At 43.2% G+C, this 138,568-nt stretch overlaps 7 protein-coding genes and 1 non-coding gene across 8 annotated transcripts; 3 read left to right on the top strand and 5 right to left on the bottom strand.

The window, feature by feature from the left end:
• Positions 1–7,747: 7,747 nt before the first annotated feature.
• Positions 7,748–14,905, bottom strand: LOC119646565 (protein cornichon). The gene is made up of 4 exons (XM_038047044.1): positions 14,469–14,905; positions 14,294–14,406; positions 14,077–14,220; positions 7,748–8,049 (listed from the first exon to the last, which is right to left on the bottom strand). The coding sequence occupies exons 1-4, from the start codon at positions 14,616–14,618 to the stop codon at positions 8,022–8,024; spliced, it is 435 nt and encodes a 144-aa protein (XP_037902972.1). The 5' UTR covers positions 14,619–14,905; the 3' UTR covers positions 7,748–8,021.
• A 402-nt stretch (positions 14,906–15,307) lies between these two features.
• Trnar-acg lies at positions 15,308–15,380 on the top strand. Its single transcript has one exon. It is a non-coding gene; the product is annotated as a tRNA-Arg (tRNA).
• Positions 15,381–47,297: 31,917 nt separating this feature from the next.
• LOC119647296 (uncharacterized protein K02A2.6-like) lies at positions 47,298–48,812 on the top strand. The gene has a single exon (XM_038048203.1). It carries the CDS (start codon positions 47,298–47,300, stop codon positions 48,810–48,812), a length of 1,515 nt encoding a protein of 504 aa, XP_037904131.1.
• Positions 48,813–53,256: 4,444 nt separating this feature from the next.
• On the bottom strand, positions 53,257–87,657 carry LOC119654656 (ubiA prenyltransferase domain-containing protein 1 homolog). Its single transcript, XM_038060148.1, has 2 exons — positions 86,193–87,657; positions 53,257–54,212 (listed from the first exon to the last, which is right to left on the bottom strand). Exons 1-2 carry the CDS (start codon positions 86,589–86,591, stop codon positions 53,577–53,579), a joined length of 1,035 nt encoding a protein of 344 aa, XP_037916076.1. The 5' UTR covers positions 86,592–87,657; the 3' UTR covers positions 53,257–53,576.
• A 13,910-nt stretch (positions 87,658–101,567) lies between these two features.
• LOC119661303 (kelch domain-containing protein 3) lies at positions 101,568–118,239 on the top strand. The gene is made up of 5 exons (XM_038070592.1): positions 101,568–101,800; positions 116,258–116,757; positions 116,815–117,010; positions 117,078–117,230; positions 117,361–118,239. The coding sequence occupies exons 1-5, from the start codon at positions 101,568–101,570 to the stop codon at positions 117,422–117,424; spliced, it is 1,146 nt and encodes a 381-aa protein (XP_037926520.1). The 3' UTR covers positions 117,425–118,239.
• Positions 118,240–125,266: 7,027 nt separating this feature from the next.
• LOC119660511 (tubulin-specific chaperone C) lies at positions 125,267–126,579 on the bottom strand. The gene has a single exon (XM_038069122.1). It carries the CDS (start codon positions 126,543–126,545, stop codon positions 125,511–125,513), a length of 1,035 nt encoding a protein of 344 aa, XP_037925050.1. The 5' UTR covers positions 126,546–126,579; the 3' UTR covers positions 125,267–125,510.
• Positions 126,490–126,902, bottom strand: LOC119660523. The gene has a single exon (XM_038069149.1). The coding sequence runs from the start codon at positions 126,863–126,865 to the stop codon at positions 126,623–126,625; it is 243 nt and encodes an 80-aa protein (XP_037925077.1). The 5' UTR covers positions 126,866–126,902; the 3' UTR covers positions 126,490–126,622.
• Positions 126,857–137,604, bottom strand: LOC119660516 (protein CEBPZOS). Its single transcript, XM_038069136.1, has 2 exons — positions 137,361–137,604; positions 126,857–127,029 (listed from the first exon to the last, which is right to left on the bottom strand). The coding sequence occupies exons 1-2, from the start codon at positions 137,488–137,490 to the stop codon at positions 126,887–126,889; spliced, it is 273 nt and encodes a 90-aa protein (XP_037925064.1). The 5' UTR covers positions 137,491–137,604; the 3' UTR covers positions 126,857–126,886.
• Between the last annotated feature and the right edge of the window lie 964 nt (positions 137,605–138,568).

The following is a 138,568-nucleotide window of genomic DNA, read 5'->3' as shown; positions in this document are numbered from 1 at the left end:
TATTATTATTATTATCCTGTTAAGAGAAAGTCGCATCGCGTCCTTGAAGAACTATTGTGCCCCTTTTACTGGTTATAGTGTTCCTGTTGATCATAGTATCTCAAGCAGGCCGATAACCGTTAGGAACTTTAGTATGTTCCCTACTCCCAGATCTTTCAACTTTGCATCTGGTGTTAAGTGTTCTCCCAGATGCCTCGACCTACTTTGCACAAGTGCCGGACACTGTCCCAGGACGTGTATAGAGGTTTCGTCCTCCTCCTCCAAAACCTGCAAGCAGTGTCCGTAGATATCCCTAGCTTCCCTAGGTGATAGTTCAGCCGACAATGACCAGTGAGAATTCCCACTATGATTCGGAGGTTCTTTTTGGTGAGGCTTAAGCAATCCTTTGTGCGCATGGGTTCGTATACCCCAATAAGCACCCTGGACTGCTCCATCCCTGGTAGGCCCGCCCAGTATAGTTCCCCCAACCGTTCCTCTTCATTTCTTAGATTCATAGCCATGAAACCGTTCCCGATTCCAAAGAAGGGTTCTGGCCCGTGTAAAGGCGTCCCTGCTCCCTCCTTGGCTAGTCCGTCCGCTGCCTCGTTGCCTTCCAACCCAGTATGGCCTGGAACCCAAAGTATCCAGAGCCGAGTGTATTCAGTCTCTCAAGGCATTCCCATACCAGTTTAGAGTTCACCTGGTTGGACCTAAGTGCCTTAATCGCTGCTTGGCTATCGGTGAGAATAGCTATGTTCTGCCCCCTATAGTTCCTTTGCAGATTAAACGAGGCACATTTGTCTATGGCGTTATTTCCGCCTGGAATATGTTAGTGTACCTGCACATTGGCTCAAAGTATGTTTTCCTTGGACCAATGACACCGGTACCCGCTCCCTCTGCTGTGAGGGATCCGTCAGGGCACCAAGTAATCAGTTGCTAGTTTAAGCCGTATGTCGCAGGCACGCTCTCCCAGTTTGCCTTGTTACTCCAACTTGTTTCAAACTTCTTATCGAAGTGAAACCTCGTTGTCATGTTATCCCTTGGTATCAGTAATTCGGGATACCGCCTAGAAAGAATAACAATTTTCCTTCGATTTAGGCAGCTCCCCGCCTCACTCATACTACCGGCCATCCTGAATATTGCCCTCCTTGCCTGCATTTGTATGTGCAGATGGAGAGGGGTTAATCCCAGAAGGACCTTCAGGGATGCCGTTGGGCATGTCCTCATTATCCCACTGATGCACACGCAAGCCAGCCTTTGGAGCTTATGTAATTCCCTGGCTTGTGTGCTGAGTCCGGTTCTTTCTGCCCAGATTACCGATCCATAAGTAATCATTACTATTGCAGTATATATCCAAAGTAGTATCTTCGGGCTGCAACCCCATTTTTTCCTGCTATGGATCTGCAAGTCATTAGAGCCCTCGTGGCTGTCCGACATGTGTCTTCTAGAGTAATTTTTGGTCTAGTGTAATTCCCAAATATTTTACCTCTGTTCCTCGTTTTACCTCCATATCATGTAATGTTATGGCTCTCAGGTGATCAAGCTTACGCCTCCTAGTGAATGGTACTATGGTGGTTTTGGTTGGGTTGATCTGCAGTCCCACCCTCCTGCACCAGGCACTAGTAACCCTTAATCTAGTTTGGATTCTATCACAAAGGGTATCTTCATATTTGCCCCTACAGATTAAAACAATGTCGTCCGCGTAACCCTGAACTTGTATTCCAGTATTTGTTAACACGTCCAGAAGTTCATCCACTACCATACTCCACATCAGCGGCGATAGTACCCCACCCTGCGGGCAGCCTTGAGTGGTGTTGATGATAATAGAATTTGTACCTGTTTGTATCTCTATTTGTCTGCTTTCTAGCATTTTGCCCATCCAGAGTGCCAGGGTGTTTCCCACTCCTTTGCGGCTCAGGGCATCCTGTATCTCTCTGTGCGATGTGTTGTCGAATGCTCCTTCGATATCCAAAAACGCGCACAGTGCAATTTCTTAGTCCATCCTAGTCCATCTAGAAGCAGATGGACTGCGCGGCTCATCGGCAACTTAGGTGCGTGGCTCAATCGGAAGCATGGTGAGACTGACTATTTCCTTACCCAATTTTTAAGTGGGCATGCAAGTTTTCAGTCTTACCTGCATAAGATTGGAAAGGTGCGTTCTCCGGATTGTGTGTTTTGCAATGGAGTTGTGGACGATGCCCACCACACTTTTTTTTCTTGTGGAAGGTGGGATGGGGTTCGTCAGCAGCTCTATTTAAACACAGGGGATCTCTCTCCAGACAACATTGTGGAAGAGATGCTGAGGACTGCTGATAGGTGGAACCGTGTTGCCCATTACGTTCGGGCCCTTCTCGTTGCTAAGAAGATAGAACTCGACCGGTGGAGGAGCCGGATGGCAGGGGGCTCCTTGAACTGACCGTCTGCCACTCTCTATAGTTCTGAGTGTTGACCGACTATAAAGGACAATGAACAGCGTCTTGCGGTAATGGGGACGAAGATGTTGCATTGCACTGGTGCATGATACGTTTTGATCACGTCTGAAATGAGAATATCCGCGATCGATATGGGTTTGCACCGATCGTGGAAAAACTGCGAGAGAGGCATTTTCGATGGTGTGGTCACGTAATTCACGCTAACGAGAATTCACTTACCAATATTGGTCTGAACATCGAAGTCAATGTTAAGCAATCAAAAAGTCGGCCGAAACAACGGTGGCTGGATACGCTGGATGGGGATTTAAAGGCCTCACGATTCCATCCAGATCAGGCATTTGATAAAATAAAATGGCGAAACCGATCACGACGAGTCGACCCCTGTGAACGTGTCACAGTTAAAAATTCCATTGCCCTCTATTTTTTAGAAAGTGATTTAAATAAATCATTTGATGGAAACCCTTGTATTGATAATAGTCTACCTCATTCGCTTCACACTCTGAGTTTAATATTATTAGCAAATGCGAAGAATTCAACCTACATCAAATATAAAAAAAGGCTGGGGAGAATTAGATTCTTCTTGAATGGAATTTTAATATTTCACTCGAATTTCAATTATTCTCCTTAATTATGACGTCAGCATCTTATTTGTATGGCTTAGGATGCTGTTAATTAGCACGAAATTGATAAGTTTGAACTGCTATAACTTTCCCACTAATAGTTGGATTTTCATGAAACCTGGCATGTGTATGCACGAGGCTGTTCTCTATGTCGGTGCAAAATTTAGTACACTTAGGATGAACTTAAGGGGAGTTTTTTAGTCAATTTCTGAAAGTTGATAATATACTATTAGTAAATTTATTTGAGCAGATACCGGAATGGGACATCTCTCGAAGATTAGATTTCACATAAGTGTTTTACACAAAATCTTAAAAAGGGCGGCAGATAAATAGATTCTTCATAAATGCGACTTCAATATTCCACGCGAATGTCAATTATTCCGGGTATTATAACTTTGGCGTTAATTGCCTAATTTCCATGAAATTTAGCATATATATACGAAATATTGTCCCCTATACTGGTACAAAATTCCGAAGTCCTAGGATGAATCTAAGGGGGGTTTTTCAGTAAATTTCTAAAAAGTAGTAATTTACTATTAGTAAGTTTATTTGAGCAGATATCGGAATGGGACATATTTTGAGGCCTAGATTTCATCTAAGCGCACCACCCTGATTTTTTCGGATTTTTAGGTTGGGTAGTTTCCGAAAATGAGTCCTGTCTCACTTTAAGTGCGTACATTTTGACTCCTCACTCGCGGACTTTGCAATTCACGACTAAACTAATATCAGTTGCAGAAAGTACTTATCGAGACCTTTCATTTTATACCCTACATGACTATATCTGGTGAAAAAATTTTTGAATCCCCCCTGCGCATGTATGGGGAGCCTCCCTTTAGACTCCACCTAAATTTGAGCCCCTCGCTGTATGCGTGGGATTTCATAGTTCCCATTTGTCCACCAAATTCGTACGTATCGGTTCAGCCGTTTTGGAGAAAAGTGCGTGTGACAGACAGACAGACATTGAATCGATTTTAATAAGATTTTGTTTTACACCAAACCTTGAAAATGGCTGGGAAGAAGTAGATTCTTCATGAATGGAATTTCGAATATCAATTATTCTTGATAATTATGATGTCAGCGTCTTATTTGCATGACTTAGGATGCAGTAAATTCGCACGAAGTTTGAACTGCCATAACTTTGACACCAATAGCGGAATTTTCATGAAACTTAGCATGCGTACTTAAATCTGAAACCACCAGAAACGTCTTCCTGGCCAGGATAGGTGCCCCAACCACGGATCGCTGCGGCGCATGTTGTGAGGTTGAAACCAATGACAACATCAACGCATCGCTGGTTGACCTTTTTAATGGCATGTAACACAATATTATCATTTAACTACCAACTTTCTTTGAAGACCCAAACATTGATATCTAATACCACCCAACGTATATCAGTTCTTCAACCATAATCTGGAAACGGCATTTTGGACAGAAGCAAAAGCAAAACATCACCTTCCAGCTCCTCAGCTACCAAATTAATGCGGTACCACACTAAGCTGAAATGTAAACACATGCTCATAGTCGGATACGCACGCACAATTTAACAGCAGTTACATCAATCAAAAACCAATTTATCGACATCGTTGGCATTATAGGCACCGCCTGCCAACCGGCTTCGCGGGTGCGTTGTACACGATCGAAAAAATCACCTAGATACCCTTTATCCTTTAGGAATCTTTCCGCATTGAAGGACATTAAAACAATATATGCATCATTTCATGGAAGGGTGACACTTTTGTGGACGGAAGTGTAAATCACACTTAAACAGCTTTTTATGTGTATGGGTATTCTATTCAACGAGAATCCCTTTTCTCTTTCTAATAGTTCTTAAATCCAGAAGTTTGATTTCTCTACGGTCTTTCATCTTAAATTGCAACTTTGCATTTTATTTAAAACCTCCAGCACCGCCTCCTTTTCTTCTTTGCAGGCAACGCTAAAAACGTCATCCACATATCTTATTCAGAGTTCGCAAAGTACACCTTTTTATTGCAAACCACCCTCGATTTTATTCATAAACAAGTCGGAATACCGAAAGCTAGACGCTTCGTGTATAAAGGTTGTGTGTTTGGCTTGTGTGCGAAACTTCCTATGCAAGTGTTTTTCATTCGTACATAGCTGAAAATTCAAAGCATTCCTTGATATACTTCCAAAATCCAACTCCGAAATTTATATCATCATCATCATCAACGGCGCAACAACCGGTATCCGGTTTAGGCCTGCCTTAATAAGGAACTCCAGACATCCTGGTTTTGCGCCGAGGTCCACCAATTCGATATCCCTAAAAGCTGTCTGGCGTCCTGACCCACGCCATCGCTCCATCTTAGGCAGGGTCTGCCTCGTCTTCTTTTTCTACCATAGATATTGCCCTTATAGACTTTCCGGGCTGAATCATCCTCATCCATACGGATTAAGTGACCTGCCCACCGTAACCTATTGAGCCGGATTTTATCCACAACCGGACGATCATGGTATCGCTCATAGATTTCGTCATTGTGTAGGCTACGGAATCATCCATCCTCATGTAGGGGGCCAAAAATTCTTCGGAAGATTCTTCTCTCGAACGCGGCCAAGAGTTCGCAATTTTTCTTGCTAAGAACCCAAGTTTCCGAGGAATACATGAGGACTGGCAATATCATAGTCTTGTACAGTAAGAGTTTTGACCCTATGGTGAAACGTTTCGAGCGGAACAGTCTTTGTAAGCTGAAATAGGCTCTGTTGGCTGACAACAATCGTGCGCGGATTTCATCATCGTAGTTGTTATCGGTTGTGATTTTCGACCCTAGATAGGAGAAATTGTCAACGGTCTCAAAGTTGTATTCTCCTATCCTTATTCTTCTTAGTCTTTGTGTTTGACCAGTGCGGTTTGATGTTGTTGGTTGATTCGTCTTCGGTGCTGACGTTGCCACCATATATTTTGTCTTGCCTTCATTGATGTGCAGCCCAAGATCTCGCGCCGTCTGCTCGATCTGGATGAAGGCAGTTTGTACATCTCGGGTGGTTCTTCCCATGATGTCGATATCGTCAGCATAGGCCAGTAGTTGGGTGGACTTGAAGAGGATCGTACCTCTTGCATTTACCTCAGCATCGAAAGCGAGCGAAATTTATATGAGTTCACTTTATATATTGATGACGTCATACAAGTCTTAAAGTGCAGTGAATTCACGTGAAATATAACATTTTGATCTTCTCCAACTTTGTTGGATTGCCTTCAAATTTTCTAGTTTTATGTCTTATACTGACGCCATTTTATATTCCTAGGATGAACTTAAGTTTAAGTGTAAATTTCTGAACCATGTAAATATTATTAGCTTGATTTGAACAGATTTCGTATAGATGCACCATTGTGATTTTTTTCACATTTTTCGGTCGAATAGATTCTGAGAACGAGATCTGCTACACTTTTCGAGCGCCCACACTGCTTCATGTTTCACCCAGTATCAGAAATAAGATCAGTTTCGAGAAGTACCTTTTAATTTGATATTGCCACCATTGACCATATTTTCTGAAAAAAAAATGAACCCCCATTTAACATGTATGAAAAGCAGATGAACAGACAGACGTTGAGTCGATTCTAATAAGGTTTTGTTTCGTACAAAATCTTAGCCACGAAAGAACGGCGGCAGAGGGTTCCTCATTGCCACCTCTTTGACTTCTTTGTAGAATCTTCCTTTGAATATCAGGTAACTCTCTATCATACACATCCCTGCAAATTCCATGATCATACCGGTTTCCCGTTCCTACTCCAAGGATGCATGATTTTTCCTTATTAACCTTTCCTTAAGGTGCAGGAGTGCCTCTTTCCTTGATTGGAAGCAGGGCTTCACCGTCGAAAGACATTAATCGTTCATCCGGGTAGCTTTCACTCCACGTCCTTCAGCTTAATGATTTCTCCTCATTTCTAACGAGGGTCTTCAGCAAATCCTTTATTCTTGACAGTATGGAATTAGGCATTCTTCGTTTGGCTAGATTTCCTCCGTTGTAGCGGCATTGCCTCAAGACTATTAATTAAAACCGGCAAAGAATATTTAGTTGAAATAATTAGGCGTTTTTTTCTGCCTGGAGTTTTTCTAACATTGCTGTAATCCATTTTCTCCACCATAACTACTGCATCATTTTTTCGTTTATACAAAATTGATATTGATAATTATAGTTTCGCGATCGCTTAAGTGTTCCTTCCTTCCACGCCGCCCTCACCATGTAGTTTAGTTTAGTCCCTAAGGCTAATCTGTTCTATATCTTTTGGAATGGAAGACCTTTTGAATCTTGTCTATATATTATGATTTCCTTTCTTCATTCTTCCTTTTTGGTAAGTTTTGAATGATAATTAGATGAAGGAGGAGGAAACTAATTACTAATTTCTTAAAACCCGAAAAATAGCGAAAGTTTACTCAATCAAATAAGCCTTATTTCTGTTTAAGAGCAGTGTTCAATTTACCATCTATAACACAAAATCTGTGTGGCAGGCAGGACGTCGCTTAACAACGATCATATCTCTGTCCTCGCTTGCACCGCCATCCTTGCTTGTTAAAAACATTGCATAAGTAGGAACGTTATAAAATTTGGTAATCCTAAAAACTTTCGTTTATCCAAATACACTCCTTCAGGCAGGGAATTGTTATGATGGAATCTCATTCCCTCTTCAAAAGATGATCAATTGGTTTTTACATAAAATGGACAAATTCCATGCAAGGGTCATACATACAATGAAACATATTCTTAAAGTCAATCAAATATTTTGTTGTTTATTATCAGTTTATTTATAAATAAATTAGTTTTGATCGATTTTAAAATATTATCAGAGGTTGACCTTTGGGCCATTTTCCTAATATTTAACATAATTTCCTTTCGATTTACAATTAGGTTGTATTATAAAACGCCCTCGTTCAATGTGAATCAACACAAAATTAGACTGGACTGTCTCCATCGGATTAAGCCATCTGTTCCTTGACCATTGGAAGGAAACAGATTGGTGTCACCGATATGAAGGTATTTATGTTGAAATGAGCGAGTAAATCATACTGAAAGCAAATATTTAGCATTAATGAGAAATCATGCATGTGAAATACTTTTGGGATATATCGAATAATCAAAGAATTTTCAACTATCCATAATTGATTGACCGTTCGCGGAAAAATCGCAAAAGCAAAATAAACTAAAATGGATGGAGGTATCTAGAAAAGGAAGTCTAACTAGCAGAGCAAGAGCTTTGTGTTTTTCAGAGATAACGCGGAGAGACAGACAAAGGCTTACTAATAAATTGTCAACACAGAAAATTCGACACCACAATTTAACTTTCAATTCTAACGTTTTCGAAACCCTCAGACTATATACGCTTACTATATAATTTCTCAAAGTCGAAATAGTATGATGCCCTTTGATTTGATATTTAAGGATACACTCAAAATAGTACCTCCTTGTCGTGAAAGAGGACTAAAAGGGAAACAAATTTGTGGACTAGCAAAATGCTATTTTCGAAGGAAGATGTTACCGAATCGTTAACCATGCCTCGGATGGGGACTGACCTCACGGCTACGACCTTTGGTTATCGGTTGGTGATGATTCGTTCCTGTAATGTGTGCATGAACTTCGACAGCGACATTGAGGACCCTCAAAATGTTAGAAACTTTGGGTCAAACGAAGCGAGATGTTGGGAGTGTGAAGAGTACTCCTATTCCCTTTACGTGGTAGTATAGTTGAATCTGATGGTGGGACTGTTACTCTAAGGTGCGTTCTGTTGGCCCCGGACCCGGTTTCTGACAGGATCATGATTTGGATAATAATACTGTTCTGCAATTATACGCAGTTCAGAAGATGCTTCTTAAAGATGAAATTGTGATCGTTATGGATAATATCAATGCCGCAGTGGGCTTTGATAATGCCCTGCCCGGGCATATGATGAAAGGTTTGTAGACTTCTGTATCTTTCACCACCTCGTCATGTTGGAGTTCAGGGCCTACCACAGTTCAGTTGGGTTTTACCGGCTACGAACATCTAATCAGATCGACTATGTCGCAGTCAGCAAATTTAGGAGTTGCCTTCTGAAAGCTTAGCAAACTATCGACCTCGAAAGAGACCATCATTCGGTGTCGCTTACCTTGACTTGCGTATTGTTACTGTATCTGTTTCCAGGGGAACAGAGCGTCGACTTTTTAACTTCAATTTCACCCGTCACCACGGAGTTTTTGCCGTCCAGCAACGGAAAAACTTTTTTGTTGTACAAACGATACAAAATCTCAATAACCCGCCCGATGAAATGGCTGCCGATGAACTAAAAGGACCGTAAACACCTTACTGACTATGGAAATGTAAAGACGGATCAATGAACGTAAGCAGCTGAGAGGCTATTCACTGCGAGCAGGGGTGAACATGATCCACTGGGGCTTAGTTACTGAAAAAGTTGTACAAGAATACCAACGTAATATGCGCCCTGTTAAAAGCAGGAGGTAAGCATTCATCGTCGATGGACTCCGCCCAAATAGGGGTTTATGGAAACCATATATAGTTCTATGGTCAAGTTAGATATAATTTGCAAACACCGTCAAGAAAAACACAGGCAAGTTAGACGTGCTCTACAAACGCTATCAAGAAACATATACATATATAGTTCTTATTCATTCGTTGGTGGGGTACCGCTCGTCAACCACATCGTAATTAATGCGAGATTGCCATGGTCCGTCAGACTGAGTACCTTGGCTTCGTTCGTATCTCCACTCCCACTCTACTCGCCTCTCCTTTTCAATTCAAAGCCATTTGGGAGAGAGCAAATATATGTCATCAGCGCAGTCGAAGTGTTTAAGGAAAGATTTCATCGTCCATTCCATTCCATTCCACTTCTTCCGGACAGGGCACGGAGGAACGTTACCGATAACAAGATAACAACCCTGGCGGACTCCACTTTGAACTACCTGAGATTTTATCCCAATCCAACTCGTGACATCATATGTTGGCATATGTGATGGGTGATCTGAACGCCAAGGTGGGATCTGGCAACACCTTGCTCGGACATATGATGGAGAAACACGATGTTGGCGAATGTAACGTTAATGGTGGGTGATTAGTGGATTTCTGCAACTTCCACCGCCTCGTCATTGGTGGCAGAGTATTCGAGCACAGAGCCTGCCATAAGGTCAGTTGGGTTTCAACTGACCGACGCCGTAAGAACAATCAGATCGACCACTTCGCGATCAGAAGTAGATTTAGGAGTTGTCTTTTGGATGTGCATACCACGAGAAGCGCTGACGTCGACCTCGAAAGAGATCACCATCTGCTTGCGCATTGCGTACACCACTTCTCGTAGGTTTGGGGAGCTGCGACTCCCTTAGTTCAACGTCGATCGCTTGTATGATCCAACTGTCGTCCGACAGTGGGAGAGCTATCTTGCTGATCGAGCAGTAGATCTACTGAATAATGCTCCTGAGAATAACGATTATTTTTGGACAGCCATCTCGTTTTTTTCTCAGGTGCTGTACAGGTCTTCGGCCACGTCCCGAAGGGACGTCATAAGATCTGGCTAACTTCGGAGTCGTGGAAGCGGATTGAAGAACGGAAGAGGTTGAAGGCTGTACTGACCGCTGCGAGCGATGGCGGGCGTGATGCGCTCGAATTCCGATACCGAGCGAAATCCCGGGAAGTTCATCGTAGTGTACGCCGTGACAAGAAAGAATTTGCTATTGCGCTGAAGCGGAAGATGCCGCTGATCGCAATGATTTTAGAACTGTATACCGCATCACGAAAGAGCTTGCATGTGATCGTAAATCTTTCGATGGCCCTGTGAAGGACGTTAACAGTCGGCTTCTCATCTATGATGATGAACAACTGAAGAAGTGGAAAGAATCCTTCCTAGGGTCCTTAATTCCTCTTCCTTATTTCATCCGGTGAGGTTCCTACTCTTGTGGTTGAAATGACTCTTCACCGTAACATGCGGATACGGACTGTTCCTCCAAGCAGAAGAGAAATCATTTCGGCCATCAGTGCACTCAAACGGAGTAAAGCCGGTGGGCTTGACTGCCTCCCCACAGAGTTATATATCGCTGCACCTGTAGTTAATGCTTCCACTCGTACGGAAATCTTGGGAATCCGAGACCTTTCTTAGAGAGTGGAAGAAGGGGATGATCGTTAAGATCATCAGGATCGACTGGAGAAAGCTTGATCAAGTAATTAAGAACAAATTCTCCGGTGCGCGAATTGGTAAGATTGGCAGGACAAACGAACTGCAGTCAAAGGTCGGGTCTCTGGAAAAGGCACTCCATACTGTCATTAAAGTCTCGTGCCCTACTAAGTACAGCAAGAAGGCATTGCCACCGTGCTGGAATGAAGATGTCTCCAGTCTCAGGAAGCTGACCAGAGAAATCTTCAACATCTGCTACAGGCATAAATATTGGTAGCCATACAAGGACTGTCTGCAGAAGTACAAGCCATCAGGAACGCCAAGGGGCGGTCTTGGTTGGACTATTGTCAGAACATCGAAAGTACCAGTGAATCCGCGAGGTTCAATAAGATTCTGTCCAAGGTACATAAGAGCCCATCCTTTCTTAAAAAGTCTGAAGGCTCCTGGACGGAATCTTCCAGCGAAACCTTGGACTTGCTGATTGAAACGTATTTTCCCGCCAGCGAGGAGGACTGTAAGTCAGAACCTTGTTTGGAGGGTTTGCGGCCATCCCAGCTGTGCGAGACTATCAAATCGGTAATTAGCGAGGATAAGATCAGCTGGGCTATAAACAGCTTTTTCCACTTATAAATCTCCAGGTCCGAATGGCATAATGCCGGTCATGCTACAGAAGTAGTAGGAAAGGGTTGTGCCGTGGCTTGTTGAGATTTACCGGTGCTGCATCTCTTTAGGGTACGTACTACAGTCCTGGAGACGCGCACGAGTGGATTTCATACCGAAACCAGGCAGGCGCGAAGGAAGGAAGCCTTGACCAGTATTGGATTGGAGGGGTATCTTACGCATTGGATTATATCAATGCTAAGTACCAGGATAATCCAGTCGGATCTGGGAGATAACCACTTTACCAGAGGCACCCCCCAGGTTGGCGCCATCTTTCCGGTGCTCTGGTTAATAGTAATGGACTAAATTTTACGAACGTTGGATAGCAGCGGGGTGAAGGTGGTGGCGCATGCCGACGACTGATATTAGTGTCAAAGATGTTTCCGTCCATTATGAGCGACATCATGGAAGGAGGGTTGCGAAAGGTGTGCCTGTGGGCCGCAAGATGCGAGCTCGGCATAAACGCAACCAAAACGGATGTACACAGTTGTAGTGCGTCCGATCCTAACGTACGGTTCTATTTTATAGTGGAAGGCTTTGAGGAAAAAATACAATAGGATGAAGCTTAATGGAATTCAAAGAACCGCGTGTGCTACTGGGGCTCTGTAGTTCTGCTTGGCAGATGCTCTCAATGTACTCCTGCATCCCTTCCCCTAGGCTTCCACATTAAATACGTTGCAGTGTGCAGTGCCTCAGACTACGTGAGTCCGGAGGCTGGGCAACGAAGTCCTCCGACCAGAGCAACATCCTAGACGAAGTACATACTTCGGAAAATCTGGGCATCCCCCACGGACTATGTTACACGCAAGCTGAACTCAAGAGAAACTTTGCTGTGGATTTTCCAACCAGGGCAAAGTGGAAGACCGGCGGCGTGTTGCAAGATTATGACTCAGTATTCTTTACCAATGGATCAAAGATGGCCTGTGGAGTCGGCGCAGGGTTTTTCTCGAATACACACAGCGTATCCAAGTCGTATGGTCTCCCAGGTTTCGCCATTGCATTCCAAGCGGAAGTATTCGCGATATTGGAAGTCTGTCGATGGCTGGAGCGAGATTCGATCCCCAAGCGCAACATAGCGATTCTGACTGACAGCCAAGCGGCCATCAAGGCCTTGTACTCAGCGACAACATCTTTCAGGCTGGCGGGGCAATGCAGAGACGCGCTGAACTGTCTGTGCGGCACGCTCAAGATTACCCTCCTCTGGGTTCCCGGGCATAGGAACATAGAGGGGAATGAGCGTGCTGATGTGCCAGGCGAGGCTCTGCTCTTGGCAGCCCTTCGGTGAATACAGTCGGTGTTTCGCTGGCGGCTGTCAGGGGCGGATTCTACTTGCACTACCCAGCAGCCGCGGACCTTAAATGGGAAAGGTTTACGAGCTGTGCCAAGTCAAGGAGAATTTGGACCGCTTAAAACATAGCCCGATCACGAGAGCTCCTGTGCCAGGCGCGTGCAAATGCATTCAAGATTACGGCGGTCTGGACGGAGCACTGGCCCATAGGGGACCATGCCGCTAAGCTCGGCATACCCTACAATTCGCATTGCCGAAGCTGCGAAGAAGGAAGGGAAACCCTCACGCACTTTCTCTGAGATTGCCCAGCAGTCACGGTCTTAGGAGTTTTGGCATCAAAACAGCGCACCACAGCGCTAATCGGGCTCCCCGGAGCGGCCACTGATACCTATCTAACTACCATTCAGCGGTAGCGCTACTGAGGCTTTGGGAAGGAAATGTTAAGAGTGAAATAGGAAGAGTACGGTCAGTCGCCACAAGGTTAGTCAATGTGTTTGAGGAACGATAACATGGTTATTAACAAAAACGCTATATGATAAATAAAAATGAATTTCGAGTTAAAAATGTTAACTATTTACTCTGTGCCGCGAATCAAATTTATTTCCTCCATTCGGTCAAAGTTGGGTAGCGTAATCTAAGTTTATTTGTGTTGTATGTATTCGATATCAGCAAATAATTGGACTTATTTGGAAACCGGTTTTAGGTCATTAAGTTCGAAAATGCCGCATTTTAATAGTAAGATATGTGATCCAATTACTTAGCAACCTTGACGAAAGTACTGATAGAACTTTATGGAGGATTTTTGCGCAATATTCCATTTAGAAGTTTCCAGACCATAAATAAAAAGCTCATAGCATGAATGTAGTATGTACCACGTAAGCCTTATGCTTAAATGTTTTGTGCAATATAAAAGCGAACTTAAATACTCGCGCCTGCACTAAAATTGGTCATCTTTCGATATATCCTCGTACATTATTAGCTAATACTCACCCGTAAAGGTAATAGAAAAATGACAATAGATAAACGGCTAATTTAATCCACCCTTCGCGCATATTTTTCGACAGGTTGTCCGCATTCATGATATTAGTTGGATCATAGAGGCCCGGTCCGCTCATCACGGGTCGATTCTTGTATCTGTTTGGAGGAAACGCCCACAGCGGCGCCTGATGAATAATAACCTTTGGGCAATGATCAAAAAGCAACTTACCTCCAAATATGATATGCGATGAGCGGCAGATTGATGCATAATGAGAACCACTCGCCGCCGAATAAGAACAACAAATTAAACGAAATGTGCAAGAGATATTCCGGCAAAACGAGCTGAAATAGGACCAGAACCAAATTAAATCTATCCCTAATCAAGCCACCAATAATAGAATTACCGGGTTCAAGCTATTGCACTGGTCTATGGGATTTTTATAGTCTGTTTTGAGCTCATCAAATGCAATCACATGAAATATCGCGAAAAATATTAGAAAGGCGTCGGCAATTAACGCCACAATGTAGGAAAATGCACCAAAATTGAAAGCCATTCGAACTACAGTAAATACTTATCCTAAGTCTAGAAAACTATGACACGCGAAACACTAGAAATTACAAACGAAAAGTGAATTTACGATGCGAACAGAACCCTGCACGCAGAGCTACATGAGACGTCAAATATTCGAGCTCTTCTAGAATTGTCAAAGTCAAAAGATTTCCAATTGGCAACTAAGGCGCCGTCTAACGTGTAATCTTCAGATTAGATATTAATTATTTGCTTATTTATTTTGGAGAGTGTAAAGTCTTCTGTGGCGGCTTTTGTGTTCTCCAGATTGATTTGTAGAGAATCGCAAAATATTTAAAAAAAAAAACACTCAAAAATTGGTTGGAAACCGATCTCAAGCTGGAAGGTTGATGTTTGTCATCCAATATATTGCCATTTGTTGAATGAGAAAGAATCTTCCAGCGAATAATTGATCTTCAACTTTCGTTCAATAGTTGATTTGGACTGTTTTCAATAGATGGAGAGTTGAACGCTGCTACAGAGATAAAGCTTTCTATTTGAGGCACAACGGCGACTTCGCATGCTGGTAAAAAGAAATTACTATTGGAGCGAAAGAAAAATGCATTTTAATAATAATATTTAATTTGCTAATTAACATTTGTCGAAGAATAGATAAATATTAATTATTGCTCTGAGAAGTGATTCCTGTACATTCACTTGGAAGTGGTGTTTCACGGTCCTGTGGCGCAATGGATAACGCGTCTGACTACGGATCAGAAGATTCCAGGTTCGACTCCTGGCAGGATCGGTGGATTACTTTTTTGTTTGTAAAATTTTTTTTCTAAAGACACGTTGCCCTAATTTCCAAATCGGCTAAATCCACTTTTTAAAAAAATATATTTTTTAGATGATTATGATAGTAATTTCAAAGATGCATTGAACCAACCACAAATACTTGATAAATAACTGTCAAAATATCGTTCAACGGCCTTACAAAATTCAGCGCTAACTCCTATTGACACAATTATTCGTACGCAAAGGAGCTAACTCTCTAAAGCGATTTTTTTAGATTTTCATAGCATAGGGGGGGGGGGGGGGGGTAAGTGATGTTACCCGTCGCAACTGGAGAACATCGGCATTAAAGATCTGATGCCCGATGCGTTCATAGGCGGGGCATTCACATAGGAAATGCTCGGTGGATTCCGCTTCTTCATTACAGGAGGGATACGTATCATCTTGAATGTTTCCTATTCTGAACATATGTTTAACTAGTGAATTATGGCCTGTCAGAATGCCCACAATACACCTGCAAGTCCTCCTGCTTTTCGACAGGATAAACTTTGCCGTACACATATTCGGTTTCGGCAGGAAAAATTTGATGTGTCGAGTAGCATTTAGGCTTTGCCACCTGTCATTGTGGGAAGCTTGTTTCCAGTTTTTGAAAACAGACTTAGCCAATGCTACTGATACTCCTATTGCTGGTTCCTGTCCCGACATAGGGGAGATTGACCCCTCTTTTGCTAAATCATTCGAGACTTTTTTTCTCTCTAGCACCCAGAGTAGTTCCACCGTATTGAATCTAGAGACAGAATTCAAACGGTTTCTGCATTCCTGAACGATTTTCGAGGTGATCAAAGGACTACTCAACGCCCTCAATGCAGCCTGGCTATCACTGCAGATTCCGATGTGCCTGCTCTTCAACCGCTCGTCAATCACCCAGTTTGCCACCCTTAGGATCGCATAAACTTCGGCTTGAAAAACCGTTGCATATTGTCCCAAAGGAAAAGCCCACTTCTCGTTTTTATTCGAGAGGTAGACTCCGCCTGCATAACCCTGTTCTGTTTTTGAGCCATCGGTGTAGAAGACTTTCGTATATTCCGTCACGTATTCCTCTGGGACTTCCCAGTTCTCTCTACGTTGCAGGGTAACTTCATATCTTCTACCAAACAGATGTATTGGGACATGACAATCGGAAGGCATTGTAAGAACTGCATTTAGTACTCCCAATAACTCTTCCAATGCTCTGTGCCCCCCACATCCGTTGTTTCCCCATAGATCTAATCGAATTAGTCTATGAGCTGCTCTCATTGCAGTGCTTTGAATAAATATATCCAGGGGCTGCAAATTGAGTAGTGCATTCAGAGCTGGAATAACTATTTGCGCATTTTCACATGGAACGTGCACTCCCTGTACAGAGATGAAGCTGATGAGCAGCTAGCCGATACCCTGTCCCAATATAGGGCTGATGCAACAGCGTTGCAGAAGATACGTTGGACAGGGACCAGTTTCCTGGAGAAGAGTCGCTACACCATATATTATAGTGGCCATCCAGTAAACCATGTGCTCGGAGTAGGTTTTTTAGTCAGCCAAAAAATGAAACCTGCTGTTATCGGCTTTGAAAACATAAGCGAACGGCTATGCACTCTGCGCTTGCGAGGCAAGTTTAGAAATATAAACCTCATTAACGTTCACGCCCCTATAGAGGAGAAGGATACCTTCTACGAGGCAGTTGAGCAGACCCTCGAAACCTGTCCCAGATATGATATCAGAATTATACTTGGCGATTTCAACAGTCAAGTAGAGAAGGAGTCCATATTCAAGCGATACGTTGGCTCCCATAACTTACATCAAAATACAAATGATAAGAGACTGCGGATCATTCGATTAGCAATATAGGCTTAGATAACTATCTCGTTGGCATGGTGCTTCGAGCTCGAATAACAACACCACCAAGAATCCCCTCCCTGACAATCAGGTGAGAGTTAACACTGAAAATATCCACAACACAGCCCTCCGCAACACCAATAAGAAGGAAATGGATGCCGCAATAATCGCAGTCAACAGAGATTCTGGAGAGGAAGCATCAACAAATGATCTTCACACTCATTTGAAGAACGTTATCATAAATACGGCCACAAATATACTTGGCCCTAGCCGCAAAAAAAGTCGGAACGGCTGGTTTGACGATGAATGTAAGTTAGCAAACGAACGGAAGAATGCTGCATACTGAGTAATGTTGAATTCTCAAACGCGGGCACGCGCGAAGACTTATCACGAACTGCGGTGAGCGGAGACACGACTTCACAGATTGAAAAAGGAAGCCTAGGAGTGGTTCATCTACTTGTGCTCAAGGTGTGGGACAGCGAATCAATGCCTGACGACTGGCAACGAGGCATTATCTGTCCCGTACATGAATGAGGATGATTTCTGTGATTTCTATGATAGAAAAAGAAGTCGAGGCAGACCCTACCTGAGATAGAACGATGGCGTAGGCCAGGACGCTAGACAGCTTTCAAGGGTGTCGAATTGGTGGACCTCGGAGCAAAACCGGCAAAGGCAGGCCTAGACCGGATGTCGGTTGTTGCGCCGTTGATGATGATGATGAACTGAGTTAGAATTTTGTGTCACTATTATTCAAATTCAAATCAACTTACAAGAGAAGAGATACCACAGAATATTCAACCGGTCCAAGATTCGAATTTCGCTCACTGCAAACCCATTTTGTTTGTGGCCTGCGAATCTTGCAGAAAGGTACGTTTTATTGACACCAAGGTGAAGATGTTAGGAAAGTTTTTTATGCATCTGTATTCAGGCATTCTTTCCGCCAATGCGTATTAATCGCCCTCCCCTACTTCACTGTCTCTGACCCATGTAAATCAATTATGTAACAGGAGGAAGGAAGGAAGCTAACTCCGCCATGCTATTAACATAGTATGCTGGTCCCAAGCCCAGGTAAAGGAGGAGGGTTTGAGGCAACGTACTCTGTACTATCCTCAGTAAAACAAAAATAAAATGCTGAGATCAGGGAAAGAGATAAATAGAGTATAGTTGGAGTTATTCTACTATGGTAAATCCTACCTGATCTCTCTTGGTGACAGGCCCCGCGACAGGTCGACCAAGCAAATGCATAGAATGTCGTTATAAACATGATGATCGGATTGAGTCACAAGCCTCGGAGAAATGCTAGGGCGTCCACCTCAGTCGACGCGGCAGGACGGGCCCCGGTCCTGTCGAGAAATGGGCAAGGGTTCTTGACGCATGGACGGCGTCAGGACGTAAGCAAGCTAGTCCGCACACAACGAACAAAACAAATACGTGTCTGCACGCTAAATGTTGGTACCCTAACTGGAAAGACGGAGGAACTCGCAAGAGCCCTTCGGAAAAGGTGCATTGACATCTGCGCTCTGCAAGAAACCCGATGGTCTGGTTCCAAAAGCTGCGACATTGAACGCGAACGCGGTAAAAATGACTACAAACTTCTCTATTTTGGTAACCCACACACTCAATATGGTGTTGGCATTGCCATCTCAGAGGGTTTCCGTGATGCCATTAAAGAAGTCGAACGATTTGATGATCGGCTGATGAAGCTCACCATTATATCAGCTGATCGCACTATTCACTTCTTCACCGCGTATGCACCACAAACAGGTCGACCTGATGCCGAGAAAGATGCCTTCTGGTAACTTCTCGATGAAAATACTTGTCACGTGCCTGCCGACGATTACATAATCATTGCCGGCGACCTTAATGGTCATGTGGGTGAAAAGGCAGACGGTAACAGGTGCCATGGGGGAAAGGGGTTCGGAGCGCGCAATGAAGGTGGCGAGCGTATAATCGATTTTGCGGACACCCATGACTTTGTACTTATGAATACATGGTTCATCAAACGATTGTCTCACCTTCCCACATTTTATAGTGGGAACAATAAAACGCAAATCGACTATATTCTCATAAGACGCCAACATTTTACCACTGTCACTGATTGCAAAGTCGTTCCCTATGAGACCATCGCACCTCAACATCGGCCGTTGATTGCCGTCCTGCGAATTAAGCCACCGATAAAACAGCGTGAGGAACGCACTGGCCCGCCGCGCATTAAATGGTGGCGGTTTGGTGAGGAGAAAGAAGAAACGGTCTCACTCATACGATTGCCAACCATTACGAATGTAGAAGAATCATGGAACCAAATGAAAGACACGATCCACAAAGCGGCCTCTGCAACCCTCGGGGTCACCAAGCCCGGTAAGCGGTACATCAACCGAGATACTTGGCTTTGGAATGATGATGTTGAAATGAAGGTCCGTGAAAAGAAACGCTTCTACCACAAATTTCTCGACGATAAAACGCCTGCTAATTGGCAAATTTATAAGAATGCCAACTGGGAAGCAAAGAAAGCGGTCGCTGTCACCCGAGCGAACCATTTCAAAAATCTTTACGATAAACTGGACACTCGGGATGGCGAGAGAGATCTGTATCGACTTGCTAAAAGCCGTGATGAACGCACACAGGATATCGAACACTTCTGTTGTGTTAATGACAAGAACGGTACTTTGCTTACCAACCGTCGAGCCGCAACGGATAGATGGCGAGAATACTTCGAGCAGATTTCAACTGAAGAATTTGCTCATCCTCCACTTCCACAATCATTGCCGACATTTGGAGCAGTTCCACCAGTCAGCGCAACTGAAGTCGAGGAGGCAATAAAACAAATGAAATCGGGGAAAGCAACAGGACCTGAGGACATCCCATCTGAGCTCTGGAAAGCGAAGAGCTGGGACCCAACACTGTGGCTCAGTGGATTCTTTAACCGGGTTATTCAGGAAGGAAGAACACCATCTGACTGGCAAGAAAGTACCACTGTTCCAATATGGAAAAAGAAAGGTAGCCCAGCAGAATGTTCAAATTACCGTCCGATCCGGTTACTTTCCCATACCATGAAGATTTTTGAACGCATTCTTGACAACCGTATTCGCGAAATCGTTGAAATAACCGTGAATCAAGCCGGATTTGTCAAGAACTGCGGAACTACTGACGCAATACACGCTGCGCGGTTACTCATGGAGAAACACCGTGAGAAGCATCGCCCTCTTTACATTGCCTTTCTGGATCTAGAGAAAGCGTTTGACCGTGTACCACACGAACTCATCTGGTATGCTTTACGACAACACTTCGTGCCAGAAGAACTCGTGCGCTGGGTTCAATTGCTCTACCACGATCCGAAAAGTAAAGTTCGAAGTATGGCGGGTGTATCAAAACCGCTTCGTGTCTCTGTTGGAGTTCATCAAGGAAGTGCCCTCTCACCACTCCTCTTTGTCCTTGTTATGGACACCGTCACACGGGATATCCAAGGTCCAGCGCCCTACACACTGCTTTATGCAGATGATGTTTTTCTAGCATCTGATAGCAAAAATGATCTCGAGCAACTGAAATGAAATTATCGCCTCATGCAACACGGTCTCAGATTGAATTTAAACAAAACTGAATTTTTGACGACCGATCCCCATGAAACAGGCACAATCACTGTAGCAACAGTGATCTACCCAGAACTGAGCGATTTAAATACCTCGGGTCAACGCTATCAGCCAATGGAGAGCTGCGTTATGAAATTGCTTCACGCATTAACGCAACCTGGATGAAGTGGCGTTCCACAACTGGTGTCCTTTGTGATCGACGTATCAACGAACGTCTCAAATCTAAAATTTACCGCAATGTCGTCCGTCCAGTTGCTCTCTATGGTTCTGAGTGTTGGCCGACCATAAAAGACAATGAACGGCGTCTTGCGGTAATGGAGACGAAGATGCTACGTTGGACTAGTGGCGTCACGTTATGGGGTTGCACCGATCGTGGAAAGTTGCGAGAGAGGCGTCTTCGATGGTATGGTCACGCAATTCGTGCAAACGAGAATTCACTTGCAAAGATTGGTCTGAACATCGAAGTCGATGGTAAACGTCCAAAAGGCAGACCTAAGCAACGGTGGCTTGATACGCTGGATGGGGATTTGAAAGCCTCGAGATTGCACCCAGATCAGGCATTCGATAGAGCCAAATGGCGGAACCGATCACGACGAGCCGACCCCGCTTGTGAACGGGACAAAGACTGAAGAAAAAGAAGAAGAAATGATTGCACACCGTGTTGATTTTCCGAGATCGATGTTCTTCACCCTTGCGAGTAGATTCAGACAAAGTAGGAAACGAAGGTAAGCGACCATCAAGTGTTGATTTTGCTCGAGACCGATGTTATGCCTCTCATGTTTCGCACATCCGGAAAAAAGCAAGGTATCCGCAAAGTGCTATCAGAGCCTACCTGAGCATTTAGACTACCCATCATGATAATCATAATTTCATTTTTAAGAAGGATCTCCTGGAGTGCGTTCAGTCGTTCATAGAAAGGCATCTTTCTCCTCAGTCTCGGCCTCTGTAGATGCATAACACTACAATATTGAGATGCTTCTGATTCTGGTCCGGGATCTTGCAATTATTATTCTATCTGATGCTGGCTATCAGGACATGAGGGTGTGCCTAAGCGATGTGGCTTCAGGCAAGAATACTCCACAGCGCCCCACCATCTTACCTCGCTTAACCCAAAAATATCTAGTCAGTATCGATACAATTCTAGATACCATTGTCGAGGAGCGTCCGCGTATTCCAGAATTAAGATTGGAACCTTTGATGAAAGTAAAAGGTCGTAACCGAGTCCAAGGCATGGTAGTCGTTTCCATAACATAATAAGATTCCAGTTTTGTGCATTGCTAACCCAAAAATCTTTATTCTTCTTACGACAAACGGGGAATATTTCGAGCATATAAAATATTTCGGGGATTGAATGAAGCACTAGCATAAGTGGATTGCAATCGATTGGAATTACTTTGAATGGGTAATGGCGATTATTATTATTAATCTTGCATTTTAGATTTTTTTGAATAAATTCCGTATGCTTTTGATGAAGATAGATGTGAAGGAAAGGTGCAAACAGTTGTGGAATCTATCGGTAAGTCCACCTTCAATGGCTTTGAAAAAAAAAATAAAGATACGCAGATTTTAACGGCTTGCTAGAATTCATACCAAGAGAGCTGAAAAATTGAAAATTGAACAATAAGAAAACTCATTATAACTTAAAGACTTTATTTTATGAAATATTGACTAATATTGCGTTCTATTTATAGATTTTCGCTATATAAATATTTTAAAAAATTTCAGTTTTTATATTTGATTATTTATCATTTGTTTCTTTAATGATACAATGTTAAACTATTCATAGCAATACATCTTTAAATAAATGGAACGAAATGAATGTTTCGCTTACAGACAATGTTTAATACGCTAAATAAGGGATGCTTTTTTAAAGCAACGAAAACATAAAATATATTTGTTTACTGTCATAGATGTCCGAGTATCTTTGATATATAATTTTGTCCCTATTAAGTCAATAATTTTATTCGCCGTTTTATTAGTAAAACAAATTGATAGAGAAAAGTTTCTTCGCATCATCAGACAGTATTTCGCCTCTGCGTGAATAGTTTTCTTATAAAATTAGTTTTTCTATGTTTTGGACATAATTCCTTCTCGGTCGACTTTTTAATTTTCCTTTGGTTAATTGTGAAGTAATAAGCTTTCTCGAATTAATTCGATCTATTAATGAACGGAAACGAAGGGCCTTATTGCATAAACTAATGTGTGTTATTATTTTTGCTTCTTAACGGTTAAAATAGTTCAAAATGTTGATGCCGACAAAAGAAAACACTAGTTTACAAATTTTAACTTTTTTTGTAATATTTTTTACCTATCCACATTGTTTTTGTGAACTAAGGTGGTTTTATTTTCGATAAAATATTTAAAATGTGCCATAAAGTGCGTATTTGTCACAATCACAATTAACCTCTCATCGTGTGAAAGTTTGTGAAAGCTGTAGACCAACTCTTATACGCTGGGCTTAGGAAGAAAAATGTTATCTCCAACCTTGAGAGTGAGAGTTTTCAAATCACAAGTCGGAAATCGGGAGCTCGGCACTTCAGGTATGAAAGGTTTTGTTGATATTTTGTGTAAGAATATGTTGGTACACGATGGTTCCAATTATACGTAACTCGTAGTGTATGTACGTTGAATATACCCTATATTCAATTCGATGTGGTACTGACATTTTATCTCGTGAGGAATAGTAATTTGACGTGAAAGGGGAAGTTTAACTATAACCTTTTTAATAATAGTGGGATTTTCACCAAATTTCCTAGTATGGTGCTCCCCACCAAAGTTTATCTTATTACAATTTTGGGGGTCTAGGATGAACTTAAAGGAGGGAAGTTTACAGTAAAATTTCAAAATATAATAATAAAGTATTATTAACTTTATTTGAGCAGATATCGTAACGGATAGTATTTTGAGGCCTAGACACTAAATGCATGGACCACCATGATTTTTTTTCAGATTTTTTGGTTTGGTTGTTTCTGAAAATGGGTCTTTCAAGTAATTAACTCTTTCGGGCTCTCGCACTCTTCGCCTTTGCATCCAATGTTAAAACTAATATTTAATTTACTGATCGAGACTTTTCATTTGATGCCCCACATGGCCAAATTCGGCGGCCTCTTAAGTTAAACGCACAGCAATGTAATTCACATGTGTGGGGGTTTCTACCTTACAACCAAATTTCGTGTCAACCGTTGTTTCTGAGAAAAGTGCGTGTGACAGACAGACAGACAGAGAATTGATTTTAATAATAAAATTACTAAAATGTTTGTAGGATAAAAATTGTAGGTTTGTAAAATGCAATGCCCTGACATTCCATCAGTCACAAAACACTTCCATTTCTTAGGTTTGTCAAGCGTGAATTGCCAAGGTAGTAAATTTTTGTTTGTGAACGGTAAAGGTGGTGGTGAGCTCGTCATTAAAGATGATAGGACGCCATATTCGATCAACCAAAATGAATTAAACGACTTTGTGTGAGATTTTCAATTATCTATGTAGATCTAAATAATAAATGTTTGCTTGTTACCTTTAACATATTAAAATAAAATAATTTATTACCGAAAGGAGGTCGATTTTTGAAGTTATTTCACCAAAAAAGGGGGGGGGGGGATACATCAAAATTGTGATTCAAATAAATAAGCCTGTTCTAGTCAAAATGATGAAAATGTCTGTCTGTTCCGACTGGACCAATTGTCATGAAATTTGGTGAAATTATGTGTTTTGTGTGTCCATTCACCTGCAGCGAGTGGCGTCATTTTGTGTTGATTTTGAAGGGGCTCCCCATACATGCCAAAGGGGAGTATAACTTTTTTAACAGCATGTGGTCATGTGGAGTATTAAATGAAAAGGCTCGATTAGTACTTTTCGAAACTGATGGACTGATGAAAATTTAAATTTTTAAATAAAAGCTGTCCGTTTGGCTGGACTTATAATAAGTTGAGTGCAAGGTAGTCGTCATTGTGTTGTTAATCGAAATGACTTCCGAATGCTGGATCTGATAGATACAGAAAAAATGGTTTTTTTGTCGCCATGTTTATACTGAACATGTCAGTCCATCAGTCATTTCATCAGTCCATTTTTTATGTGTTGACATATGGCAGAACCAGGCAGACTGACGAAATACTGATCGTGTTAGGTCAATCATAGAGCTAATTTTGAATGCCGTTATATTTGTTAAACAAAAAAAATTGTTGTTATTTTTAAGATTTTTAACATGATTAATGGATAACTCTTATTATTGATTTCAATTATCAAATGTGCCAAGTATACTTCGATTAAGTTAATTAATTCTTTGAGGTTGTTACCCTACCATGGTACAGCATAACTTCCTTTTTTAAAATGCGCGCCACTCAGTTAGTTGATGTCATAGCGGAGCGCTAGTGGTCTCGTTCAAGAAGGGATACTGTAAAGTTTTGTCCCGACACGGTTCAGTCGCCATCATGCGTTGGAATAGTGAGGAGCGTGCCTTTGCCGTTGAGGTTTACTTTTCAAGCGGATGTTCGGTTATGCAACACAGCGTGCATTTCGGAATCGCTTTAATTTAGCCCCGTTGGCTCCCGTCCCAGACCGCAAATCAATTGTTACATGAGTCACTACATTCAGATAAACTGCAAGTGCGACAAAAGGAAGAACTGGAGTCCCTCGGCCCGTTAGATCACCTGAGAACATTGAAGCAGTGAGAGCGTCAATGTTGCGATCGCCACGGCGTTCTGCGCGCAAACACGCATCTGCCCTTGGACTATCCGATCGTTCTGTGAGAATAATTCTTCTTGATGATCTTCATTTTCATCAATATAAGATGGCGATAGTGCAGGAACTTTCAGAACGTGACTTCAATTCTCGGATGAATGCGTGTGAGCTTCTTCTTGATGTCGTTCCCGAGGGTGCTATTGTTTTTTTTAGCGATGAAGCCCATTTTCATTTGTGTGGGTCAGTTAACAAACAAAACATGGACCAACATCCAAGAAGAAATTGCCAACATAACACCTGCTATGCTAACAAGAGTCATTGACAAACGCCAGAAATCGGTTTACGCAATGTATGGAGAATGGGGGACGTCACCTAACAGATTTGATCTTCAAAACAATGTAAATAAAAACTTTAGACATGTACCTACATTATAAAAAATAAATAAATATTTTCCGATGCAGTTTTTATTGAGTTTTGAAAAAAGGAAGTTATACTGCCGCACCCTGTATATGGGGCTTTCCTCCCTTAAACTCAACGTGCAACAATGTAATTCACCACGTGTGGGGGTTCACAGTTCCTTCCAGCCCAATTTCGTGCTAATCGGTACAGTCGTTGCTGAGAAATGTGCATGTGACAGACAGACAGACAGTTCCACGATCTCCATAAGGATATCGAGTCATTACTGGGCAAAGTAGCGGAGATAAAGGTGAGCCAGGATTTAATGTTGATTGAGTGCAAGGACCTAGACGAAATCACCACTAAAACTGAGATCTACAAGGCATTAAAAATGCAACTTGGACTAGATTCGATTCTTGAGTGAAATGTGATACGGCTCCATAATGCACATGATGGTATTCAGACAGCCATGAGCCAATGAATTTAAACCATTGTAGCCCAAAATCTGCTGTTCCAAAGCGAATTTGAAAATAAAATTTTTATATCAGACAGAAGCGGCAAAGCAGGAATTCGTCCCTGCGGAAATCAAGCAATCGAAAACATGAGCAATAGCCCAGAAGCCAGATTCACATGAGCTAAGGTAGGCGGCATTCATATATCCAGTTACTACGATGCGCAAAGCCTCACGCCAGATGAATTCGTATTGATGGTGGGAAGATTAGCTTTCGAAGCAAGGCGCCACGACTCAATAATAATAGCTAGCTATTATAACCCTTGGGCCAAAGATTGGGGTAGTCGTTAAACAAACACAAAAAATGTTTTCACGTTTCAACGTGGATTTGGAAAATACAGGTGACGTCAATACTTTTGGGAGACGAGATATGGGGTCGGTGATAGACCTTACATTTGTTAGGTATACATTATCCAAGGATCTCCAATGGCGATGCGTATGGTGACGAAAATTGTGGAGGAACCAATGGAGGTCAATAAATTTTACGCGATGTGAAGAATGCCTTCAATACTGCAAGATGCAGCAAAATAATTGTGACTTTAGCCAAATTAGGCGCTCCCAAATACGTGGTGCGCATAGTGACAGAATTTCAGAGGCTGTTGTGCTATGATTCGACAGATGGACCTAAGATGTATAAAACACCCTGTGGGGTACCACAAGGGTCGGCCTTCGACCTTCTTCTGTGGTCAATAATGTATGACGGAATTTTGAAATTACAGCTGCCTAGATGGGTAACAGTCATTTGTTTCGCAGATGACATCGGAGTGACTATTGTGGCACAAGATATTGAGGAGATCGAGGTCCTCACAAAGGACGCTATTTTTGAAATAAGATATTGACTAGAATACGCTGGTCTGACGCTCGCAGAGCAAAAAAATTAAGGGTAGTTTTGATCACCTAACTAAGGAAGCAAACGTCGATAAAGATCAGAATTTGCGAAAACATCATACGCAACCAACGCTTAAATGCTTAGGATTCATGATTGATCAAAGGGTGAAATTCAAGTCGCATCTTGAGAATTTAGCAATAAAAGCTGGGGTTGGGCTCCGGGCTCCGGGGTTGCTACATTGTTGATAAAAATGCTGTCGAATATAGGTGGCCCAAAGCAAAGCCATCAGCTCCTTATCTCGAGAGTTCTCAGCTTCATCTTGCTTTATGCAGCTTCAGTCTGGGCATCGGTATTGAAGCTAGAAGCAAATAGGGGAAAAATTGCAGTCCTAGACCGATTGAGTGCATCGCGAACGTCGTGCGCTTAACGTACAACATCAGACAAAGCAGCATGTATGATAGCAGGCATGGTCGCCATCGATATATGGGCGAAGTAGGGCCGACGCCTCTATGCCTTATATGCAATCGGCGAGTCCTATACCTACCGTTGACAAGTGAAGTGAACCTACTTTGAAATGGCGAAAATATGAAATGATTCACCTAAAGGATGTTGGATTCATATAATTATTCCAGAGTCTCAAAATGGACCAAATGAAATCTATGACCTAACTATATTCCTAGGCGGGCACGGAGGATACCGTGCATACCCTTATCATGACGATTCCATATTGCTCGTCATACGAAATGATCTCGGAGGATGCGGAACATGTTATTTTCAACTGTCCAAGGTTCACCGCACACAGAACGCAGATGGAAATTAATGCCAGGGCTCGGTCGTCACCTAAGAATATTATCGATTACATGTTGGCCTCTGAAAAACTCGGAGGACGATGGAGAAAGTAGTGAAGACGACCTCCTCAACCTGTTGAGGAAGGAAGAGTTTCGGAGGAAAGTAGCAGCTAACGACACTTGATACGCAATTCGCAACTGATTGTACCTCGCGACGTAATACTGAAAGGGCAATCAAGCGGGGTAAACGAAGGTGGTTTTAATGAGTAAGAGTCTCACATAACCGTATGGTAGGAGCGAGCGATTCAATGACTGTCTGTCTGTCACACCCGATTTACTCAGAAACGATTGGACCAATTGTAATGAAATTTTTTGTTTAGTTATGTTAGTTAATGAAATTTGGTGAAAATATGTGTTTTGCGTCTCCCTATACATGCAGCGAGTAACGCCTTTTTGTGTTGATTTTGAAGGGGGCTCCCCATACATGCGAAAGGAGGGTCTAATTCTTTTCACAGAATATGGTCATGTTGGATACTAAATGAAAGGACTCGATTAGTACTTTTCGAAATTGATTTTGTTTCTGATATTGGGTGAAATATAAGGGAGATAATGCTCAAAATGTGTGCCCCAAAAAATGAAACAGGTTTCGTTCTCAGGACCTATCCAAATGAAATATCTGGAAAAATCACATTGATGCATCTATATGAAGTCTAGGTCATCAAAATACAAATAAATTAAATAATAATTAAAAGTTCCAATGCTAGACAAGTGTCTGGAAGTAATTTGCACCGCCAAACATTTTAAATTCGACGCAACAGATTTTTAAAAATATTTTTCCCGTACTCAGTGCACTGGAATCTATAAGAAGTAAGGCAGGTAAAAGGCCTAAACAATTTTAAATAACCAATAAACTGTTTGCTTATTGATTTATCGTTCTTTTTAGTGGCTACAACCACAATGCCTTCTAATTGAGCATTGTATGCTGAAGGTGACTTGGTTTGGGCTATACAAGCAGTACAGCGAGGTAATGAGATGCTACAAATGATCATATTTACACGTAAACGATTGGAACTTGGATTAAGTGCCAACTTGCCACCAGGATCATTGGTAAAGAAATCTACCAAAGGCTATATGACCAATTAACTGTTCAAAGAATTTTGGAAGGACCTGACCAGGTACAAAGGTGCGCATAAGTGTCTTTTAATATTCAATGGGGCTTATCACTTAGCCTTATCCAACGTTGAAGTTGCAGATTCACTGTATGTATGGTATTGATACAAAAAAATCAGAACCTCGTATCCGCACCAGACCAATGATCGCACAGCTTTCGACATGATCAACAAGAATTGAGCATCGTATGGAATTTCTAGCTCGGATAATGACGAAGATCGTGTTTCCCTCGATCGAATAAATAGAAGAGCATTTCATCAGCTTATGCCTACACCGGTTAAACTTGTTGAAAAAAACGATAATAGTAAGAAGAAGCAGGAACTCCAGTCAAGAAAGATTTGTTTGACAAGGTAGAAAAGAAAATAAAAAAAAACTCAACCCCCAAAGGTAGACGTGGCACCAAAGAGAACCAGAGGAGTTGGTACTATCACGGTTATGAGGAGGATAAGATAGGTGACATGAGGCAATGTTCTAAATGCGGCAATGCTATCATGAGGAATACGTCGGATTGACAGTGGATAATAGGCTGATCTTAGACAATCAGTATTTCATCAGTCTGGCGTCAGTCAGAATGACAAAATTATAGAAAACTGAGCGTCTAGGGTAGTTTTATGGCAATAACTGATGGACTGATGAACATTTCAATTTTTAAATAAAAGCTATCCGTCTCGTTGGACTGATAATAAGTTGAGTACAAGGTAATTGTTATTGTGTTGTTAATCGAAATGACTTCCGAATGGTTAGAACTTTAAATACATGCAGCAAAAATATTTTTTGTCGCCTTATTTATACTGAACACGTCAGTCCATCAGTCCATTTTTGATGGATTGACATATGGCAGACACACGAAATACTGAACATGTAAGGTCAGCCATAGAGGTTATTTTAAATGCCCTGATGGTTAAATAAAAAAAAATTGTTGTTATTTTTAAGACTTTAAACATGGTTAATGGATAACTCTTATTATTGATTTCAATTACCAAATGTGCCAAGTATACTTCGATTATTTAATTAAGCTAATTAACTCTTATATAGGGATATTACCCTACCATGGTATAATAAGGTCTTCTAACCAAGCTTTTGAAAATGATTAAATGATTGACTTTATTTAAGGTAGTTGCCATTTTTTGTAGTACTTGACGTTTAACTTTAATTAACCTTAAAATTTGTTGATTCCGAGAAATAGTTTTAATTTTCTTTCAAATCTCCCTTAGCTAGGCCTTATTATCCGCACCTACCATACACATTTTTGTGAAAGTATATAACCTAGGCAGGCGGGAAGATAGGAAAACGGGCTAGAGACGGTACCAGCGAGCCTCTTGGACCACAGCAAGCCCTGAAGAAGAAAAAAGCCTCTTCACCAAAGAAGGCGGAGCCGGCGAGAGTACCCGCGAAAGTCGGTAATCTCACGATTGCAGCCACAACACCTACAAAAGTGGAAGAAACCAACGCCCGGAGGCCCGAACAATGGACTAAGGTGAGCAACAAGAGGAAAAAGGACAAAAAGAAGCTCCGCCCGGAAATAATAATTATTTCCAAGAAGGGAAATATGTCCTATGCCGACATCCTCCGAAAGGTGAAGTCAGACCCGGAATTGAAGGATTTGGGGGATAGTGTGGGTGTATGCTATGTAGTGGGAAAGAGGGCGTGGACGACCGGTATGTTGCGGGAAGCAGGAGATGTCCGGTATATAGGAGGGAGCTGAACCGCACAGGCAAATGAGATTGATACAAATCAATCAATCAATCAATGGCTCTACGAAAAACGAACGGCAAATCCAACCGAGGTGAATGCGGATTTCCGAAAAGCCATCAGGAGAGAGTTGTGTGGCAAGTGGCAACAACGATGGGATAACTCCGACAAGGGCCGGTGGACCCATACATTGATCCCGTGTATCGAGAAATGGGTCAACCGAAAGCACGGAGAATTGAATTACCACCTGACACAGTTCCCTACGGGACACGGTGGCTATAGGAAGTACTTGCATCGCTTCGAGTTGGACGAGTCTCCCACCTGTCCTGAATGCGGTGCTACACTCGAGGACCCTTAGCACGTTATGTTCCATTGTCCTAGATTTCTGCAGCAGAAAAGGAGGTTGAACAGCATCTTAGGGGCGGACATCGAGCCCTCGAACCTGGTGGAAGAGATGCTGAAGAACAAAACTCCTGGAGTTGGATCGAGCTCGGAAGGCGGCGCGACGGAGACGTGACATGGACGAGCTGGTATAGCGAACCAGAGCCTCCCCCGCGAAGTAATACTTCACGGTGGTCCCGCGGGGAGGGGCGGAAGAGTGGGGGTGGTTTTAGTGGATGCGAATTCCACACACTGCTGCAACCTGGCGCAGCAGCGTCTTTCTAAGATTTCCACTTCCAACCATAAAAAAAAAATAGGGTCTGTCTGTCACACGCATTTCTCGGTTATAGTGATTGACACCAAATTTGGTGGAAAGATGGGAACTGTGAACGTTCACCCATACAGTGAGTTGTATAATTTTACGTCGAATTTAAGGGGGGAGGGGGGGTCCCCATGCATAAAAGGGGTGTACATTTTTTTCACCAAATATAGTCATGGGGGTATCAAATGAAAGGTCTCGGTTAGTACTTTTCGAAGCTGGTCTTAGCTTTGGCATTTACTGGAAAAGTGGGCACTGCAGGAGGTCAAAAGTGATCATTTCTTTCACGGATCTATCCTCAGAAACTACTCAACTGAAAAATCTTAGAAATATTCTCACATAATATATGCATATATTACGTACTAGGTACTAATGGGAAAAATATACACTCAAACGTTTCAAACCTTTCATATCTAAAGCGTTTATCTTCCGATTTCTCAACTTGTTATTTATACAAAAGGAAAATTTTAAATAAATTCGGGATTAATCTTTGGCGTCAACTTCTTTTAAGATAAATATGAGGCATTGTCTGATGAATTGAGTGGTTTTGTTTTAAATGAAACCGCTCGTTGTTGCTTTATTGTTCGAAGCGATTGTTTGATAGGCGATCTAAAGATGAATTTAAAATAAATAAACTGAATTTTTATAAATAATCTTTACACTGCATTCACACTTACTGAATAATATTTAAAAGTCTAGATAACAAAATATTAAATTCTGTTCTATTTAACATGATAACATATAAAAAAAATATATATATGTATATATATATATATATATTGATTACAGCAGCAGTTTGAATGTATTTTAAATTTATATTATATAAATCTTTGTGATTTCATTGTATTATTGTCTGTTTCCTAGTTTATATTAAGTACTTCCATTCAGTTCCTTATAGGTTACATGGTTAAACTCGGTCATAAGATTTCGTTTTTTTTTCGATAAAAACCTATTTTCATTTCATACTGAAGATAAACGAATTTGACGATACAAATAAAGAAAATTTGTGCTCTCCGCTGACCATAACGTGATTATTATTTTATTATTTTGGTCACTTCATCAGTTTCTGCATTCCCACTTAAATGCATACCACGACATTGTATTTCGAGGCAGATTATGTGAATTCTATAATATTTTTTTGAATTTTGTGAGTGGATATTTGCACTGGTTGATAGTCGGTTTCCTAATATACAACATCGATCGCAAAGCGGTGATATCTGGGAAAATACTAATCAAAGCCATTCAAAAGCCCGCAATGCTTTATTCAGAGTAGAAAACAAATATTTTTTTGGACCACGATATATTTCTTAAGGGGGCAGGCTCATGCTTGTACAAAAGAAATAGTTGAAATTAAGATACATATTTGTCCTCATTGTCTTGTTGAGTAAAATATTGAACATATTAATAAAATATGAATATCAACATAATTTTATTCGAACCATATTTGGTGATTTCTTTAGGTATTTATCTGCTGAGATGTTGGCATATATAATGTATGAATTAAATCATTAAATTTTTCACATAATGAATAATACATAGATTAAAATACAGTTTAACGTGACATCTTTTTAACCCTTTTTGATTCTTGATATGTCTTGGTATTCATGATGTTTAATTGAAACCAGATTTGAGGTCGTTTTATGAATGCATCAAATTTTTACATTGTTTTAATTGGATTGTATTTTGCATTTCAATTGATGAATAATTAATAAAATTTAACCACACGAGTCTATTGAATGTAGGGAAGCTGCTTTGCATACTTCAATTATAAATAAAAAGCTACCTCGAGTTGCGTGGTAAGTAGACTACGATTGCATTTTTGAAAAAAAAATTATAAAATTTTTATAAATGAGTTTAATAGTTGATCATTATGTTATTTAGCATATTTCCAAGTTGAAATTCTCATGAAGATCAAACATTTATATAAGCGCTCTACGGGGTTCTGGTCTTCTGCTGTGTCGGATAATGTGGTGGAATCCCTTGGTTGTGATATCTAATCAGACGGCTTTTGTGTTCAAAGATTTAAACAGAAATGTCCTAACATTGCGTCCAATAAATAACATAAGATTTTATTTAGGGACATTTTCGGGACCGTCAAAAAGCTAACAACATTGAGTTTACCAAATAGTAAATGTAGATGATGTCTACATCAGTTCATTTAGACGAAAGGTCCAAAACTGAACCTGAAATACAAAGTAGTTGCCAAAAGGCGCTAACACTATTAGTTCCTAATGTGAACCAGTTGCTGTTTGGCCTTACCGTGGGTCATAAGTTTTGACTTTGCACATATAGACAGCATCACCGTAGGCAACAGAACTTAACATCAAAGAACTTTAGGTTGAATATCGACCTAACATACTTAAGATACTACTGTGTCCAAAAATATTCGGGAAACAGTATTTACAGTCTGTTACATAAGAGCGTGGTCACTGTTACACATAGATAAAAAATCAGAGCGTCCTGTTTCTTTTTCTATGACATACACCATACACCTCAGTCCTTCATGTTCTAGCGACATGGTAATGACATGACGGCACCAACATGACAACGCCTTTCAACAGCTGATATGCTCAACAAAGTAACGTCACTATATGGATCGGCAAGGATATAAATTCGACGCCATCCGACTCTTTTAGACTCTCTTTCTCTCGACCTTCTCGGTGTTTGTAACTTAATTGTTTTTCTCGAATTTGAATAAATGGGTAGAACCTAAAAACGGACTTTTTTTTCATGTTTCTATATTGGTGACCCCGACGACTAGAGTTAAAATAAAAAGTGGAGTGATCTTAAATTTCCATACGTTTAATCGACACCAAGCGCGAGTTTCAAAATGGCCACTGAATCCAAATCGCCAGATACGCCGAAAACATCCCTTCAGAGTGATTTCCTGCCGCCGATAGCTAATCGACCAGCAGGCGTATTCGTGGATAGCACGCAATCCTCCGGCAACAAATAAGTACGAAGCCGTGAAGGAGAGGATATTGGCAGCATTTGCAGAGTCCGCCGAATCCAAGCTGCGACGACCTTTCCAAGGGAAGAATTTGGAAGGAAAGAGACCATCGCATTACCTGCAGGACTTGCGAAACACTGGCGGGGAGCAGGTAACTGACGCCATGCTAAGATCGTTGCTACTTGAGCAATTGCCCGAAAATATTCGAATGGTGTTAGCAATTTCTAACGAGGCAGACGTCGATAAATTGGCGAAAATGGCGGATTTAATGATGGAGATGCAACAACTGCCTTGCATTTCCACCGTTCAGAAGGCACCCACGGAAAATGATGTCTTGGAGCAAATATTGAGCCGAATTTACCGACTGGAAATCACGACACGCAACCGGTCCCGATCCAAACAACGGAGCACCAGAAGGCAAAGATCAGGTTCACGGAATCGAGGGTTTTGCTTCTTTCATCAACGGTTTGGGAAACAAGCGCGTAATTGCCGACCGCCATGTAAGTGGCAAAATAATTCCGCGACTTCGGAAAACTAAATTCGTCGTCCCGAATTTCGGCGGTCGAGGACGACCCCTCTCACAGTAAACCCAGCCGATTATTAGTACTCGATCGGAAAAGCTGCATGCATTTACTGGTGGATACCGGTGCTGATATTTCAGTTTTGCCTAAATACAAAAATCAGCACACGCCAATGCAATTTCAGCTTTATGCCGCCAACAATACGCCCATCAAAACATATGGACATCGCATCATAACGCTCGACCTCGGCTTACGACGACCGTTTACCTGGAGGTTCGTTTTAGCGGATGTTCGACAACCAATAATCGGTGTCAATTTGCTGCACCATTATGGCTTATTAGTGGACCTACGCAGGAGGAAGATAATCGACGAAAAGACCAACTTATCCTGCATCGCAAAGCTCAGCGGCACCATAACTTGTGGTATGACAACACTGAAGTCTAGCGAAAGTTATCATGACATTCTGAGAGATTTTGTCGACATCACAATTCCATCTGACGGAGCGAAAGTGATGGCTCATGATATCTACCACCATATCCTGACTAAAGGACCGCCTGTTTTTGACCGACCCAGACGATTAACGCCCGAAAAACTGCGCGAAGCAAAGGCCGAATTTGACTACATGCTACAACGGGGAGTTTGCCAACCATCGAGTAGCCCATGGGCGAGCCCGTTACACTTGGTACGGAAGAAAAACGGACAATGGAGACCATGTGGAGATTATCGGCGTTTGAACGTTATCACCGTCCCAGATAAGTACCCCATCGCTCACATTAGTGACTTTGCGCACAAACTGAGTGGATGCAAGGTATTTTCCACGATTGATCTGACAAGAGCATACCACCAGATTCCTGTAGCACCCGAGGACATTCCCAAAACAGCTGTCATTACTCCTTTTGGGCTTTTTGAGTTCCGAGTAATGACGTTCGGTCTACGTAATGCCGCACAAACTTTCCAGCGGTACATTGATCATGCACTCCGCGGATTGGACTTTTGCTATGCATACATCGATGACATTCTTATCGCTTCTAAATCGAACGAGGAGCATCGGAAGCACTTATTGACGATATTTAATCGACTCCGTGAATACGGATTATCCATCAATGTCGATAAATGCAGCTTCGGAACATCTTCTGCCGAATATTTAGGATATTTGGTGAGCGAAAATGGCATCAAGCCCCTTCCAGGTCGAGTGGAAACCATTTTGAATTTCGGAAAACCGTCAACAATTGCCGATTTGCGACGATTTCTAGGAGCTGTTAATTTCTATAGAAAATCGTTGCAAAATGCAGCCGAAATTCAAGCACCTCTCCACGAGTATCTCATTGGTGCAAGGAAACGGGGTAAACGCAAAATCGAATGGAATCCACGAGCAGATGCCTCATTTGAAAAGTGCAAACAGCAAATTGCCAACGCTGCATTACTACGACATCCTATTGAGAATGCACCATTGGCCATCAAATCAGACGCATCGGACACGGCTATGTGAGCAGTTCTCGAACAGTGGAACAACGATGTTTGGGAACCGCTCGGTTTCTTTTCGAAGAAGTTCTCCGATACACAACGTAGGTACAGCACTTACGATCGAGAACTCCAAGCAATCTACAGTGCAGTCAAGTTTTTTCGCTACATGGTCGAAGGTCGTCCGTTATTAATCAAAACCGATCATAAGCCGATAACGTTTGCCTTCCAACAGAAAGCCGATAAAGCTAGTCCACGGCAATTAAGGCAACCGGACTATATCGGCCAATTCTCGACCAATATCATATACGTCACTGGCGAGGAAAACGTTACAGCAGACGCCTTGTCCCGAATTAGTGCTGTTACATTGCCGATTGCCATAACGCCCGAAGAATTAGCTACAGCGCAACGAAACGATGAGGAACTCCAACATCTATCGACATTGTCGGACCGCTAACGCAATCACAAGGTCACTCGTATGTATTGACTATGATCGATAGATTTACGAGATGGCCTGAAGCGGTTCCGATACGATCAATTACGACAGATGTTATCGCAGACGCATTCTACACCAACTGGATTTCACGATTTGGAGCACCTACTATATTAACATCGGATCAAGGATCCCAGTTCGAATCCTTGATCTTCCAGTCGCTGACGCACTTAGTGGGTTGCAAAAAGATTCGAACCACTGCATACCATCCTGCTTCTAACGGATTGATTGAGTGATGACACCGATCGATGAAAGCAGCTATTATGTGCCACAACAACCGTGAATGGGTCGAAGTGTTGCCAACGGTTTTGCTCGGTCTTCGTACAAGCGTTAAGGAGGATATTGGCGCAACAGCTGCTGAGCTAGTCTATGGGACAACGATTCGCATTCCTGGAGAGTTCTTTCTTGACGAGGAAACGCCTCCCGATCCGAAATTTTTCGTTGCGAAATTTCGTGACCATATGACGCAAGTTCGTGCAACGCCAATCTCTCGACATGATAGAAGGAAGGTGTGCGTCCACAAGGATCTTTCTGATTGATCGAGTGAAGAAGCCGCTAGAGCATCCGTACGAAGGACCATATAAGGTGTTAGAAAGACTTTCCGACAACGTTTTTAAAATGGAAATTCAGGGCAAAGCAACAAATATCAGCGTCGAGCAACTAAAACCTGCCTATTTCGAAGTAACATCTGATCCAACGGAAGCAGCCCAACGACCGATAAGTTTGGCTCCCAAAATGTATGTAGGACCAAGAGCGAAACCAGCGAGTGAGAGGCGAGTAATATTCGATACGTAGTTTTCCAGCCGTTAACCGTCAAAACTACTCAGGAGGGAGCAGTGTAGCGACATGGTAATGACATGACAGCACCAACATGGCAACGCCTTTGATATGCTCAACAAAGTAACGTCACTATATGGATCGGCAAGGATATAAATTCGACGCCATCCGACTCTTTCAGACACTCTTTCTCTCGACCTTCTCGGTGTTTGTAACTTAATTGTTTTTCTCGAATTTGAATAAATGGGTAGAACCTAAAAACGTACTTTTTTTCATGTTTCTACAATGTTTTTTGTAAAAAGTCAGCTCTCTGTCAAATTTAGTGTTCAATTGAGTGGTTTTTCGAAATCAGTGCTGTTTACGCCTCTCGCTTTGAGGCAATTTTTCTATGTTTACATGAAAAAGGACCCAAATTAACGCAAACTGCTGCTGCGAAATATATGGGAAAGTCGTAGCAGTTCGCTAGCAAGTGGATAAATCGCTATAAAAAGGTAACGTTGATGATTTTCCTGATCGCGAAAGTGCAAGCAAAGTCTCAAAAAAAGACGAAAAAAAGATTCTCGCATTGTTCTCGAAAGATCCAACTTTGACTTTACGTAGAGCTGCTGTGAAATTGAAAGCAAAAGGTGTTGACATATCTTACGGAACGATTCGCAGGCACTTGCTTGCCAATAAACTAAAATATCGCAATACTTTGGAAAAACCAATGTTGAGTGAAAAACGAGTGGAATGGGGAAAACTTGGACCGCGATTGGAGCAACGTAATTTTTTCTGATGAATCCTCCTTCTGGGCATTTCCGAGCATCAAACACGCCTGGACAACCTCCACCACTAGGATGCTTCAACGGACTGTTAAACACCCCGTCAAGGTCCATGTTTGGCGGTGCTTCTCAAACAAAGGTTTCGGTACTTTGTTCTTATTTACCGAGAATTTAAATGCCGAAAAAATGAATAAAATATATCAAAAGGCTTTGTTACCATCTGCTAAGCAATGGTATATCAAGAAAAATGAAAGCTGGATCCTTCAAGACGACAACGATCCGAAACATCGGAGTCGAGCGTGTAGCGAGTGGAAGGCGCAAAACGGAGTTGTCACTTTAGATTGGCCATATCAGTCACCGGATGCAAATCCCATGGAAAATGTGTGGGCTCTGATGAAAATGCAGCTTCGCAGACGCAAGCCATGTAATTTAGATCAACTTTCTCGACAAATTCGGAAAATTTGGAGGTCTTTTCCGGTAGAATATGCAGAAAAACTAGTGGAAAGTATGCCCCGACGGTGCCAGGCCATAATTGACAATGCAGGAAATTGGACTTGCTACTGAGGTATTTGCATTGAGTATTGACGACCAAATTATCAATAAATTTGCGAATTTTCGAAAAATCAATTGTTGTAATTATTTAACAGTGACCACGCTCTTATGTAACAGACTGTATTTTCATGTTGGTATTAGTAATATTGGCGATTTTTACAAGTGAGGTTAAATTTGTTTCCTGTTCATTCTTTGGTGGAGTACAGTGGATCCAAACAGTCAGATTGTGTTTCAGTTTCACTATTATCACACTAAACGCTGTGCAAGTGATAAGCTCACAGCACCAAGGTAAACATAAGACGAACACAGATCCCATGACGACTGGGATTTGAACCATTGCGCCGTTGAATTTTTTTGCTTGTGGAATAAAAATTCAGCATCGAAAACATTCCGGTTGGTGAAGACGGTTCAACTTCTTCAAATTGGTCTCCTCCTGCATCGATATACCTGTAGAGACGCTGGAATGCTTCTCAGAAACTCTGTAACTTGAGCTTGAATGTCCTCCACCTGCTTTCCCTTCAGCGCTTTTTTCAATCGGCGGAGCAAAAAAAAGTCATATGGAGCCAAGTCAGGGCTGTAAGGAGGCTGGGGCAACATGGAAGTGTTGTTCTGAGTCAGGAAGTTGGTAACGACGAAGCCCGCATGACCTCGGGCATTGTCGTGGTGGTGCGTAAAACTTCCGCATTTGCAAATCCTCCGTCACTATCCCATGTACCGCGAATGTCGACAAGTCCAGGGTGTCAGCGATTCATCATCATCAACGGCGCAACAACCGGTATCCGGTCTAGGCCTGCCTTAATAAGGAACTCCAGACATCCCGGTTTTGCGCCCGGACCTACGCCATCGCTCCATCTTAGGCAGGGTCTGCCTCGTCTTCTTTTTCTACCATAGATATTGCTCTTATAGACTTTCCGGGTGGGATCATCTTCATCCATACGGATTAAGTGACCCGCCCACCGTAACCTATTGAGCCATAGATTTCGTCATTGTGTAGGCTACGGAATCGTCCATCCTCATGTAGGGGGCCAAAAATTCTTCGGAGGATTCTTCTCTCGAACGCGGCCAAGACTTCGCAATTTTTCTTGCTAAGAACCCAAGTTTCCGAGGAATACATGAGGACTGGCAAGATCATAGTCTTGTACAGTAAGAGCTTTGACCCTATGGTGAGACGTTTCGAGCGGAACAGTTTTTGTAAGCTGAAATAGGCTCTGTTGGCTGCCAACAACCGTGCGGATTTCATCGTCGTAGTTGTTATCGGTTGTAATTTTCGTCCCTAGATAGGAGACATTATCAACGGTCTCAAAGTTGTAGTCTTCTATCTTTATTCTTTTCGTTTGACTAGTGCGATTTAATGTTGTTGGTTGGTTGGTTTTTGATGTTGACGTTGCTACCATGTATTTTGTCTTGCCTTCATTGATGCAGATCTTGCGCCACCTGCTCCATCTGGATGAAGAGAGTTTATACGTCTCGGGTCGTTGTTCTAATGATGTCGATATCGTCAGCGTAGGTCAGTAATTGGGTGGACTCAAAGAGGATCGTATCACTCACATTTACCTCAGCATCACAGATCACTTTCTCCAGGGCCAGGTTAAAGAGGACGCATGATAGGGCATTCCCTTGTCGTAAAAATGATCCTGTTGCTTTTATCTGGCCTCGCACATTGTCAGCGATTACCTGGATACTTAGCCGACGGTTGAAACTCAAAACTTCGCATACATGCTGGACTTTTTAATCAGTTCGGGCTGTTGTTGGGCGTCCAGAATGATGCTCGTCAGTGACCTCCTCCCGGCCATCATTGAAGGTCTTGTGCTACCTCGCGCATTTGATAAGTTTTTGTTGCGTTCTTCTCAAGCCGCACACAAAACTTGATCGCGTACTGCTGTTCCAGTGAGCGCTTCATTACGCTAAGATACAATCGAAAAACAGACTTCGTGCAAAGGCACGTCCTAACACTCATACTGCTCAGAGCAAACTGAAACAAGGCGCATTTGAAAGAGCAGAACCCCCTCCAAAATCTTCGACTGGTTTGATCATGCTACGATGTATAGTTGCGTCATAATCAGATAATGCGCATTACTTTCATAATTTATGTATGTCTCAGAAAAATATTTTTAAAGCGGTATAAAAACTTCAAAGCTGGTTGGAGGTATATTGATGACTTGGAACGCCCCCCGATGACTACCAATGTCAACAGATGAGCCCCATCCCTAAAAATCCAAGTACCAAGGTTATCGTCAATTAACAATTAGACAATTAGTTCAGTTGAAACAATTTCGAACGATCGTTTGGACCTCAGAAGAGTAAAATCACGAGCACTGCGTTTTTTTCGAAAAAGAGCGCTTCACACAGCATTGATTATTCATGAATTTTTCGCCAAAAATACTACTCATGTCGTTCCGCAACCGCCATTTTTCTTAGCTTTGTGTGACGTCTGGCTATTTTCAAAACTGAAAAGATCGCTCCCTGACACCACTTGGAATCTACTAAAAAATGGAACGTGTGAATCGCTACGGGATACGGAGGCTATGCCTGAAATCAGCTTGCTGCCATCTTTTGAAGAACGAAAAAACGTTACGCCGCTGGAGGATTACTTCGAAGAGGATGGAATTGATTTGAATTAATAAGCGAAAACTTTCCATGGTATAGCAGAATTCACCTTATTTTTTGAATACAGTAATACAGTCTGTCAAATAAGAGCGTGGTCGACTTCGCCGACAGGTAATGGAAGATTTCGCTCTAATTCCTTCGCGAGCTGATAGAGGGAAGCTTTGTCCTTGATGCATTGTCAACAAAGATTCAGTTGTCGTTGATCTTTTGAAAGAGAATTACGTTAAACGCCATGAGTGCTAAGTACGCGTCGCGATACGAGGCTGTGTTCCTTTGCATTCACCCGAAAGGTCCCAAAATGTCGCAATCAGCGGCTGCTAAATATATGAGAAAGTCGAAGGCATTTGTACAGAAGTGGACACAGCGATATAAAGTGACTAAAAATGTCGATGATTTACCAGAACGTGGCTCGATAGGAAAAGTGAACAAAAAAGATGAAGAAAGAATAGTGAATCTGTTTTCGCGGAATCCTGCTTTAACACTGCGGCAAGGACAAGCAAAATTAATGGCAAAAGGTTTAGATATATCCTACGAAACTATCCGAACCCACCTTTTACTCATGATCTGAAATGGCGCAACACAATGACGAAGCCTCTGTTGACTGAAAAACATGTGACAAAGCGACTCGCTTGGGCGCATGAGAATATTGATAGAGATTTTGAAAATGTCATTTTTACTGATGAATGTTTTTTATGGGCACGTTCTGCCCTCACGCGAGCCTGGTCAACTTCCACCAATAGGCTTGTTCAGCGGACTGTAAAACATGGAATGAAGGTGCATCTTTGGGGCTGCTTCTCAAAGCAGGGATTCGGCACTTTGCACCTCTTTACTAGCAACCTAAATGCCGAGAAAATGATAAAAATCTACAAAAAGGCTTTACTGCCATCTGCCAAACGATGGTTCATCACAAGAAATGAAGATCGGATTCTGCAGGAGGACAACGATCCTAAACACCGCAGCAAGGTCTGTACTCAGTGGAAAACTCAATCTGACATCGTTACATTGGATTGGCCGTCGCAGTCGCCCGATGCAAACCCTATTGAAAATGTGTGGGCATATATTAAACGGAAGCTTCCTGGAAGACGCACATACACTTTCAAGCAGTTGTCTTACGAAATTCGTCGGATCCGCAGATGCTTGCCACTAGAATACGTCGTCAAATTAGTAGAAAGCATGCCTCGGAGCTGCCAGGCAATTATCGACGCCGGTGGTGAATGGACACATTATTGACCGAATTGCATCATTGTTTGTAATGCGTACAATGAATATATGAATATGAAAGTTTCATCAAATAAATTGTTTTATAAATTAACACGACCACGCTCTTACTTGACTTACTGTATTAGATTTATGAAATAAAATCTTATGTAGAATTACGTTTCACTGTAGGGACGATTCCCATAGATATCTTTGTGAGCGAATTATGCTGATTGTTTACTATGATCAATTTGAAATTCTACCATAATACCCAAAGAAAGGTAATCCTTGTTATGTTCACTGAAAGCCAGAAATGGCAGTGGATAGATCACCCATATTCCAATTATTCCAATGCGGCTGATCTCCGGGTCGCAGGACAATTATCGTAACCACAAGAGAGACAAAGATTCAATGTACTTAGGCCCGCGTATTCGTGATCATCTTGCCATGAAGTGACTGAATTCCTGAGGGCTGGGGTTAGATAAATACTGGGTTAGACAAATTTTGAATTGGCACAGCAATCCACTTGGATGTGGGTTTTGAAGCGTGCTGGAGCACTTTGTTGAAAACCGTAACGTTACACAAGACTACGGTACCTCCACGAGTGATTATTACCCTGATTTGACTCAGGTACTTTTTCACAGCTGAGTTGATTGGTATCCGAGGATACCAATAGATAGATAAATTAGGAATCGCAAAGAAAAAATCCATCGTACGCTAGTCCATTGCATTTGATGTTGAAGAAACGATCTGAAGGTTGGGGCGCATGCAGAGACTACAGAAAGTGAAATGTTGCTGCGGCTGATGATCCAAGGAGGCGCAATCTTTTCAACATTTGACAGATACGAGCATATCACCAAATACAAGGCGCAGAAGAGGATGTATGTCGAAATACCGGACTATCCAAACTTACGAGGCCTGAGAAATGTAACCAGACCTTTCCGTGTTGTATGAATTAGATTCGAGACTTAATTTCTCCCGAAGACATCATTATAAAAAGAGGGACGAAGACGGCTACAGTTTCGTACCAGGGCAGAGACAACTCATCAGACGCTGTTTCACCTGATGAGTTGCCTCTGCCTTACGAGTGGTACCACGACCGTCTGATTGTGGATAAAATCCGGCTCACCCGCCGGTGGGTCACTTAATCCCTATGGATGAGGATGATCCAGCGCGGAAAGTCGATAAGGACAATATCTGCGTTAGAAAAAGAGGGGGTAGCAGACCCTGCCTCAAATGGAGCGATGGCGTAAGTCAGGACGCCAGACAGGTTTTAGGGATATTGAATTGGTGAATCACGGCGCACGGTGTGACTTGATTTTTCGTTGACAAAGACCATGTAAGGTTTTTGACTTAAATGCTCAGGTGAGTTCTGGCATACTTTAATGGATTATGAAATTATCGGACACGATACGTCAGCCTGGATATGGTGAAACATCTTCCGAGTTGATTTTTGGGTATTCACCTAAAGAAGTTGATGAACACCGCACAATTCACTGATACGAATTAAGTTCTCGGAACGATTGCAACGAAATAAGGATGTGTAACAGTGTGAACTAACCATTAAATGTAATACATAGTGTGAATTAACAATTAAGTTTACTACAACTGTATTTAATATACATTCAACTGTCAAATAAACATGATTCCACAACATACTGGCGACGAGGACGGTCGTGTTTTTCGTTTTTCCGCGCGAGTTAAATATGGACGCCACACAGTTTGCCGAATTTTTACGTGTGCAGGCGGAGCAACAAACCGCCATCCTAAAAATTCTTGAAAATTTCGCTACCGTGACGGTTGGTAGAGAAAACATCTCTACAGAGGTAAAAAAACAAAACATCCTAAAAAACTTTAAATGTGAGAAATATGATGGCGTTACAACGGCTAGTGTTTTCGTAGATTATTTTGAAGCCCAGTGCCACATGTGGGGAATCGCGGATGATATAAGTTCGAAAAGAGAATTATTCGTATCATGTCTAAAGCCGGAAACCTATCGTGAACTAAAAATTGCATTTGCGGACGCAAAGAAAAAATTTGAAAACCTGACTTACACGGAAATCGCGGAAAAATTCGTGAAGCTTTTTGAACGAAAAACCACGCGCTTCAAAGTTCTAACGAACTTTTGGAATTGTGTGAGGAAAAAAGATGAGTCATTCGAATCTTACGCGAACAGGCTAAAAGACATAAGTCGCGATTGTGGCTACGACGGCGACATGCTAGAACGTCAATTACGTGATCGGTTTGCAACGGGTCTCAACCATCCCCGACTTGAAGTGGAATTGAAACAAAAGTGGCCAGAGCTAAAAACATTCGATGATATTGAAGGCATAGAAAACGAAGTGTCGTTCGCGGAAGTCTTCAAAATAGCGCTATCAAGAGAGTTGGCGGAAAAAGACATTGTAGAAAGTGAATGCGCGGAAGTGAAAAAGATAGTAAAACGTCGTGCGAAAATCGGTAAGCGGATCCGAATTTTGTCGGAAGAACAATGTTTAAGACGTGGTGCGCGTGAAAGACATTCAAAAGACAACTGCAAGGCGGCAAATCACAATTGTGAAGCGTGTGGCAAACGTGGACATTACGGGTCGTGCTGTATAAGAAAAGGCAGAGCTAAATTGATCGCGAGAGACAAAAAGAAACAACAGCATATTTACAACGTAAAAAATAGTGATACATCTATTTCGAGTTGTGAGCAAGTTTTTAAAGTAATGAGTGCCATTGCTAAGAAAAGAAACATTGACGTTAAGGTTTACGGTATCACGTGTACGATGGACTGGGATCCGGGCGCGTCAGTTTCCATTATATTATAAGTACAGATTTTTGGAAACAGATCGGATCACCAACGCTTAAAGGGAAGCCAAAACTACGGGCTTATGGCAATTTCGATTTACCTTGCCAAGGGGAAGCTACAGTGACAGTGACGCTGAACAAGCGAACGCGATCTTTGAAAGTAGTCGTGGTGGACAACGCGAATCCAATGTTATTTGGCTTAGAGTGGAATGAAGCCTTCAATTTGCCACTGCCCGAACCAGTGTACAACGTAGATCGTGTCAACAACCACGTGCAGCCGACAACGAAACCACTGCATCAGAAGTTAAATGACATATTGGAAGAGAACAAGCAGCTATTCGAAGAAGGACTGGGAAAAATAAATAACTACCAAGTAAAAATTCACGTAAAGGAAACAGCAACACCAATACATATTCCAGCCAGGCCAGTCCGATTCGGAATTCAAAAAAGCGTGGAATTCGAACTTGAAAGGTTACAGCAGCTTGGAATAATCTCACCTGTTGACCCCAACGAAATACCGATCAAATGGGCAACGCCCACTGTCAACGTGGTTAAACGAAACGGAAATATACGTATTTGTGGTGATTTTCGTGTTACACTGAATCCAGCACTAGTAACAGTACGACATCCAGTACCAACATTCGAAAACATCCGTCAGCAGCTTGCCAAGGGTGAGAAATACACGAAATTAGATCTACGCGATGCCTATCTACAATTCGAGATTAGTCCAGAGTCAAGAAAATACCTAAGCATATCCACACACAAACACATTTTCAGTATAACCGTATGACTTCTGGTATATCGAGTGCACCCGGAACATTTCAAAATTATATGGAAAATCTACTTGCTGGCATACCCAACGTTGCAATCTATTTCGACGACATAGGCATTACAGGGCCAGATGAAGATAGCCATCTAAGATCATTAAGAGAAGTTTTTAAACGTCTGCGTGAAGCTGGTTTTCGTATCGAAAAGAACAAATGTAGCTTTTTTCAAGACAGTATCGACTATTTGGGCCATCAATTCAACCGAAAAGGGATCTATCCAGTGGAAGACAAGCTGATAGCAATAAAAAATGCTGCAATACCCACTAACAAGAAGGAGTTACGATCCTTTCTGGGATTGGTCAATTTTTACGAGAAATTCATACCTAACTTACATGGAGCATGTTCCGAACTACACGCATTAACTGGTACAAAGTCGCAATGGCGATGGTCAATAAAGGAACAGAAACAATTTGATAATGTTAAACATATGATAGCTAGCGCCCGTCATCTAACTCCTTACGATCTCACAAAACCGCTTTATTTGGCAACAGACGCATCCGATGTAGGCCTTGGTGCTGTTTTATATCATCAGGACGAGGCTAACAACGAGTTACCTATCGCCTACGCGTCATGAAAATTGAACGAAGCAGAACAAAAATACGCTACCATTGACAAGGAGGCATTAGCAATATTTTTCGCCGTGAAGAAATTTGATCCATATTTACGTGGGACAAAGTTTACATTAATTACGGATCACAAGCCGCTTCAACACCTGTTGGGAGACAAACGAAATTTGCAAAAAATCGTAAACAACCGTCTGACGAGATGGGCACTAATGTTAGGTGCATACAATTACGATATACAGTATCGTCAAGGCAAATACAATATTCTAGCTGATTGCTTATCACGCTTACCAAACGCACATGAAGCAATTTCGGAGGAAGCGCAGAAGATTCATAAAATTTATGCGGTAATTCAAATATGGAAGCTTGATGATATTGTACTAACAGAACAGGAACTTAGGAAGCAGACGAAACATAACCTAATATTACGACGAGTAATTGAGTTAATTGAGCGTCACTGGCCAGACACGAAGTATATCAACAACGAGCTGAAACCATACTACGACAAACGGGAGGAACTATCATACGAAAACGGTATTTTGATGTGGCAAGGACGAATTATCGTGCCCGATAATCTTCAAGAAGTAACATTGAGGCATCTTCATAGAGGGCATCCAGGCATTGGCTCTATGCGTGCGTCAGCGAGGTACTATGTATGGTGGCCGAACATCGACAAGGACGTGGAACATACAGTGAAATCATGCATGGCATGTCAACGTCAACGCCCAAAACAATCTGAACTGCCAATCTACTTTTGGTCCCTGCCAGAGCATTGTTGGCAACGACTGCATGTGGACTTTGCAGGTCCCTTCGAAGGAAAAATGTGGATTGTGCTTGTTGATGCTTTATCAAAGTGGGTAGAAGCAGATGTACTTTATGCTGCCACCACAAGAACTTTGTGCGAATTCCTAGAGGAGAAGTTTATAACATTTGGTTATCCGGAAATTATCGTGTCGGATAATGGTAGTCAATTTACGTCAGAAGAGTTTCGAAATTATTGTCAAAGTCATGGAATAAAACATGTAACGTCTTCACCGTACCATCCGAAAACCAACGGACTAGCCGAACGATTCGTACGAACATTCAAGGAGCGCATGAAAGCCAGTGAATATGATGGTTTATCACAACGTCAGCGCTTGCGCACATTTCTATTTACATATCGAAACACACCACACTCCTTTACAGGGAAGGCACCATCTGAATTTTTGCTAGGTCGACGCCTGCGAACTTTATTTGACAATCTGAAGCCTAATGTACGGCGAGAGATGCATTTTAAACATGTAAAACAAAATCTTCAAGCAGAGCAGTCTAACAGAGAGTTCCAACCAGCACAACCAGTATTCGTAAAGACAGACATCGAGAAAATGTGGGAACCAGCCAACATAGTCGAAAGAACAAATCGATATTCCTACCGTGTTCGAACAAAGGACGGTGTAGAAAGAAGACGACATGCAGATCATATCCGAGAACGGAGGGTAATACCACCATCCATCGACTTCCGGGATGTCTCAGATTTTAGGCGAAACAGTTTCCATTACCAATCTGCAAGCCCGACAGCAAATGATGAACAGGAACATCAGCAGTCTATGCAGCCCGCTATACCGTCGCATGAAAACGGAAACATGAGTGAACAAGGACAACACACCGAAGCACAACAAATTGAACATCCAGTACGGCGAAGCCAACGGCTAAGAAATCGACCCAAGAGACTAGTCGAAGAGATGTAAAATTACTGAAGGAAGGAGAAATGTAACAGTGTGAACTAACCATTAAATGTAATACATAGTGTGAATTAACAATTAAGTTTACTACAACTGTATTTAATATACATTCAACTGTCAAATAAACATGATTCCACAACAGGATGTCTGCGGAAACCTAATTTAGTGACTGAGCATTTTGGGGGCATTCTGTTCTGACGCTCCTATACGTTTCCAAGATTTTTCTGATAGAATGGAGAGCTGTAATACACCTACTACCCTCAGTTTTCTTCGAATATTTTCACCTACTTGCTTGCAGCTAGGTGAATAATAATTAAATTAACAACGCATTGGGCCTCCTACAATCACAAAAAAAGTGGAAAGGCTCTATATAGCTAACACAATCAATTCACACTGAGCTGGCTGATTTTTCATCAACTCATGCTTGAAAGATATTTTCATGTAAATAAAAAGATTGTTTTTCCCCCAGATAGATTCCTCTCATTACCCAGCGATCATTTTCGCACTCAAAGATTTTCAGATCGAATATATCGAAGAATCAATTAATACCATCTGGTTGTGCTCACAAATTGAATTGGATACCATAGGCCTAATAACATGGACTACTCATTACCTATCCGAAGCAGATTTCATCTCTCAAGTATTTGAATTTCAATAGCCTTTTTTGTTTGCATTTTGACTTACATGGTCAGAAAGTTAATATTTGCTCAACTCATTCTAAAAATAGCTAACATTCAAGCATTACATTGAAAATCAGCGTTCGTTTTTTAACATTATATGAAAAGAAATATCCGTCGTGGACGTAAGAACAAGCACAATTGGCATTATTCGATTTTTCTTTCAAACAAAAGTGAGTGAAATCCTGGAATCAGGTCTATTTCTAGAAAAACCGCAAAATGTGAATTGATCATTGGAAAGTTTACATGATAAAATTTAGTTTACTTTAACAAATTATAGAGGTTGCCATAGGTGTTGAACTGTTGATGATAAAGTCTTTTGTGTTGCAGGCATACATGAAGTTTGAGATAGTTGCATAAGATAGCAACAAACTGCCTTGATCCCAAGTAAACTTAGCCAATTGTTTGATTATTATTGAACACAGCCACAAAATTTATCGTTTTATTTATGAGTCTTTAAATAATTTCTAGACGTATCAATAGTGTTATAGTTAAAACGAGATTGAGATTTCGTTGAGCTTCTTGTTTATCTCCCTCAAATCGTAAGTCATAGGTATCACACTATACATAGTATAGCCATAAGTTATGTCAGTCAAACAAATCTTTATTTCTCACGAAGTAATAAGCCAAATCAATCGAAAAGTGCACCATTAGAAAAGGGAAATAGATCTTTCAAACGAAAAAAAAATTATACAAAATGGCCGCCCCTAGCAGCTATACAGGCCCGAAGTCTGTAAGGCCATGCATCGATCGCTTTACGCACGGTGTGAAACAGTTTTTCTCGAGATGCACGCACAATACTGGCCTTCAAAATCTCGAAATTGGTATAAGTTCGATCGCAGGCAGTCTCCTCTAACTTAGCCCAAAGGCTGTAATCCAGAGGATTCAAATCTGGGCTGCCTGAAGCCCATTCATCCCTGGTTATGAAGTCAGGAACATGCGCCGCTAACCACTGCTGAATTATCTTGGCTTTGTGAGCGGTGGCCGAGTCTTGCTGGAAGCACCACGGCATCAGCGAATAGAGATTCACTCAATAGCTTGACTACATCCTCTAACATCTTTTCTTACACGCTCGCATTGGTTTTGACGCCGGCCTCGCAGAGACGAATATCAGTTACTCTGTGATATGAGACGCCCCACCATACCATGACAGAAGTCGGATGGTGACGACGTTGGGCTCGCGGAGCATTTTCTTTGGTTTCATAACAATTGTGAGCATATAATCGATCATTTTGTCGGTTGAATTTTTCCTCGATGGTAAACATTTTTTCATCAGAAAATTGAATTTTGCGATATTTTTTACCGGGAAATCGTCGTAGAAGAGCAGCACACCGAATTTGCTGTATTTCCTTTAGTTTTGGCGTTCACATATGGCTAACGCACCAGCGGTACTCACCGAGACCGAGATCTTCTCGTAAAATACGACTGGTACTTCGAGTTGAAATGCACATTTCCGCCGACATTCGCACAGTATGCACGACATTCGGGCGACCTGCGGAGCGCGGGTGCTCCTCCTCTGGCCTGTCAACCACATCATTGTTCGTTTAACGGCAGCTTTTTTAACAAACTATGAAGCTTTTTCGGTGTATTCCCACATTGGTGCAACGCAATAATCGTGATTCTTTTTTCGTAGTTACCGAAATTCATCGTATTGTCGTTCACGCGCTACTGACCTTCGAAACCTGAAAGTCTGACGGAAGTGGGGTATGGTTAGATACTCTTCGTGCGCAGTGTTACCAGTTTCAGCGGCCTAACATTTCTCGCTATATGCATCGACTGACAGAACTTATGGCTATACTATGTATATGAGACAATGATAACTTAACGAAACAACCTTCCCAAATGTTAAATGAAAACCTCCGACAATGTTCGTGTTACCGAGATTGTTACCAACCTGCCGCCGGAAAATGTTTGCACGAACAAACATAGCATATCAGCGCGATGGTCGAGTTGGTTGCATTCAGCCTCTCAATTCTGTTGCCCCGAATTCGGATCCTGGTTGGTCATGGATGTTTGTGTTCGTCTTTGTGATGCTTTACTGTTTATTTATTTAATTTAACGGACAACAAACAGAGTAAACTCCAATTACTTTTTGTCGTCAGGAGGAGGAGAAAGCAGAAATCTTATCCTACGTTTAAAACTACTTAAAGTAGAGAAGTTAAAAGGACCAAGCTGTTCTGCGTTGTAATTTCGGCAAAGCCTAGGAATCGGAGAATGAAAATAGATTTGGAGCTCTGCGAAGGGCACGTGGAAAATATCTGCGCTGCGTGTGTTATAACACGCAGGACAGCAGGTGATGTCGTCAGCGGCGCAGCGGGTCCATCATACCCGAGGAAAGTTTAAAAAAAGTGCGTAAATCCAGATAGGATCTGTTGTAGGAAGGGAAGGTTCAGAAAGCGAAGGCAGAAGGGGTAGTCCACACGATGCAAGCTTTTCTTTAAGAAGAGGGAACGAGTGAATTTACGTTGCACATTTTCAAAGGCAAGACAATCACAGTTACGGGAGAGTGACTAGATTTCGGTGCAGTACTCGAGGGTATTCCTCACGAGGGAATTGAAGAGAGCTAAGGCGGGTTGGATGGAGTCAAAATCAGAGGAGGAGCGAAGTATAAAACCTGACAATTTTGCTACTCGATTGATGAATTCGAAGCAGTGGGTGTCAAAGCGGAGCTTATTGTTGAAAGTGACTCCGAGGTCTTGAGTGGAATTTAAGCAGGATAAGGAATGTCCTTTAAGAGAGTAGGAGAAAGAGGTGGGCGAGGATTTTAGGAACTAGCAAATAGAGTGATACTTTCTGGCGTTTAGCGCTAAACCATTAGTCGAGCACCAACGAGCCAGAGTGTTCAGGTTAGATTGAAGGGAAACACAGTCCACAGGCGACGATATAGGGGAAAACAGCTTAAGGTCGTCTGCATAGAGCAAACAGGGACAAGAAAAGGGGGGGGGAGGAGCCGTTATTAAAAAATAAAAATAGCAAAGGACCCAGAATAGATTCCTGCGGGACGCAAGTGCAACCGTCAGAAGAGACACGGAACGATCGGTTGGAAAGGTAAAAGGAAAGCCATAAAACAAGTGGTATGGGAACGTTTAGAGATGAGAGTTTAGATAGAAGTATATTGTGATTTACAGTGTCGAAGGCTTTAGGCTTCTTGCCGTGAATTTAGACATTTGGCGACAAAGTTGGTAAAGTCAAGCAGGTTGGAGGCAGTGGACCTACGTTTAACGAAGTCGGGTTGCTCTTTCACTATGTGGTGGCCAAAGTGGGTGGACAACCAGTCGCTGACATATCTTTTCAGGATTTTGGAACAGAAGGAGAGGAAGGAAATGAGACTGTAATTCTCGGCAAGCGTACGATCACCTCTTTTGTGTATGGAGATGATGAGAGCCTCTTTCCACAAGCCGGGAAAATGATTCTCTTCGAGGCTTTTGTTGAAAATAAGAGATAGAGGAAGGGAGATGAACTTACCAGTTTTGAGCAAAAGAAGTTTGGAAGACCATCGTAGCCAGGTCCGATATTGGCATCAAGTTTCGACAAGGATAGGGGTAAAAAGTAGGCGATGCGGGGCAGGCTACATCCACTATCGAGAGGGATTCGGAGAAAGGAGGGGGAACACAGGCTGACGAAAAGAAGCGGCAGAGTAAATAACAAGATAATTGGGGGGAGTTAGTTAATTTAATTCCATTCGACGAAACACATCAAATCTGTTTCAAATAAACTGCACTTTTCGCGATATCCACTTTGCTGAGAAATCCTTTACAAATGAAACTCTGATGATCATTCTGAAAATTTACTTATTTATATTAGTACAATGTTGAACATTTTCTGGTTCATTATAAAATACATTTAATCAATTTAGAAACATTCAGTGTTCTCGCCTGACTAGCAGGGATCGACTTTTTTGATACGCTGTAACTTACAGCATGTTATGTTCATAACACATTTACATTCAATAGACTCATGTAGAAAAACTCTCTGCAAGTTCAGAATGTTTCTTTCACTCTAAACTAAATAAATAAAAACTACTTTTAAATAAGAGAAGTCACTAGAATAAAAAATTTTATATTTAAGCCAGACTTTTGTTTTCTTTTCAAAATTATTTTCGCAATGAAGTAACAGGCAATGTTCGAGCACAACACAATGCAACAACGTACAAAATACCGAAAAAGAAATTCAATCTGGCCGTTTGTCGTGGCACTCCTTGCATTGTTGTTTCATTACGAAATTGTTTTTCAATTTGAAAAGCTTGTGGCAGAGTGACGAGCGGTAGAAGGAACCAAACAGAATATTTCACAGCTAGAACTACAAAGACGCTGTATGGAGTAAATAGTAGGAGGGCATATAGTACATGTGATGCTGTACGACCGATCAATATAGCTACAGTAACAATTCCAGCCTTTTTATCGTTCTCTGCATCCCTCGTGTTGTTACTATGTAGTATAGCTTCTGTATTCATGGCCAAGGGTATAGCATAGTAAATTGTACTCCAGTCGACGTGACCCGTCTGGCCCATGAATGCGAATAGGACCGATAATGGACCGAAAATAATTAGAATTAAAACATCACCTAGTGCGATATATTTGAAGCCAATGCCCCCGGTGTATAAAAAGCTAGATGATAGTCCTCCGAAATACACTAGCGCTAAATGTTCCATTTTAGCTGGACTGAGTATGGCCAGGAACACAAATCCTACGCATCCGGCTAGGTAGAGTAGAGCACCAAGTGAGACAACCTGGAAAAAAAGAGAAGAGCGAAATTATAGTTAAAAATAAACATATTATTTATAAAATAATATCAAAATAAAAATTAAACTCTGGAAATTAAGTTCAAGACATTTCAGTGAAATGACTAACCGCTGAGGACTGTTGCGTACTTGATAACAGGAGACAGCGGTAAGATGGACATCGCTACCAAATTAAGATTCAGTTCTGTAGCCATTTCGAGACCCTCCCCCTCGGACACCACCTTGTCGTGGTGGGGGAGCCTGTAGTAGTTTACTACTACACTAAGGGTGTCCAAAAATATGAATATGGAAACGATGGATTTAAACTCTCCAAGTGGTAAGAAGTCACAGACTTCAAATCCACCCGCGACCATGAGCAATCATGTCGCGGCCGAGGCGCGGAATTTGGAGGCCTCACCACATTCATACTCGCCTACAGATCAATCTGTAGAAGGCATGCTTTCCGACTCAGTGGAAAGTTTGCACTTGGTGCCTACGGCGAAGTTAGCCAGAAAGGAAAGTACGGAAACTTTCAAATTGGGAGAAACTGGAAATCCGACTACGGCTGAACTCAGCCTGTCAGAACCTTCTTCTTCATCCTTACCAGGAAGAGCGGAAGAACGGGAAGCTGGTGACGTGGACGCTACTGGTTTAACGCCGGTGTGTGGAAATGGATCCAAGCGATCCGGACACCGTGAACCTGGAAAGGCCCGAAGCCGACGGCAGAAGAGAGCACTGCGAAGGAAGATGAAGCACCTTGGCAATGAGGACATGGACGTGGCTGTACCACTAGGCGTGGTAACGCCCAGAGAAATCGGACACAAGGTAGCGGAATCTCCGGCGGAAGGTGGGGATAAACTGGAAACCCCGTTAAGATCCACACTGGACGCACCAGACTCTTCTGTCAGCGACACTAGACTAAATTTATGTCGAAAAACATAAAGATTGGTCAAATCAACCTGCAGCATGCCAAAGCTCCCTCCTACCTGTTGGCAGCGAGAATGACAAAGTTGCAGGATTTCCCCTATATCAGTAAAGGGGGCTAGGATCTTCTACGACGAAAGATCCATAAGACCGAGAGCTTGCGTCCTAATGTCAAGACAGTTAGAGGCAACTATGCTGAGACAATATTGTTCCCAGGAAGTAGCTACGGTCATCATACAATACCAAATAAATGGCGAGAGGAAAAACATCATAGTTGCCTCCGCTTATTTACCCTATGATTCTTTGTATCCTCCACCGACGCAAGAACTTAGGGATCTGGTGGCGTATGCAGAATCAAGTGGTCTGGAACTCTTAATAGGTTGCGATGCGAATGCTCAACATATTTGTTGGGGCAGTAGCAAATGCAATCCAAGAGGAGAGAAGCTATTTGATTTCATCACTTCAGCTGGTCTTATGACTGCAACCGTAGGGTGCGCCCCTACGTTCGTGGGACCGAGAAAAAGCGAAGTAATTGACCTAACAATCTGTACCCCAAAATTGTTAGAGTTGATTACACACTGGTGAGTGCTAGACGAGGTCTCACTGTCAAATCACCGATATCTAGAATTCAATCTGACTATTGCGGGCAAACAGTCTGCAGTACAAAGACGGTACCCTAGGAAAACGGATTGGGTAAAGTTCAATAAACTTCTTGGCAATAAAGTACACTTCCCTAGGCGACTAAGGACTCCTTTGGTGCTGGAACATGAATTGAAAACTCTGAACGGCACACTTTTAGAGTGCTATGAAGAGGCTTGTCCTATTTCCCGAGGCCAAAGCGGTAAAACGGTTCCTTGGTGGAACCGAGAACTGCAAAAACTCAGGAAATCAACCAGGTGACTTCTAAATCGTGCTTGCAAAAGTAACAAGGACGAAGACTGGTTAAATTTCAGGAACTCACAACGTGAATATAAGAGGCTCGTGAGGTGCTCGAAACGAGACTCCTTTAGAGCGTACTGTGAGGAACTGGAAGGCGAAAGGGAGACTTCAAGGCTGTGCAGAGTCCTCAAAAGGGATGAGTCGACCAAGTTGGATTCTTTTAGAAAACCCGACGGTACTTTCACGTGCTCCAGACTGGACTCAGTACAGACCCTCCTGGAAGTGCACCACCCGGGAGAACGGGTGAGAGAAGTGCTAGGGGGAGAGTCGACGGTTCTTGCAACCCCTTCAACACGCAAGTGTTGCAAGGGGAACTGGAACACTGCGAAAGCGGTTGTTACCCATGAAAAGGTGAGAGCTGCCATACTGTCCTTTGAACATTTCAAAGCACCTGGCATGGATGGCATCTATCCGGCAATGCTAAAGGAGGGTATGGAGCATTTAGAGCGACCTCTAAGAAATATTTTTCGAGGAAGTCTTGCTCTGGGCTACGTGCCCTCTTCTTGGCAACAGGTTAAGGTAGTTTTCACACCGAAACCTGGGAAAGATGACTATTCTAATCCAAAGAACTTCAGACAGATCAGCTTGACTTCATTCTTGCTGAAAGGTTTGGAGAGACTGGTGGAGCGTCACATTCGTGGAAACGCACTTAGGTCACACCCACTTAGTGAAAACCAACATGTTTACCAACGTGGAAAGTCCTGTGAGTCTGCTCTTCATTCTTTGGTCACAAAGATAGAGGATGCAACTTTGAATGGTGAGTACGCGATGGGGGTGTTCGTGGACATTGAAGGGGCTTTTGACTGTGCGCCTTTTCAAAAACTTTGTGATGCCGCCAGAGCGCATGGTGTTGATGATGCTTTAATTAAGTGGATCCATGCTATGCTAACGCAAAGATTGTTGTGCGCTGAGGTAGGGGTCGATCGCTACCTGACTACGGAGGCAACGAAGGGCTGCCCCCAAGGAGGTGTGCTTTCGCCGCTTCTGTGGAGTATGCTGATCGACTCACTGCTATGCGAACTGCAAAATTTGCCAATACACGCTCAAGCTTATGCTGATGACGTGGCTGTACTTGCTGTTGATCGGGATCTTGGAACGGTGTGTAGGAATATACAGCGTGCCGTTGATTTGATAGACAGCTGGTGCCTTAGACATGGTTTGTCAGTTAATCCAAATAAAACCACAATGGTTTTATTCACAAAAAGGAGAAAACTGGATGGACTTTGCCTCCCTGAGATGAGGAGTACTACCCTTCAACTCTCCGAAGAAGTGAAATATCGGGGGGTCACTCTAGATAAAAAACTTCTTTGGAACAAACATGTAGAGGTAAAGATGAAACGTGGGGACTCAGGCCTCATGTGGTAATGTGGATATACGTTGCCATCATTAGGCCGATGTTCGTATATGCATCCGTAGTGTGGTGGGTTAAGGTGAGACAAAAAGGTTTTCACTGTAAACTAGCCGCACTGCAAAGAACTGTTTGTCTGGGTATCACTGGTGCCATGAGCACGACATCCGGCGCAGCTCTGAATGCACTATTCAATTTGCAGCCCCTGGATATATTTATTCAAAGCACTGCAATGAGAGCAGCCCATAGATGAATTCGATTAGATCTATGGGAAAACAACGGATGTGGGGGGCACAGAGCATTGGAAGAGTTACTGGAAGGACTGAATCCAGTTCTTACAATGCCTTCCGATTCTCGTGTCCCCATACATCTGTTTGGTAGAAGATATATAGTTACCCTGAAGCGTAGAGAGGACTGGGAAGACCCAGAGGAATGCGTGGCGGGATATACGGAAGTCTTCTACACCGATGGCTCAAAAACAGAAGATGGTTCTGGAGCCGGAGTCTACCTCTCGAATAAAAACGAGAAGTGGGCTTTTCCTTTGGGACAATATGCAACGGTTTTTCAAGCCGAAGTTTATGCGATCCTAAGGGTGGCAAACTGGGTGATTGACGAGCGGTTGAAGGGCAGGCGCATCGCAATCTGCAGTGACAGTCAAGCTGCACTGAGGGCATTGAGCAGTCCTTTGATCACCTCGAAAATCGTTCAGGAATGCAGAAACCGTTTGAACTCTATGTCTAGATTCAATACGGTGGAACTACTCTGGGTACCTGGTCACTGTGGCATAGAGGGAAATGAAATCTCGGACACTTTAGCGAAAGAGGGGTCAATCTCCCCTATGCCGGGACCGGAGCCAGCAATTGGGGTATCAGTAGCATTGGATAAATCTGTTTTCAAAAACTGGGAACAAGTTTCCCATAATGACAGGTGGCAGAGCTTAAATGCTGCTCGACACACCAAACTTTTCCTGCCAGAACCCAACATACGTACCGTAAAGTTTATCCTGTCGAAAAGCAGCAGGACTTGCAGGTGTACGGAGCATTTCCATGTGAATGCCCCGCCTATGGACGCATCAGGAATCAGATCTTTGGTGCCGATGTTCTCCAATTGTGACGGGTAGCATCACATCCACTAACGGAAATCCTGCGATACGTGAAAGAATCCGGAATATTCCGTTAGACGGGGGAGGCGAGTATAATGGGCCAACACGGCCTGACTGCTCAGCAGCTGTAGCTTCTCCCCCACCATACACACACACACACACACACACAACTAATGCATAAAAAGGAGAGCGAAAGTTACGGTGGTTGCTATTTGAGAATTGTGTTTTGAACTTTTTTGAACACCCATTGGCTCGCCAAATCTGGTCCTCAGCCCTTTCTCTTTCTGTTCATGCTTTAGGGTTTTTTAGGCGAAAGGCAATGTTCTTTTTTGAAATTATATTAGGGCTTTGGAAAAGAGATGGACCAAACACACCGAATCTTTGGAAAATTATAAAGAAACAAGTAATTTTTTTTTACTTTTTAGTTTTTGATAAATCTGCATAAGTCACGAGTGAGCAGAATTCAAATTCTACTAAAAATTGTTTTCTATTTTTTGCTGATATGCATATTTCGGTGACTGCTTATCGCCTTCCCTAGTGCTTGGATTCGAATTTTAGCCAAGTAGTCCCCAAAATATGCATATCTGAAAAAAATAAAAAATAAAAAAAATGCTAAAGCAAAACTGTATTCCAATTCTTTATTTCAACTATCATAGCTTCACTCAGATTTTGTTAATAAGTCATAATTGTGTTATTCTTATTACGTATGTAAATGTATGACCACAAATACATTTATTAGAGCTCATGAGGGCTTTCATGAGGATTATTTGTCGACGTACTCGTTATACTCCTGCTCAAACATCCGCCTTAATGAAAGAAATCAAAAGAGATAATTGCTATCCATAAAATCTCTCGCTCTTTCAGGTTTAACAATTATTTTTCATTGTCTATTATTTCAGGTCATCTTTTGATTGACTAGAAATAAAAAAAAATCAAACAACTTAAGGGGGTCATCCCAAGTGTCGGATCCTAGGAATTGCTTTTTTTTCAATCAATTGTATCTAGATAAAGTGATTTTTCGATATTCGGGGCTGTTCGGAAATTACAAAGTTAAACAGATAGACAGATAGGTAGATAGATAAATTACAAAGTTAAACAGAACAGTAGCATGACAGATTCATGCCGACCGCCTTAATGAAGTACGAAGTTGCTAGTACGTATTTGCATTTTTATCCAGTTCTTCACAAAAAAATTCCCAAAAAAGTGAAAAAAACGGCTTTCACACGGGATGACCCCCTTAAATTTTTCTTCGGAACTGAGATAATCAAGTTGTTACGCGTGTTAACCCTTTCGATAGCCGATCTATTATCACTGGGAACCACATAAATTACTTACTTGATCATTATTCTTAACATAAACATTGTAGTTAATGACTAGGAAAATGATTGCAAGGCCGGTTGTTGCACGAATAGGGTATGACACGCTAACCATTTACCTACTCGAGAATGCCCTTTGAAATTCAACACTTTAGTTCATCTGGGAGTGTACATACGCTTTTCCGCTTTTCCGTGCTTGCAAGCGACGAATTGTTATTACTTTCATTGGAGGAGGAGCATAAATTAAGTTTTGCTGAGTTATCAAAGAAGTGCAACGGGTAGCTTTCCACCACAGAAAAGATTTTGATCCTTGGGCTATGTTGTGAAATTTGATTTCTAGGTTCCTCACGAGCTATCTTTCAGGAACAAAGAAGATTGCCTGAACAATTACGTTTCACACTTGCATAAACACCAATCGGAAAGTTGCTTTTTTCTAATTGGCCACTGGGGGTGAGAAGTTACATTTACTTCATTACAGAAGCGTTTGCAAGGTTTTATTGCGTTTCCGATGGGATATTCGAGGAATTATTCATTGGAAATTGTTACCAGGCAACCGACAGTAGAAGTATATTCTGCCTAGTTAGAGCCTCTGAAAGCAGCAGCGTTGCAGAAGAGATGTCCATCTTGGTGAACAGAGGTGTCTTCATATTTCACCATAATAACGCTTGCTCATTGCTGCACTCAGTGAAACATTGCGAAATTAGGTTGGCATTAGTTGGTTCTACCCCCATAATCCCCAGTCCTTGCCCTTAAACATGCATGTTCTGCTCTTTGAAAGGATTTTTTTTAACGAAAACCCTCTAAAAACCGGACCTACTTACTAGGTCGCTAATAGTATGTAATAGACTATGTATTAGATAAAAGAGGGAAATATTTCGTCGTCTTTAAAAAAAACAAGTCGGAAACCAAAAGCTCGGTGCTTCAGCTATGAAGGGTTTTCTTTATCTTTCCTGTAATAATATTCGGGTAGACGATGATTTCATTTCATAGTTCGTTGTTATACGTTGAACGTATTCGATATTCAATACCAATTTGATGCAAAAGAAGCAATTTTGACCTACTGTAACTTTGTTAATAATAGTAGGATTTCCACCAAACTTTCCAGTAGGCTACTTCATATTAGAGCCCATATTAATGCATGGGCCTAAGATGGACTTAAAGGGGGAGGTGGGTCGCAGTAAATTTTAAAAATATATTAAGGGGGTCATCCCGTGTGTCGGATACGCGGAAGCGAATTTTTTTTTGCATTAATTGCAACTAGATATAGTGTAGAATATATGGACAAAGTGATTTTCTGATATTCGAAGTCGTTCGGAAATTATAGTGTTAAACACGTAATAAGTCACATGCCGTAACAAAGCTCGTATTTATCGGTCCGAATAACGTTCGAATGAAGCCGAGGCTGTACATGTGTTTCTTCAAGACACTTAAGGGGGTCATCCCGTGCGTCGGGTTGGAGAAATCGATTTTGCATAAATTGTATCTATATCTAGTGGAGAATATGTGGGCAAAGGGATTTTCCGATATTCCGAGTCCTTCAGAAATTGCAGGGTAAAACAGGTAAAGAGTTTGCAGCCGCGAGAAAGAGCATCGAATCTTTTTTTACCTGTTAATTTTTTACCTGAGCCTTATAAATTTGAACACAGGTATAAATATAAAAAGATGAAAAACCAATCAATTGTCTAAACTTATTTGCTGTTTGGAATAAAAAGGATAATCCAGTCTAGAGTGAGCACTGAAAGGCTTTCAAGCTATACTCAGTTATATTTTGTTGTAAGTATTGTGCTGCTTGTGTGTTCAGTGATTTTTTTAAATGAATCGTACGAAGGGAGGTCGCTTTAACGTTCAACGTCATGCTCGCACTAAAAAACGAGTATTTCATGGGAATCGATACTTATCAGAGAAGAAAAAGGACTTCGCATCAACATCAGCAAAGAAAATTTTAGCAAGCATGAACATGGATGTTCCAATTGCGATAAGTTTTGTATATTGTATATTGGATTTTGCTGAAGTTTTCTCCGGTATTTCTGCAAATTTCTGCAAATAATAAAATATACGTAGTAGTAAGAAAGGAATGCGTAGGACATGTCGAGAAAAGAATGGGAACGCGGCTTAGAAATGCAAAGATGAATCACAAAGGCATTGGTGGAAAAGGGGCTGGAAAACTTACTGACAAGGACCTCACTACAATTTCTGGGCTAGCGATAGAAGGAATGAAGCAAGAAATTTGGGCAACTTTCTTCCATAAATGTTCTACAGACGAAAATCCTCAGCATCAAAATTGTCCAGCAGGCGAGGACAGTTGGTGCAAATGGCGCAAAGCGGAAGCTAAAGGAGAACTGAATAGTTTTCACCACAAGAAGGCACCTTTGACTGAAGAAGTTCAAACAGTCATCAAACCAATCTACGAAAATTTGTCACGAGATGATCTCTTGAACAGATGTTTAGGAGCAGAGACCCAGAATAACAATGAGTCGTTAAATGCATTGATCTGGACTTTCGCTCCTAAACACCTTCATTCTGGGGCCAAGGTCGTAGAAATAGTCACTTTTCTGCCTGTAATAATTTTCAATGAAGTATTCAATGGCATTCTCAAAATCCTAGTGACAATGGGATGTCAAGTTGGTCACATATGTCAGGTTTATGCCGACCGCCGGAATGAAACGCGAATTTGGCGGTCCGAACGACGATCGACTGACCTCGTTAAAAGAGCCACAATTGACACCAGAGAGCAACAATCGGTCTTACAAGGCATTTTTGAAGAAAAGGAGGGTGCTCTCTATGGACCAGGTATAGCAGATTAATGGTGGGCTAAAATTTTACTATTGATAATCACATTTAAATTTTCAAATGCGTTTTTCTCGAAACTGCATCTTGAAAATCGGCTGCCACCATAGCTCAAAATCTATCCAACCAAATTCTTTGGAATTTTCACGGCTTCTTTAGTACATATTTCTACGGTCCGCAAACTAGGATAATTGGAATCGGACGGGTAGTTTTTTTTTATTCATAAAAAAAGCCGTAAAAAAACACCAAAATCCAAAAAATTAAGTTTAAAAGTCCACCAAAAATTTACCTTTTAATATTTTCTAATTATCCTAGTTTGCGGACCGTGGAATATTGTCCACTTTCAAATGCCGTTTAGTTTTTTCCCTCAGATGAACACAGCGCCCTCCAGCGTGGCAGCAGAAAAACACCTTTTTTTGGGGATGGGTGCATAAATTAACACCTATTCCGAAAATTAGCTACGAAATCAAGCTGAAAAATTTATCACATATACTAAAGATATCAATAAACATATGGTGAAAAAATCACGTTTCTATCTTTATCCAGTCCTTCAAAATAATTTTTCAAAAAAAGGCAAAAAAACGGCCTTCACACGGCATGACCCCCTTAAGGTTTATGGACTAGGTACAGCAGATTAATGGTCAATTAATTTTTTATGGCTAAAAAACGCATTCTATTTTTTAAATACGTTTTTCTCGAAACTGCATGTTGAAAATCGGCTGCCACCACAGCCCAAAATCTATCCAAGAAATTCTGTGAAATTTTCACGGCTTATTCAGAAGATATTTCTACGGTACTCAAACTAGGATAATTTTTTTTTATTCATTGAAGAAGCCGTGAAAAAACACCATAATTTACAAAAAAAAAGTTTAACACGATGAATCCTAGTTTGCGGACTGTAGTTTAGTCTGCACGTTAAAATGTCATTTACTTTTTTGCTTTAAGATGATCGCAGCGCCTTCTAGCGTAGCAGCCGAAAAACGCCTTTTTTGGATGGGCTATAAATTGCTCTGTATTTCAATAACGAACTATGCGATCGGGCTGAAAAAATTACTATGCACGCTCAAGATATTAATAAATGGTGAAAAAATCGTGTTTGTATCTTTATCCAGTTCTTCACGAAAAATTTCTGAAAAAGGCCAAACAGCAGGCCTTCACACGGGATGACTCCCTTAATATAATATTGTCAACTTTATTTTAGTAAATATCTGTATGCAGGGTATTTCGAAGCCTAGATCTCATATAGAGGCATCATCATGATTTTTTTTAGATTTTTCTGGTGGGTAGTTTCTGAGAATGGCCCCTTAATTTAAATGACCCTTCTGTGAACCGAACTTCAAAACTAAGACTTGATTTGGAAAGTACTAATTGAGACCATTCATTTGATACCCCACATGACTATATTCGGTGAAATCGAATTGTACACTCCTCTTTTGCGTATATTGGAACCCCCCTCCTTAAGTTCCAGAACGATGTTACTCACTGCATGCATGGGCATTCACAGTTCACATCTTCCCACCAAATTTGGTGTCAATCGATGCAACCATTTCTGAGAAAAGTGGGTGTGACAGACAGACCAAACCTTAAAAACGAAAAAACTTATGCACACACCCAATACAATATTGAAAATTAAAGGTTCTTTATCGGAACAAAATTATTATTATAAAGGTGTTAACAAATTCTTCTTGCTCCTTATGTTATTTTGATCTCGAAATGGCTGTGTGTGTGTGTGTGTATGGTGGGGGGAGAAGCTACAGCTTCTGAGCACTCAAGCCGTGTTGGCCCATTGTACTCGCCTCCCCCGTCTAACGGAATATTCCGGATTCGTTAACGTATCGCAGGATTTCCGTTAGTGGATGTGATGCTACCCGTCGCAATTGGAGGACATCGGCACCAAAGATCTGATGCCTGATGCGTCCATAGGCGGGGCATTCACATAGGAAATGCTCCGTGGATTCCGCTTCCTCATTACAGGAGGGACACGTATCATCTTCGGTAATTCCTATTCTGAACATATGCCCAGCTAGTGAATTATGGCCTGTCAGAATGCCCACAATACACCTGCAAGTCCTCCTGCTTTTCGACAGGATAAACTTTACGGTACGTATGTTGAGTTCTGGCAGGAAAAGTTTGGTGTGTCGAGCAGCATTTAAGCTCTGCCACCTGTCGTTATGGGAAACTTGTTCCCAGTTTTTGAAAACAGATTTAGCCAATGCTACTGATACCCCAATTGCTGGCTCCGGTCCCGGCATAGGGGAGATTGACCTCTCTTTCGCTAAAGCGTCCGAGATTTCATTTCCCTCTATGCCACAGTGACCAGGTACCCAGAGTAGTTCCACCGTATTGAATCTAGACATAGAGTTCAAACGGTTTCTGCATTCCTGAACGATTTTCGAGGTGATCAAAGGACTGCTCAATGCCTTCAGTGCAGCTTGACTGTCACTGCAGATTGCGATGCGCCTGCCCTTCAACCGCTCGTCAATCACCCAGTTTGCCACCCTTAGGATCGCATAAACTTCGGCTTGAAAAGCCGTTGCATATTGTCCCAAAGGAAAAGCCCACTTCTCGTTTTTATTCGAGAGGTAGACTCCGGCTCCAGAATCCTCTTCTGTTTTTGAGCCATCGGTGTAGAAGACTTCCGGATATCCCGCCACGCATTCCTCTGGGTCTTCCCAGTCCTCTCTAAGTTTCTGGGTAACTACATATCTTCTACCAAACAGATGTATGGGGACACGAGAATCGGAAGGTAGTGTAAGAACTGGATTTAGTCCACCCAATAACTCTTCCAAAGCTCTGTGCCCCCACATCCGTTGTTTTCCCATAGATCTAATCGAATTAGCCTATGAGCTGCTCTCATTGCAGTGCTTTGAATAAATATATCCAGGGGCTGCAAATTGAGTAGTGCATTCAGAGCTGCGCCGGATGTCGTGCTCATGGCACTAGTGATACCCAGACAAACAGTTCTTTGCAGTGCGTCTAGTTTACGGTGAAAACCTTTTTGTCTCACCTTAACCCACCACACTACGGATGCATATACGAACATCGGCCTAATGATGGCAACGTATATCCACATTACCACATGAGGCCTGAGTCCCCATGTCGAGGCAAAGGTCCGTCTGCACAGCCCATAAGCTGTGAGAGCTCGTTTCATCTTTACCTCTACATGTTTGTTCTGAAGAAGTTTTTTATCTAGAGTGACCCCCAGATATTTCACTTCTTCGGAGAGTTGAAGGGTAGTTCCCCCCATCTCAGGGAGACAAAGTCCATCCAGTTTTCTCCTTTTTGTGAATAAAGCCATTGTGGTTTTATTTGGATTAACTGACAAACCATGTCTAAGGCACCAGCTGTCTATCAAATCAACGGCACGCTGTATATTCCTACACACCGTTCCAAGATCCCGATCAACAGCAAGTACAGCCACGTCATCAGCATAAGCTTGAGCGTGTATTGGCAAATTTTGCAGTTCGCATAGCAGTGAGTCGATCAACATACTCCACAGAAGCGGCGAAAGCACACCTCCTTGGGGGCAGCCCTTCGTTGCTTCTGTAGTCAAGTAGCGATCGACCCCTACCTCAGCGCACAACAATCTTTGCGTTAGCATAGCATGGATCCACTTAATTAAAGCATCATCAACACCATCCGCTCTGGCGGCATCACAAAGTTTTTGAAAAGGCGCACAGTCAAAAGCCCCTTCAATGTCCACGAACACCCCCATCACGTACTCACCATTCAAAGTTGCATCCTCTATCTTTGTGACCAAAGAATGAAGAGCAGACTCACAGGACTTTCCACGTTGGCAAGCATGTTGGTTTTCACTAAGTGGGTGTGACCTAAGTGCGTTTCCACGAATGTGACGCTCCACCAGCCTCTCCAAACCTTTCAGCAAGAATGAAGTCAAGCTGATCTGTCTGAAGTTCTTTGGATTAGAATAGTCATCTTTCCCAGGTTTCGGTATGAAAACTACCTTAACCTGTTGCCAAGAAGAAGGCACGTAGCCCCGAGCAAGACATCCTCGAAAAATATTTCTTAGAGGTCGCTCTAAATGGTCCATACCTTCCTTTAGAATTGCCGGATAGATGCCATCCATGCCAGGTGCTTTGAAATGTTCAAAGGACAGTATGGCAGCTCTCACCTTTTCATGGGTAACAACCGCTTTCGCAGTGTTCCAGTTCCCCTTGCAACGCTTGCGTGTTGAAGGGGTTGCAAGAACCGTCAACTCTCCCCCTACCACTTCTCTCACCCGTTCTCCCGGGTGGTGTACTTCCAGGAGGGTCTGTACTGAGTCCAGTCTGGAGCACGTGAAAGTATCGTCGGGTTTTCTAAGAGAATCCAACTTGGCCGACTCATCCCTTTTGAGGACTCTGCACAGCCTTGACGTCTCCCTTTCGCCTTCCAGTTCCTCACAGTACGCTCTAAAGGAGTCTCGTTTCGAGCACCTCACGAGCCTCTTATATTCACGTTGTGAGTTCCTGAAATTTAACCAGTCTTCGTCCTTGTTACTTTCGCAAGCACGATTTAGAAGTCGCCTGGTTGATTTCCTGAGTTTTTGCAGTTCTCGGTTCCACCAAGGAACCGTTTTACCACTTTGGCCTCGGGAAATAGGTCAAGCCTCTTCATAGCACTCTAAAAGTGTGCAGTTCAGAGCTTTCAATTTATCTTCCAGCACTAAAGGAGTCCTTAGTCGCCTAGGGAACTGTACTTTATTGTCAAGAAGTTCATTGAACTTTGCCCAATCCGTTTTCCTAGGGTTCCGTCTTTGTACTGCAGACTGTTCGCCCGCAATAGTCAGATTGAATGCTAGATATCGGTGATCTGACAGTGAGACGTCTAGCACTCGCCAGTGTGTAATCAACTCTAACAATTTTGGGGTACAGATTGTTAGGTCAAAATTACTTCGCTTCTTCTCGGTCCCACGAACGTAGGGGCGCACCCCACGTTTGCAGTCATAAGACCAGCTGAAGTGATGAAATCAAATAGCTTCTCTCCTCTTGGATTGCATTTGCTACTGCCCCAACAAATATGTTGAGCATTCGTATCGCAACCTATTAAGAGTTCCAGACCACTTGATTCTGCATACGCCACCAGATCCCTAAGTTCTTGCGTCGGTGGAGGATACAAAGAATCATAGGGTAAATAAGCGGAGGCAACTATGATGTTTTTCCTCTCGTCATTTATTTGGTATGATGACCGTAGCTAAGTCCTGGGAACAATATTGTCTCAGCATAGTTGCCTCTAACTATCTTGACATCAGGACGCAAGCTGTCGGTCTTATGGATCTTTCGCCGTAGAAGATCCTAGCCCCCTTTACTGATCCAATGCCACAGATTCTGTTAAATCGAACCCATGGTTCTTGCACCAGAAAGATATTAGTTAATATTCTCGATACCGAAAGTGCAGAGAGAGAAAGTAGACTTTCTTGTCAATAGCAGAAGTTGAAGCTGCTAAACCGACTTCCGGTAAAAAAATTAGACGGAATAATAGCTATCGATCCACGGTCTTTTCCTCTGTTAAGAAGCATTAACTCGAACTCTTGTAAAAAGGCTACCTTTTCAACACCGGCGACTCCAAACTCCAAGAAGATGAGATAATAGAGAAGTTGATCACTCTATCCAATTGTAACAATGTTAGTAGTGAGTACTCCGATTTCTGCAGCTAGAATAATCAACCCCATGCGAAGAATCAAGCTCTATCAGAACAGTGCTGTCAATGAAATCTCTGGCCAGGAAGCCTCAACATAGATTATCTGATACCATGGGAACTGGAATAGCCCTCCGAGTTGATATATGTCAGGAAAATTCGTGGGGCATGTGCTCTTGGCGGTTGGCCCCTGTATGGGAATTTCATGGGAGTTGTGGTTATATCCACTTTGCGAACAATGCTCTTTGCGGGATCAAGCGTACCGCACCCTTTAGTTCGGTAGAGGCTTCAGGTAGGTCTTTCATAAACCAGTATGAATGCTGAGCCGCCACTCACTATAAACTGGTACCATTGTGCCAAAAGGTGGGCTGATGCCAAAAGCTGCGACTTTTAACGCGAACGTGATAAAAATAGCTCTAAACTTCTCTATCAATATGGTGTTGGCACTGCCAATTCAGAAGGTTTCCGTGGTGCCATTAAAGAAATCAAACGATCTGATGACGGGCTGATGAAGCTCACCATTATATCAACTGGTCAAACCATTCACTTCTTCACCGGGTACGCACAACAAACAGGTCGACCTGATGCCCAGAAAGATACCTTCTGGCAAATTCTTGATGAAAAGACCTTCAACGTGCCCGCTGGCGACTATATCATCATTGCCGGCGACCTTAATGGAGCGCGCAATGACACGCGGACACCTATAACTTTGTACTTATTAATACATGGTTCATCAAACAATTGTCTCATCTTCCTACATTTTATAGTGCGAATAGTAAAAGACAAATCGACTATATTCTCATAAGACGCTGACATATTTCCACCGTCACTGATTGCAAAGCCGTTCCCTATGAGACCACCATCACACCTTAACATCGGCCGTTGTTTGCGACAGATCTATATCGATTTGCCAAAAGCCAAAACGCATTAATGCAAGAACGGTACTTTCCTTACCGATCGTCGAGCCGTGACGGATAGATGGCGAGAATATTTCGAGCAGATTTCAACTGAAGAATTTGTTCATCCTCCACTCACGCAACCTGCATGAAGTGGCGTTTCACAACTGGTGGTCGATCGCACAGATCGACGTATCAACGAACATCTCAAATCTAAAATTTACCGCAATTTCATCCGTCCGTCTCTATGGTCCTGAGTGTTGGCCGACTATAAAAGGCAATGAACGGTGTTTTGCGGCATGACACGTTATGATTACATCCGAAATGAGGATATCCGCGATCGTTATGGGGTTGCATCGATCGTGGAAAACTTGCGAGAGAGGCGTCTTCGATGGTATGGTTATGTAATTCGTGCTAACAAGAATTCATTTGCCAAGATTGGTCTCAACTTCGAAGTCGATGGTAAACGACCAAAAGGCCGGCCGAAACAACGGTGACTTGATACGCTGGATGGGGATTTAAAAGCCTCAAGATTGTACCCAGATCAGGCATTCGATAGAGCTAAGTGGCGAAACCAATCACGACGGGCTGACCCCGCTTGTGAACGGGACAAAGGCCCATTCGTCGTCCCAGAATCCCTTGCCCTATCAAAAATATTTTGTCAAAGTTTAACATCAGATGTCGTTTTACCATTCTACTAACGCTTAAAGGGCAAGTAAATCCCCCGCAAAAATTAAATGTCCAAATTTTCCCTCTTGACAAAATCTACTTCCTCGTATGCATCAATCTCTAATCATACCAATCCAACAATAAACCAAAGTCAACCATATTTCAAAGAAAACACATAAAATTTTAATAATAGCGCTTCAGCTTCAAACAAGCGTCATTGAGAAGTCCAAGTTTCTAAGTGATTCAACATTTTAAAAAAAAGTTCTTTCTATAGTGTCCAAAAACAACAAAAAAATTAATTCTAGGAAGACACAAGAAAGTTTTCAAGATAAGAGTTCAGAGACACATAGATACAGAGTTAGACATGGTGTCGTACTCATGAAAATTTAAGCTAAATGCATTCAGAAGAGGATTATGAGTAATAATGCAGGTCATGAAGCCTTTACATCTGCGAGCTTTAATTTTATATGTCTAACTTTACCTATTTTAGTCAAAAATGGTCTGTCGGAAACTTATAAGAATTTCAAACACGCCTTTAATAATTTCAAGATCTATGAGGAGGAAAGAAAATTGGGGAAACTGGTCGGGATTGGGTCAGGGAGGGAAGGAATGAGAACAGAAAGTGCTGGGTAGTTAAAATTCAAAATGAGATAACCGAACTCAGTAACAGCAGTTTTGCCAACTCCGCCATGCTATTAACATAGTATGCTGGTCCCAAGCTCAGGTAAAGGAGGAGGGTTTGAGACAACGTACTCTGTACTATCCTCAGTAAAACGAAAATAAAATGCTGAGATCAGGGAAAGAGATAAATAGAGTATAGTTGGAGTTATTCTATTATACTGAATCCTACCTGATCTCTCTTGGTGACAGGCGCCGCGACAGGTCGACCAAGAAAATGCATAGAATGTCGTTACAAACATGATGATCGGATTGAGTCACAAGCCTCGGAGAAATGCTAGGGCGTCCACCTCAGTCGACGCGGCAGGACGGGCCCCGGTCCTGTCGAGAAATGGGCAAGGGTTCTTGACGCATGGACGGCGTCAGCACGTAAGCAAGTTAGTCCGCACACAACGAACAAAACAAATACGTGTCTGCACGCTAAATGTTGGTACCCTAACTGGAAAGACGGAGGAACTCGCAAGAGCCCTTCGGAAAAGGTGCATTGACATCTGCGCTCTGCAAGAAACCCGATGGTCTGGTGCCAAAAGCTGCGACATTGAACGCGAACGCGGTAAAAATGGCTACAAACTTCTCTATTTTGGTAACCCACACACTCAATATGGTGTTGGCATTGCCATCTCAGAGGGTTTCCGTGATGCCATTAAAGAAGTTGAACGATTTGATGATCGGCTGATGAAGCTCACCATTATATCAGCTGATCGCACTATTCACTTCTTCACCGCGTATGCACCACAGATAGGCCGACCTGATGCCGAGAAAGATGCCTTCTGGCAACTTCTCGATGAAAAGACTTGTCAAGTGCCTGCTGACGATTACATAATCATTGCCGGCGACTTTAATGGTCATGTGGGTGAAAAGGCAGACGGTAACAGATGCCATGGGGGAAAGGAGTTCGGAGCGATCGAATCGATTTTGCGGACACCCATGACCTTGTACTTATGAATACATGGTTCATTAAACTATTGTCTCATCTTCCCACATTTTATAGTGGGAACAATAAAACGCAAATCGACTATATTCTCATAAGACGCCAAGATTTTACCACTGTCACTGATTGCAAAGTTGTTCCCTATGAGACCATCGCACCTCAACATCGGCGGTTGATTGCCGTCCTGCGAATTAAGCCACCGATAAAACAGCGTGAGAAACGCACTGGCCCGCCGCGCATTAAATGGTGGCGATTTGGTGAGAAGAAAGAAGAAACGGTCTCATTCATACGATTGTCAACCATTACGAATGTGGAAGAATCATGGAACCAAATGAAAGACACGATCCACAAAGCGGCCTCTGCAACCCTCGGGGTCACCAAGCCGGGTAAGCGGTACATCAACCGAGATACTTGGCTTTGGAATGATGATGTTGAAATGAAGGTCCGTGAAAAGAAACGCCTCTACCACAAATTTCTCGACGATAAAACGCCTGCTAATTGGCAAATTTATAAGAATGCCAACCGGGAAGCAAAGAAAGCGGTCGCTGTCACCCGAGCGAACCATTTCAAAAATCTTTACGATAAACTGGACACTCGGGATGGCGAGAGAGATCTGTATCGACTTGCTAAAAGCCGTGATGAACGCACACAGGATATCGAACACTTCTGTTGTGTTAATGACAAGAACGGTACTTTGCTTACCAACCGTCGGGCCGCAACGGATAGATGGCGAGAATATTTCGAGTAGATTTCAACTGAAGAATTTGCTCATCCTCCACTTCCACAATCATTGCCGACATTTGGAGCAGTTCCACCAGTCAGCGCAACTGAAGTCGAGGAGGCAATAAAACAAATGAAATCGGGGAAAGCAACAGGACCTGAGGACATCCCATCTGAGCTCTGGAAAGCGAAGAGCTGCGACCCAACACTGTGGCTCAGTGAATTCTTTAACCGGGTTATTCAGGAAGGAAGAACACCATCTGACTGGCAAGAAAGTACCACTGTTCCAATATGGAAAAAGAAAGGTAGCCCAGCAGAATGTTCAAATTACCGTCCGATCCGGTTACTTTCCCATACCATGAAGATTTTTGAACGCATTCTTGACAACCGTATTCGCGAAATCGTTGAAATAACCGTGAATCAAGCCGGATTTGTCAAGAACTGCGAAACTACTGACGCGATACACGCTGCGCGGTTACTCATGGAGAAACACCGTGAGAAGCATCGCCCTCTTTACATTGCCTTTCTGGATCTAGAGAAAGCGTTTGACCGTGCACCACACGAACTCATCTGGTATGCTTTACGACAACACTTCGTGCCAGAAGAACTCGTGCGCTGGGTTCAATTGCTCTACCACGATCCGAAAAGTAAAGTTCGAAGTATGGCGGGTGTATCAAAACCGCTTCATGTCTCTGTTGGTGTTCATCAAGGAAGCGCCCTCTCACCACTCCTCTTTGTCCTTGTTATGGACACCGTCACACGGGATATCCAACGTCCAGCGCCCTACACACTGCTTTATGTAGATGATGTTTTCCTAGCATCTGATAGCAAAAATGATCTCGAGCAACTTGTTCAAAAATGGAATGATCGCCTCATGCAACACGGTCTCAGATTGAATTTAAACAAAACTGAATTTTTGACGACCGATCCCCATGAAACAGATACAACCACTGTCAGCGGCAGTGATCTGCCCAGAACTGAGCGATTTAAATACCTCGGGTCAACGCTATCAGCCAATGGAGAGCTGCGTTATGAAATTGCTTCACGCATTAACGCAACCTGGATGAAGTGGCGTTCCACAACTGGTGTCCTTTGTGATCGACGTATCAACGAACGTCTCAAATCTAAAATTTACCGCAATGTCGTCCGTCCAGTCGCTCTCTATGGTTCTGAGTGTTGGCCGACCATAAAAGACAATGAACAACGTCTTGCGGTAATGGAGACGAAGATGCTACGTTGGATTAGTGGCGTCACACGTTTAGATCACATCCGAAATGATATCCGCGATCGTTATGGGGTTGCACCGATCGTGGAAAAGTTGCGAGAGAGGCGTCTTCGATGGTATGGTCATGCAATTCGTGCAAACAAGAATTCACTTGCCAAGGTTGGTCTGAACATCGAAGTCGATGGTAAACGACCAAAAGGCAGACCTAAGCAACGGTGGCTTGATACGCTGGATGGGGATCTGAAAACCTCGAGATTGCACCCAGATCAGGCGTTCGATAGAGCCAAATGGCGAAGCCGATCACGACGAGCCGACCCCGCTTGTGAACGGGACAAAGGCTGAAGAAAAAGAAGAAGATGTCGTTCTAAAACGCCAGCACCAAAAAACAATCGACATTCTTAGCAAGGTTGCCATGAATTGTCATGAAGTCGGTACGGCCAATAAGTATCAGAAAAACGATAATGCCAACTAACACGATTATTACTGAATACATTTGTTATGCCTTATGAAGCAGCAAAAAAGACAATTCACTGTTACTAAACTTATGATCGCATGATCCATCAAGCCAGTTAGAGGAGTAAGATTCGAAAGGTTGTCGAAACCCGGAAAATAAGGCAGCAGTGGCTGTTCAAAATTGTAGGCCCGTCGAAGTGCTTCAGCGAGATGGCCACACTTCACTTACAGGTGCCGGTGGTGGATAGTAATTCCATTAGTGACAAACTGTCTGAAAGATCATTGAGAACATTCTTGTCTGAGTTCTCCTTTGATTTTGCTCATTTTATGTGATCGCGATACCAACCGTGGATGAAAATCAGTATATTCTCATTGTTCGTAGGAAACCGCCTAAGGCCAGCGTTATCAAGGACAAGATCTCAAATGTATGCGCCTCCACGACCCTCTGATAACAATAAACGCTAAGGTGCTATGTCAATGGAGATTACCTGGGTACACTGGAAAAAAAAGAGGGGGGGAGGGGGCTGGGATATCAAAAGATTAATCCTTCTGATCCTGACAGACAGTTCATGATTACTAGCGAAATGTTGCAGGAAATGAAAATTGGCATTCCAATGCGGAACGCGGAAGTGCGCTTCGGTTCTCAAGGAATAAGGCATGAAAGACGCATTAAGGCAAGAGTCCTAGTTTAGAGGAGATATAACTATATAAAGACTCTCTCTCTATGAGTGTTTTAGGGGTGAAGCAGTGCACTGCAGGATAGTTCGTTCGAATGCGAACTATGCCTAGGGAAGTGCAAGGCTGATCAACATTTAGAATAATTATTACCCCAAGGGCACAACGAATAAACTATGACGAGAGACATTATTTTCATAAATAACATATCACATACATTGACCTTAAACAATATAGAAAAGCGAGGATCATCAATATCACTGAAGCTCGATAGATAGGAATAAAATAAGAAGAATAGAGAATTCTTCCCTATTTTCATAACGTTTTCGCCTGTGTGGAAGTTATGAGAGATATTATCAACCAATTACTATGATTTTTTTTTATAAAACAACAATTTAGATTCCATATTGGCTTTATATTGCGGTAATAAGAACATTTTATTTATTTATTTAATTAACGGACAACAAACATAGAGAATTCCAATTAATTATTGTCCTCAGGAGGAGGAGGAGAAAGCAAAAAACTTATCCTACGTTTAAAACTACTTAAAGTAGGGAAGTTAAAAGGACCAAGCTGTTTTGCATTATAATTTCGGCAAAGCCTGGGAATTGGGGAATGAAAATAGACTTCGAGCTCCGCGAAGGGCACGTTGAAAATATCTGCGTTACGAGTGTTATAAGACGCAGGACAGCAGGTGATCTCGTCAGCGGCGGAGCAGTCCATCAGGCCCGAGGAAAGTTTAAAGAATGTGCATAGATCCAGATAGGATCTACGCTGTTGTAGGAAGGGAAGGTTTAGAAAGCGGAGGCGGGAGGGTTAATCCACACGAGGGAAGCTTTTCTTAAAGAAGAGAGAACGGGTGAATTTACGTTGCACATTTTCAAGGGCAAGACAATCACAGTTACGAGTGGGTGACCAGATCACGGATCATGGGTATTCCTCACAAGGGAATTGAAGAGAGCTAAGGAGGGTTGGATGGAGTCAAAATCAGAGGAGGAGCGAAGAATAAAGCCTGACAATTTTGCTGCTCGATTGATGACATCGAGGCAATGGGTGTCAAAGCGTCGAAAGTGGCTCCGAGGTCTTGAGTGGAATTTAAGCAGGATAAGGAATGTCCGTCAAGCGAGTAGGAGAAAGAAGTGGGTGAGAATTTTAGGGAGTACCACATAGAGTGATACTTTCTGGCGTTTAGCGCTAAACCATTAATCGAGCACCAACGAGCCAGAGTGTCCAGGTTATTCTGAAGGGAAACACAGTCCGTAGGCGACGATATAGCGGAAAACAGCTTAAGGTCGTCTGCATAGAGCAAACAGGGACAAGTAAGGAGGGGAGGAAGGTCGTTAATAAAAAATAAAAATAGCAAAGGACCCAGAATAGACCCCTGTGGGACGCCAGAAGAGGGGGAGAAGGAGCGGGAAGTACAGCCGTCAAAAGAGACGCGGTAGGATCGGTTGGAAAGGTATGAGGCAAGCCATAAAACAAGTGGTATGGGAACGTTTAGGGACGAGAGTTTGGATAGAAGTATCTTGTGATTAACAGTGTCGAAGGCTTTCGCGAAGTCAGTGTAAATGGTATGCACTTCTTGCCGTGAATTTAGACATTTGGCGACAAAGTTGGAGGCAGTGGACCTACTTATTTATTTATTTATTTAATGAGGACAATACACAGAAAGCAAATTTCTTATTACATATTGTCCTCAGAGGGAGGAGCAAGTAAATGGCATATTTTGCGCTTAAAGCTAGAGAGAGACATAGAGTCAAAGGAACCAAGCTGTAGGGCATTGTAGGACCGACAAAACCTCGGGATCGGAGAGTGAAAGTAAATCTCGAGCTCGGCGAAGGGTACATCGAAAATGTCCGCATTACGTGTGTCATGAGATGAGGCGATACGGAGAGTTATATCCGAGTTGGCGGAGCAGTCCATCAGACCACTCCAGAGTTTGAAAAGAGTACACATATCAAGGAAGATACGGCGTTACTGTAGGGAGGGGAGATTGAGGGTGAGGAGTCATGACGGATAATCAACCCGTAGAAGGTTCTTTTTGTAAAAGAGGGTCCGGGTGAATTTGCGTTGTACAGCTTCAAGAGCGCGGCCGTCACGGATGCGGTAGGGGGACCAGACTACACAACAATATTCAAGGATGTTTTTGGCAAGGGAATTGAAGAGTGTTAAGGAGGGCTGGATTGAGGTAAACTCGGACGAGGAACGTAGGATAAAACCAGACATTTTGGAAGCTCTATTGATGATGTCAACGAAGTGGGAATTGAAACGAAGTTTATCGTCGAATATTACACCCAGGTCTTTGAAGGAGGTCAGTAGTGAAAGGGGTTGACCACTGAGAGAATAGGAAAAGGATGATGGGGAGGGTTTCAGGGAATAGCGCATCCAGTGACATTTGTTGACATTCAGTGTTAGCTTGTTGACCGAACACCAACAGGCTAAATTATCAAGGTTGGATTGTAAGAGAGCACAGTCCAATGGAGACGAAACAGAGGCAAACAATTTAAGGTCGTCTGCGTAAAGCAAATACGGACAGGTGAGGATGGAGGCGAGGTCATTGATAAAAAACAGGAAGAGTAGGGGGCCAAGTGTAGTGCCTTGGGGAACACCAGAGGAAGGAGAGAAGGAACGAGATGAGTGACCATGAAAAGAAACTTTGCAGGAACGGTATGAGAGATAGGAGGAAAGCCAGGAGATGACTGAGGGAGGGAAGTCTAGCGAAGAAAGTTTAGAGAGGAGAATGTTATGGTCAACGGTGTCAAAGGCTTTGGAGAAATCAGTATAAACAGCATGTAGCTCCTGTCGTGAATTCAAGCGTTTGGCAACAAAGTTGGTAAAGACCAGAAGATTTGAAGCCGTTGATCTATGGTTCACGAAACCATGCTGCTCTTTGACAATGAGGTGACCGAAGTGCGCGGTCAACCAGTCGTTGACGTATCTTTCTAGGATTTTGGAGCAAGAGGAGAGAAGGGAAATGGGGCGGTAGTTCACAGCAAGGGAAGGGTCTCCGCTCTTGAGGATAGGAATGATAAGGGCCTCTTTCCAGAGACGGGGAAAGTAGCATTCGTCTAGACTTTTGTTGTAGATTATACACAGTGGGAGGGAAATGTGTTTTCTACAGTTAAGGAGGAAGAGATTAGGAAGCCCATCGGGGCCAGGTCCGACATTGGGGTCAAGGTTACCAATGAGGAATTCAACCAAGAAAGGCGTAAGAAGAGGAATGACTAGTGATTCGGAGGAGTCTGTGGTTATGAAAGGTGTAGAGGGTGAAGGGCTCGAGGGAGAAAACACTGAAGAGAAGTAGGTGCAGAGAAGGTCGCAGGATTGTTGTGGGGAGTTGGCAGTGGAGTCAGCGAAGCTGATAGAAGAAGGGACAGATTGAGTTGGATTACGAGAGTTGCGAGCGTGAGACCAAAAGGGTTTTAAGTTACCGCGGGCAAAGGCGGCTTCGACGCTAAATAGGTACCTTTTACGCGCTTTTCTGACCATTGACTTCACAGTAGATCGTAGAGCTTTAAAGTGAGCAAGGTCGGCGTCATTTTTAGAAGCCCGAAACTTCTTCCTCAGTGTATGTTTCAAGCGAATGTTAATATGAAGTTCCGTTGTGAACCAAGTTGGGTAAGAACGTAGGCAGGGAGGGGAAGAAGGGACATAACAGGAGAGGAGATCAGAGAGGATATTGTAGAAGGTGTTAAGAGCTTGATCACACGATGAATTACTTAATATATGTACCCAGTTGAAAGACGCTAAAGCTGAGTTCAGACCGTCAAAATTGGCTTTGTGGAAGTTGAACTTAGTGGGTTTACGCTTGGTTTTGGGTTTTGAACGAGGGAGCTCCGCTTCAAATTCAACCGCGGGATGGAGAGCGTCGGTTTTTACATACGGGGATGTGGCAGGACATAAAGTGAGGTGGCGCTCGGGGAGGTTGGAAAGGAAGAGATCGAGAGTGCGGCCCAAGGAGTTTTTGGTGGTATTGAAATTCAGGGCAGAGCAAGTATACATAAAGGAAGAAAGTGGGAGGGAAGAATGGGAGAGGTTGTTGGAAGGAATTGGAAGACTAGGATGATTAGGCCAGTTGAGCATGGGGAGGTTGAAATCTCCACAAAGGAAGAAAGGGAGGGAAGGGAATCTGACGGTAAGGAGTTCAGACAAACTGTCAAACAATTCTTCATACAGGTGAGAAGGGCTAGCACAAGGGACATATACACAAGAAGCAATGAACGGGAGGAAGTTGGGCGGGGAGACACGAAGAGCAACACAATCAAAAGGAAAGCCAGAGGAGGAGAAAAAGAGTTCAGCGGGGAGTGAATCTTTTATAGCAATTAGGACTCCACCGCCAGTGGACTTACGAGAAGCATCCCGGTCCCTGTCACAACGGAAAGTGGAGTACCCTTCGGGGAGCTCGGAGTCTAATATGGCATCGTCTAGCCAGGTTTTAGAGATACAGATGGCATGGTGTTGCTGAGCTAGCGCGGATAAATTGAAGGCCCCCAGCTTGGTTCTTAAACCCCTGACGTTCTGATAAAACAGACGGACAGTGAACATGGATCCAGTTATATAGCTCGGTGAGGCAGGCGGGTTGCCCTGAAATTTACCCGCGAATTGGGGCGTTACGTTTAACGAAGCCGTGTTGTTCTTTCACTATTTGATGGCTAAAGTGGGCGGTCAACCAGTCGCTGACATATCTTTCCAGGATTTTGAAACAGGAGGAGAAGGAAATGGGACGGTAATTCTCGGCAAGCGAACGATCGCCACTTTTGTGAATGGGGATAATGAGAGCCTCTTTGCACAAGCTGGGAAAATGATTCTCTTCAAGGCTTTTGTTGAAAATAAGAGATAAGGGAAGGGAGATGAACTTACCAGTTTTGAGCAAAAAGAGGTTTGGAAGACCATCGTAGCCAGGTCCGACCTTGGCATCAAGTTCGCCAATGAGGTATTCGACTAAGATAGGGGTAAGAAGGGGAATGGTAGGCGATGCGGGGCAGACTACATCCACTATCGGGAGGGATTCGGAGGAAGGGGGAGGAACATAGACTGACGAAAAGTAGCGGCAGAGTAAATCACAAGATCGTTGGGGGGAGTTAGCTGAGGAGCCAGAGAATTTAATGGACGGAGGGGATAACTGGGCAGGGCAGCGGGAGTTGCGAATGTGGGACCAAAAAGGTTTCAGATTTCCGCGCTTTAATGAGTCTTCCACGCTGGACAAATATTCGTGTCTGGACTTACGTATTAAAGATTTGACCGAGGAACGAAGGGATTTGAAAAAAACTAAGCCAGCAACGTTTCTAGGAGACAGGAACTTCTTTCTCGCAGTCTGCTTTTCACGTAGTTTTTTGTGAATTTCAGTGGTGAACCAGACGGGGTAAGAGCGTAAGCACTTAGGAGAGGAGGGAACGTAACAAGGAAGAAGATCAGATAAAATGGTATAGAAAGTGTTGAGTGATTAATAAAAATAATTTAAAATTGAAATTAAATTAACTTTTATCAAGAATATAAAAAGATATTTATATTACTTAATTAATAATATATAATTTAAAACTTAATTGAAACTAATTTACTTTTGAGTTATTATCTAAGTTACTTTTCCTTAAAAAGTTTTGAGAAAAAATTCGTTGTTTTTGGCTTGGCGGGAATGAGCGGCAAGCCGCCGGGCGGACCAGACCGGCCCCCCACCATAAGGCCTAGGGGCACTCGCATCGGTCATGGAGTCCGCAACGAGGAGGATCCAGACTTGAAAATAGCCACAGTGAGGATAGCCAATCTTGAAAGAAGAAATGGCGAGCTGGCGAAGACACTCGAAGATTTCAAAAAGCAAATGACAACATTGACAAAAAAAAATGAAAAGCTTACAGAGCAGCTAATGGCTGGGGAGGCGGGCCCGCCGTCTTCAAAGGTAGCCAGCAAAAAGGTTAAGCTATCTTCGACTACTTTTGCAATCATGGAGGAACCGGGCTGCCTTGAGGGCGAACAAGTTCTCGACAGCGAATCTGTCCATATGGAGGACATAGAGAGCAGTAAAGCGGACGATACGAGAGTCGGCGACAACGGTGGCGATGGAAATGTCCCAGAAGAGGATGCTTTGCAGGCAAGTTGCAGTAGTGAAGATGGAAAATTGAGTGAGTTTTTGGTCTATGCTTCCAAAAAATTAAAGAAAAAAAACAAAACTCAAGAAAAAATGTTAAATAATGTTAAAAATAATGCAAGTACGAGTGAAAATTTAAAAAATGGTCCGACTGGGGATACAATTAGCACCCGAAATAAAGAAAAGGGGGAAAGGGTGCCCCACATTAATGTTTATAAATTAGGTGGTAGAGATTTAGCCACTCTACTTAATAGGAGCGCGGGGCTCTCAAATTTTGTTATTAAAAAGGCGGGGGCCGAGAGAGCCCAAGTCAAATGCAATAAAATTGCAGATTACAAAAAAGCACGGGAGGTCCTCGAGCGAGTGAAGGCTCCTCACTTCACCTACACTCCAAAGGAAGAGAAGGTGCAAACCTTCCTTCTGAAAGGCTTGGATGCGGAGGAAGAGCCCGGTGAGGTGCTCAAAATGCTCCGGGAGACGGGAACTGAGGTTAAGTTCCTCTCAGTGTCACGGTTTAGTACGAGGAGGTCCGTTTTGGAAAAACAAATCCTGCCGCACTTCCTCGTGCAGATAAGCCCGGAGAGCCGGGGAAGCGATTTGATCGGCATCAGGTCGCTTAATTACCAGGCCATTCATTTTGAGCGCCTGCTAAGGGGCGAAATAGTCCAGTGTCGAAGATGCCAGCGCTATGGTCACTCGGCAGTGAACTGTCAAATGACCTTACAATGTGTAAAGTGCGGGAAAGACCATACCGCAGCTGAATGTTCGCTGACTGAAGCAGATGGCAAGGAAAAAACTTTCTGTGTTAACTGCGGAAGCGGAGGGCATCCGGCTTCGTACCGTGGATGTCCTGCATACCGCAATGTTAAGGTCACAAGGCAGCAAGCACCGAGATCGGCCCAAAGAACGAAGGTGTCAGCGGCGTTGGATGGTACCGTCCCTTCGGCACCAATCGTCTCGGGGATCCCATTTGCAGAAGTAGTTCGACAAGGGGGAGCTAAGAAGCCCCAACAAGATGCAAGTGGCGGGATGAACACTATCCTCAATAAAATACTAACCATGTGTGAAAACATGCAGCATACGCTACACGTACACAATACAAAAATAAATAGCATAACAGAATATTTACACAAACAGCATGCCCGCTGCTAGGTCTGCGGTCACAGCGGTACCACTGGATGGTCTCCGGATCATCGCGATTAATGTGAATTCCATCGTAGGAATCCATCGAAGAGCGGAGCTCCTTGATTTCGCTGCCAGACAACAGCCTGACATAGTCTTGATTTCAGAAACCCACCTCAATCCGAGGCATTCGATAACATTCAAGGATTTTGAATTCGTGAGGAACGATAGACGAAATTGTGATGGGGGAGGTGGTACCGGAATACTTGTGGGTCGCCATTATCGTTTCAGGCATATTAATAGGCCTGAATTTGAAACCTTTGAGTGTATCGAAGTCTCATGTATTCTTTTTTCACTGCCTAGAGGAGGGAATTTATACATTCTGTCAATCTATGCAGTGGGAAACAACCGAGCCAAGTTCAAGGAGGAATTCCATTCTCTGTTTACGATACTCGAACTGAATAGGCTGCATAATTACTATATTATAGCTGGCGACTTGAATGCTAAGCATACCTCGTGGCTAAACGCCACAAACAATCCCAGAGGGGTATTCCTCAAATCTTGGATAGAGCAATACCAGATAGAGTATAAATGCGAATTATATGGGTCAGAGAGTCCAACCTGGCCCAGGGCAAATTCCTATCTGGATTTGTGCATTGCTGACGCGCGCTTGAACTTTAATTTTAGGAATCCTCAACGGAAACTACAGACTCTTCCCTACGATAGTGATCATAACGCTATTCTTATTGAAGTTCTGTTTGATGGACGAAGAGTTCGCTTTCTGCCGATGGACAGTGGCGTCCACAGGCTGAACTTTAAACAAACAAATTGGAAGAAATTCCAAGAGAGGTTTATTCGGGGATATCGAGAGGAATGCCCACCTCTTGATGGGGAAAACGATAGTAGAATTGCACCAGGTGACAGGAACTTGAGCAACGAGGAAATACTTCAGTATCTTCTCAAGCTGGAGAACTTGACGCTGGAAACAATTGAACAAGTCGTCCCTAAAATTAAACCTCGCAATAATATGGAAGGATATGAAACTGCAGCCATAAAACGGTTGAAAAAAGTGAAAAGCCTTCTGCCCACTCGCGTCAACAAAATCTATCGGAGATATGGGGACTATCATCATCCCATATTGGTTGAGTTCAAATCACTTCTAAAGATCACGCGGGATCTTATCCGTCAACATTACGTAAATGAAGTGAACTCCCAGTGGCGGGAGAAGTTAAAGGATATTTCACCAAGCGATCCAGATTCCATGTTTACTAAGATAAATACGTTATTCCGGAAGAAATCACGAATAACTGTGCCGAGAATTAAAGTCGGTGGCAGCGAGATACAACACCTTATTGACTCTGGTATAGACACGAATAGTGTAACTGCTGATGCGCAAGGCAATTACATCGTGATGGATGATGCTCTGAAACTCGAACTTATAGGGGAGCACTTTGAATCGGTGCATCGGCCCAGAACGGACTTAGAGCCAACGCGACTTTCGGAAATTGTAGAACGAGATGTCCACAATTTCAAATATAGCCTGAACGGCACCACAGTTCTCCAATTTAGCTCTGCGTTGCAGGCTGATCTCATACCGAGTGATAATCTGCTTGATTACTTTGTCTCATGTGTTGAATTAACTTCCATATTCAGAAGAGTAAACAATAAGAGATCATCCGGTATGGATGGCATTCCCAACGTGGTCCTCAGGCATTTACCAGACATTGCCATTCGTAATTATTGCATTTTGTTCAATAATTTATTGAACAATTCCTTCTTTCCAGGACAATGGAGGAAAGCCCGAGTATTCCCGATTTTAAAGAGAGGGAAGAATTCATCCAGCCCTCAAAGCTACCGCCCAATCAGTTTGCTGCCTAACATCAGCAAGGTGTTTGAGGTTTTGGTATTGAAAGCCTTGAACGGGCATATCAAGAAGAAGGAATTATTGCCGAACGCACAATTCGGATTTCGATCTGGACATTCGACAATACATGTAATAACGAAGGTAACGTCTGATATTTGCTGGCGGATTAACAATGGTGAGTGCGTAGGCGCTTGCCTTATATACATGGAGGAAGCCTTTGATACCGTCTGATTGGATGGACTGATTTTCAGGCTCCTGAAGAATGAGTTTCCCAGTCACCACGTAGCGATGATGTGTAGTATGCTGTATGGCAAGTGCTTTGTCATTACGGACGGAAATCTCACTACTAACAGAGAATTTCATGTTCTGAATGGATTACAGCAAGGGACAGTGACTGCGCCTACACTTTTTGCGGGGTTTTCCGGCGAATTGCTCAATTCTTTCGATTTTAATAAATCTCCTAAAAGGTCGTTGGTTGCCTTTGCTGACGATCTGATAGCCTACACGACGCACAAGAAGGTAACTGAGGTGCAAGTTGAACTTCAGAAGATGTTCAATGATATTAAGTTCTTCACGAACAGTTGGCGGATGAAAATCAATGCGCAAATGTGTGAAACGATTCTGTTTCGAAATTCCTTGGCGTATGCCAGTAGGAACTTGAAAAGGAATTGGAGAGATTTCCACATTGTCGCGAACGAGGATAGTTCAGAGCGCATTCCTCATAAGAAGTGCGTTAGATACCTGGGTGTGCGTCTTGACGAGCGTCTCCAATTTAACGAGCACGTTAAAGTCGCGCTAGAAAGCGCTCGCAAGGCATTCATGTCTCTTCGAAGACTCTTTTATGCTCCACATCTTAACCGGAAGGTTAAGATTATTTGCTATCTTACTTTGGTTAGACCGGTGCTTACCTACGGGTGTGCTATCTGGTTTAATTTGAGTGCTAGTCAAATGGAGAAAATAAGGATCTTTGAAAGGAAATGTCTGCGTGCTTGCACGGGGCTTAATAGGACTGCTTCGTCAAACTATGAGCACTATGTAACTAATGAAGTGATGTATGCAGCTGCTGCTGTGCCAAGAATCGATACAGTTATCGTCAGATTGATTCGGAATCATATAGTGCGATCTGCTTCGCATGGTGAGAACCCTTGGGTTTCACAGACATTCTACCCAAATGAGGGGTATTTCGAGAAAACTCTCACGACAGGCTTCATTCCTCCCGAAGCGTTCGTGTATCTTGACAGGAATGGTCTAATTCTTGATTCTGCCGGTGATCCGGTTATGTATCATATGCATAGACGGGCCACGGACAAAAGGATAGAATACTCCCCGAATTTGACAGTGGGGGCTCCGGGATTCGACTGGAGATACTCCAGAGCGAGAGCAATTGACATTAAGCGGGATGAAAAAGAGAAATCTTGGTACTGGTGGCTGCGGGATGCCGGTTAGCGGTGGCCGTGCTCAGTTCTGCCATTTGTTTCTTGGTGGGGCTTTGTAAATATGTACACATTGAACGGGTGCTGATTTTGTCTCCAGTTGTAACTTATAAATGCATACGTTATTATTCTTTGTTTTTTTGTATGGATGTTATTGTAAAAAAAAGAAAAAATGTGTAATATAAAATATATAATTATGATAGTTTTAAGAACAATAATTTAAGTTAAAAGTATCTTTTGAAGCGATCAAATATTTATTATTACTTTTATATTTCTTTATTTGCCACTAAGGCCAAGTGAATTCTGTCGGGTTTTTGACCATTTCCCGACAACTTATTGTAAAATTAGATTTTCATTTCTTACTGTTTCTCTTCTCTGTCTGTAAATCGTTATTCAAAAATTTTGAGAGCCCACAGTGGCCATTAGATTTAAGTTATTTTTGTTATTTTAAAAGATTGTTTTTTTATTGTTCATTTTTCCAATCTATATACTATTGTTACCTATTTCTTAAAAATAAAAATGATTTTAAAAACAAAACAAAATGAAAGTGTTGAGTGCTTGGTCACATGTAAATGGAAAGTTGAACTTGGTAGGCTTGCGAGCGACAGGAGAGTGGAGTCGGGATATCTGAATATCGAACTCGAGAGCAAGATGATGGGCGTCAGGGGCAACGTAAGACGGAGCATGAAGGGATTGGGAAAGATAACATACAGGAAGGTTAGAGAGGACAAGGTCAAGAGTGCGATCTAAGTGGTTTCTAGAAAGGTTAAATTGGAGGGCCCCACACATTTGGTAACAGAGATAGGAGTCTGTGTGTAATTACGCGGTATTTTTAGCATTTTTTCTATTCGCTAGTGTCATCTATTGGTCTTGCAAACACCGATATTTCGGGAACCACTTGTTCCCTTCGCCACTTCTTAGCACTGATCAAGGGAACAAGTGGTTCCCGAAATATCGGAATTTCCAAGACCAATAAATCACACTAGCTAATAGAAAAAGCAAGTTTTAATCATTTCAAATAAGAGTACCCATTGGAAACATTCCGCTCAGTGCACAACCTTGCATTCAACAACACAATAAGCATGCAGAGGCGATGATAAAAGTTAAAGGTTCCTTCCATGCGACCTATCCAGAACAGTCCCAAACTGACATTGCAAAGTCATTTTATAATAACAAATTCAACATTACCTCATCCTTAGAAAGTATGTGGTCCACTAGTGTCCGATCATCCGACTTTCGATTGTCAATTCCTTTGACAAAATCGAAATATGTATTTACAACGTTCCCAGCGCAATGTACTGTCACCACGCAGAATATTGTTAGCAGGAATATCAGAATATTGAAGTCATATGTAGATCCGGAACGATGAGCGATTGCTGTGCCCAATAAAGTAGGCATTAGGCTTCCCGACAGCGACCATGGTCGCAAAGCTAATAAATATGTTTTTAATTTCATCAAAGCAGCTGGTTCTTGCTCACGTTTCGTTTCACCATTTTTACGTGTATTATTTTTTAACATATCACTAGTGCTCTCCGCATGCAGAGCTTCACGAGCATATTCCATACTTTCATTCACAATTTTCGACATAATTCCTAACGAGTTTCTTGGTGTACTTTCCGTTTGTTGATCTCCACTGTTTGACCTAGGTCTGGAGTGGTCTTGTCTAATTTCCGGTAACTAAGTTATAATTATCAATAGTCAGCCACCTTCCTAAGAATCACCCTCACTAGTTGCACTATTTTTGATATCAGCAATCGTAAAAAAATCCACTTTCTCGATTAACAGAGATGCAAAGCGGGCGGCAGATAGAAATTTTTATTTAGTTTCAGACGGATTGAATTGAACGGGGGGCGAGCAGTCGCTTCTCATTCGCCGAAACGTCGAACTCGACAGATAGCACGCACTGCACAGAAGATGTAGCGAAACACGAAAACGAGTACGAACAAATTATAAATCCTCTTGGCACTTCTTTTATTAACTAAGTGGCGCACGATCGCGGGTCGGGCCAAACACACACTGCACAGAAACAGTCTCAAGCTGGGACGATCTTCGCAGCCCAGAGAAACGCGCATGCAACGGCTGGGTTGTGATCCACTGCCACGGAACCAACGACAACAATTTCTTCACCAATTCAAGATCAGACAGCACTTCTCAGCACTCTTTCCGGAGAAATTTTACTGAAATCTGAATAAAACCCGTGATATTTTGCGCGCTCACCGGTTCCACTTAGCCTTACACCTGCAAAGTAGTTTTCATCAAAATGGGCTACCGCACAGCGGGCAATTAATATAATTTTAGCTGTTTGTTTATAAGAATTGCGGATCCACACGGAACATTGTTATTTCGGTCTAATTCCTCTGCTGATGGCGACGGTGTTCCTCGAATATACGATATTATCTCATTAGTTCACACTTTAATGTCGTTTTTGACAACTTTCTGGAAGTGGACACTTAACGTTTTTTGCTAGCCTTAAAGCATACGAACTTTCTTCATATTCTTGCACGCTGTCACCAAACAAATTTTACCTATCAAATGTCACGTCACCCAAGAATTTTGTCTTCACTATTCCACTATTCGCTACATATGTGTCTTGTATTTTGTCGCCGCTTGTCACCGGGTCAAGGCACAGCAGACATTGCACTTTGACAGTTCGAATGTTTGGCACAATGCTTAACAATTCGCCGCGGCGAATTTAGATTCGATCTGATTTAGAGCGAGATTATTACACAGTTTACTTATTATAAGTTAATGTTAGGAATTATTATCGTGCAATTGACAATGAGATTGAGTACGACAGGGAGTTCACCAACAAACAAAAATCAGTCAACGACAGAAGCTGCAATGCAGAGTTAAATGATGTGCTGAGTGCCCGGGCAAACAGTACAGTATTGAAAAAAAACTTAACCAAAAATTACTCCCAGAAATTTTCCATTGGTTGAGCAATATAACGATAACGTCAGGAATGGTCCGGTGTTCAATAGCCCTGCATACTACATTGCCTCTGACCACCAGACACTCCCTCACAAGATGATGATAATATTCAACAAAATTTATGAAAATCAAAAAGATTTAGGAATTCAAGAAGAAGTTCTTCAAGTCAGAAAATTAACGAAGAAACTGAATAACAACAGTGATGCGTTTTCCACAAGTACATCTGATGATACGAGTGTTACTGCATAATGTTCAAAGCATCTCTAAGGTTGTAAAGATGATGCTATTCACTTTTATAATACAAGGGAAATAGACATTATAGCACTTCAAGAAATATTCATTTCAATCCGATATCTTTCTTCTTTTTCTTCAGCCTTTGTCCCGTTCACAAGCGGGGTCGGCTCGTCGTGATCGGCTTCGCCATTTGGCTCTATCGAATGCCTAATCTGGGTGCAATCTCTAGGGTTTCAAATCCCCATCCAGCGTATCAAGCCACCGTTGCTTAGGTCTGCCTTTTGGTCGTTTACCATCGACTTCAATGTTCAGACCAAGTGAATTCTCGTTTGCACGAATTGCGTGACCATACCATTGAAGACGCCTCTCTCGCAACTTTTCCACGATCGGTGCAACCCCATAACGATCGCGGATATCCTCATTTCGGATGTGATCTAAACGTGTGACGCCACTAGTCCAACGTAGCATCTTCGTCTCCATTACCGCAAGACGCCGTTCATTGTCTTTTATGGTCGGCCAACACTCAGAACCATAGAGAGCGACTGGATGGACGACATTGCGGTAAATTTTAGATTTGAGACGTTCGTTGATACGTCGATCACAAAGGACACCAGTTGTGGAATGCCACTTCATCCAGGTTGCGTTAATGCGTGAAGCAATTTCATAACGCAGCTCTCCATTGGCTGATAGCGTTGACCCGAGGTATTTAAATCGCTCAGTTCTGGGCAGATCACTGCCGCTGACAGTGATTGTGCCTGTTTCATGGGGATCGGTCGTCAAAAATTCAGTTTTGTTTAAATTCAATCTGAGACAGTGTTGCATGAGGCGATCATTCCATTTTTGAACAAATTGCTCGAGATCATTTTTGCTATCAGATGCTAGGAAAACATCATCTGCATAAAGCAGTGTGTAGGGCGCTGGATGTTGGATATCCCGTGTGACGGTGTCCATAACAAGGACAAAGAGGAGTGGTGAGAGGGCACTTCCTTGGTGAAATCCAACAGAGACACGAAGCGGTTTTGATACACCCGCCATACTTCGAACTTTACTTTTCGGATGGTGGTAGAGCAATTGAACCCAGCGCACGAGTTCTTCTGGCACGAAGTGTTGTCGTAAAGCATACCAGATGAGTTCGTGTGGTACACGGTCAAACGCTTTCTCTAGATCCAGAAAGGCAATGTAAAGAGGGCGGCACGGTGTTTCTCCATGAGTAACCGCGCAGCGTGTATTGCGTCAGTAGTTCCGCAGTTCTTGACAAATCCGGCTTGATTCACGGTTATTTCAACGATTTCGCGAATACGGTTGTCAAGAATGCGTTCAAAAATCTTCATGGTATGGGAAAGTAACCGGATCGGACGGTAATTTGAACATTCTGCTGGGCTACCTTTCTTTTTCCATATTGGAACAGTGGTACTTTCTTGCCAGTCAGATGGTGTTCTTCCTTCCTGAATAACCCGGTTAAAGAATTCACTGAGCCACAGTGTTGGGTCCCAGCTCTTCGCTTTCCAGAGCTCAGATGCGATGTCATCAGGTCCTGTTGCTTTCCCCGATTTCATTTGTTTTATTGCCTCCTCGACTTCAGTTGTGCTGACTGGTGGAACTGCTCCAAATGTCGGCAATGATTGTGGAAGTGGAGGATGAACAAATTCTTCAGTTGAAATCTGCTCGAAGTATTCTCGCCATCTATCCGTCGCGGCTCGACGGTTGGTAAGCAAAGTACCGTTCTTGTCATTAACACAACAGAAGTGTTCGATATCCTGTGTGCGTTCATCACGGCTTTTAGCAAGTCGATACAGATCTCTCTCGCCATCCCGAGTGTCCAGTTTATCGTAAAGAATTTGGAAATGGTTGGCTCGGGTGACAGCGATCGCTTTCTTTGCTTGCCGGTTGGCATTCTTATAAATTTGCCAATTAGCAGGCGTTTATCATCGAGAAATTTGAATTTGTGGTAGAGGCGTTTCTTTTCACGGACCTTCATTTCAACATCATCATTCCAAAGCCAAGTATCTCGGTTGATGTACCGCTTACCTGGCTTGGTGACCCCGAGGGTTGCAGAGGCCGCTTTGTGGATCGTGTCTTTCATTTGATTCCATGATTCTTCCACATTCGTAATGGTTGGCAATCGTATGAGTGAGACCGTTTCTTCATTCTTTTCACCAAATCGCCACCATTTAATGCGTGGCGGGCCAGTGCGTTCCTCACGCCGTTTTATCGGTGGCTTAATTCGCAGGACAGCAATCAACGGCCGATGCTGAGGTGCGATGGTCTCATAGGGAACGACTTTGCAATCAGTGACAGTGGTAAAATGTTGACGTCTTATGAGAATATAGTCGATTTGCGTTTTATTGTTCCCACTATAAAATGTGGGAAGATGAGACAATCGTTTGATGAACCATGTATTCATAAGTACAAGGTCATGGGTGTCTGAAAAATCGATTATACGCTCGCCACCTTCATTGCTCACTCCGAACCCCTTTCCCCCATGGCACCTGTTACCGTCTGCCTTTTCACCCACATGACCATTAAGGTCGCCGGCAATGATTATGTAATCGTAAGCAGGCACGTGACAAGTCTTTTCATCGAGAAGTTGCCAGAAGGCATCTTTCTCGGCATCTGGTCGACCTGTCTGTGGTGCATACGCGGTGAAGAAATGAATAGTGCGATCAGCTGATATAATGGTGAGCTTCATCAGCCGATCATCAAATCGTTCGACTTCTTTAATGGCATCACGGAAACCCTCTGAGATGGCAATGCCAATACCATATTGAGTGTGTGGGTTACCAAAATAGAGAAGTTTGTAGCCATTTTTACCGCGTTCGCGTTCAATGTCGCAGCTTTTGGAACCAGACCATCGGGTTTCTTGCAGAGCGCAGATGTCAATGCACCTTTTCCGAAGGGCTCTTGCGAGTTCCTCGGTCTTTCTAGTTAGGGTACCAACATTTAGCGTGCAGACACGTATTTGTTTTGTTCGTTGTGTGCGGACTAACTTGCTTACGTCCTGACGCCGTCCATGCGTCAAGAACCCTTGCCCATTTCTCGACAGGACCGGGGCCCGTCCTGCCCCGTCGACTGAGGTGGACGCCCTAGCATTTCTCCGAGGCCTGTGACTTAATCCGATCATCATGTTTGTAACGACATTCTATGCATTTTCTTGGTCGATCTGTCGCGGGGCCAGTCACCAAGAGAGATCAGGTAGGATTTAGCATAGTAGAATAACTCTAACTATACTCTATTTATCTCTTTCCCTGATCTCAGCATTTTATTTTTGTTTTACTGAGGATAGTACAGAGTACGTTGCCTCAAACCCTCCTCCTTTACCCGGGCTTGGGACCAGCATACTATGTTAATAGCATGGCGGAGTTAATAACTAATTTGATAGTTTCAATACTAAGACCATTTTACGAAAATTAGACTGCAATGTCGTCCGTCCAGTCGCTCTCTATGGTTCTGAGTGTTGGCCGACCATAAAAGACAATGAACGGCGTGTTGCGGTAATGGAGACGAAGATGCTACGTTGGACTAGTGGCGTCACACGTTTGGATCACATCCGAAATGAGGATATCCGCGATCGTAATGGGGTTGCACCGATCGTAGAAAAGTTGCGAGAGAGACGTCTTCGATGGTATGGTCACGTAATTCGTGCAAACGAGAATTCACTTGCCAAGATTGGTCTGAACATCGTCGTCGATGGTAAACGACCAAAGGGTAGACCTAAGCAACAGTGGTTTGATACGCTGGATGGGGATTTGAAAGCCTCGAGATTGCACCCAGATCAGGCATTCGATAGAGCCAAATGGCGAAGCCGATCACGACGAGCCGACCCCGCTTGTGAACGGGACAAAGGCTGAAGAAAAAGAAGAAGAAGAAGACTGCCAATTTGAAATTCTTCCAGGTTATAAACTATTTAGAGCAGGCATTACTCGCTTTAGGATATCTGTAGTAAAAAGTTACAAGAAGGTCGCGGAAAGAAAATGCCTCGGCTAGGAGGATCATATTTGAATAGATTAGGATTGACTCATAATGTTGTTGATTAAAAATATTAGAAAATCTCCAAAGTGCTGTTGAAAGAATTTTTCAGAGATGACTTGCTAATTTCTTTATCCAAACAGTAATGAAAATATTTTTGAGGTGAACGAAAAACACACAAACAATTAATTTTCTATCCTAAATTTTCTTCTATCATTTAGATCGAAACTACGGGCCATCTTAAAAAAAATATTATGTTTACATAAGACCACTTGGTACTTAACAATCACCACCGAATTTTATTTTTTTTTGATTTTCTTACAAATAACTTTTCTATTTTGCATCCAGCTTTGTTTACGAATTCGACGGAAGCATTATCCATAAACTTTGGCTGGGAATTTTCTCAAATCTTTAAGATTTCTTACAGCTCTACAAATATTGGCATATCGTTCCCTGGTTTTCTGCATTAGAATAATAAAATTAATATTTTATGATATTTCAATTGCTTTGGAATTTAAGAGAATTCGATTTTTGTTTATATTTCTGATTGTATGATTGCTTCGCTTTTAAGTATCTCCTCGAAATTATGATGCTTTCTTTGATCGTTTTAATCGTAATTCTGTCATGCTGTTGTATTTTATTTAATCTTCTCTGGGTTGCTATTAAAAACAAAATTAATTGGTTGAAATGATTGCCTCCATATTATGAAAACAAGTCATATTTTTACCTTGATCACAGTGATTGTGATCAGTCGTTTTATTGAGATTTTTCAAATGCGCTAAATGATCAAATTAACAAGAATTAGCAAAACACATTCCCTCATTTTCTATACATATATAATATATTCTAGAATCCGGGGGCCTCCATTAGCCGGCGACGCATGGGTTTAGTAAGATTCTAGGGAGATTTTAGTTTTAGGCTAGCGAAAAACTCCTCGGTCAAAGGGTAGTATCGGTCCCAGGGCGAAACGTGGATTGGTATCCACGATCGAGCATAAAACCTGGGAAACGCCTGCTGAGCCAACACCAACAGCTCTACTATCAAACCCTATTTTCACCTCCACGTGGTGACCGCTGGAAGCTCTCTTTTAACGAAAAGCTACAGACGGAGAAGGATGAAGGCGAGTCTCCCGCGCCTAAAAACGGGACAAATTATACCAACTGGTCCTCCAGGTTGGGGGTTGGGTAGGGCAGAGAACCTTACACGGAAAACAACTTGTTATGAAGCCACAACAGGAGCCTCGGACTGGACGGATTACACAACGATGAACCCGACAACGACAAAGGAATAACGATTTGCGCCTTTTTTCATGAAACGTGCGCTCCCCGTACAGAGATGAAGCTGATGAGCAGCTAGCCGATACCCTGTTCCAATATAGGGCTGACGTAACAGCGTTACAGGAGATGCGTTGGACAGAGACCGGTTTCCTGAAGAAAAGTCACTACACCATATATCATAGCGGCCATCCAGGAAACCATGTGCTAGGAATAAGTTTCTTAATCAGCTAAAAAATGGAACCTGCTGTTATCGGCTTTGAAAACATGAGCGAAAGGTTATGCACTCTGCGCTTGTGAGGCAAATTTAGAAACATAAGCCTCATTAACGTTCACGCCCCTACAGAGGAGACTGCAGAGTCGGAGAAGGGTACCTTCTATGAGGCAGTAGAACGAACCCTCGAAGCCTGACCTAGGTATGATATAAAAATCATACATTTGAACAACCAAGTAGGGATGGAGCCCATATTCAAGCGATATGTTGGCTCCCATAGTTTAAATAAAAATACAAATGATAACGGACTGCGAATTATTCAATTAGCAGTGTCACGCGAAATGGTTTTGGAATACCTGGTTTGCGCGGAGAGCGGTCCTAAACAAACGTGGACCTCTCCTGATGTGACCACTTTCAACCAAATTGACCACGTATTGATAGATCGCCGCCACCTCTCATCCTTGATGAATGTTAGAACATATAGGGGGGAAAATATAGACTTGGATCACTATCTCGTTGGCATGGTGCTCCGAGCTTGAATAACAACACCACCGAGAATCCCTTCAGACATTCAAGTGAGAGTTAACACTGAAGGCATCGATAGCGTAGCCCTCCATAACACCTATAAGAGGGAAATGGATGCCGCAATAACCGACCGCAATCAACAGAGATCCTGGAGAAGAAGAATCAAGAAATAATCTTCACAATCACCAGAAGAACGTTATCATAAATACGGCCGCAAACATACTTGGCCCCAGCCGCAAAAAGAGTCGGAACGGCTGGTTCGACGATGAATGTAAGCTAACAACGAAGCGGAAGCGTGCTGCATACCGACTAATGTTGCATTCGCACGGAGTACGCACGGAGACTTATGACGAACTCCGACGAGCAAAAAAGCGACTTCACAGATGGAAAAAGGAAGACTGCGAGAACCAAGAGGTCTGCTAAGCAGTAGGATTTCCCTCGAGACCATTTGACATCAATAACGGTCTAAGACAAGGGGATGCCCTATCATGCGCCCTCTTTAACCTGGCCCTGGAGAAAATGATCCATGATGCTGAGGTAAATGAAAAGGGTACGATCCTCTTGAAGTTCACCCAACTACTGGCCTATGTTGACGATATCCACATCATAGGAAAAACGACCCGAGACGTACAAATTGCCTTCATCCCGATCGAGCAGGCGGCCCGAGAACTTGGGATGCACATCAATGAAGGCAAAACGAAATATATGGTGGCAACGTCAGCACCGAAGACGAATCAACCAACAACATCAAACCGCACTGGTCAAACACAAAGACGAAGAAGAATAAGGATAGGAGAATACAACTTTGAGACCGTTGATAATTTCTCCTATCTAGGGTCGAAAATCACAACCGATAACAGTTACGATGATGAAATCCGCACGGTTATTGTCAGCCAACAGAGCCTATTTCAGCTTACAAAAACTGTTTCGCTCGAAACGTCTCACCATAGGGTCAAAGCTCTTACTATACAAGACTATGATCTTGTCAGTCCTCATGTATTCCTTGGAAACTTGGGTTCTTAGCAAGAAAAATAGCGAACTCTTGGCCGCGTTCGAGAGAAGAATCCTTCGAAGAATGTTTGGCCCCCGACATGAGGATGGACGATTCCGTAGCCTACACAATGACGAAATCTATGAGCGATACCATAACCGTCAGGTTGTAGATAAAATCCGGCTCAATAGGTTACGGTGGGCGGGTCCCTTATTCCGTATGGATGAGTATGACCCAGCCTGGAAAGTCTATAAGGGCAATATCTATGGTAGAAAAAGATGGCGAGGCAGACCCTGCCTGAGATGGAGTGATGGTGTAGGGCAGGACGCCAGACAGCTTTCAGGGATATCGAATGGGTGGACCTCAGCACAAAACCGGCATGTCTGAAGTTCCTTATTAAGGCAGGTCTGCACCGGATGCTGGTTGTTGCGCTGTTGATGATGATGAATGTCTGGAATGTGTACATCTAACTTCTATTACATGAAATTCCCCCTTTCGATCTAGAAATCATGATACCCACCTGGACAATCTTATTTAACTAGCACAAAATCATAATCTATATGTCTCCTGTTCCTGTGTGGAGTTGCTAAATCTCCCATCAGGCGCGTCCCTTCGTGCGTGTATGGACATGTTTATGCGCAGGCCGGGTAGGTGGGAAGTAAACGCCCACCCGTGGATAAAAATTGGCTATGGGAAGGATACCCAGAAATAAAACCAAATATGGAGGAGCAGAAGAAGAATGAAGTTACGGTGCAGGGCTTCGGAAACCCAGTACCGGCGGTTTTTGGGAGTGAGAAAGCGGGCTCCTGGCCGTCGATATCCAACGACCGCAGTGCCTCAGTAGTGGGAACCTTGGCTACTGTGGCATCTAATGTTACAAGCGTACGGGAGGAACTTGAACTGGCTCCAGTGATGGATCCGTTCAGAAGGAGCTCGATTTTTCGCAGATCCCCTCCTACAAGGGCACAAGCTCCCACGATCGCTACCCCCAGTGGAAAGCGTATAGCGGGAGTCTTCGATGAGGAAGAATCACTGACGCCAATTCACCCGAGCGATGTTTTGGGGAATGATCAGTTTGGAGCTGCCTTTACTGCCCTCGGTAAAAAGATCATGGAGCTGTGTGAGTTTATAAAGGAGCGCAGGAACATTCACCAAAATATAAGGGCCATGATAAGAGGCATCCGTTTAACGTAGGGCAAGGCCCAGGATGAACGAGTAGGAAAGTCGCCGATTGGAAAAGTGAACCAGGCAACTCAAGTAACGCCGGTTGAAAACACAAAAGGGGAGAAACCGGGGAAGAGGCTGCGCGAGAAGCTGAATGACTCAACAGGCCAGCAAACCCCGAAAAGAAAAAAAGACTCAACTCCCAGAAAAACGGAGTTCATGAAAAGTACGTCTGAAGCTACCAGTGAAAATGCTGTAGTGGCTACCTCGAGAAAAGGGATCGAACCTTCAAAGGCGGATGCGGAAGCTTGGAGGAAGGTAGAATCGCGGAAAAGAAATTATCGGAGGAAGATTAGACCGGAGGTGATTTTCATTTCCAAATGGGGCGAAGGGTCATACGCCGACATTCTCAGGAAAGTGAAGGCAGACCCCGAACTCACCAATTTGGGAGACAACGTCAGCCGCATTAGACGGTCGCAGAAGGGAGATCTTATGTTGGAACTTAAGAAATCCAAGGATGTAACCGCGGACAAATTCTTAAGCCAAATCGGGAAGACTTTAGGGCAGGAAGCCGACATAGGAGCTAGCAGGCCGGAGATCACTATAATCTGCAAAGATATAGATGAAATCACGACGAAGGAGGAGGTTCGCGAAGCGTTGGAGAAATAGTTCGATCTTGCCGGACTACAAGAGTCAGTGGTGAAAACGCTAAGGGAAGCCTATGGGGGGACACAAATCGCCATCATCAGCCTACCAGTGGAGAACGCACTCAAACTGTTAGCAGCAGGGAGAGTGAGAATAGGCTGGGTTATGTGTCGCCTTAGGGAACAGGTGGCGTTAAAACGGTGCTTTAGATGCCTTGGCTTTGGTCACATTGCGAAGTCATGCACTAACCCCAATGACAGGTCAAAGCAATGCAGGAGATGCGGAGTGGAAGGCCATATCAGCAAGGACTGCGGAGCTGACCCAAATTGTCTACTGTGCAAAGGAAAGGAGGGTGTGGACCATCGGCACATTGCGGGCAGTAGCAGGTGCCCGGAATACAGGAGAGCCCTTAGCACAAATCGCAGATGAGGTTGATACAAATCAACCTCAACCACTGCGAGGCGGCGCAGGATCTACTCGCGCAAACCATCCGCGAGAAAAACATCGATGTGGCTATACTAAGTGAACCATACCGAAACCGCGGTGGTAGCGTTTGGGTCAAAGACCAAACGGGCCAAGCAGCGCTGTGGACTTGTGGAGAACAAGCCTTCCAGGAAATAATGGAGCACCCGGAGGAGGGCTTCATCAGAGCGAAGGTGAAGGGTATCCACATCTACAGCTGCTACGCTCCACCCAGCGCTACACTCGCCGAGTATGAGCGCATGCTTGCTGCTCTTGTTTTGGATGCAAGAGGACGTTGGCCGATCATAATAGGAGGCGATTTCAATGCATGGGCTCTTGAATGGGGCAGCCGGATAACTAATGTCAGGGGACGTGTTCTCCTCGAAGCATTCGCGGAGCTGGACGTGGTACTGGCGAATGTTGGGTCTTCGTACACTTTCCGGGGAAGGGGCCTGGGGTCTATAGTGGACCTGACATACGTGAGTGCCACTTTAGCCAGTAGAATCGCTTGGCATGTCAGTGAGGACTATACTCGCAGCGACCACCAGGCAATCTGCATAGAGATCAAGGGCGGATCGAGCTCGAAAAAGAGTTTTCGCAAAATGCCGGGTGGTATGCTTGGCTGGACAGTGAAAGCTTTTGAGGGGGACACGTTTTCCGCGGTGCTCAAATCCGACATATCCCTGAATGGTATGGCTGGAGAGAAAGCCACCCAGTTCACTCGATGGGTGACGGAAGCATGCGATGCTACTATGCCCAGAAGGCGATTGCTCCCCAGTAGGCAACCCAACTACTGGTGGAACAACGAAATCGCAAGTTTGCGAGTCGCATGTTTTCGGGCAAGGAGACTTTGCCAGAGACTCAGGGGAAAACCTGGTGGCGACGGTCGAGAGGAGGCACACAAGCAATTGCGTGGCCGCCTAAAGGAAGCCATTCGGAGGAGCAAAAAGAACTGCTTCAAACAGCTGTGCGACCATGCCGACATAAACCCTTGGGGCGAGACTTACAGAGTGGTGATGAAAAGGCTGCGGAAATCACCCCAGGTGACCTGTCCGCGGCTCCTGAAACAGATTGTTACCACTCTGTTCCCTCACCACGAAAATAGGGGAAGGCAAATTTTTGTCCAGCCAAATGGCGGCATAATACTGCCTGTAACTGTGGAGGAGCTGCGGGAAATATGTGGTAGGTTCGATGACAACAAGGCCCCAGGGTTGGATGGCATCCCCAACCGAGCTTTTAAACTGGCAGTGAAGACTAGGCCCGAACTTTTCGCCAACACCTTCGAGGCGTGCCTAAAAGAAGGAATATTCCCTGCCCAGTGCAAAAAGCAAAAGTTGGTGCTGCTTCCGAAGCCTGGCAAGCCACCTGGAAACCCAGCGTCGTACCGTCCTATCTGCCTGTTGGATACAATGGGGAAGATGATGGAGAGAGTCATCTACAACAGACTCCTGTCCATCGTCGAAGCCAACAATGGTTTGTCGGAACGCCAGTTTGGTTTCCGACGCGCCCACTCTACGGTGGACGCAATTGGCATGGTGGTAAACCTGGCAAAAGGTGCACTGATTTCTGGTGGCTGCTGTGCCGTGGTGGCGTTGGATGTCAAAAACGCATTCAACTCGGCCAACTGGAATAGAATTAAAGGGGCGTTGGCTGACATAGGTGTCCCCGGATACTTAGCGAATTTGGTGGAAAACTACCTCTCAGAGAGGACTCTCTGGTACGGGACGGATGAGGGCCCCAAAGAGTACATTGTCACAGCCGGGGTACCACAGGGATCGGTACTTGGTCCCCTGTTGTGGAATATCATGTATAATGGGGTGCTTGCTCTTCCCGTCCCAGAGGGGACTACGATTGTCGGCTTTGCTGATGACCTAGCTGTGGTTGTTGCAGCATAACACCCAGAAGATGTGGAGGTTTACGCAACAGAAATAGTGAGAGCGGTAAGGTCCTGGCTAGAAAAGGCCGGGCTGACCTTGGCGGACGCGAAAACGGAAGCTGTCTTAATAACGAAACGCATAAAAAATAACACTGTAAAAGTGGAGGTCAGTGAACATACGGTCGTATCAAAGCCGGCTATCAAATACCTGGGGGTAATAATTGATACCAAATTGAGTTTTAGGGAACACCTAGAGTATGCATGCCAAAAGGCAGCCAGTGCCACCACGGCACTTGCAAAAATGTTGCCAAATATTGGTGGGCCGAAACATTGCCGGAGGTTGGTGCTAGCCGGAGTGGTGCGCTCCATCCTGCTCTACTCGTCGCCTGTGTGGGCAGAGGCGCTTGCAAACTCTCAGAGACGGAAGCAGGTGAACTCGGTTTACGAGTCTGCGAAAGGTCGGTGGACGCACAGGCTCATTCCCAACATTAGGGTGTGGCTTGAGCGAAAACATGGGGAGACTAATTACCACATTACCCAGTTCCTCACGGGACACGGTGGTTGCTACAGGCAGTATCTGCACCGCTTTGGGTTGGATGATTTTCCGAACTGTCCCAGATGCGATGGCATACCGGAGGATCCAGAGCATGTGATGTTTCACTGCCCACGATTTGCGATGGAAAGAAGGAGCTTAAACCAGGTGCTGGGCAGGAGCGGGACCCCGGAGAGCTTGGTTACTGAGATGCTGGAGTCCGAGGAGAAGTGGCTTGCGGTTGGTTCCGCAATCATCCAATTGCAGGAGGAGTTGCTGAAGGAACAAAGAAGGAGGAAAACCGGAAATAGGAGAAGGATGAGTGCCTAAGAGCAAACCTACCCCGCGAAGTAATACCTTAATGGTGGTCCCGCGGGGCTGGGGCTGGAGAGACCGGGGGTGGTTTTTAGTGGGTGTGAATCCCACACGCTCCCGTTGTTGTTCCGCCGTTCGGGCGGCGGAGCTGCGGCGGACGTGTCTTTCTAAGATTTTTCACCTCCGTGTACGTGTTCACTCCTTTGTGGGGTATTGGGCATTCACATTGTCTCAGTTTTCAACGAGACTGTGCTTTCTTTTTTTTCACCACATTTATGCTGTGCAGGTGATAAGCCTGGAGCAACATTGCAGCACAAAGACGATAGAAACATCAATGCAGATCTGTCGAGAGGGGGCTGGAGAGAGGGGATTCCTCCCGGGCCTGTGTAACAAACCGGGACTCGAACCTGTGGTTACGTGATCAAGAGGATGACTTTCAACTAATAACACCATTGCGCGGTCCTAATTTCTCAGTTGCTAAAACTGAATTTTGGGTGAGATTCAAGGAAAGGACAAAGTGAAAAATGCTGGAATGTGTACTGTGTATAATCATTTATTTTATTTAGCAATTCCACATAAAATGTCTTATGTAGACAACTATGTACTCAGGGTAGACTGTCTTTTATAAATAGATATTAAAACAATAAAATATATATCAAAAATTTGGACTCACAAATTCCGGAAGTATTTTCGCCTTATTCTTAGAAGCCAATTGAATTTACTCTTCTCTGCTTAGATTACATGAAAGAAAATTTGCTATTTCACATTCTCACTTTACTTAATAATGTATGTACGGAGTAGTTACAAAATAATTCCACTAAATACCGAAGTAGCTATTGTAGTAACAATCATCAGCCAATATTAATTCTGTTTCCCAATCTAACTATCGAGTCCATTATGTTCGAATCTAGCAGTGTATTCGCAAACATATGGCTCGGTTGTCAGCTGGTTATGTCAACAATTCATCGGGCAATGTACGAAGTTTTGCTTGTCTATTTTCTGTTTTTACATTTCCAAACGTCATTGAGGTAATTTTATTGTTCCTGTACAGCTGTGGTTCGGGACGGGTGGTTGGAAGTTAAAATTCGGTAATATAAAAAGAGTTATTCCGTATTAGACAAGACCACATTAATTCACATCTTTCGCAACGGCAGAGAAAGTTATAATTAAAAAGGTAACAGTTGCTAAATCGCATTTTATGTGGAAACATATTTCTACACGTATTGTCGGTGACCTTAGAGCCTAATGAGTCGAGAGACGAAAAGTAATTTCACTTTCGATATGCTCTGAAAATTCTCACGCGTCGTTTTCGTTTGCTTTTTCTGTTTCCGATTATAGTGATTAAGACGCGTGCAAAGGAGTGTTTTCGATCTGGAAGAGTTTGGAGGACAAAGTATCGTTTCTTGGTGGAGTCTGTCAACAACAAAGTGAAAAATGCGTTGGACAGTTCGGTTGGATGGTGGCCCCCGCCGCGTAAATCACGCCGCTGCTGCAGTTGGTGATTACATTTACTCGTTTGGCGGATACTGCTGCGGCGGCGACTATATGTTTTGCTCCTCAATCGACTGCTTCGTTTTGAACACTCAGAATATGCGATGGTCCATTGTACCAGTGAAGAAGGATAAGAATGGAGAATTGCTAAATCATCCCGATAATCCGTTTCATCGGTAAGTTTACAGTTTATATTCGTTTCTAGGCCACTGCTTTCAGATGTTTGTCCAAGTTTAAATCGCAATGATTTATCAAGGCTGGCCCTGAAACCTGTGAAGTAGCTCATCTATACACGCGTTTGGAAAGGTTTAGGGGCAACTTATATTTAATCGTTCCGCATGCAGTTTTTTGACTTATGCAACCATCGAGCGTCCGGCATAATATCAAAGTGACAAATACTGAATGCTGGAGATTATGCGATGAGAATGGTCTTAAACGTTTTAGACGTTTGAATACGTTTCCAGATTGCAACCAATCTGTCCACTGATTCCGTTTCACCGAAATCGAACGTCTTAGTTAAACACAATTAATTGAAATTTGACGACGCCTATCGTTTTATTAATAGCTCATCAAAGATAAAGGCAAAAATGGTACGGAAATTTAAACTGAAATTGTTTAGTGGACATGGCTGTCGGCTCGATTCGACGCAGTTACTACTCCATGGATTTTCCTGCATAACACCACTCAACAATGTACTTCGTGGACTTTTTATAAAATAGAGATCTGCGCGCGCCCTTACAATAGTTTCACAAAAAAGTAGTTCAACTACCAACGCCGAATTGAAAAAAGGTGCTTCCTCCCTAATAACTGGAACTGCTAGTTAACAGAGGTTCACTGTAATTAATCTAACAATTGATCGGTCGTTACTTGAGTAATTAATAAAGTAATCAAGGGATTAACTGCGACACAATGTTTATCATGGTTGTGGCTACCGTTATTAGATATGATTGCATGATTGTGTTACAGTGATTGCACCATCATAATCGCAATCAAATGCCTGTGATTACGATTATAATTGTGTAATCAGGAAATCTGCCAATTCAATATCAGTGGCCGCTCCGAGAAGCCTAATTAGCGCTCTTTGATGCCACCAACTCCTACCATCGTGACTGCTGTTATGAGAGCAAGGAAGCAGAGTCCAGCCAGTACAGATCTTCAGAGCTAGCTCGTAGCATTCACGAAGGAAAGCAGCTCTCTCGCCCTGCAGCTAGAAATCTCTCTGAGGTCTACAAAGAATGGTTTACCAGAGTCCGTGGCCTGACTCAAGCTAGACCTAGGCATTGCAAAGGTAATGACTGAGGATTTCCCCTTCTTTTCCGCAGCTTCGGCAATGCGAATTGTAGGATATGCTGAGCCTGGCGGCGTGATGCACTATGGGGCAGTGCCCCATGCAGACCGCCGTTATCTCATATGCGCTTGCACCCACCGGGTACAGGAGCTCCCGTGATTTTGTTATAAGCGGGCCAAATCCTCCTTGACTTAGCACAGGTGGTGAGCCTTCGCCATCTGGCAGTTGCCAGCGGTACACCGACTGTACCCGCCAAGAGCAGAGCCACGCCTGGTCAATCCGTCAGCTCGTTCATTTCCCTGTATGTTTCTATGACCGGGAACCCAGAGGAGGTTGATTTTGAGTGTGTCGCCTAGACTGTTCAGCGATCGACAGGCTTCCAGTATCGCCAACATTTCCGCTTGGAATACACTGGCGAAACCTAGGAGACAATACGACTCGGATACAATGTGTGTATTCGAGAAAATACCCAGATTTCCCGAGGAACTTCGTCTGGGAAGTTACTATGGCCTGTAGGGCTTCGTTATCTATCATCCGGACTCAAGTAGTCTCATGGCACTGCACGCTACAACATATTTAACGTGAAGGTCTAGAGGGAAGAAACGCAGGAGTACATTGAGAGCATCTGTCGGGCAAGCCTGCAGAACCACGGTAGCATCTGCACACATGTTTTTTTGAATTCTATTAAGTTTCGTTCTATTGTAGGTAGGTAGGTAGGTAGGTAGGTATCAGTGGTAGCGCTTTGGTGCGCCGTTTTGATGCCATAAACTCCTAAGACCGTGACTGTTGCTATAGGAACAGGGAAGCAGAGTCCAGCTGGCTCGGATCTTCAGAGAGTATGCCGAGCCTAGCGGCATGGTCCCCTATGGGCCAATGCCCCATGCAGACCGCCGTAATCTTGAATGCATTTGCACGCGTCTGGCACAGGAGCTCTCGTGATCGGGCTATGTTATACGCGGGCCAAATTCTCCTTGATTTGACACAGCTTGTAAGCCTTCGCCATCTCAGGCTCGCGGCTGCTAGGTAGTGCGAGTAGACTCGCCCCCGACAGCCGCCAGCGGAACACTGACTGTATTCCCCGAGGGACTGCCAAGAGCAGAGCCTTGCCTGGCCAATCCGTCAGCCCGCTCATTCCCCTCTATGTTCCTATGCCCGGGAACCCAGAGGAGAGTGATCTTGAGCGTGCCGCCCAGATGGTTGAGCGTGTCTCTGCACTGCCCCACCAACCGGGAAGATGTCGTCGTTGAGTACAAGGCCTTGATGGCCGCTTGGCTGTCGGCCAGAATGGCTATGCTACGCTTGGGGCTCGAATCACGCTCCAGCCATTGACAGGCTTCCAATATCGCCAGTACTTCCGCCTGGAATACACTGGTGAAACCTGGGAGACCATACGACTTGGATACACCGTGTGTATTCGAGAAAACCCCCGCGCCGACTCCATAGGCCATCTTTGATCCGTCCGTAAAGAATACCGTGTCATCTTGCAACACGCCGCCGGTCTTCCACTTTGCCCTGGTTGGAAGGTCCACAGCAAGGTTTCTCGTGAAGTTCAGCTTGCGTGTGACATAGTCCGTGGGGGATGCCCAGATTTCTCCAGGTATTTCAACTAGAATGCTGCTGTGGCCATAGGACTTCGCTGCCCAGCATCCGGACTCACCTAGTCTGACGGCACTGCACGCTGCAACATATTTGATGTGGAGGTCTAGGGGGAGGAGATGCAGGAGTACATTGAGAGCATCTGCCGGGCAGGACTGCAGAGCCCCCGTAGCACCTGCACACGCGGTTCTTTGAATCCTATTAAGCTTCGTTCTATTGTATTTCTTCTTCAAAGCCTGCCACCATACAATAGATCCGTACGTCAGGATCGGACGCACTACAGCGGTGTACATCCAGAGAACCATCCTCGGCCGGAGACCCCATTTCTTGGCAAAGGTTCTCTTCCAGGCATAGAAGGCTATACAGGCCTTCTTAACCCTCAGTTCTATGTTCAACCTCCAATTTAGCTTAGGATCCAGGATTACAATCAGATACTTTACATTAGAGAAAAGAACCAATCTTTGTTCATTCAGCCGTGGTAGATGGAATTCAGGTATCCTTGTCTTGGTGGTGAATAGCATCAGTTGCGTTTTGGTTGGGTTTATGCTGAGTCCGCATCTTGCGGCCCACAGGCACACCTTTCGCAACGCTCCTTCCATGATGTCGCTCATAATGGACAGAAACATCCCTGATACTAATATCACCAAGTCGTCGGCATACGCCACCATCTTCACCCCGCTGCTGTCCAATGTACGTAAAATTTTGACCATTATTATTAACCAGAGCACCGGTGAGATAGCACCACCCTGGGGCGTGCCTCTGTTTACAGCTCTGGTCAAGTGGTTGCCTCTCAGATCGGACTGGATTATCCTGGTACTCAGCATGGATATAATCCAATGCGTGAGATACCCCTCCAATCCAATACCGGTCAAGGCTTCCTTGATGGCGTTGGTACTGACGTTGTTGAAAGCTCCTTCTATATCCAAGAAGGCAGCAAGGGTATACTGCTTGTACTGCAGCGACCGCTCAACCGTGCCAATTACCTCGTGGAGGGCGGTTTCTGTGGATTTTCCTTTGAGGTAGGCATGCTGGGACTTAGAGAAAGGCGTTCTCTCCATAATCGTCCTTAAGTGAATGTCCAGGACGCGTTCTAGGGTCTTCAGCACGAAAGAGGTCAGGCTGATTGGGCGAAAGTCCTTCGCGGACTCATGACCTCGCCTGCCCGCTTTCGGTATGAAAACCACCCGTGCGCGCCTCCAGGACTGCAGTACGTATCCTAAAGTGATGCAGCTCCGGTAAATCTCAACAAGCCACGGCACAACCCTTTCCTGCTGCTTCTGTAGCATGACTGGCATTATGCCATCTGGGCCTGGAGATTTGTATGCGGAAGCTGTTTATAGCCCAGTCGATCCTATCCCCGGTAATTACCGATTTGATAGTCTCGCACAGCTGGGGTTGCCGCAAACCCTCCAAGCGAGGTTCTGACTCACAGTCTTCCTCGCTGGAGGGAAAGTGCGTTTGCACCAGCAGCTCCAAGGTTTCACTAGAAGTTTCCGTCCAGGAGCCTTCCGACTTTTTAAGGAAGGATGGACTCTTATGTTCCTTGGACAGAATCTTATTGAGCCTCGCGGATTCACTAGTGCTTTCTATGTTCTGACAATAGTCTAGCCAAGACCGCCTCTTGGCGGTCCTGATGGCCGACTTGTACTTCTTTAGGCAGTCCTTGTATGGCTGCCAGTATTTTTGCCTGTAGCAGATGTTGAAGATTTCTTTGGTCAACTTCCTGAGACTAGAGAGATCTTCGTTCCACCACGGTGGCAGGGTCTTTTTTCTGTACTTAGCAGGGCACGAGACTTTGAAGGCGGTATCAAAAGCCTTCTCCAGAGCCCCGACCTTTGACTCCAGTTCGTCTGTCGTGCCAATCCTACCAATTTGCGCACCGGAGAGTTTGTTCTTAATTACCTGACCAAACTTTCTCCAGTCGATCCTCCTGGGGTCTCTAAAGGGCTTGGAGACCGTTCTATTGTATTTTTTATTTAAAGCCTGCCGCCATACAATAGAGCAGTACGTTAGGATGGGAAACACCACAGCTGTGAACATCCGGAGAACCATCCTCGGTCAGAGTCCCCATTTCCTTGCAAATTTTCGCTTGGAGGCATAGAAGGCTATACAGGCCTTCTTAACCCTATATTCAATCTCCAATTTTGCCATTGGTTCCAGAGTTCCACCCAGATTTTTTACATTTGAGGAAAGAAAAAGTGTTTGTTCATTCAGCAGCGGTGGGTGGAATTGAGGTACCCTTGGCATAGTGGTGAATAGCATCAGATTCGTTTTGGTTGGGTTTATGCCCGCACATAGGCACGTCTTTCGCAACACTCCTTCCATTATGTCACTCATAATGGAGGGAAACATCCCTGGCATAAATATCACCAAATCGTAGGCATACGCCACCACCTTCCCCCCGCTGCTGTCCAATATTCGCAAAATTTCGTCCATCACTATTAAGCAGAGCAACGGAGAGATGGCGTCACCCTTGGGGGTGCCTATGTTCAGAGCTCTGGTCAAGTGGTTGACTCCCAGATCCGACTGGATTATCCTGATTCCTAACATGTAAATTATCCAACGCGTAAGATACCCCTTCAATCCAATATTGGGCAAGGCTTCCTTGATGGCGTTGGTAGTAACGTATATACCCAGGAAGGCAGCAAGACGGTGCCAATTACCTCGTGGAGAGTGATCGATCATAATTGTTAATTATGATTTAACCTAACTCTGGTTGAAAGTCATGAAGACGTACAGACATTACAGGAACTTCATCCAATTCCGTTTTCATTTCTTTAGTGTTAAGCTTTCTAAATGCAAGTGTTTAACGACAAAAAAAACTCATTTTTCACCATCTTTTCTCTATAAATAACAAAATTCATTGACCTTTAGCACTCCCCTATAGACTGTCCCTATAAGGGTGTAGGCGGGCCAGCTCCACCCTGACTAATGGCACTTTCTATTACAGTGGATATTCGTTGTTCCGCTGAAGTAGAGATTCGCCTGTGAGTTGGAGGTTGTAGAATTCAGTCAAAATATTCCCTGCTTATCGTAAAAAGCGACTAAAAGGGATATAGATTCGTGGGCTAAAAACCTGTAAAATTCGAAATCAATTATGGCTTGGAAACGGCTACCATGCCTCGGGATCGTACTTATCTTTTTGCTACGACCTTTTATTTGCGTCAATGGTTTAAGACTGGATTTTGGAATGTGCACTTCACGACGATGTTATTGGGGCTCCTCAAAATGCTCCCTTCTTCCAACTTCAGTGAGAATTTCATTGGTACAAGGTTCTTGGGCTAGGACATTTAGATGGTTTTATTATGGGGAGCACTCCTTTTTATCCTGCTGCATTGTGCTTTCTGCATTCGGTCGGCGCTTATTTTTATTCGGTATCAGATATGATTTTGACTAACAGAGACTTTCGAAGCAGATGAAAAAGAAACTTCATCATCATCAACGGCGCAACAACCGGTATCCGGTCTAGGCCTGCCTTAATAAGGAACTCCAGACATCCCGGTTTTGCGCCGAGGTCCACCAATTCGATATCCCTAAAAGCTGTCTGGCGTCCTGACCCACGCCATCGCTCCATCTTAGGCACGGTCTGCCTCGTCTTCTTTTTCTACCATAGATATTGCCCTTATAGACTTTCCGGGTGGGATCATCCTCATCCATACGCCCACCGTAACCTATTGAGCCGGATTTTATCCACAACCGGACGGTCATGGTATCGCTCATAGATTTCGTCATTGTGTAGGCTACGGAATCGTCCATCCTCATGTAGGGGGCCAAAAATTCTTCGGAGGATTCTTCTCTCGAACGCGGCCAAGAGTTCGCAATTTTTCTTGCTAAGAACCCAAGTTTCCGAGGAATACATGAGGACTGGCAAGATCATTGTCTTGTACAGTAAGAGCTTTGACCCTATGGTGAGACGTTTCGAGCGGAACAGTCTTTGTAAGCTGAAATAGGCTCTGTTGGCTGACAACAACCGTGCGCGGATTTCATCATCGTAGTTGTTATCGGTTGTGATTTTCGACCCTAGATAGGAAAAGGAAACTTCCTATGCACAATTCAATGCAATTCAGAAGGGTCTTCCTAAAGGGGAATTTATGTCTGAGTGTAATTATGCGGTGTTTCCAACGATTAATTATCTGAAATAATAAAAAACTTGTTGTTTCTATTTCGTTGGTGTAGATATTTATTCTTGCAAATACCGACAGAGACTTGTTAACACTGATGAAGGGAACAAGTGGTTCCCGAAATATCGGTATTTGTAAGGATAAATATCTACACCAACGAAATAGAAACAACAAGTTTTTTATTATTTCAGGGAGTTTTTGATCTTGATAGGAGATATGAATGATATAATGACACCTTATTCGAACATAGTTTTGGGGATCGTAACGATAATGGTGATAGGTTGTGTTCCTTTCTTATTTTTCCGCCGCATGGTCATCGTCATATTTTTCGAGAACAGAACCTACTATAAGGAACAATTGAACGAAGCTCGACACGGTTCTCTTAAGGAATCTGTCTTTTGTTCGACAGTGGGGAAAACGATCATGCTGATTGGACGGCAGACATTTTAAACATTTCGCCGGAGGATATTGATGGACACTGAGCCGTCATCAAAAGTGACCTTCTTTGTGATGAACCTGTTGCCACATCCCGAAGGGCCGGCATAAGATCTGGCCTGAATAGGGAAATAGATTGTGGAGCGTAGGAAACTGCAGACTCTTATTGCCACTACGATTGGAAGCGCTTGAGCTCCGGTATTACGGAAAATCTTGGGGCGTGAAGTGTAACGTGCGCCGTGATAAAATGTAGCTCATTATTGAGCTGTTTAGGAAAGCAGAAGCTGCTAGAAACAACTACGATTTAAACCTATTCTTTGCTCAGAGGCTTCACTTCAAGCAAATCAGAATAGATAGAATAGATTTTCTCTCTGCGGCAAGCAATGGAAAAACTGTTGGAATATGGACATCAGTTGCACCATCTTTTCGTCGATTTTAAAGCCGCCTATGATACCATAGCTAGGGTAAAACTGTACACGGTCAGGACAGAATTCGGTATACCGACGAAACTAATAAGACTGACTTGGCTGATCCTGACCAATGTGAGGCCAGATAAAAGCAGCAGGATCATTCTCAAGACCATTCGATATCAACAACGGTTTACGACAAGGGGATGCCCTATCATGCGTCCTCTTTAACCTGGCCCTCGAGAAAGTGATCCGTGATGCTGATGTAAATGCGACAGGTACGATCCTCTTTAAGTCTACCCAACTACTGGCCTATACTGACGATATCGACATCATGGGAAGAACAACCCGAGACGTACAAATTACCTTCATCCAGATCGTGCAGGCGGTGTGAGATCTTGGGCTGCATATCAATGAAGGCAAGACAAAGTATATGGTGGCGACGTCAGAATCGAAAACCAACTAACCATCAATATCAAACCGCACTGGTCAAACAGGAAGAATAAGGATAGGAGAATACAACTTTGAGACCGTTGATAATTTCCCCTATCTAGGGTCGAAAATCACAACCGATAACAGCTACGACGGTGAAATCCGCGCACGGTTGTTTGCAGCCAACAGAGTCTATTTCAGCTTACAAAAACTGTTCCGCTCGAAACGTCTCACCATAGGGTCAACACTCTTACTGACAAGACAATGATCTTGCCAGTTCTCATGTATTCCTCGGAAACTTGAGTTCTTAGCAAGAAAAATTGGGAACTTTTGGCCGCGTTCGAGAGAAGAATCCTCCGAAGATTTTTTGGCCCCCTACATGAGGATGAACGATTCTGTAGCCTACATAATGACGAAATCTATGAGCGATATCATGACCATCAAGTTGTGGATAAAATCAAGCTCAATAGGTTACGGTGGGCATGTCACTTAATCTGTATAGATGACGATGATCCCACCCGAAAAGTCTATAAGGGCAATATCTATGGTAGAAAATGAAGACGAGGCAGATCCTGCCTGAGATGGAGCGATGGCATAGGTCAGGACGCAGGTAGCTTTTAGGGATATCGAATTGGTGGACCTCGGCGCGAAACCGGGATGTCTGGAGTTCCTTATTAAGGCAGGCCTAGACCGGATACCGGTTGTTGCCCCGTTGATGATGGACTAAATCCTGGGAACAGTACTGTCTTAGCATGGTTGCCTCTAACCATCTTGACATCAGGACAAAACCTCTCGGTCTTATGGATCTTTCATCGTAGAAGATTCTAGCTCCCTTTACTGATTCAATGCCCCAGATTCTCTTAAAACGAACCCACGGCTCTTGTAGGGGAAATCCTGCAGCTTTGTCAATTTCGCTGTCAACAGATAGGAGGGGACTTTAGCATGCTGCAGGTTGATTTGACCAATCTTTATGTTTTTCGACATAATGTGTTATGGAAGACAGTGAGAAGCCTATGCCGCAGTCCGCGTATGACGGGGTTTCCCCCACACAGTACCGCCAGAGACTCGATCCCTTTGTGTTTGATTTCTCTGAGAAAAGCCGCACTTGGAGGTACCGCAGTTTCCATGTCCTCATCCATGAAAAATCTCATCTCATCCCGCAGAACATTCGTCTGTTTTCCACTTAGCATCTTGACTGGTTTGCGGTGTCCGGTTTGCATAGATTCGATCACTCGAACTGGCATCAAGTCAGTTCCGTTCACGCCTCTAGCTTCCCTTTCTTCCGCCTGTACCTTGAAAGGTGTAGGAGAAGTTACTAGTAGGTAGGATTCACTCTGTTGTCCCTTCACCAGTGCGAACCCCCATACTGGGTGATTCTCTCTACGAATAGTGTTGTGTGGAACTCTTGCCTAAGGCTCTACGTTCGGAAAGGCGTAGCTACTTCAGTTGGCCTTGGGACGAGGGTATGTGTTACGCTTTTTTCCGAAGGACCTCTGGAGCTCATCAGTTGTGGGTTCAAGGATACTAGGAATTACTCAATTTCTTAACCATACAGAGCGCTTCTTTCGCGATATTGTAGTTGGAATAGTATTGCTTAATATACTAGAACTATGACAGAGAAATTGAGTTGCGGACGTTGAGGACATTTGGTGAAACATTGCAAATTTAATAAATGGGAATCGCGACGTCAAGAAAACTCCCAAAATTCGGGTTAAAATCCCTCAAATCTGACCAACAAAGATACAGAAATGCAATGTAAAGGGGGCGATGTTCTCATGGTGTGTCTCCATGAGTAGCGTATTTTACGTCAGTGGTTCCGCAGTTCTTGACAAACTCGTGTGAGTCCGTTACGAAGGCACCAATTGTAGATTACATGCAGAGTTGCGTTCAAGCGGTCACATACTGTGTCTCAGTAGACTTCTGGCTAGGGGTGCTCTCTCTGTGGATTTGTCTTTCTGGTAAGCGTGTTGCATACAGTGATGTGGTCACTTTAGGAACGTATGTATCCCTTATGAACCGTGAATGTGTAGATCCAGCTTGGAACTGTGATGAGTCTAGAGCTGGTGTTCCACACCTTTGCTCCCCTTTTCGCTGTGGACAATTTCAGGGCTTTATCTTTAATATACTTATCTATAGTTTCTAATCTTAGATCGCTATGTATGTCTAGGTTTCTTATATAATGCGGGACATTGAAAATTTTTCTTACAGCTATATTCATACATGTTTGGTAAAAAATACTGCTCCCGTATAGCAGAGATGGGCGAATTAATTGTTTATAAATTAAAAGTCTATTCTTAATGTTTAGTTTCTTAGATCTAATTAAGGGTAAAGGGATTTCAGCGTACCTGTGCATGCATCTCTTTTCAACTTGATGTGTTTTCTCCAATTTAGTCTGCTGTCGAAAGTCAGTCCTAAATATTTCGCTGTTGGTTTCCAATCGATGGGCTGATTTTCGATTTTGATTTTCCCCGGTTTCTGTTCTCTCTTTCTTGTGATGAAGATTGCCTGGGTCTTCTCCAGGTTTATTTTTATCTTCCACTTTTTGAAGTATTCCAACATTGTGTTGGTTGCCTTCTGTAGATTGCTTGTGATGAGGCGTGCCTGTTTCGATGTGTGGAAGAGGCATGTGTCGTCCGCGAATAAGGAGATCCCTGTGAAGCGGTTAAATTTTCTTGGAATGTCCGCCGTGAATACTGTGTATAACAGCGGGGAAAGCGGCGATCCTTGGGGTACTCCTGCCTCTATTCTTTTTTCCGTTGATTGGTGCCCCTCCAATGCCACCCTAAAACTTCGATCTGCAATAAAGGATTGGATCAGTCTTATCATTGAATCAGATATTTCAAATTTCTTTAGTTTGGCTACGAGCCCTGCGTGCCAGACTTTATCGAAAGCTTTCGATATATCGAACATTATTAGTCCGGTCGATTTCCGCTTGTTCAAACCACTGCGAATGTGCTGGACTACTCTGGCCAGTTGAAGCTCGCATGAATGATCTCTTTGGAATCCGTATTGTTCCTCTGGGATGATGTTGAGCTCGTTGAGTTGATCCTGCAGTCTGCTCCGTATTACCCTTTCTGCAATTTTTCCAATTGTTGGAAGTAGGCTGATGGGTCTCCAGTTCTGTGGTAAGGTTGGGTTCTTTCCCGGCTTCGGCAGAAGGATGATGATGGACTTTTTCCATGCTTTTGGGTATGTTCTGAGACGGAGTACTGCATTTATTACTGCGGTGATTGATTCGGCGATGTTATTCGGTGCATTCTTGATGCATTCGTTTGTAAGCATATCCCATCCTGGGGCTTTTTTGCTGTTTAGTCCATGGATGATGGTTTGGACTTCCACCTGACCTGTTTGCAGTTCCCAGTCTTCTCTTTGTGTTGAGTCATCTTGTGTCTCTGTTTCTGACTCGTACTCTTCTTCAGATTCGTCGTCCGATGCGGTGTTCTCCCTGAACTGGAGTTCGAGTGAGTCCGCGAACGCTTCGGCCTTTCCCTCTTTATAAAATTCAAGGCCATTGGGACCATGAATTGTAGGCATTTGCCTTCTCGAGCTTCTTTTAAAATATTTGCTGAGCCGCCAGAAATTGTTGCTTCCCGGCTCTAGATTTTGGAGAAAGTATTCCCACTGTTCGTTCCTGAATCGGTCAATGTCATCTCTGATAACGTTAGTGAGCCGATTCGCTTCTCTTTTCAGATTGGGATCTCCTGTCATTCTTCCTCTTTTTCTGATGCGATTTCTCTCCCTTATTCTTTCTTTAATATTTCTTGGGAGCCGGAAGTATTGTTGGTCGTTTACTTCTGTCTCCGTTGAGCTCTCCTGCTTGGCTGAAGTTAGTTGGGCGGTTAGGTTTTGAATCTCTGTCTCTACCTGCTCCGAAGTTTCTATAATAGTTTTGAGGTTGTGATGTATTGACTTAGAATGTGGCGGTAGGTATCCCAGTTGGTGGTTTTTATCATTTTCGGCGGATTTTCAATATATATGTTGTATATTGAAAATAACACCGGTTTGTGGTCCGACGAGAGGTCGTCCAATACGTTGATTGTGATGTGGTTGTTGTAATTCTTTGTAATAGCCACATCGATTATGGTGCCGGTCGTGCTGCGTCCATAATGTGTTGGTTCCTCTGTTGCGTGAATAGTTACTCCGTTTCCGTTTAGGAAAGTGAGCAGTTCTCTCCCCGCTTTGGTGTTTCGGGTTGCTCCCCAGTCTCGATGACGCGCGTTCAGATCCCCGGCGAGAAAAGTCGGTTTGTCCTCGTTAAGTAGCAGTTGAAGGTCCTCTGAAAAATTATCTGCTGATGGTGGACGGTAGGCTGATATAATTTTTATATCAGCTGGTCCTGTCCTTGCCTCGATGACTGTAGCTTCCATTCCAGTGATGAGTGGTGTTTCCAGGCGGTGATGCTCGATGCTTCTCTTAATGAGGACTGCGGTTCCTCCTCCACGGCCAGTAAGTCGGTCGTTTCTATATATGTCGTAGTTGGGTACTTTAAGTGGGTCTGTTGGTTTGAGGAACGTTTCCTGAATGAGTAGTATATCTACTTCTGCCTCGTAAAGGAATTCTTTCAATTCTCCCATTTTTCTTTTTACGGAATTTGCGTTCCATGAGATAATGTTAAGCTTAATGCTTACCATGGTGGGTCTTAGTTGGGTTGCCTAGAGGGATCTGAGAGCTAAACAGGTTTTGGATCATTTTAGTCATCATTGACTCCATCATGTTTTGTATCTGTGCTTGCATGCCGCTCAGCACTTGATCCATTTGCACAGGCTTCGGGTTCGCTGAGGAAGAGGGAGTTTTCGGTGCTGTTGGAGTTTTTCCTGTCGGTTTGTTGATTGGTTGTGTTACCTGTGATACCTGTGGAGAAGAATTAGATTTCGCCATCTGGGCGAAGGTTTTCTTAATATTTTTAGGGTTTTTTGGACATCCGCCGTAGCTGGCTGGATGATCCCCTTTGCAGTTGGTGTAGGTTGCCTTCTGCTCCTGCTTCCTCTCGCATTTGGAAAAGTGATGCGATCCCTCGCATTTAACGCAACGTGCGTCGGCGAAACAGTTGTTCGCAGAGTGTCCAAATTACTGACAGTTATGGCACTGCGATTGGGAAGTCCTCGGTTTTTGGGACTCGATTTTCACGATCAGGTGGCAGATCGATTTGACATTGTATATGCCGGTTTCGTTTTTCGGCATTAACACTTTTAACAGTCTGGAGGGCCCGTTCTTCATTTTTATGAAGAAACACTCTATAGGATGGAAGCCCTGGTCCTCAAGGTCTTCCTTCACATCTTCGGGCGCTATTTCCTCGAGCCCCCGGATTATAATGTTGATGTTCTTCTCTTCTGGGAGAAGATATGTGTGGAATTGAATTCCACTTTCTCTAAAGAATTTAGTGATCTTCCGGTGGTCGCTCGGTTGCTCTGGAGTTATTCTCACTCCCAGGTGTATCCTCCTCGCGTGAAGGATATTAATTTTCCTTTTTCGCAACTCTTTCTCAATGGCTGGCCATTTTGATGGCTGCCTTAAAATCACGGGTACCGTGCCATTTTCGGCTTCTTTAGCCTTAGGACTTTCTTGTCCTGAAGGCTTTGGCTTTTCCGGTGACTTCACTACGGTTTTTTTAAAAAAAGTGGGCGGAAGAGTTGGCACTGGTTTCGGTGGCGGCAGAGGTGGAAAGTCCACATCTTCCTCCTCCTCGGTGGCGGTGTTGTCCGTGTTGTCGGTGGACATCTCCTCTTCCGATGAGGAGTTACTTTCAGAGTCCGACACTTGTGGACTCTCGATACGCAAACGCTTGCCGTTTTCTTTCTTCTCCCTGTTTTGCAGGTCTATTGACTCCTGCAAGCTTTTAATGAGGGTTGTCAGACCCTCGTTCTGCTTCCGTTGCTCCTCTATCTCAATTTTCGCAGCGACTAGCTGCTTGTTAATTTCGTCCAGACTGCGTTGCAGACTGGCGATTAGCTTTTCTTGGGATTCGTCCGATAGTAATCGGACCTCTGGGGCTTTCTGGGCCCTCGTCTCCATAACGATTTCTGTTGAAAAATTCTTCAAGAACAAAAACTATTTTCTACCCACAAAAACTTAACACTATCCAGGCTTATCACTAAAGGGTACCTAAAAGATAACCACTCCTGTAAAAAGAAAATAAATTTGTAATTAAAAATTCTCAAAAACTTTTACCACTCTACCTCTATAACTAGAGCAGGGATGAAGTTATCGGGGTCCGCAGACTTGTCCCTATGGAACGATGATTGATTTGATTCTGGGCATTTCAATAGACAAAGTTTTGATGTATTGAGTTTTCATACGTGTTTCTGTATTTCTGGTATAAATAACCTTTCGTTAATATATATTTAAATATTCCAGGTACGGCCATACAGTTGTCACTTACAACGATAAAATTTATCTATGGGGAGGCCGCAATGATGTCTGCTCTTGTAATATTCTATACTGTTTCGACGTGGAAACGCACACATGGTCACGACCTGAAGTAACTGGAGACATTCCTGGGCCGCGTGATGGTCATTCAGCGTGCGTTTACAAAGATAAAATGTATATTTTCGGAGGATTCCAGGACGATATTGATCAGTTTTCATGTGACGTTCATAGCCTAGATTTCAAAACAATGACTTGGTCATATATTCCTACGATTGGTACCCCACCAAGCTATCGAGATTTCCACTCAGCCGCTGCCATCAACGATCGAATGTACATATTTGGCGGCCGAGGGGATAAACACAGTCCTTATCACAGTATGGAAGAGATATATTGTTCGGATATTGTTTATTTGGATTTAAATACCAACACATGGTGTATGCCACGTACAACCGGAAATGTTCCTGTCGGACGACGCAGTCATTCAATGTGTAAGAAAATTAACCTAGTTTAGTATACCGAGGTTTTTATTTACGTTTGAATTGCAGTTATTTACCAAGACCTAATCTACGTATTTGGCGGATATAATGGAATTTTAGAAGAGCATTTTAACGATTTACATACATTTGATCCAAAAACAAATCGATGGCGAGTCGTAAAACCTGATGGGGCAGAACCATCCACTCGGCGTCGACAAGTATGCTTGGTGATAGGCAATAAGATGTTCATGTTTGGTGGAACTAGGTAAGTCGCATTCAAATCACTTGGCTAGACTTCTAATAATAATGTTTTGTTTTACTTTCTGATGCAGTCCAAATAAGAATGCTCTAAGCGAAGAATTTCCCAAATTAATTGACAATAATGATACACACGTTTTGGATTTCGAACCGACACTGAAAACACTTGCAATAATGGCTGTACTAGAAAATCGCATCGATTATTCATCCCTGCCTTACCATATAAGGTAATTTCACAATTATTACACTTCATATAGAGGCGTCCTTGAGATTGCCCACTAATGGACGTTCGTTTAAATATCTATTCTTAAACGGTTTCAGATAATATACCATTTCGATATTAATTCTCTTTCACAGATACGATATTCAAGTTATGACCACACCCAACATGATAAGCAGATCGGCCAATCATGCAGGTTGAATTATATCCCGTACTTTCCAAGTGTGATGAACAATTCGGCACTTTATAATAATTTCCTCATTTTCAAAGTTTTTATAACCCATTGAAATGAAATAATGAAAAAGGAGAAGTTTTATTGCAGCCAACTAAGGGCCAATTGTTGAAATCTAGACTTGGGTTGATTTGGGTCATGTGTAATATAGCTTTGCGGAGATTTTCCAAGTTTTATTTTTCAATACAGTGATCAGATCAAATCGTCTTATATATTTATCATTTCATCGTATTAGTTGACTTTGACTCGGTTTTACAGCATTATTAGCAACAAGCCTAGAACAAAAAATTCTGACGGAATTCATTTCTTTCTACCTTTTTTATTTAAAAGAAAAGAACGACAAGAAATAATGAATCTTTATATTATAAGCTATTGCAAACGAAACATGTACGCAACATAGCAACAGATATTAACGAAAGTTATAATATTCTTCGAGAAAAACGGTCATCATAACGTATTTCTAATGTTTTGAAGTCATTTTCCTATACATATCTAATCATTAGCATCTTACATTTGCACTAATTCTATTTATTCTTTGTGATTGTTATTTTTTTTTTTGTAATATATATTCTACCAGTGTTTTCACGTCGAATAATTATATTTGGAACATACTAATCTAGCACAAACTATTCTGATTTTATTATGTTTTTTTGTTTTAGCAAAAATGTATTGGAAATAATTTACGCATAGTCAGTGTTGTAAGAAATTTGTAATCTTGGAAGTCGTAGTAACGATGGCAACGCCTCTGTTTACTAAGCAATAAAACAATTTAAATAACACCGTATCGTTTCAAGGTATTTTTCCTAATGTTGTGGTAATGCTTCTTTCTGAAAAGGGGTCGATTCACAAATGGTTATCTGATCTGACTCCTCCCGCTCGGGAAGGAGCTCATTTCCTTAGTAAGATGGGTGACGGGAATCACTCCCATGATCACCATTACAGCCGACCGGTAGGCAGACCCCACTCCCCGTCGCTGCACTTGCACAAGGCCCCTACGATGCATTTCCTTTTTAGGCGCATCGGTCCATATCTGTGCGTCGTAGAGTAGAATGGAGATAGGGCCCCCAAGGTATGTTATTTGTTTTCTTAAGGCGGACACTCTTACGGCTTTCTCCGCCGTTGCTTTAATTTGTGAAAAAAGTCGAACGTCCATCCAAGATCATTAACCGTTGACTTCTTTTTAAGGTTTTGTGTAAAACAAAACCTTATTAAAATCGATTCAATGTCTATCTGTCTCTCTGTCTGTCTGTTTGTCTGTCTGTCACACGCATTTTTCTCCAAAACGACTAAACCGATCCGAACGAAATTTGGTAGACAGATGGGAACTATGAAATCCCACGCATACAGCGAGTGGCATAAATTTAGGTGGAGTTTAAAGGGGGGCTCCCCATACATGCAAAGGGGGGATTCAAAAATTTTTTTCACCGCATATAGTTGTGTAGGGTATCAAATGAAAAGTCTCGATTTGTACTTTCCGAAACTGACATCAGTTTTGGCATAAATTGCAAAGTGCGTGAGTAAGGAGTCAAAATGTACGCACTTGAAGTGAGACAGGACTCATTTTCGGAAACTACCCAACCTAAAAATCCGAAAAAAAATCAGGGTGGTGCGTCTAGATGAAATCTAGGCCTCAAAATATGTCCCATTCCAATATCTGCTCAAATAAAATTACTAATAGTATATTACTACTTTTTAGAAATTTACTGAAAAACTCCCCTTAAATTCATCCTAGGACTTCCGAATTTTGCACCAGCATAGGGGACAATATTTCGTATATACGTGCTAAATTTCATGGAAATCAGACAATTAAGGCCAAAGTTATAGCAGTTCAAACTTAGCAATTTCGAGCGAGTTTACTGCTTCCAAAGCCAGGCAAATCAGATGCTGACGTCATAATTACCCGGAATAATTGACATTCGCGTGGAATATTAAAGTCACATTTATGAAGAATCTATTTATCTGCAGCCCTTTTTAAGGTTTTGTGTAAAACACTTATGTGAAATCTAATCTTCGAGAGATGTCCCATTCCGGTATCTGCTCAAAAAATTTACTAATAGTATATTATCAACTTTTAGAAATTGACTAAAAAACTCCCCTTAAGTTCATCCTAAGTGTACTAAATTTTGCACCGACATAGAAGACAGCCTCGTGCATACGCATGCCAGGTTTCATGAAAATCCAACTATTAGTGGGAAAGTTATAGCAGTTCAAACTTCAGAGTGAAATTTTGCGGTGTTTCCAACGATTGATTAATTGAAGTAATAAAAACTTGTTGTTTCTTTTTCGTTGGTGTGGGTATTTATTCTTGCAAATACCGATATTTCGGGAACCAATTGTTCCCTTCATCAGTGCAAACAAGGAAACTTGTCGGTATTTGCAAGAATAAATACCCACACCAACGAAAAAGAAACAAGTTTTTATTACTTCAGTTCAAACTTATCAATTTCGTGCTAATTAACAGCATTCTAAGCCATACAAATAAGATGCTGACGTTATAATTAACGAGAATAATTGAAATTCGAGTGAAATATTAAAATTCCATTCAAGAAGAATCTAATTCTCCCTAGCCCTTTTTTATATTTGATGTTGGTTAAATTGTTTTCATTCGCTAATAATATTAAACTGAGAGCGTGAAACGTATGAGGTTGACCATTATCAACACAGGGCTTTCCATCAAATGATTTATTTAAATCGCTTTCTAGAAAATAGAGGGCAATGGAATTTTTAGCTATATTACATGGTGCTGTCGTGCACTCGTCGCTCCTCACATCTTCTTCTTTTTCTTCAGCCTTCAGTTCACAAGCGGGGTCGGCTCGTGATGATCGGTTTCGTCATTTTATTTTATCAAATGCCTGATCAGGATATAATCGCGATACCTTTAAATCCCCATCCAACGTATCAAGCCACCATTGTTTTGGCCGGGTTTTTGGTTGCTTACCATTGCTTTCGAGCGTGAATTACGTGACCACACCATCGAAAACGCCTCTCTTGCAGTTTTTCCACGATTGATGCAAACCCATATCGATCGCGGATATTCTCATTTCAGACATAATCGAAACGTGTCACGCCACCAGTGCAATGCAACATCTTCGTACCCATTACCGCAAGACGCCGTTCATTGTCCTTTATAGTCGGTCAACACTCAGAACTATAGAGAGTGGCAGACGGACGACATTGCAGTAAATTTTAGATTTCGGACGTGCGCTGATACGTCGAGCACAAAAAACACCAGTTGCGGAATGCTACTTCATCCAGGTTGCATTAATGCGTGAAAAAATTTCATTACGCAGTTCTCCATTGGCTAATAGCATTGACTCGAGATTTTTAAATTGCTGAGTTCTGGCAATGGCAGTAACTAATGGAGAACTACGTTATGCTCCTCACATAGGGAAACGAAAAAACCTTTTATACCTGAAGCATCAAGCTTCCGGTTTTCCGACTTGTTTATTTATTTAATGAATAATACATAAAAAAGTAAATTTCTAATTATTATGGATATCGTCCTTAGCAGAAGTCGCAAGTAAGTAGTTTAACTTGCACTTAAAACTAAGGACGGAGACAGATTTCGAGGGCTCAAGCTATAGGCCGTTGTAGGATGCGCATAATCTTGAGATGAGAGTGTGAAAGTAGCCGTGAAACTTCAAAGTGTCCGCACTACGTGCACTACGGGCAGTAATGCGGAATATAATATCCGAGGAGACAGAGCAGTGCATTAGGCAATTAGAGTTTTGAAAAGGGTAAACATAACAAGAAAGATTCGATGTTGTTGTAGGGGAATAAGATTGAGAATGTGAAGCTGGGAAGATTAGTCCACGGGAGAGAAAGTTATTTTTAAAAAGGGGATCTGGTGAACCAGTAGGTGACGCAGATGGCTTAGAGTTTCGTATCAGGGCAAAGGTAATTCATCATAAGTCGCCTCACTTCTGCCCTGGGAGCAGCGGAACCATAGCGGTTCGCCAGTGTTAAAGGCTCCGTAGGATAAAACCAAACAGTGGAGTAGGAAAAGGATGTTGGCGTGAGTTTGAGCGAGTAGCATCTCCAGTAGTATTTGCTGATATCTAGTTTGTTTACCGAGCACCAACGCACAAGGTTGTCTAGGTTGATTGCAAAAAAATCACAATCTAGCGAAGACGAAACAGAGGCTAATAATTTAAGGTCATCTGCGAAATGCAAACGCAGTTGGGTGAGGATGGAGAGGAGGTCACTAATAAAAAAATAAATATTAAGGGGCCAAGTATACAGCCTTGGGAAATATCAGAGGAAAAAGAGAATGAATAGGTTGAGTAACCATGAAAAGAAATTCTGCAAGATCGAGAGGTGATTGAGAAGTTGGAGAGGAGAATATTGCGGTTAACCGTATCAAAGGCTTTAGAATCGGTGTAAATAACGTGTACCATCTGCCATTTATTAATGCATTTGGCAACAAAGCTGGTAAAGTACAGAAAATTTGAAGCAGTAGATTGACGTTTCACAAAACCATGTTACCCTTTCCCGGTGAGAGGACCGAAGTGCCCGGTCAACCAGTCGTTGGCGTATCTCTCTAGGATTTTGAAACGAAGGGGAAGGAAGAAAGATATGTCGGTAGTTCACAGCTAGAATAAGGATAATGAAAAAAATTTTCTAAAGATGAGAAAAGTAACATTTTTTGATATTTTTGTTGAAGATTGTACACAGTGGGAGGGAGTTGTATTGTTTTCAGTTAACAAAGAAGGGGCTAGGGAGCCCATCGAGACCAGTTTCGAAATTGGTGTCAAGATTACTAATGAAGAGCTACAACAAGAAGAGATTCGGAGCTGTCTATACTTAAAAAAAGGCGTAGAAGGCACAGTGGTCGAGGTAGTAAACGCGGAAGATAAGTGAAAGCAGAGTAGGTCGCAGGATTGTTGTGGGGAATTGGCACCTAGAGGTGCACAAAATATTACCTTAGTGGGCAATGTGATATCATCACTTTTTGAAAAAGGTGGTGTTACAAAGTAATATCACAAACATCACATTTCATCACCTTAACCGTAAGTATGATGTTCGATACCAGCCAGCCCGAAGTCAACCTAAAGCAAACCCAAAAGCCAGCACAAATTCAGCCTGAAGCCAACCTAAAGCGAATTCAAGGCCAGTCCGAAACCAACCCAAAAGTCAGCCCGAAACTCGGCATCGGAAACTGCCGCAGCAACTTGTACCAAAAGCGCTAATGTTAGGTGATGCTATATTACAAAATCATTTTTCTAATGAAATGATACTTGGGAGCGCGGTGATGCTTGGTAATGGGATGATGCTAGGTAATGGGGTGATGTTAGGTAATGGGATGATGCTTGGTAATGAGGGTCATGCAATGATGCTAGTTAATACGGTGATGCTGCGTGATGTAGTAATGGTAGGGGATGTTTTAATGTTTGGATCGCGCTCGGTGATGGCAAGGTAATATCATACTTGATACCACTTTTGTAATATTGCATAGATCACCTACCCATCTCTGGTTGGCAGTGCAGCTTCGTCGACGGCATAACCGATCCTAAAGGGCTGGGCTTTTATGTTGTGATTCGTGACCTGCTGAGCAGATTACGAGTTGTCCCGTTAAAGGCGCACAGGAGCAGAACAAAGCAAGGCTGAAACCAAAGACCATCCGCTTATCTTTGGTATCAATATGCTAAGTCTACTTTGCGCTTGTAAACACCCGACAGGTGCCACAACAACGTATGCATAACTGACCAGATGCGACTTCTTTAGCATGTTGAAGCTTAACAGACTGCGGTAAAAAGCATTTCAGAGATTCGGATCTATGATGGATCTTCCTCTGGCTATCCAGGGTTTTATAGAGCAAGGAACGGTCTCTTAGATATGACCCCGCACATGGAAAGAAATTTCTGGTGTGCTTAGTATATCCGCCCTCCTTATGGAATTGAAGGCATTTCTAACACCAAATTACCCCTCCCCTCCCCCCCCCCCCGATGACAAGTCAGTGTCCTTTTTTGTTGATCTGCAGGAGCCCCGCCACTTTCCAGCGACAATTACATCACTGTGGTTTTACGTGAGTACCTGCCGAGTTGACTTAACCCCACGGTCTTCTTAAGGATTGATTTCGTGACCACAATCAGAGCCCCACTGAGTCAAGCACAACGGTACCAGTCTATACTGAGTAGATGGCTCAGTTTATTCATACTGGTAGATGCAAGACCTACCTAAATTTCTACCGAACTAAGGAGTAGGGCACCCTTGTTAAAACATAGCACGAGGTTCCCCTCAGCCACTTGGTTTTGGTCCGAACGACAGGGTTGCTGCTTCTGTCTTTCTCGCCGCCACCTTTGAGGAAGACTTTCCATGGACAGGGAAAAATGCTCCCATTCAGGCAAGCGTTAAATGGGCCAGTTTATGTACCTGTAACGGTATACTATTGCTTCCTGGTGTACGCCGAGAGATACGGTTATCCACTTCGAACGGGATGTATTCATGGTCACTGACTGAAAGCCTTTCTTCTTTCTCTTCATTGACACCATTTCCGGACTCCGTTTTCAATTCGCTCTGGTATTAAACTCATCCATCCATGTCCAAAATAGCGTCTACTAGAGCTTTGTGACCTACCTGCCCGCACTTGCAGCATTTTGCCCTCCTGTCAGATTGTAGACGTACCAAACAATTCTGGTAAGGTTCCCTTGGGCATTCTGCGGCAATTTCTCCCACAGGCGAGTTTTTGCCCTTGACTGCCCTAACTACTATCGTGTATTGGTTCCCTCTAGGCATTTATGGTTGATAGTCTCTTTAATTTTGGTCTCTTCTGCAAGGCAAAGGTAGTCAAGATCTCGAACTTTCAAGGGGTACATGGGCTCCAGGCAAGATTTCAAAGACTTCTATTCCTGCCTGTTGTCCTCGGACTTAATTCAACGACGACAAAACCATCTTTCGTTATCCGTATAGAAAACACTTCTGCTCCACTATTTTCTTGTTTGATTTTATATTGGATGACGCTGCGGACTTCTGCGATTTAATATGCAGAGCTGACGGTTTAGTCCTCCGTTTATTTCTTTTCTTTTGCTTAAATTTATACAGATAAATTTCTATCCACACGGCAGACCGTTTCTTCTTGTCCTTTTGCGGTCTGAATCAAGTCTCCTCCAGATGCATTTTGTTACTTTCGTTTTTTCCTCAGTTCGTTCTGCAATCGACTATCTGTGGTCCATTCGGTGCTCCTAAGCTACGGTTGCTTCTGTTTTCGCACTTCTTCTGTTGCTTTTCATGTTCCCCTGTAAAAGGGAGTGCGGTCCATTTCTCTCTCAGATAGCACAGTAGATGAAAATTGCGTATTGATCAGGTCACAAGGCGGATAACAACGTTTTAACTTTTATTACATCTATGGAAAGACAGACATAGATAGATCCGTGCCCAGCATGTCAAATTCAACTAAGCGCGTGATATATATCGACGGTATTAAGAAAGGTGAGTCTGGTCACATTTGGGGAGAGAGTCGAAATTCGATGTCACTGGGTTCCGGGATGGAAAACGATATCTGATTATTTCTGTAACTAAGGCAATATTGGATCACGGGATCCAGAAGGATAAGGCATGGAAAAGGGTGAAAAAGTCGGAATAATACGAAAACTAGACGATAATCTTTGAACACCGATATCTCTGTAAGTAATGAAATTTTAATTCTATCCGAATAGAAACTGTGGGCCAAATAGCAGAATATTATCATACATTTTTCATGATACTTAACTATGTTACAGAAGCATTTCCATGGGAGAAACACCAAAAGATACTTGCAAACCGAGATAGTCCAGCCTTTGTCTTATGAGTAAAATAAAAATCACATACACAAACTATGGTAAATCTCTATCTTTTATTATAAATAGTCTCGATTATCACTAGTGTGTTCATTTCCAATCTGCATAATACTTGCTTATATCTCAACTTGATCAGGGGTTGCGCACTATAAAAAGCTAACAATATCAGTAACCTTCAGTATGGTGTTGCTTGAAGAAACAGAAAATCTATTTTCTCATACATTATGTAAATTAAAATGAATAACTGAGTGCAAATCAAGAAAGCCAAGAACAGTAATTTTCAGAATTTCTTATCTCTTTCAAATTGTTCCTTAATTTCGGTCCAATTGGCTTTCGAATCCCCATAATCGAGTTCACTAATCAATCTCCAGTTTGGAGAAGGCTTATCCGGCGATAGCCAATTGAAATCAGCCACATCGCGATAGTTATTCACAGTTTCATCCAGTCCTGATTTCTTGAAATCAATATCGATCCCCAAGTATTCATAGTTGTAGGAACCAACTTCGATTTTTGTACAATCTTCAATGATAGCGCGACAGGTTACATGCAAGTATAAACGGCAGTTGATGGATGAGTGGAGACGAAGTTGTTGACATGCAGCGACAATTGTGCAATTGGTGCAGTTCTCGGCAAATAAGGAGCGGGAGATTGGTCCACAAAGGAACGTGCAATTGTCGGTATTGGAGATTTGCACTGAGCCAGCGTGTCCTCGTATTTCGACAAAGCAATTCTTTAGACCTGAAATTGTTACATCCTTCCTATCTACTTCGGTTCCGACTAGTAATTTGTATTCATTGCTTCGATCTGACAGCGTCCATGAAAACTTTGTTTTCTCAGGAACGAAGTCGGTCTTATCAACGCCGTTACTGTTTTTCTGAACGGCATTTGTCTTTATGTTTATAGCTTTCTTATTATTGAAACCGAATTTCTTTTTTGGTAGTAATCTTTGCCGGACATCCTCTGACTGCGCAGTTAATTCGTTCAAGATATTTTGACACGCTTTGATTTTGTAGTCGGGGAGGAATAGAGTTGAATTCGAGAGGTATCTCTGCAATTCTTGAATGTCATTGTTGATGCTTGCAAACGTCCTCGTTAAATCGGGTGTATCCTTGTGCACATTGTTGATGTTCTTCTCGATATCTTTGACTCGTTCTGAAAAGGTCTGTGCAAAGTAGTCGGTGCCTTCAAATTCGGTCGACTCCTTGTTCCGCAGTTCTATTTTTGCATCCAGGTAATTTTGACGGTCTTTATTACGTTTGTTAAGTCGTTCGAGTATTAGTTCCTTTTTATTAAGATTTACACTGTTATCACCCATTATAGTTGTTAAATAGTTTACTACTAGAGTTACGGTCTGTGAGATATATCCTTGTCTTGCACTACGATTTCACCACTCTATTTGTTTTCTTTATCACTTCTCTGAATGTAAACCGGCTTAGATTCACCGGCTGCCTCCTGCAGTTTTTGCATAAACAGGATTTTACGTTTCTCTTCCTCCGTTAAACTTGTCGACTTTGAATATTCTCTGATTTTCGAGAGTTTTTCTTCAGATGGTTGTGTTAGTTGTAATAAGCCGTAACCGAGACCGCCTAGAGCTGTTAACCAGAGAAAAGATTTGAAATAGACAGCTCCGGCCATTTATTTTATACTTCGCGAAGTTTAGTTGGAATCCTTTTTGTCAGCCTTGTGGCTCCAGGTTACGTTGTCGAGTTGACGGACTTTATTATCACCCAGGAGCTCTCCTACTTGATAGTAGCTTTCGAGGACGACTGGAAAGTTTTCACTCATATACTTTCGAAACTCTGAAAAGAAAAGCGAATACGAAAAATTAGGAAAACATATACGTCATTATGCTGCATTGACTTTGTTTTGTTATACGAGAGTAACGGGACAGGGCCAACATATGAAACTTGTATCAATTGGATGTGGATTTCGGTCAGCTTGGACTTATGTTGTTTGTGAATATAATGGAGTAAATAACCCCCTGAATATTGAAGCCATCCACAACAAAGCTCTCCGTAACACTTATAAGAGTGAAGAAGCGACCCCACAGACAGGAAAAGGAAGCTTAGGGGAATCAACAAGTCTGTGAACTCAAGAAGTACAGGGAGCAACCGCACCAGGCGCGGAAGTTTTACCACAAAGTCAGCAGGAAGAAGCTTTATACGCCTCGATGCTGATCCTGCTGAGATAAAGAAGGAAATTTGATTTGACAGTGTAGTCAGGGTAAAACTGTACGCGGCCATGGGAGATCTCGGTATCCCCACGAAATTCATAAGAGTGACCAAAGGGTAGTATAGGTCCCGGGGCGAAACGTGGATTGGTACCCACGATGGAGCATAAAACCTGGGAAATGCCTGCTCAACCAACACCAACAGCTCTACTACCAAACCCTATCTCCACCTCCACGTGGTGACCGCTGGGAGCTCTTTCTTAACGAAAAGCTGCAGACGGAGAAGGATGAATGCAAGTCTCCCGCGCCTAAAAACGGGACACATTGTACCAACTGGTCCTCCAGGTTGGGGGTTGGGTAGGGCTGACAACCCTACACGGAAAACAACTTGTTACGAAGCCACAACAGGAGCCTCGGACAGGACGGATTTTAAAACGACGGATCCGGCAACGGAATAACGATTTGCGCATTTTCTCATGGAACGTGCGCTCTCTGTACAGAGATGAAGCTGACGAGCAGCTAGCCGATACCCTGTCCCAATATAGGGCTGATATAACAGCGTTACAAGAGATGCGATGGACAGGGACCGGTTTCCTGGAGAAGAGCCACTACACCATATATTATAGCGGTCATCCAGTAAACCATGTGCTCGGAGTAGGTTTCTTAGTCAGCCAAAAAATGAAACCTGCTGTTATCGGCTTTGAAAACATAAGCGAACGGCTTTTAACAGCCAAGTAGGGAAGGAGCCCGTATTCAGGCGATACGTTGGCTCCCATAGCTTACACGAAAAAACACGGACTGCGGACTATTCAATTAGCCGGGTCACACGAAATGGTTGTTGGAAGTACCTGGTTTGCGCGGAAAGCGGTCCACAAACATACGTGGGCCTCTCCAGACGGGACCACTTTCAACCAAATTGACCACGTGTTGATCGAACGCCGCCACTTCTCAGCCTTGATGAATGTCAGAACATATAGGGGGGCCAATATAGACTCGGATCACTATCTCGTTGGCATGGTGCCCCGAGCTCGAATATCAATACCACCTAGAATCCCCTCTGACAATCAGGTGAGAGTGAACACTGAAGTCATCCACAACACAACCCTCCGCGACACCTATAAGAGGAAAATGGATGCCGCAATAACCGCAGTCAACAGAGGACCTGGAGATGAAGCATCAACAAATGATCTTCACAATCACCTGAAGAACGTTATCATGGATACGGCCACAAACATACTTGGCCCCAGCCGCAAAAGGAGTCGGAACGGCTGGTTTGACGATGAATGTAAGCTAGCAACGGAACGGAAGAATGCCGCATACCGAGTAATGTTGCATTCTCAAAGAACGCGGGCACGCGCAGAGACTTATCACGAACTCCGTCGAGCGGAGAAGCGACTTCACAGACGGAAAAAGGAAGCCTGGGAGAACCAACAAGTCTGTGAACTAGAAAAGTACAGGGAGCAACCGCACCAGGCGCGGAAGTTTTACCAACAAGTCAGCAGGATGAAGCCTTATACACCTCGATGCTCATCCTGCCGAGACAAAGAGGGAAATCTGATTTCCGACAGAATGGGCATATTAGAGCGATGGGTTGAGTACTTTGATGAGCTACTGAACAACCAGAACATCAGCGAGTTGGAGGTCCCGCCAACTGAAGACGACGGACAAATACTGCCACCACCAAGTTTAGGAGAAACAGTCCGTGCAATTCATCGGCTAAAAAATCATAAGTCGCCAGGAGCCGATGGAATTACAGCCGAATTGGTTAAATATGGAGGCGACCAGTTACACCAAGTGGTTCATCAACTTGTGCTCAAGGTATGGGACAGCGAATCAATGCCTGACGATTGGCAGCGAGGCATAATCTGTCTCATACATAAAAAGGGAGATATCACACAGTGCAGCAATTATAGAGGTATCACGTTGCTGAGTACCATCTATAAGATATTCTCCACTATCTTGCTAGGCCGGATAGCCTCATACGCCCAGAACATCATTGGCCCATACCAAAGAGGCTTCACTCCAGGCAAATCAGCAACAGATCAGATTTTCTCTCTGCGGCAAGCGATGGAAAAGCTGTTGGAATATGGACAACAGTTGCACCATCTGTTCACCGACTTTAAAGCCGCCTATGATAGCATAGCCAGGGTAAAACTGTACACGGCCATGAGAGAATTCGGTATCCCGACGAAATTAATAAGACTGACTAGGCTGACCCTGACCAATGTGCGAGGCCAGATAAAAGCAGCAGGATCACTCTCAAGACCATTCGACATCAACAACGGTCTACGACAAGGGGATGCGCTATCATGCGTCCTCTTTAACCTGGCCCTCGAGAAAGCGATCCGTGATGCTGAGGTAAATGCAAGAGGTACGAACCTCTTCAAGTCCACCCAACTACTGGCCTATGCTGACGATATCGACATCATGGGAAGAACCACCCGAGATGTACAAACTGCCTTCATCCAGATCGAGCAGGCAGATATCAGCGCGAGATCTTGGGCTGCACATTAATGAAGGCAAGACAAAATATATGGTGGCAACGTCAGCACCGAAGACGAATCAACCAACAACATCAAACCGCACTGGTCAAACACAAACACGAAGAAGAATAAGGATAGGAGAATACAACTTTGAGACCGTTGAAAATTTCTCCTATCTAGGGTCGAAAATCACAACCGATAACCGCTACGATGATGAAATCCGCGCACGGTTGTTGTTAGCCAACAGGGCCTATTTCAGCTTACAAAGACTGTTCCGCTCGAAACGTCTCACCATAGGGTCGAAGCTCTTACTGTACAAAACTATGATCTTGCCAGTCCCTCATGTATTCCTCGGAGACTTGGGTTCTTAGCAAGAAAAATTGCGAACTCTTGGCCGCGTTCGAGAGAAGAATCCTCCGAAGAATTTTTGGCCCCCTACATGAGGATGGACGATTCCGTAGCCTACATAATGACGAAATCTATGATCGATACCATGATCGTCCGATTGTGGATAAAATCCGGCTCAATAGGTTACGGTGGGCGGGTCACTTAATCCGTATGGACGAGGATGATCCCACCCGGAAAGTCTATAAGGGCAATATCTATGGTAGAAAAAGAAGACGAGGCAGACCCTGCCTAAGATGGAGCGATGGCGTAAGGGCTATCGAATTGGTGGACCTCGGCGCAAAACCGGGATGTCTGGAGTTCCTTATTAAGGCAGGCCTAGACCGGATACCGGTTGTTGCGCCGTTGATGATGATGATGATGACCATGCTGAACGTGATCAATGGGCGAGGCGATAAAAGCGGCAGGATCACTCTCTTAGACCATTCAACATCAACAGCGGTCTAAGAAAAGGGGATGCCTTATCATGCCTCCTCTTTAATCTGGTTCTGCAAAAAGTTATCCGCGATCCAGATGCTAATGCAAGAGGCACCATCCTCTTCAAATCCACCGAACTATTGTCCTACGCTGACGATATGAACATTATGGGAAGAATGACCCGAGACATACAAACTACCTTCGTTCAGATCGAGCAGGCGGCGCGAGATTTTGGGCCGCACATTAGTGAGGGCAAGGCGAAGTACATGCTGGCAACGTCAGTGCCAAAAACTGGAATCAACAACCTCGAATCGCACTGGTCAAACAAAAACAATGAAGATGGCAGACTACAACTTTGAGACCGTTGAAAATATTTCCTATCTAAGGTCGAAAATCACATCCGATAAGAGCTATGAGGATCAAATCCGCGCACGGTTGCTGGCTGCCAACAGAGCCTATTTCAGCCTACAAAAACTGTTTCGCTCGAAACGTGTCACCCTAGGGTCAGAATTCTTATCGTACAAGTCAATGATCTTGCCAGTCCTTATGTATTCCTCGGAGGCCTGGGTTCTTAGCAAAAAAATTGCCACTCTTGACCGCGTTCGAGAGAAGAATCCTCCGAAGAATTTTTGGGACCCTGCATGAGATTGGACGATCTCCCAGCCTACATAACGTCGAAATCTATGAGCGATAACATGGTTGATAAAATCCGGCTCAACAGGTTGCGGCGGGCGGGTTACCTAAGTCGTGTGGGTGAGGATGATCCAGCCCGGAAAGTATAAAATGAAAATATCTATGGTAAAAAAAGGAGCCGTGACAGACCCTGCCTCAGATGGAGCGATGGCGCAGGTCAGAAAGTCAGACAGCTTTTAGGGATATCGATTTGGTAGACCTCGGCGGAAAACCGGAATGTCTGGAGTTCCTTACTAAGGAACAACCCCTTGCAAGTATTTTCGGTCATGCTGTTCCTAGAGGAGAGACAGTGTAAGTCTTGGACGAAACCATCAACCATGTTTTTTTTTGCACACTAGCAATTAATACAGATAAAGAGAATGCGACGACTCATCAGACTGGTTTGTTAGTATTTATCTTCAATCTGGCTCTTCTTGCATCTTTCTCCAAGTTAGGAAACATCACAACGAGTTTCTGAGAATAAATCAAGAGCGTAGTTGAGGCGTTGGATGAAAGATGAGTTGGGCTATTAAATCCCTTTAATATATAATATCTACAGCGGAAGCTGATGATACTTAGGTGTTTGATAGGTTCCAGTGTTATTTATTTCTCACTGTTCTAACGCATGATGAATTATGAATGACTGAACTGTATCGGGAAAAGTTTATGGTCTCGCCTTTCGAACGAGGCCAATTCGTGACGACTAGACGCTTCAGATATAAAAGGCTTAGTGTTTCCCTACGTGAGAAAGTTTGAGTGCGTGGTAGTTGCACTTGGATGATAATTTGAAATTCAACTGCGTCAGCAGCTATTTAGACATATAATTTGCTCTACAAAGTAGTCTATCGATTACAGCTAATTCCATACGCTTCACGGTAGGAGTTCAACATTATTAGCAAATTTGAAGAAGAACAGATACAAAAATGGCTAACAGATAAAAAATGGTCAAATATTCCTTCTATATCCTCATAACTTTTTCTCGACGCCACACGATATAAAATCAGAAAAGATAGTACTTTGATAGAAGCTCTAAATGCCAAGCAACTAAGCGCGCGCCAAATTACAAATTAGATTTTAGCATGTTGCTTCCATATGAGATTACATACTCTATCGAGGGTATTATGTAAGTTTTGTACATCAAAAGACCTTTATAGGGGGACAGCCCCTCTTTATTGCTCTCTCACTGAGAAAGTTCATGATCCAGTTTAAATACAGGGTGTCGATCCCAGTTTATTTTAATTGGGCTGCTAGTATGTTTAAGTCTACTGACTCAAAAGGCTTTTTAGGTCTATAACGGCCGCGGCGACAACCTATTTGTGGGCTTTTCTGACACCAATCAACATCATTGATATAGTGTGGGTGGAGGGAGAATGTTGTTATCTGCCAGGAATGTTGAGATCCTAGTCTTAATTATTGTACTGACAATTCTGACATTAACTCCGCCAGGAAAGGAGAAGGACGGCATCAGGACATAAGTAAGTTAGTCCGAACAAAACAGATATGTGTCTGAACGCTAAAGGTTGCCACCTGGAAAGACCGAGGAACTCACAAGAGCCCTTCGGAAAAGGCGCATCCATATCTACGTTCTGCGAGAAACCCAATGGTCTGATGCCAAAAGCTGCGACATAGAACGCGAACGTGGTAAAAACTTCTCTATTTTGGTAGTCCACACACTCAATACGGTGTTGGCATTGCCATCCCAGAGGGTTTCCCTGATGCCATTAAAGAAGTCGAACGATTTGATGATCGGCTGATGAATCTCACCATTATATCAGCTGATCGCACTACTCACTTCTTCACTGCGTATGCACCACAGGCAGGTCGATCTGCGGACACCCATGTGCTTGTACTTATGAATACATGGGGATTTAAACGCCTCGAGATTGCACCCAGATCAGGCATTCGATAGAGCCACATGGCGAAACCGACCACGACGAGCCGATCCCGCTTGTGAATGGGACAAAGGTTGAAGAAAAGGAAGAAGGGACTGATATGAGGCGGATTTCCCTCCATTTATCTGGGATGCTATTTTAAGTTCAGTGGGTATTTATCGAATCTAGGAAAGCGTTTTTGGGGCTATCCGGTAGCATTTGTAGGTGCTGGAATTTTATGTTGTGGGTGCCCGGAGCATGAAATTCAACGAGTTCCTGGCGGAAAAATGGTGAGATATGGACTTCATTAACGGTGGTTAGAGGATAACAAAAAGTATTGTTTGTATTGTCGATTATATGTAGGTCACACCCATTTAATGAAAACCAACATGCTTACCAACGTGGAAAGTCCTGTGAGTCTGCTCTTCATTCTTTGGTCACAAAGATAGAGGATGCAACTTTGAATGTTGAGTACGCGATGGGGGTGTTCATGGACATTGAAGGGGCTTTTGACTGTGCGCCTTTTCAAAAACTTTGTGATGCCGCCAGAGCGCATGGTGTTGATGATGCTTTAATTAAGTGGATCCATGCTATGCTAACGCAAAGATTGTTGTACGCTGAGGTAGGGGTCGATCGCTACCTGACTACAGAAGCGACGAAGGGCTGCCCCCAAGGAGGTGTGCTTTCGCCGCTTCTGTGGAGTATGCTGATCGACTCACTGCTATGCGAACTGCAAAATTTGCCAATACACGCCCAAGCTTATGCTGATGACGTGGCTGTATTTGCTGTTGATCGGGATCTTGGAACGGTGTGTAGGAATATACAGCGTGCCGTCGATTTGATAAACAACTGGTGCCTTAGACATGGTTTGTCAGTTAATCCAAATAAAACCACAATGGTTTTATTCACAAAAAGGAGAAAACTGGATGGATTTTGTCTCCCTGAGATGAGGGGTACTATCCTTCAACTCTCCGAAGAAGTGAAATATCTGGGGGTCACTCTAGATAAAAAACTTCTTTGGAACAAACATGTAGAGGTAAAGATGAAACGAGTTCTCACAGCTTATGGGCTGTGCAGACGGACCTTTGCCTCGACATGGGGACTCAGGCATCATGTGGTAATGTGGATATACGTTGCCATCATTAGGCCGATGTTCGTATATGCATCCGTAGTGTGGTGGGTTAAGGTGAGACAAAAAGATTTTCACCGTAAACTAGACGCACTGCAAAGAACTGTTTGTCTGGGTATCACTGGTGCCATGAGCACGACAACCGGCGCAGTTCTGAATGCGCTACTCAATTTGCAGCCCCTGGATATATTTATTCAAAGCACTGCAATGAGAGCAGCTCATAGGCTAATTCGATTAGATCTATGGGAAAACAACGGATGTGGGGAGCACAGAGCATTGGAAGAGTTACTGGGAGGACTAAATCCAGTTCTTACAATGCCTGCCGATTCTCGTGTCCCCATACATCTGTTTGGTAGAAGATATGTAGTTACCCTGAAGCGTAGAGAGGACTGGGAAGACTCAGAGGAATGCGTGGCGGGATATACGGAAGTCTTCTACACCGATGGCTCAAAAACAGAAGAGGGTTCTGGAGCCGGAGTCTACCTCTCGAATAAAAACGAGAAGTGGGCTTTTCCTTTGGGACAATATGCAACGGTTTTTCAAGCCGAAGTTTATGCGATCCTAAGGGTGGCAAACTGGGTGATTGACGAGCGGTTGAAGGGCAGGCGCATCGCAATCTGCAGTGACAGTCAAGCTGCACTGAGAGCATTGAGCAGTCCTTTGATCACCTCGAAAATCGTTCAGGAATGCAGAAACCGTTTGAACTCTATGTCTAGATTCAATACGGTGGAACTACTCTGGGTACCTGGTCACTGTGGCATAGAGGGAAATGAAATCTCGGACGCTTTAGCGAAAGAGGGGTCAATCTCCCCTATGCCGGGACCGGAGCCAGCAATTGGGGTATCAGTAGAATTGGCTAAATCTGTTTTCAAAAACTGGGAACAAGTTTCCCATAAGGACAGGTGGCAGAGCTTAAATGCTGCTCGACACACCAAACTTTTCCTGCCAGAACCCAACATACGTACCGCAAAGTTTATCCTGTCGAAAAGCAGGAGGACTTGCAGGTGTATTGTGGGCATTCTGACAGGCCATAATTCACTAGCTGGGCATATGTTCAGAATAGGAATTACCGAAGATGATACGTGTCCCTCCTGTAATGAGGAAGCGGAATCCACGGAGCATTTCCTATGTGAATGCCCCGCCTATAGGCATCAGATCTTTGGTGCCGATGTCCTCCAATTGCGACGGGTACCATTACATCCACTAACGGAAATCCTGTGATACGTTAACGAATCCGGAATATTCCGTTAGACGGGGGAGGCGAGTACAATGGGCCAACACGGCCTGAGTGCTCAGAATCTGTAGCTTCTCCCCCACCATAGACACACACACACATATGTTGAAGAAAGGCGACACATATCAATTGGTCTCCAAGCGCTACAGTCTTCTTTGTAAACGATAGTTTAACCCAAGAGAAGCAGTTGTGGAGAGCTGTGTTGAAGCGGTCTTTATTGATTTCTTGGCAGCTCTTGCTCCATGCAGACTTTTTGGCAATGTGATCTGTTTCTGCGGTTCTTCGTCCACAAATATTGATGTCGTTTGTATGATGGTGGGGGACCACGTGGTTGCGAGCACATGGATGCATGTGTTGCATTGCACAACTCTTTATGGCTTGCCACTTGGGTACATAGACACAACAAAAACATACGCAGACCCCACGCATAATTCAGACACTACCTCGTACCTATCCTTCCTGCTAGGAATTTCCGTTCCGTCTGAAAACCCTGCCCTGTGTGCAGTCTTCTTAGCCCGGACTTATCAGAACTACCCACTCCCGGTGGCGGCATGTGCGCAACATGGTGTACTTCTATATTGTTTGATGCAGATTTAAGTGTCCCTTGTCTCAACCATTTTATTCCCCGGCACAGCTACCTTTTGGAGAAATGGAGATCGACAGATGGATGCAAGAAACAGTCGAATACGAGACAATGTTGGGTCCCAGCGTTTCCCATGTCTCTGCTTCCGATGTCGCAAGGCAGGTTCATCCGCTCCTCGGCAGAATTTGTTTGATGCATTCGACATTTGGATACAGTTGTCCGTGTCCTTCGCTAGACTTTCCGGATCGGTTTTCGACCACGATGATTACATATGCCAATGAAGCGGTGGCGAACAATCAGTTCTACCATTTTGTTCTTTCCTGAGAGAAACATGTTAACAACAGCTTCACATGCCGCTGAATTCCCACAGATCACCAACTCGAACATTAGTTTCCTAGGTACTTGGAAGTCTGTCTTGTTCATAGCTTGAATGTGCATGTCACCAAAGGTATATTGGTTCAATGATGATTTGAATTCGACACTTGTCTAAACCATTCTTACTTAATATACTTTGGATTCTCGAACGTTTCCTCATTTTGCTAACCAGACCATGTTCTTTCCGAAAAATTCCCACGCAATAACCTATTCCCGTGACTAAGTTATCAGATTTTTGAGAGGAAACAAGCGCTGCTTCTATTATATTCATAATATATTAAAAATCGTTAAAAATAGGTAAATGTTAATCTTTACGTAACATATCAATAGCTACGCAACTAATGCAGACATCTAAAATCTCATCTTACCACAAAGCCGGTTCGAGATTTTCTATTTTCAGAATGGATAATTTTTTAATTCCCGAAAAGACTATTTAAAAAAATTGAGTTGCACAATTTATTGTATTCAGACAGTTTAAAAATTTGTTGAATAACTCCCCAAACTCCTTTGTTAATCAAAAATCCAATTGGAAATTATCAATTTTCGTCACTTTTGCCACTAACTTTCGACAAGATGACGACCGATTCCGTGACAGTAGTTGTCATCGCTGCACCTGTCAATTCTCCCTTGAATTAAAATCGCTTTTGAAAACTATAGTCTGGACAATTTGCTTCATTTAAAAGCCCGTTCAATAAAAAGTACTTTCTACCACTGTTCATCGATCAAGATACCCAAATAAGATAAATAGATAAACCAGAAAACAACATAACACCTTGGCCCTTGTCACCTACCACTGTTGGTGTTCATTCGATGCCAAACACCATATGACACTGCAAATGCCACGGCCTCGAGAACGAAAAGTGTTTTTGCGCTTCCTTTTATGAATTTCCAGAAAGCAGGCTTTGGTTTACGCTCCAACATAACGTGCGAAATTAAACGAAAAAGACGAGATTCGGAATAAAAACTTCACAAGTCGACATTCGCGAGGATGTGAACTCCACTCGAAATTGAATGACACATCAAATGAGAAAGAGAAAAATTGATTGTTCAAATCGTTGATTGGGAGAGGGCAGTGAACTGCATTGCCGATTTGTGGATTTGAATTGTGTAGGCCAGTGTTGGTCTCGAAAGCGGTTATTGGCTTGCAGGATTTCGTAATTTTTCCGTTTATGATGAAAAATTAAGAAAATTATTAGTTTTTTGGTTGATATGCTGCTTATATGTAAAGGATAAATAATATATAGAATATTGTCAGTTGCAATATTACTTGGGCCATATTTGTACCAATTTTTAACCAAAAATGTCAACTAATTATTTTGTCATGATGATAGGGGGCCAAAAATTCTTCGCAGGATTCTTATCTCGAATGCGGCCAAGAGTTCGCAATTTTTCTTGCTAAGAACCCAAGTTTCCGAGGAATACATGAGGACTGGCAAGATCATAGTCTTGTACAGTAAGAGCTTTGACCCTATGGTGAGACGTTTCGAGCGGAACAGTCTTTGTAAGCTGAAATAGGCTCTGTTGGCTGACAACAACCGTGCGCGGATTTCATCATCGTAGCTGTTATCGGTTGTGATTTTCGACCCTAGATAGGAGAAATTGTCAACGGTCTCAAAGTTGTATTGTCCTATCCTTATTGTTCTTCGTGTTTGACCGGTACGGTTTGATATTGTTGGTTGATTCGTCTTCGGTGCTGACGTTGCCGCTGATTCCTCGCGTATATTGCATGTCTGGGATGACTTTCGTCATGCTCTCACTACCGATTGCGTATCACAGAAAGTTTAAATTTGATTGTGTCAAGAATTTCAACTTCGAGGGTTTCATTGGAGATAGCATATTTTTGGCAAACCTATTGGGGGTGCAAATAAGAATAATTGTAACAAATCTAAACGAAATAGAACAAAAATTTATTCTAAGATATATTTACAAGAAAGTAATTCGGCCACAGGCGAGGCAGGGGTTTCGATTTGGTGATATACACCGTTCCTTACTTCTGCCG

This window comes from Hermetia illucens, chromosome 1, assembly GCF_905115235.1.
Source record: "Hermetia illucens chromosome 1, iHerIll2.2.curated.20191125, whole genome shotgun sequence".
NCBI classification, from domain to species: domain Eukaryota; kingdom Metazoa; phylum Arthropoda; class Insecta; order Diptera; family Stratiomyidae; genus Hermetia; species Hermetia illucens.
The sequence above is the reverse complement of the archived record's forward strand: the minus strand, read 5'-3'. Positions and strand labels throughout refer to the sequence as shown.

What these genes read in the sequence shown, in the direction of transcription:
- LOC119646565 (XM_038047044.1), bottom strand. Translation starts at nt 14,618, where the DNA reads ATGGCTTTCAATTTTGGTGCATTTTCCTACATTGTGGCGTTAATTGCC. An exon ending in AGTGCAATAGCTTGAACCCG is followed by an intron (nt 14,407 to 14,468) that starts GTAATTCTATTA and finishes GTCCTATTTCAG; the next exon opens with CTCGTTTTGCCGGAATATCT. An exon ending in ATCGCATATCATATTTGGAG is followed by an intron (nt 14,221 to 14,293) that starts GTAAGTTGCTTT and finishes TCCTCCAAACAG; the next exon opens with ATACAAGAATCGACCCGTGA.
- LOC119647296 (XM_038048203.1), top strand. Translation starts at nt 47,298, where the DNA reads ATGTTAGGTGCATACAATTACGATATACAGTATCGTCAAGGCAAATAC.
- LOC119654656 (XM_038060148.1), bottom strand. Translation starts at nt 86,591, where the DNA reads ATGTCGAAAATTGTGAATGAAAGTATGGAATATGCTCGTGAAGCTCTG. An exon ending in ACATACTTTCTAAGGATGAG is followed by an intron (nt 54,213 to 86,192) that starts GTAATGTTGAAT and finishes CTTTTTTTCCAG; the next exon opens with GTTGTCTCACTTGGTGCTCT.
- LOC119661303 (XM_038070592.1), top strand. Translation starts at nt 101,568, where the DNA reads ATGCGTTGGACAGTTCGGTTGGATGGTGGCCCCCGCCGCGTAAATCAC. An exon ending in ACGACGCAGTCATTCAATGT is followed by an intron (nt 116,758 to 116,814) that starts GTAAGAAAATTA and finishes TTTGAATTGCAG; the next exon opens with TTATTTACCAAGACCTAATC. An exon ending in TTCATGTTTGGTGGAACTAG is followed by an intron (nt 117,011 to 117,077) that starts GTAAGTCGCATT and finishes TTTCTGATGCAG; the next exon opens with TCCAAATAAGAATGCTCTAA.
- LOC119660511 (XM_038069122.1), bottom strand. Translation starts at nt 126,545, where the DNA reads ATGGGTGATAACAGTGTAAATCTTAATAAAAAGGAACTAATACTCGAA.
- LOC119660523 (XM_038069149.1), bottom strand. Translation starts at nt 126,865, where the DNA reads ATGGCCGGAGCTGTCTATTTCAAATCTTTTCTCTGGTTAACAGCTCTA.
- LOC119660516 (XM_038069136.1), bottom strand. Translation starts at nt 137,490, where the DNA reads ATGTTGGAGCGTAAACCAAAGCCTGCTTTCTGGAAATTCATAAAAGGA. An exon ending in TCGAATGAACACCAACAGTG is followed by an intron (nt 127,030 to 137,360) that starts GTAGGTGACAAG and finishes TTTTCTTTTCAG; the next exon opens with AGTTTCGAAAGTATATGAGT.